This window comes from Budorcas taxicolor, chromosome X (genome assembly GCF_023091745.1).
Source record: "Budorcas taxicolor isolate Tak-1 chromosome X, Takin1.1, whole genome shotgun sequence".
NCBI classification, from domain to species: domain Eukaryota; kingdom Metazoa; phylum Chordata; class Mammalia; order Artiodactyla; family Bovidae; genus Budorcas; species Budorcas taxicolor.
This window is the reverse complement of record NC_068935.1, coordinates 72,872,804-73,016,982: the sequence shown is the minus strand read 5'-3', so window position 1 is coordinate 73,016,982 and position 144,179 is coordinate 72,872,804. Positions and strand designations below refer to the sequence as shown.

Sequence of the window (144,179 nt, the reverse complement as noted above, 5' to 3'; positions counted from 1 at the left end):
ATTAAATTACCAATCACATTTTTCACAGAACTAGAATAAAAAAATTCACAATTCATATGGAAACACAAAAGGTCCTGAATAGCCAAAGGAATCTTCAGAAAGAATGGACCTGGAGGAATCAACCTTCCTGAATTCAGATTATACTACAAAGCTACAGTCATCAAGCATATGTTACTGACACAAACATAGAAATATAGACTAATGGAAAATGATTGAAAGCCCAGAGATAAACCCACACACCTATGGATACCTTATTTTTGACAAAGGAGGCAAGAATATACAATGGGGCAAAGATAGCCTCTTCAATAAGTGGTACCAAGGAAACTGGAGAACTATGTGTAAAGGAATGAAATTCGAACACTTCCTAACACAATATACAAGGATAAACTCAAAATGGATTAAAGATCTAAATATAAGACCAGAAAATACAAAACTCTTAGAGGAAAACAGGCAAAACACTCATTGACATAAATCAAAGCAAGATCCTCTATGAATAATGGAAATAAAAACCAAAATAAGCAGATGGGATCTAATTAAACTTAAAAGTTTTGTCACAACAAATAAAACGATCAACAAGGTAAAAGACAGCCCCAAAAATGGGAGAAAATAATAGCAAATGAAGCAACCGACAAAGGATTAATTTCCAAAATATACAAGCAGCTTATAGAAGTCAATACCTGGAAAACAAACAACCCAATCGAAAAGTGGGGAAAAGACCTAAATAGACATTTCTCCAAAGAACACATACAGATAGCTAATAAGCACCTGAAAAGATGCTCAACATTGTGCATTATTAGATAAATACAAATCAAAACTACAATGAGATATCACACTACACGATTCCGAATGACCATCATCAAAAAGTTCACAAACAATAAATGCTGGAGAGGGTGTGCACTGTTGGGAATGTAAGTTGATACAGCCACTATGGAAGACAATATGGAGATTCCTTAAAAATCCAAGAATAGAACCACCATAAGTGAAGTGAAGTGAAGTCACTCAGTCATGTCCGACTCTTTGCGACCCCGTGGACTGTAACCTACCAGGCTCCTCCGTACATGGGATTCTCCAGGCAAGAATACTGGAGTGGGTTGCCATTTCCTTCTCCAGGGGATACTCCCGACCCAGGGATTGAACCCGAGTCTCCCACCTTGCAGGCAGATGCTTTAACCTCTGAGCCACCAGGGATATGGCCCAGCAATCCTACTGCTAGGCACATATCATGATGGAATCAAAATTTTAAAAGACACATGTACCCCAATATTCATTGCAGCAGTATTTACAATAGTTGGAACATGGAAGCAATCTAGATATCCATTGAAAGTGAATGGATAAAGAAGCTGTGGTACATATACACAATGGAATATTACTCAGCCATAAAAACGAATGCATTTGACTTAGTTCTAATGAGGTGAATGAACCTAGAGCATATTATACAGAGTGAAGTAAGTCAGAAAGAGATAAATAATGTATACTAATGCATATATATGAAATCTAGAAAGATGGTACTGATGAAATTGTTTGCAGGGCAGCAATGGAGATAGACACAGAGAACAGACTTAAGGTTATGGAGGTGGGGGAGGAAGGAGAGGTTAAGATATATGGAGAGAGTAACATGGAATTTTACACTACCATATGTAAAACAAATAACCAATGGTAACTTGTTGTATGACTCAGGGAACTCAAACAGGGGCTCTATAACAACTAAAGGGGTGAGATCAGGTGGGAGATTGGAGGGAGGTTCAAGAGGGAGGGAACGTATTTCTGCCTAAGGCTGATTCATGTTGATATTTGGCAGAAACCAACAAAATTCTGTAAAGCCATTGTCTTTCAATTTAAAAATAAATAAATTAAAAAAAAAGAGTGTTGTTGTCATTCAGTTGGCCAATCATGTCTAACTCTTTGCAACCCCATGGTAAAAAATCTACTTGCAATTCCTGGGTTGGGAAGATCCCCCAGAGGAAGGTATGGCAACCCACTCCAGTATTGTTGCCTGGGGAATCCCCATGGACAGAGAAGCCTGGTAGGCTACAGTCCATGGGGTCACAAAGAGTTGGCCATGACTGTGTGATTAAGCACACGCCTGTGGTCCAGTCGTTAGGACTTGGCGCTTTCACTGCCAGTGCCTGGGTTTGATCCCTGGTTAAGAAACTAAAATCCTGCAAGCTGGAGGCCAAAAAAAAAAAAAAAAAAAAAAAGTAAATAGATGATCTGATGATTTCACTTTGGATATATATCTGAAGGAAACCAAACTGAGGTAGAAATTACTAGGCAATCAATGTAAAACTCTGAGAGCTCAGTCTTGTTTTCAGTAAACATCCTGCTCCATTGTCCTGAATTCCTGGAATGTGTCTATAGTCTGATAAATTATCAGAACTCAGATCCAGGAAAGGGCAATAATTAAATGCTGTTTAATATGCTTGATGGAAAAACAATTGGTAATCATTAATCAAAGACTCTGATGCTGGGAGGGATTGGGGGCAGGAGAAGGGGATGACAGAGGATGAGATGGCTGGATGGCATCACGGACTCGATGGACGTGAGTCTGAGTGAACTCCGGGAGTTGGTGATGGACAGGGAGGCCTGGCATGCTGCAATTCATGGGGTCGCAAAGAGTCGGACACGACTGAGTGACTGAACTGAACTGAACTGAATCATTAATCTTAAGCCCATACATCTAGTCCATGATAAAATGGCCAGATGCATGAAAAATGCTGGTTACTTAATCCAAAGATCTAGAGAAGCCATAAAAATGCTGTTAAATATCTTGACCTTTAAATTGACTGTTTAGAAATAATGTGATTTAAAGAAAGATACAAAAACTACTGTAAGTCACACCTTGTGGGGACTCTTTACCTTCTCTTAGTGTCTATGCTGACTGCTTTGTACTTTCCTCTTTTTAATAAATCCTATTTGCTTGCTACTGTGAGTGAGTGCTTATGTGTTCATAGATTCCATTCTTTGGCTCCACGAACAAGAACTCAGATTCTTATCTCAAAATGACTACCAAAGTAATATCCACACCCCCATGTTCATCACAGTCTTATTTTTAATAGCCAAGACACAGAAACAACCTAGACATCCATCAACAAGTGTATGAATAAAGGAAACATGACATATATGTGTGTGTGTGTATATATATATATATATATATATATATATATAGTGGAATCCTATTTGTTCATAAAATGAATAAAGTCCTGCTATTTGTTCCAACATGGACGAATCTTGAGGACATTATGCTAAGTGAAATATGTCAGGCAGAGAAAGACAAATATTGTGCCATCTCATTTAAATATGAAATCTTAAAAACAAACAACCTCCTGCTCCCTTGAAAAACTCACCTAGCTTACAGAAGAAGTAATCAGACATTTGGTTACCAGAGGTGGGTGGAAAATTATGGAATTAGACAAAGAATGTCAAAACAATAAAAGGTAAAACTTTGTTATAAGATAAATAAGTATTGGTGATGCAATGAACAACATAATGACTATAGTTAACACTACAATGTAGTATATCTGAAAGTTTTCAAAAAAGTAAGTCATAAAATTCTCATCACAAGGAAAAACATTTTTCTTTATCTTTTTTAATCTACATGAAATGATGGATTTAACTATACTTATTATGGTAATCATCTCACAATATATTTGTAGGGCATTGCAATATACATCTTAAAGTTATGTAGTACTGTATCTCAATTATATACCTCTATAAAATTGAAAGGAACAAAAAGATACCTCATGTAGTGGAGGTAGGGTCCAAGGCTTGTCTGCTAGATTTGATGGTGCTTTGGTCTGCAGAAATGCATATGGAGTATTTAGAAGAGCAAGGTTACAGGAGGAGAAGCAGATAAAGAAACAAGACTTCCAGTCAAGATAGCATGTGAACCTCTCTGGGTGTCCCTCAATGTGGAGAAACTTTTCATCTTTAACCTAGATGTTTTATCATCAGTGCTGTATAGATGGAGAAGTCTTGAGGTTACTGTAAAAATAAAACTGAAAACCAGAAGCAGGAGGCTTAAGTCCAAATCCTGAGAACATCAGAGAACTCCTGACAACAGGGAACATTAATCGATAGGAGCTCATCAAACGCCTCCATACCTACACTGAAACCAAGCACCACCCAAGGGCCAAGAAGTTCCAGAGCAAGACATACCAGGCAAATTCTCCAGCAACACAGGAACACACCCCTGAGCTTCAATATACAGGCAGCTCAAAGTTACTCCAAAACCACTGACATCTCATAACTCATCACTGGACACTTCATTGCACTCCAGAGAGAAGAAATGCAGCTCCACCCACCAGAACTCTGACACAAGCTTCCCCTAACCAAGAAACCTTGACAAGTCACTGATACAACCCCACCCACAAAGAGGAAACTCCATAATAAAGAAAACTCTACAAATTCCCAGAATACAGAAAGGCCACCCCAAACACAGCAATATAACCAAGATGGAGAGACAGAAGAATACCCAGCAGGTAAAGGAACAGGAGATATGCCCATCAAACCAAACAAAAGAGACAGAGATAGGGAATCTACCTGAGAAAGAATTCCGAATATTGATAGTGAAAATGATCCAAAATCTTGAAATCAAAATGGAATCACAGATAAATAGCCTGGAGACAAGGACTGAGAATATGCAAGAAAGGTTTAACAAGGACCTAGAAGAAATAAAAAAGAGTCAATATATAATGAATAATGCAATGAATGAGATCAGAAACACTCTGGAGGCAACAAATAGTAGAATAATGGAGGCAGAAGATAGGATTAGTGAAATAGAAGATAGAATGGTAGAAATAAATGAATCAGAGAGGAAAAAAGAAAAACGAATCAAAAGAAATGAGGACAATCTCAGAGATGTCCAGGACAATATGAAATGCTCCAAAATTCGAATTATAGGAGTCCCAGAAGAAGAAGACAAAAAGAAAGGCCAGGAGAAAATACTTGAGGAGACAATAGTTGAAAACTTCCCTAAAATGGGGAAGGAAATAATCACCCAAGTCCAAGAAACCCAGAGAGTTCCAAACAGGATAAACCCAAGGAGAACCACCCCAAGACACATATTAATCAGACTAACAAAGATCAAACACAAAGAACAAATATTAAAAGCAGCAAGGGAAAAACAACAAATAACACACAAGGGGATTCCCATAAGGATAACTGCAGATCTTTCAATAGAAATGCTTCAGGCCAGGAGGGAATGGCAAGACATACTTAAAGTGATGAAAGAAAATAACCTACAGCCCAGATTACTGTACCCAGCAAGGATCTCATGCAAATATGAAGGAGAAATCAAAAGCTTTCCAGACAAGCAAAAGCTGAGAGAATTCAGCACCACCAAACCAGCTCTCCAACAAATGCTAAAGGATATTCTCTAGACAGGAAACACAAAAAGGGTGTAGAAACCCGAACTCAAAACAATAAAGTAAATGGTAACGGGATCATACTTATCAATAATTTCCTTAAACGTAAATGGGTTGAATGCCCCAACCAAAAGATAAAGACTGGCTGAATGGATGCAAAAACAAGATCCCTATATATGCTGCCTACAAGAAACCCACTTCAAAACAGGGGACACATACAGATTAAAAGTGAAGGGCTGGAAAAAGATATTCCACGCAAATAGAGACCAAAAGAAAGCAGGAGTAGCAATACTCATATCCGATAAAATAGACTTTAAAACAAAGGCTGTGAAAAGAGACAAAGAAGGCCACTACATAATGATCAAAGGATCAATCCAAGAAGAAACTATAACAATTATAAATATCTATGCACCCAACATAGGAACACTGCAATATTTAAGACAAATGCTAACCAGTATGAAAGGGGAAATTAACAATAACACAATAATAGTGGGGGACTTTAATACCCCACTCACATCTATGGACAGATCAACTAAATGGAAAATTAACAAAGAAACACAAACTTTAAATGATACAACAGACCAGTTAGACTTAATTGATATCTATAGGACATTGCACCCCAAAACAATGAATTTCACCTTTTTCTCAAGTGCTTACGGAACTTTCTCCAGAATAGATCACATCCTGGGCCATAAATCTAGACTTGATAAATTCAAAAAAATCGAAATCATTCCAAGCAACTTTTCTGACCATATGCATTAAGATTAGGTCTCAATTACAGGAGAAAAACTATTAAAAATTCCAACATATGGAGGCTAAACAACGCACTTCTGACTAATCAACAAATCACAGAAGACATCAAAAAAGAAATCAAAATATGCATAGAAATGAATGAAAATGAAAACAAAACAACCCCAAACCTGTGGGACACTATAAAAGCAGTGCTAAGAGGAAAGTTCATAGCAATACAGGCATACCTCAAGAAACAAGAAAAAAGTCAAATAAATAACCTAACTCTACACCTAAAGCAACTAGAAAAGGAAGGAATGGAGAACCCCAGAGTTAGTAGAAAGAAAGAAATCTTAAAAATTAGGGCAGAAATAAATGCAAAAGAAACAAAAGAGACCATAGCAGAAATCAATAAAGCCAAAAGCTGGTTCTTTGAAAGGATAAATAAAATTGACAAACCATTAGCCAGACTCATCAAGAAAAAAGAGAGAAAAATCAAATCAATAAAATTAGAAATGAAAATGGAGAGATCACAACAGACAACACAGAAATACAAATGATCATGAGACTGCTGCTGCTGCCGCTGCTAAGTTGCTTCAGTCGTGTCCGACCTTGTGTGACCCCATAGCTGGCAGCCCACCAGGCTCTCCCGTCCCTGGGATTCTCCAGGCAAGAACACTGGAGTGGGTTGCCATTTCCTTCTCCAATGCATGAAAGTGAAAAGTGAAAGTGAAGTCACTCTCCGTGACCCCATGGACTGCAGCCTTTCAGGCTCCTCTGCCAATGGGATTTTCCAGGCAAGAGTACTGGAGTGGGGTGCCATTGCCTTCTCCGCATAAGAGACTACTATCAGCAATTATATGCCAATAAAATGGACAACGTGGAGGAAATGGACAAATTCTTTGAAAAGTACAACTTTCCAAAACTGAACCAGGAAGAAATAGAAAATCTTAACAGACCCATCACAAGCACGGAAATTGAAACTGTAATCAGAAATCTTCCAGCAAACAAAAGCCCAGGTCCAGATGGCTTCACAGCTGAATTCTACCAAAAATTTCGAGAAGAGCTAACACTTATCCTACTCAAACTCTTCCAGAAAATTTCAGAGGAAGGTAAATTTCCAAACTCATTCTATGAGGCCACCATCACCCTTATACCAAAACCTGACAAAGATGCCACAAAAAAAGAAAACTACAGGCCAATATCACTGATGAACATAGATGCAAAAATCCTCAACAAAATTCTAGCAATCAGAATCCAACAACACATAAAAAAGATCATACCCCATGACCAAGTGGGCTTTATCCCGGGGATGCTAGGATTCTTCAATATCCGCAAATCAATCAGTGTAATTCACCACATCAACAAATTGAAAAATAAAAGCCATATGATTATCTCAATAAGTGCAGAGAAGGCCTTTGAAAAAATTCAACATCCATTTATGATAAAAACTCTCCAGAAAGCTGGAATAGAAGGAACATACCTCAAATAATAAAAGCTATATATGACAAACCCACAGCAAACATTATCCTCAATGGTTAAAAATTGAAAGCATTTCCCCTAAAGTCAGGAACAAGACAAGGGTGCCCACTTTCACTGCTACTATTCAACATACTTCTGGAAGATTTGGCCACAGCAATCAGAGCAGAAAAAGAAATAAAAGGAATCCAAATTAGAAAAGAAGTAAAATTCTCACTGTTTGCAGATGGCATGAGCCTCTACATAGAAAACCCTAAAGACTCCACCAGAAAATTACTAGAGCTAATCAATGGATATAGTAAAGTTGCAGGATATAAAATCAACACACAGAAATCCCTTGCATTCCTATACACTAATAATGAGAAAGTAGAAAAAGAAATTAAGGAAACATTCCATTCACCATTGCAATGAAAAGAATAAAATACTTAGGAATATATCTACCTAAAGAAAGTAAAGACCTATATATAGAAAACTATAAAACAGTAGTAAAAGAAATCAAAGAGGACACTAATAGATGGAGAAATATACCATGTTCATGGATCAGAAGAATCAATATAGTGAAAATGAGTACACTACCCAAAACAATCTGCAGATTCAATGCAATCCCTATCAAGCTACTAACGGTATTTTTCACAGAGCTAGAGCAAATAATTTCAAGATTTGTATGGAAATACAAAAAACCTCGAATAGCCAAAGCAATCTTGAGAAAGAAGAATGGAACTGGAGGAATCAACCTGCCTGACTTCACGCTCTACTTCAAAGCCACAGTCATCAAGACAGTACGGTACTGGCACAAAGAAATATAGATCAATGGAACAAAATAGAAAGCCCAGAGATAAATCCACACACCTATGGGCACCTTATCATTGACAAAGGAGGCAAGAATATACAATGGAGTAATGCAATCTCTTTAACAATTGGTGCTGGGAAAACTGGACAACCACTTGTAAAAGAATGAAACTAGATCAGTTTCTAACACCATACACAAAAATAAACTCAAAATGGATTAATGATCTAAACGTAAGACCAGAATCTATAAAACTCCTAAAGGAGAACATAGGCAAAACACTCCCTGACATAAATCACAGCGGGATCCTCTATGATCCACCTGGCAGAATACTGGATATAAAAGTGAAAATAAACAAATGGGATCTAAAATTAAAAGCTTCTGCACAAGAAAGGAAACTATAAGCAAGGTGAAAGACAGCCTTCAAAATGGGAGAAAATAAGAGCAAATGAAGAAACTGACAACTAATCTCAAAAATATACAAGCAATTTATGCAGCTCAATTCCAGAAAAATAAACGACCCAATAAAAAAATGGACCAAGGAACTAAATAGACATTTCTCCAAAGAAGACATAAAGATGGCTAGCAAACACATGAAAAGATGCTCAACATCACTCATTATCAAAGAAATGCAAATCAAGACCACAATGTGGTACCATTTCACACCAGTCAGAATGGCTGTGATCCAAAATTCTACAAGCAATAAATGCTGGAAAGGGTGTGGAGAAAAACTCTCTTACACTGTTGGTGGGAATGCAAACTAGTACAGCCACTATGGAGAACAGTGTGGAGATTCCTTAAAAAACTGGAAATAGAACTGCCTTATGACCCAGCAATCACACTGCTGGGCATACACACCAAGGAAACCAGAATTGAAAGAGACAAGTGTACCCCAATGTTCATCGTAGCACTGTTTATAATAGCCAGGACATGGAAACAACCTAGATGTCCATCAGCAGATGAATGGATAAGAAAGCTGTGGTACATATACACAATGGAGTATTACTCAGCCATGAAAAAGAATACATTTGAATCAATTCTAATGAGGTGGATGAAACTGGAGCCAATTATACAGAGTGAAGTAAGCCAGAAAGAAAAACACCAATACAGTATACTAACAGATATATATGGAATTTAGAAAGATGGTAATGATAACCCTGTATGCGATACAGCAAAAGAGACACAGATGTATAGAACGGACTTTTGGACTCTGAGGGAGAGGGAGAGGGAGAGGGTCGGATGATTTGGGAGAATGGCATTGAAACATGTATATTATCATGTAAGAAACGAATCACCAGTCTATGTTTGATGCAGGATACAGGATGCTTGGGGCTGGTGCACGAGGAAGATCCAGAGAGATGATATGGGGTGGGAGGTGGGAGGGGGGTTCAGGATTGGGAACTCATGTACACCCATGGCAGATTCATGTCAATGTATTGCAAAACCAATACAGTATTGTAAAGTAAAATAAAGTAAAAATAAAAATTAAAAGAAAAGAAAACTGGTATCTGAAACATCAAGTCTGTTTTAAAGCAATCAATATCTTTTGCTATTTATGGCCTACCAAAGCTCAGTCCAGGTTTAAGGAATATACCCTGAAGGAGTCAACCTTATTTCTCATACTTTTTTAAAAGAAAGTTAGAACCGAAACCTTAAGCATAAATGCAGGGTCCAGGTAATAAACTTTCAGTCAGTGCTAACTCTACAACTGACATCTCTTTTTCTGAATTACCTTGGCTCTTCACTGCAGTTTAGTGACCCCCTTCTGAATTTTCCTGCATCATGTTAGCCTTGGACTGGCCACTTGGTTTTGATCTTCCTGGAGAACTGATTCTACTCACTGACTTACCCAGCACCTGACCTTCATTGTTCAGTCACACAGTCATGTTTGACTCTTTAAGACTCCATGGACTGAAGCATGCCAGGCTTCCTTGTTCCTAACTATCTCCTGCAGTTGGCCCAAATTTATGTCCATGGCATCTGTGATGCCATCCAGCCATCTCATCCTCTGATGCCCTCTTCTCCTTCTGCCCTAAATCTTTCCCAGAAACAGGGACTTTTCTAATGAGTCAGCTGTTCACATTAGATGACCAAAATACTGGAGTTTCAACTTCAGTATCAGTCCTTTCAATGAGTATTCAGGGTTTATTTCCCTGAAGATTTACTGGTTTGATCTCCTTGCTGTCCAAGGGACTCTTGGGAATCTTCTCCAGCGCCACAGTTTGAAGGCATTAATTCTTTGGCTTTCCACCTTCTTTACAGTCCACCTCTCACAACTGTATGTGACCACTGGGAAGACCATAGCCTTAACTGTAGGGAACTTTGTTGACAGCGTAATGTCTCTGATTTTCAATACATTGTGTAGGTTTGTCATAGCTTTCCTGCCAAGAAGCAAACGTTTTCTATTTCGTGGCTGCAGTCACAATTCGCAGTGATTTTAAAGCCCAAGAAGAGGAAATTTGTCATACTTCCACCTTCCCCCTTTTATTTGCCATGAAGTAATTGTGCTGGATACCTTGATCTTAGTTTTTTTTTAATATTTAGTTCTAAGCCAGCTCTTTCACTCTTCTTCATCCTCAAGAGGCTCTTTAGTTCCTCTTCTCTTTCTGCCATTAGAGTGGTAGCATCCGCATATCTGAGGCTGTTGATATTTCTCCCACCTATCTTGACTCCAGCTTGTAGCTCATCCAGCTGGGCATTTTTCATGATGTAGTCAGTGTATCAGTATAGATCAAACAAACAAGGTGACAGCAGACAGCCATGTGGTACTCCTTTCTCAATCTTGAACCAATCAGATGTTCCATACAGGATTCTAACTGGAGGAGGGAATGGCAAGCCACCCCAGTATATTTACCATGAGAACCTCATGAACTGTATAAAATGACATCATTAAGTAGCCGTTTATGTGTGGAAACCTTGTTGAGAAACTCCTCCACACTGGCTTAAACTTTATTTACACTTTGGAAAGCACCCAAAAACTTAGTTTTAGGAGATAATCTTCTTAGAATTCAGTACACAGAAAAACCTGTGAACTACTTCTCTATTTTCAAGTGAACTGCTTCTTCATTTCCCAGCCATTGACTCATAATGACACAGCAGTGCTAGATCTTCAGCTTCTACTGTTGTTCTCAATCTGGCCTCTGAGACTAGCATCCAGCCACAGAAAAACAAAGAAATGGAATGTTACTAGGCCAAAATGGAAAGGCAAACTGAGTCATGGTTTGCTTAGTGTTGTTTAGGATTTTCTGTGATGGGAGGATCCAGAGAAAATAAAAAAAAAAAATTGATTGTCCCATTCAATCCAGCCTTCAAACCCACAAGTTATCTACTTAGGACTACTATATGACTATGAATCCAGGCATCATTACTAAGGCTTAGCAGAGGTCATGTGAGAGCACAACATTTGGTGTTAAAAATAAGAAATCCTTAGCCAAGTATTTGTTCAGGGACATTTTCCAATGCTTATATAACACTAAGTCCTCTGACTTCTTTTCCTGCAATTTTTGTTCACAAATACTTCTCTAATTCTGTCTTAATCAAACAAGTGTTCTTATGCAAATTGATTCATTTATATACACCCTGGGCATATGGCAGTGAGGCTATTCTTATTAGCTATGCTGGTGCTGCTAAGTTGCTTCAGTCATGTCCAACTCTGTGCAACCCCATAGTCGGCAGCCCACCAGGCTCCCCCATCCCTGGGATTCTCCAGGCAAGAACACTCGAGTGGGTTGCCATTTCCTTCTCCGTCTTATTAGCTATATAAACAAATAAACGGTAGAATTCTATTTGGGCTTCCTGTAGTCCTTGTCCTTAGGGAGTTCACAATCTAAGGGGCAGTATACATTGAATTATAATATAAAGCATATTTGAGGAAAAGCACAATGAACATATTAGCTAGGTTTTTTAGGTTTGATTAATTCTTCTGAGAGACTTAGGAAAAATTCACTGAGTGTAGCCTTTGTTCTGGCTTTTAAAATAAAAAAAATTTAAATAGGTTCTGAGTGGAAAATTAGAAAATAGGGAGAGAAGCACTCAAAACTGCAGATAAACATAACACAAAGGGTAAAAACGTCATCCTCTTAACATCTTTTCTATCCCACAGTCTATTGAGTTTCAGGAAGTTTATATTTACTGACTTGTAAAATGCAGTTTTGTGATTCAGACTGCTTCATGTTTTCTGAATTAAACATTGACTTCTTACTATGTCCTCTGAATAAAAGTTGAGAAGCATGCTTGGCAACCTAGTTACTCAGTGGCTAAGGAAAAGGTAGGCTAAGATTAAATTGGAAATTTAAGACAGGGCCAGAATGTGGAGAAATTGAAAATTTACTTAAAGAGTTTGATTCTGAGCTGCAAATGAGAAGCTCTGCAAAAAAAGAGATTGTAAGCAGGGGAGTAATTTTATTAGACATGAATTTTACAAAAATAGCTTTGGTAACATTATAGGGGAGACAAGACACTTTGGAGGCTGCTATAACATAAAGAGAGGATGAGGAGCTAAAAATAGATTATAACAGTGGAAGCAGACGAGATGAATCAGAAAGACATACTGAAGATAAAGCCAGCAGGACTTGGAGGTTGCTGTAATGTGTAGAATAAGGAAGGTAGAAGCATTAAAAACAGTTCTAAGATTTCTGATATATATGCCTGGATAATGATGATTGTGGTGACGATGACCTATTCAGCCTCTATTATATACCAGATACATCCATGTTTCATTTATTTTTGCAATCTTTTAAAGTATATTTTTTCCCTCTGCTTTATGTATGAAGAAACTGAGATTCAAAAAGGTTTAGTGATTTTTCCAATGTTATATAGTCAGTATAAAGGACTTATTTGTGCTCTGAATTATTCATGATTTTTAGCAATACTTTTTTTTTTCCTGCAAAGGCTACATCTTTGAAATCCCTGGTAAAGTTACAAGTTTGAAGAGAAAAATAGAAATAAAAATCTATACACAACTGGCTTTGAGGAACAATTGGTTCTATACTTTTCAAGATGGATGAAAATGCATTCTCTCATTCTATCTGACTGACTACCTAAACATGTTCCTTGAATGTTGGAAGACTCACCTCTGAGCCAAAAGTGAGCCAATAGATCTTTAGAGATCTATTGTTTAATTTTGACCAAATATTAGAGAAGCTTCTCTGAAAGAACTAGAGTTGTGAGGAAATGGTGGAAATATAAGTCACCTTGGGGAGAGACAGACTGCCTTATTCTGACAGAGTCTCCTTAGGCACAGTCAGTTCAGAAAGAAATGCACAAAATTCCTTTGACCTGAATCAAGGAGAGAGAAGAGGCAGTTTGAATTTATCTGCAGTAAATTTGCCAGTGGATCACTCAAAATTAAGTTTCTTTGAGTTTAAATGCATTTTTTAAATCAGTCTTTACACCCTTAAAGCAGTTATACCCACAATTGATGCCTGCTAGATCAAAGACAAAGTTGGAGAGAGGATATACTTTTTTTCTGAGATTTTTTTTTTTTTTTTTGAGGAGGTGATAGATGAATGTACAAGCTGGGCCTTGAACTGGAAACCTATCAACTTTACATTAGGTTCTAACTCCATAAATTGAAGTTAATTTATGTATTCATTCAACTATTTATTGTTTCTATTATGTACAAGGCTAGGTACTAGGGATATCAAGACTGATATGGTTCTTTATCTTATGCAGCTGAATATTCTAGTGGGGAACACAGAGCAGTGAACAGATACTGCCAAAAGAGTAGCATAAGTGCTGTGCTAGAGAAGATCCAAGCTGCCACAGGAGCATAGAGGTACATGCAACCCAGCCTAAGAATTGGAATTAAAGTCTCTATTACACCTGCAGATGAGTATATGAGACAAGCATTTATAAGAGATGAAACTGAACAAGTTAGATGGGTCTAAGTCATATAGAACCTTACAAGCCATATTAGGAAATATGGATTTATCCTAAAAGTGTTTGGGAACCATTGAAAGCTCAGAAGCAGAAGAGGAAAGAATAAGACTTCTGGGTTGGATTCTCTCTGGAGATGATTAAAATTGCTGTAATCCAGGCTGAATGATGGTGACCTGAAGCAGAGTAGTGTTAGCTGGGATGGAGAAAAGTAGATGAATTTAAGAGACTTTTTGGAAATAAATTATAATTATAAAAAATGATGATTGGTTGGGTACCAGCAACAAAAGAAAGAGAGGAACCAAGGTTTAAGTTTCTGACCTGAGTAGTGTCACTGATCACAAGGAGAAAAGAAGGTTTGGGGAGATTGTAAATTCAAATTTGAACATACTGAATTTCAGTATGTGTGAAACATTCAAATAGAGTTGTTCAGCAGGCACTTGTTCAATATGAATTTGAAATTCGGAAAAGAACTCTTGGCTGGAGATACGGATTTGAGAATCCTTAGTCGATAATAGATCTTTCAGGTGATAAAGATATGTGTTAGTGTTCTCAACACAGCCAGAAGTCATTGTGGAAAATGGGGACAGAAGTCGCCCAAGTCTTTCATGAATTCACATGGACAAATTACAACTTTCTGGATATATCTTTCTTTATCAGTGAAACAGAACCTCATAAAAGAAAAGGGAAGCTATTAAATGTTTCTAATTGATCTTCCCATATGACCTGGTAGTTTCTAGACTCATATATACTCATAGATGTAAAGAGCTTCAGCAGTTGCTGGTGCTGTGCCACTAGTTTTGTTGAATTAGAGTTCCATTGGTTTACATTCTGCCATAATTTAAAGTGGCAGCAGTAGTCACAAAGTTGTTTTGCAACAACAGAAGACTATCTTGTTAAATATCTTCTCATTTCTACACTCATGAACACTTGAATGAGCATTTTCTAAAAGTAGTATTATTGGGTCAGTGGGTTTATGCATTTAAAATGTTACCTGATGTTGCCAAACTGCCCTTCAAAACAGTTTGAATAGAGGTTATTCCCTGCATCCTCACCAATACTGGGTATTATCAACATGATATTAATATTTGGTGATCTGGTATTTTTCTATATATTAATATTTTCATTAAATTCACGAATTTCTATGGGAATGACAATAAAATCTTGTTGAAGAGTTTGGAAGACAGAAAGCAGTGATGCTCCTTTATTAAGAGTGTGACTGGATAAATCTTCCATCCTGGAATCTGAGTAGATCATATATTTCAACTGGCTATTGTGGGATATATTGAATATTTTAGTATCAGCAAACTCCTATCTTGAATAGCATTTAAGTAACTTGAAATAGTTTCCACATATAACCAATAAAAGTGGCAGCATCCTTATCTTCTCTATGACTTTCAAAGATTCTGAATAAATGTTAAAATCTCTATTTTTTTTTCACCAAACCTAATTCACATAAAGGTGATGAGATTAATAATTATATTACTGGAAAACAATCTTAAGCTGCCAGATTCAACAGTAACTTCTTGAATCAGCAAGCATTTTTTCCCCATAAGAATCTGATACGTTACCCCACAGCTGTAAGAGATCTGATCAAGGAAAAGGACAAAAGATTACCTCAGCATAAACATTTCTTGTTTCCTGTTTCACCGTACTCATAATGTCATTAGAGTAAAATGCAAAGAACTAGAGAATATACTTGGAATAAAGCTGGATTCAAGTTTGCAAGTCAGACTGATTTTTGGCAGGTTAATCACTTTGTAACTGAATTGCTTATTTCTTATCTTTTGGTTGCTCAGACTCAGATAACTTGATCATATCAAGTGTTCTGGGATCTATATATTCTTCTTCAATCAAGGAAGAAAATGAAAATTTTATATAAATTAATCTAAGTACACTTTTTAATGGATTATACTGATCTAATATTTTACTTGAAGATAAGTGTTTAGCAATAGCTGATTTCAATGTCTTGTTTTGTTTTACTTCAAAATCATTTCTTTCACATGTATTCTTGCCCTAGGTTCTTGCAACAATTCTCTGAGGCAAGGATTATTATCTTCATTTTACCACAGAGCTGCAACTAGAGCTCAGTTCATTTATCTCATGTCATTTACCATAGACAGATAGAAGAAACTTTTAGTGAATAAAGGCATGACAGTCACACTATAGTTGTCAAAACAGGCTTTGTATAATTTGACTACAAAATATGAAAGTATCTTAGGATATCTACAAAATAGTAACTCAGACCATTTACCTTGAGTTGAGTTACCTCCAACTGACAGCAAAAGCGTTTTCTAAGTTTGGAATAATACCATAAAAGGAACAGAGACAAAGATTCCAGACATTTTGGTTTTACATCTCTTCTGTAATAATGAAATGAATACAGAAGCTTCCCAATGCCACACACATATGGATCCTGACTTGATGGCTACTATATTCAATTAAATCCAAAGAAAATATTGAACACATATCATACATATGACAGAAAATTGAAATCTAGTGGGAGGTACAGTAGATAAGGGGTTTCCTGGGTGGCTGAAGTGGTAAAGAATCTGCCTGCCATGTAGGACACGCAGAAGACACAAGTTTGAGTCCCAGGATCAGGAAAACCCCCGGAGTAGGAAATGGCAAACCAGTCCAATATTTTTGCCTGAAAAATTGTATGGACAAGGGAGCTTGGAGGGTTGCTGTCCATGAGGTCAAAAAAAGAGTCAGACATGACTGAGGCACTGGGCACAAACACACAATAGATAAGTCAAATATACTTGAAATTAAAATATCAAACACAATATAAATACTTAAATGTAGTCAAAGTTCAGAGAATGGAAAGTCCTATCCAATCTATCCAATAAAGTAAGTAAAGTAGAATAGAGGGGGTGTCATGAAAGACAAGGAAGTCATGAAATAGATGGACTTTGGGTAAAGCCTTGAAGGTAGGGGTCACTGCTCCTTTCTCCTGGGTCCTGGTGTGCACAAGGTTTTGCTTGTGCTCTCAAAGACTTTGTTTCCCAAGTCCTATGGAGGTTCTCTAATCAAATGAGTGTCCAGGAGTCTTCAGCAGAGACTTCGATTTACAGTGGCCTTCTGTGGGATCAGGGGCACTTGATACCACAGTCCTGGCATAAATCCTTTCCAAGGAGGTCGCCATTACAGCTATTACTTATATCATAGATTGGCATCAGGCCAAACTGCAGGGAGGGAACACAACCATACATAAAGTTTTATTGGAACACAGCAATGTGCCTATTTTTAGGTACTGACTATGGCTGCTTTTGTGCTACAAAGGCAGAGCTGAGGAGTTGTAAAAGACCATATGACGTAGAATGCCAAAATATTTACTGTCTGGTCCTTAAGGAAAAATTTGCTGACATGATATTGAAGGAATGCCCTTACATGACTCTTACAATTGGTAATCAATAAAGGTTTCACAATATTTGTTTCAGGACTATCTTTGTGTGTGTGCATGCTAAGTCACTTCAGTCATGTCTGACTCTTTGCAACCCTATGAACTGTAGCCCATCAGACTTTTTCTGTCCATTGGGATTCTCCAGGCAAGAATACTGGAGTGGGTTGCCTTGCCCTTTTACAGGGTATTGTCCCCACCCAGGGATAAACCCAAGTCTCATGTCTCCTGTATTGGCAGGTGATTTCTTTACCACTAGTGCCACCTGAGAAGTGCAGGAATACCTTTACTCCTTATATTCTCCTTCCCCAAAGTTCACACTGCTTTGTGGACTGGAGAGTGATCTGTGGATAATTGATAATTAACTTGTTATTCTCCGTTCATTGATATCAAGTTGTTGCCTTTACTTATGACCAGACTAATAGATGGAATTTTTATTCACATACATTCAACTATCACAGTAAAAATCATCAATTTTAAGCAATTCTATTCTGGAATCAGCAAAGTCTTGAACATCAGTTAATGGTACCCTGAACTGACAAAGATATTAGCATAGGTATGATTTTGAGAAAGAGAAAAACATTCCCTGACATCCTGGAGCTGGCCTGAAACTATCAGCTAGGCTTTGTTGACTGTTGCTAGTAAATGGTCTGATACCCCAGTTAGGCCATATTTAGTTGAATATAAGCAATTCAGAGAGCCCCTACACAGATAAGGCCACTCTGTTACCATAATGGATCAAGTAAAAAGCAAGCTCTCTCCGTAAGGATGTCTGCATGCAGACAAAATTTGAACATTGTTCAAGTCACAAAATACCAAACATTCCCTTCTCCTGATTAATGTGAGTGATTGGTGCTTCTTTACTCATTTTAGCTTTAGCCTATCAAGTCAAGTGGGCCTTGGAAAGCATCACTACGAACAAAGCTAGTGGAGGTGATGGAATTCCAGTGGAGCTATTTCAAATCCTGAAAGATGATGCTGTGAAAGTGCTGCACTCATGTAATGGAATTCCAGTGGAGCTATTTCAAATCCTGAAAGATGATGCTGTGAAAGTGCTGCACACATGTAAGAATTAAAGATTTTAAAATTAAAAAAAAAATAAAAAAAATTATAAAAAAATGCACCAATAAAAAAAAAAAGAAATTAAAACAATCAAAAAAAAAAAAAAAAAAAGAAAGTGCTGCAGTCAATATGCCAGCAAATTTACAAAACTCAGCAGTGGCCACAGGACAGGAAAAGGTCAGTTTTCATTCCAATCCCAAAGAAAGGCAATGCCAAAGAATGCTCAAACTACCACACAATTGCACTCATCTCACATGCTAGTAAAGTAATGCTCAAAATTATCCAAGCCACGCTTTAGCAATATGTGAACCATGAACTTCCTGATGTTCAAGCTAGTTTTAGAAAAGGCAGAGGAACCAGAGATCAAATTACCAACATCCGCTGGATCATGGAAAAAGCAAGAGAGTTCCAGACAAACATCTATTTCTGCTTTATTGACTATGCCAAAGCCTTTGACTGTGTGGATCACAATAAACTGTGGAAGATTCTTCAAGAGATGGGAATAGCAGACCACCTAACCTGCCTCTTGAGAAATCTGTATGCAGGTCAGGAAGCAACAGTTAGAACTGGACATGGAACAACAGACTGGTTCCAAATAGGAAAAGGAGTACGTCAAGGCTGTATATTGTCATCCTACTTATTTAACGTCTATGCAGAGTACATCATGAGAAACGCTGGACTGGAAGAAACACAAGCTGGAATCAAGATTACCGGGAGAAATATCAATAACCTCAGATATGCAGATGACACCACCCTTATGGCAGAAAGTGAAGAGGAACTAAAAACCCTCTTGATGAAAGTGAAAGAGGAGAGTGAAAAAGTTGGCTTAAAGCTCAACATTCAGAAAACGAAGATCATGGCATCCGGTCCCATCACTTCATGGGAAATAGATGGGGAAACAGTGGAAACAGTGTCAGACTTTATTTCTTTGGGCTCAAAAATCACTGCAGATGGTAATTGCAGCCATGAAATTAAAAGACACTTACTCCTTGGAAGAAAAGTTATGACCAACCTAGATAGCATATTCAAAGCAGAGACATTACTTTGCTGACTAAGGTCTGTCTAGTCAAGGCTATGGTTTTTCCAGTAGTCATGTATGGATGTGAGAGTTGGACTGTGAAGAAGGCTGCACACTGAAGAACTGATGCGTTTGAACTGTGGTGTTGGAGAAGACTCTTGAGGATCGCTTGGACTGCAAGGAGATTGAACCAGTCCATTCTGAAGAAGATCAGGCCCAGGATTTCTTTGGAAGGAATGATGCTAAAGCTGAAACTCCAGTATTTTGGCCACCTCATGAGAAGTGTTGACTCATTGGAAAAGACTTTGGTGTTGGGAGGGATTGGGGGCAGGAGGAGAAGGGGACAACAGAGGATGAGATGGCTGGATGGCATCACTGACTCGATGGAAGTGAGTCTGAGTGAACTGTGGGAGTTGGTGAAGGACAGGGAGTCCTGGCATCCTGCAATTCATGGGGTCACAAAGAGTCTGACATGACTGAGTGACTGAACTGAACTGAACTGATTCTTGTCTTTTCTCATTATAGATAATATTAAGTCAATCACAGAAATGAGGAATGTCCCCTTATCCTGACAGCATCCAATCCAAAATAAGCACTGTTGTCTTAAAAACTCAGCAAAATCTTCTAACATAATCCCAAATCCTTAAAGTCCTTTCTAACAGTCTCCTACTGAGATGCCATGCCATTCTCAATGATGTGTGTTCTCCTTTGCTGTATCTAGTAATAAATACAAATTTTCAGCTACAGTTGTATCACTGTATCACTAGTGGTCTTTGTCTGGAGGACATTGATAGAAACAGAAGATCTACTAAGTTTGAGGTAAAGCCCTCACTGACTTAGACTAGGACCCTCAAATTAGTAATAGTGCACACATCTGAAAACCACTGTTTCTCTACTTATTCAAGATGCTACTCGCTCTTAGATGAGAAGTAAGTTCCTGCTGAACCGAGCTCTAATATTTCTTTGAGTACTTTCAGCATTTGGTTTACATTATTTTCTTAAGAATAAGGTCCTTTGATATGCCATTACTTATCTGGTCATATTTGTATTGTTTCTTGGTAAATTTAATTTCTAGCTTTCTCACATCTGCTTGTATGATCTGTGTAGTTGTCTCATGCCTTGAGTATTGTCTCTAAGGGGGAAAAACATCTATATAGAATGTAGAAACATAGGCCTTGTATCCTTGAGTTGGCCATGGGAACTAAAGAGTTATCTTCTCATAGTGCTAATCTTTGGACTAATTTTGAATAGTCTCTGTGTTAATTTTTTATGCTATATAACAAATGATGTCAACTTTAACAGTTTATAACCATACTCATTTCGTATCCCTTGGTATCTTTAGGCCAGAGTGTGGAAACACCTTAGCTGAGTTCTATGCCTCAGAGTTTCATCAGGTTGCAATTCAGGTGTGATCCATAATTCTTAGCGCTCACCTGCAGAGACCACCTTGTTATGTGGGCTTATGTAACATGATTTCTTCCTTCATCTACTCTGAAAGGAGAGGTCCTTCCTTCAGTGAGGACCCAGATGGTCTTTTAAAGGCTTTCACGTGATTAAGTCAAACCTAGCCAGTGTAATCTTTTTGATTAATGCAAAATCAACTGATTTGGTACTTTAAGTACATCTTCAAAATCTCCTTACTTTTACCACCTTCTGATGACTATTAGCAAGTAACAAGTTCCTCTAACACTCAAGAGGAGATCATTAGGTGTCAACTTAGGTTCTGTGTACTAGAGTCACCATTAAAAAAACTTATATGGACTTCTACAGTCTTGTCTTTGTGTCCTTGAGAACAGCTACACTGAGTTTCATTAATTCAGAGTCAGGAAGATTTGTCTGGTTCCTGACCAATAATGACTGGCCTTTAGCCAAGTTTTGGAGACATGAAATTATCCAAGCATTATCTTTATAGACCATCTAGTTTTCATGTGTCCTCTTAATCTACAACTTTGCTTCTTGCAGGCTAAACACCTGAATCCATTATATTTTCTAACAATGATGGTAATGTGCTCATGCATAAGCTTACTTTTCCACCTTACCCAATTTCACCAGGGATGGGACAATTTGAAATTTTATTAGCCATTTTGGAGATCTTTTGACATGAACAGGATTGCTCGTGTGAGAGGTATCTTAGGACAACAGGTGTTGAAACTTTTACGAGGTTGTTTGTCTTCTTTGTCTAAAAGATGACTTTTTGTTTAACATAGGAAAGACCACTTCCTTCATTTCTCTAACAAATCCAACCCACCACCTGTTTATTGCATGGCTTTCAAGTTAAGCTTGGTTTTTATATTTTCACATTTACAAAGAGTTGAAAATAAGTCAAAAGAATAGATTTTATTATATGTTAAATTTACATGAAATCTAAATTTTTGTGTTCATATTGTTTTTAGTTGCTAACTCATGTTCAACTCTTTGTGACCCCATGGACACACCAGGCCTCCTTGTGCTCATCATCTCCTAGAATTTGCCCAAGTTCATGTCCGTTGTATCAGTGATACCATCCAACCATATCATCCCCTGATGTCCTCTTCTCCTTCAGTGTTCATAAGTAAAGTTTAATTAGGAAGCACCACATTCATTTATTTAAATATTGTCTATGGCTGTTATCATGATACAACAGCAGATTGGAGAAGTTATGAGAGTAGTGATAGGAAGTGACCTACAGTGCTTAAAATATTTACTATTTTGCCCTTTACAGAAAAAGTTTGTCATCCCAATATAACAAATAGATGAAAAGATTTTCAACAGCACTTATTATTAGAGAAATGAAAATCAAAACTACTATGAGATATCACCTCATACCAATTAGAATGGCCATCATCAAAAAACCACAAAAATATAAATGCTGGAGAGGGTGTTGAGAAAAAGAAACCCTCTTGCACTATTGATGAGAATGTAAACTGATATACCCACTAAGGAGAACAGTAAGGAGGTGCCTTATAAAACTAAAAATAGAGCTACCATATGACCCAGCAATCCCACTACTAGGCATATACCCTGAGAAAATTATAATATGAAAAGATAGATATATACCAATATTCACTGAAGTAGTATTTACAATAGCTAGAACAGGAAGTAATTCAGAAAGAGAAAAACAATATTGTATATTAATGCATATATATGGAATATAGAAAAATGGTACTGATGAACCTATTTGCAGGGCAGGAATAGAGATACAGACACTGAGAATGGACTTATGGACATCAGGGGATGGGGAAGGAGAGGGTGAAATGAACTGAGAGAGTGGAATTGATATATATACACTGCTGCTGCTGCTAATTTGCTTCAGTCGTGTCTGACTCTGTGCGACCCTATGGACATCAGCCCACCAGGTTCCTCCATCCACAGGATTCTCTAGCCAAGAATACTGGAGTGGGTTGCCATTTCCTTCTCCAATATATACACTACCACGTGTAAAATAGATAGCAGTGGGAAGGTGCTGTACAGCACAAAGAACTCAGCTCAGTGCTCTGTGATGACCTAGGGGAGTGGGAAGGGTGAGGGAGTTGGCAGGGAGGCTCAAGATAGAAGGTTTATATGCATACATATAGCTGATTCACTTTGTTGTACAGCAGAAACTAACACAACATTGTAAAGCAGTTATAATCCAAATGATGCCACTCTAATGGCAGAAAGCAAAGAGGAACTAAAGAGCCTCTTGATGAGGGTGGGAAAGGAGTGTGAAAAAGGTAGGCTGAAACTCAACATTCAAAAAACTAAGATCATGGCATCTGGTCTGATCACTTCATGGCTAGTAGATGGGGAAAAAGTAGAAACAGTGACAGATTTTATTTTCATGGGCTCCAAAATAACTGCAGATAGTGACTGCAGCTGACAAAGGTCTATATAGTCAAAGCTATGGTTTTTCCAGTAGTCATATATGGATGTGAGAGTTGGATCATAAAGAAGGCTGACCGCCGAAGAATTGATGCTTTCAAATAATGGTGCTGGAGAAGAGTCTTGAGTGTTCCTTGGAGAGCAAGGTCGACAGTCAATCCTAAAGGAAATCAATCCTGAATATTCAATGGAAGAACTGGTGCTGAATCTGAAGCCCCAATACTTTGGGCACCTGATGCAAAGAGCCAACCCGTTGGAAAAGACCCTGATACTAGGAAAGATTGAGAGTAAGAGGAAAAGGGGTTGACAGAGGATGAGATGGTTAGATAACATCACTGCCTCAATGGACATGAGTTTGAGCAAACTCAGGAAGATAGTGAAGGACAGGGAAGCCTGCAGTGCTGCAGTTCATGGGGTTGCAAAGAGTGAGGCACTACCTAGTGACTGAGCAACAACAAAAATAAAAATACTGGTTTTCAAAATATTTAGATAATTAAATTTTTAACCAAATGAAATTCTTATGTATACTCCAATCATAAAAAAGATGAAACTAGAGCTACTTCTGGTTCTTTGTCAGTAGCTACAGAAATACTACAGTCTAATATGAGGGCTTTGTAGGACAATTTGCAATTCATTGATGTAAAGCAACCACCAAAGAAACTGACACAGAGATATCCCCTTCAACCTGCTTTGCCAAAATGCAGGGAAACAAACACACAGAGAACCATCATATTTCGATTCTTTTTTTTTTTTTTAAGTATATTCATTTAAGGGTATAAATTTCTAAGTGTTCCTTTAGCTGAATCTCACAAATTTTGATATTTTATCTTCACTTAAATTTAGTTCAAAATAAAAATGAAAAAATATCTTGACATTACAAGTATACCATGTTTTGTCATGACTGAATTAATTGCACTTTACAGAAGTTGCATTTGTTTTGAATTAAACGTTTGTGGAAACACGGCCATAGCAAGCCTATCAGTACCATTTTCGAACAGTATTTGCTCACTTTGTGTCTCTGCATCACATTTTGATAATTTTCATAGTATTTAAAGCTTTTTTTCACTCTTATCGTATTTCTTATAGTGAGCTCTGATTAGTGATCCTTGACATTACTATTGTAACTGTTTTGTGGCACCATGAACTACACCCATAGACAGTGAACTTAATCAGTAAATGTGTATTTTTTGAATGCTCCACCGAGTGTTTCCTCATCTCTGTCTTTCTCCTCAGCTCTCTCTATTCCTTGAGATACAGTAATATTACAATTAGACTACTTAATAACCCTACAATGACTTGTAAGTGCTCAAGTGAAAGGAAGATCATAGGTCTGTCACTTTAAATCAAAAGAAGTAACTAAACTTAGTATGGAAGACATGTCAAAAGCCAAGATAGGCTAAAATCTATGTCTTTTGCTCAAAACCATTAGCCAAGTTATGAATGAAACGAGAAACTTCTTGAAGAAAATTAAAAGTGCTACATTAGTGAATACACAAGTAACAAGAAAGCTAAACAGGCTTATTGGTGATAACGAGAAAGTTTTAGTGGTCTTTACAGAAGATCAAACCAACCACAACATTCACTTAAGCCAAAGGCTAATACAGAACAGGTTTCTGTCTTCAGCTCTATAAAGAGTGAGAGAGGTAAGGAAGCTACAGGAAAAAAGTTTGAGGCAAGCAGAAGTTGATTCATGAATTTTAAGGAAAGAAGCTATCTCTGTAAAAATAAAAGTGCAAGGTTAAACTGGAACTGCTGATACAAAAGGTAGAGGAAGAATCCAGCAAGTCAAGCTAAGATAATTAATAAATGTGGGTATGTTAAACAATAGCATTTCAAAATAGTCTTATATTGGAAGAGGATGTCATTAGGACTTTGATAGCCAGAGAGGAGAAAGTCAATGCCTAATTTTAAAGCTTCAAAGAACAGGCTGATTCTTGTTGGGGGCTAATTAGTCTGGTGACTTTAAATTGAAGCCAATGCTTATTTACCATTCTGAAAATCTATGACCTTTAAGAATTATGCTAAATCTACTTTGCCTATACTTTATAAATGAAACAAAAAAGCCTGGATGACAGCACATTTGTTTACAATATGGTTTACTGAATATTTAAAACCAATTGTTCAAACCTACTACTCAGCAAAAAATATTCCTTTCAAAATATTAGTTTGTTTACCTGTTCACCCAGGAGCTCTGATGGATATTTATGAGATTAATGTTTCCATTACTTCTGTCACAATAACCATTCTGCAGCCCATGGATCAAGAAGTAATTTTGACTTCAAGTCTCATTATTTAAAAATTTTTGTAAGGCTCAAACTGCCATAGACAGTTATTCCTCTATTGCATCTGGGAAAAGCACATTGAAAATCTTCTGGAAATGATTCATTATTCAAGTTGAAATTAGGAACATTCATGATTCATTTGAAAAGGTCAAATATCAACGCTAACAGGAGTTTGGAAGTAGATTCCAATCATCATGGATGACTCTGAGAGGCTCCAGATATCAGTAGAGGAAGTAACTGCAGATGTGGGAAATAGACAACTAGAATTAAGAGTAGAACCTGATGATGTGTCTGAATTGCTGCAATTTCATGATAAAGCTAACAGATTAGGAGTTGCTTCCTGTGGATGAGCTGAGAAGGTGGTTTCTTGAGATAGATTTAACTCTTGATGAAGGTGCTGTGAAGCTCATTACAACAACAAAGAATATAGAATATCACATACATTCAGTTAATAATTCAGTAGCAGAGTATGAGATTAATTCTAATTTTGAGAGAAGTTTGATTGTGAGTGAAATGCAATCAGGCAGCTTTGCATACTACAGAAAAATCTCTTGTAAAACAGTCAATTGATGCAGCAAACTTTATTGGTTTTAAGAAATTAGCCACCCCAAATTTCAACAACCATCTTGACCAGTCAGCAGCCATTAACATTTCGGCCTGATTTTTCCCTCAAAAAAATTATGGTTTACTGAACTCTCAGATGATGATTCGACTTCTCAGGTGGCACAATTATAAAGAATTCTCTTGCCAATGCAGGAGATGCAAGAGACAGATTCAGTTCTTGTATTGTGAAGATCCCAGGAGTAGGAAATGGTAACCTCCTCCAGTATTCTTGCCTAGAAAATTCCATTGCAGAGGAACCTAATGAACTACAGTCCATGGGGTCTCAAAAAGTAATACATGACTGAATGACTGGACATGCACACACACACACACGATGATTAACATTTTTTAGCAATAAAATATTTCTATTTTTCTACTTTTTATTATATTTGCACTGCTTTTTAAACAAGATTTCATATGACAATCAACAAAGATCAGCTCAATGGTCAGACCAAGAAGAAGCTCCAAGTTCAGTTCAGTTCAGTCACTCAGTCGTGTTCTACTCTGCAACCCCATGAATTGCAGCACGCCAGGCCTCCCTGTCCATCACCAACTCCCAGAGTTCACTCAAACCCATGTTCATCGAGTCGGTGATGCCATCCACCCAACTCATCTTCTGTCGTCCCCTTCTCCTCCTGCCCCCAATCCCTCCCAGCATGAGTCTTTTCCAATGAGTCAACTCTTCCCATGAGGTGGCCAAAGTATTGGAGTTTCAGGTTTAGCATCAGTCCTTCCAATGAACACCCAGGACTGATCTCCTTGAGGATGGACTGGTTGGATCTCCTTGCAGTCCAAGGAGACTCTCAAGAGTCTTCTCCAACACCACAGCTCAAAAGCATCAATTCTTCGGCGCTCAGCTTTCTTCACAGTCCAACTCTCACATCCATACATGACTACTGGAAAAACCATAGCCTTGACTTTTGTTGGACCTTTGTCGGCAAAGTAATGTCTCTGCTTTTGAATATACCATCTAGGTTGGTCACAACTTTTCTTCCAAGGAGTAAGCGTCTTTTAATTTCATGGCTGCAACCACCATCTGCAGAGATTTTGGAGCCCAAAATAATAAAGTCTGACACTGTTTCGACTGTTTCCCCATCTGTTTCCCATGAAGTGATGGGACCAGATGCCATGATCTTCATTTTCTGAATGTTGAGCTTTAAGCCAACATTTTCACTCTCCTCTTTCACTTTCATCTAGAGGGTTTTTAGTTCCTCTTCACTTTCTGCCATAAGGGTGGTGTCATTTGCATATCTGAAGTTATTGATATTTCTCCCGGCAATCTTGATTCCAGCCTGTGCTTCTTCCAGCCCAGGGTTTCTCATGATGTACTCTGCATATAAGTTAAATAAGCAGGGTGACAATATACAACCTTGACGTACTTATTTTCCTATTTGGAACCAGTCTGTTGTTCCATGTCCAGTTTTAACTCTTGCTTCCTGACCTGCATACAAAACCTGGAGGGGGTTACGATTTCCTTCTCCAGGGGATCTTCCCAACCCAGGGATCGAACCCGAGTCTCCCGCATTGGAGGCAGACGCTTTATCCTCTAGTCCCTTAAATCTATTTGTCACTTCCACTGTATAATCATAAGGCATTTGATACAGGTAATATCTGAATGGTCTGGTGGTTTTCCTTACTTTCTTCAATTTAAGTCTGAATTTGGCAATAAGGGATTCATGATCTGAGCCACAGTCAGCTCCCAGTCTTGTTTTTGCTGAGTGTATAGAGCTTCTCCATCTTTGGCTGCAAAGAATAGAATCGTTCTGATTTCGGTGTTGACCATCTGGTGATGTCCATGTGTAGTCTTCTCTTGTGTTGTTGGAAGAGGGTGTTTGCTGTGACCAGTGAGTTCTCTTGGCAAAACTCTATTAGCCTTTGCTCTGCTTCATTCTGTACTCCAAGGCTAAATTTGCCTGTTACTCCAGGTGTTTCTTGACTTCCTACTTTTGCATTCCAGTCCCCTGTAATGAAAAGGACATCTTTTTTTGGTGTTAGTTCTAAAAGGTCTTGTAGGTCTTCATAGAACTGTTCAACTTTAGCTTCTTCAGCATTACTGATTGGGGCACAGACTTGGTTACCATGATATTGAATGGTTTGCCTTGGAAATGAACAGAGACCATTCTGTCATTTTTGAGATTGCATCCAGGTACTGCATTTTGGACTCTTTTGTTGACTATGATGGCTACTCCATTTCTTCTAAGGGCTTCTTGCCCACAGTAGTAGATATAATGTCATCAGAGTTAAATTCACCTATTCAAGTCCATTTTAGTTCACTGATTCCTAAAATGTTGACATTCACTCTTGCTATTTCCTGTTTGACCACTTCCAATCTGCCTTGATTTATGGACCTAACATCCAGGTTCCTATGCAATACTGCTCTTTACAGCATCAGACCTTGCTTCTATCATCAGTCTCATCCACAAGTGGGTGTGGTTTTTGCTTTGGCTCCATCTCTTCATTCCTTCTGGAGTTATTTTTCCGCTGATCTCCAGTAGCATATTGGGCTCCTACTGACCTGGGGAGTTCATCTTTCAGTGTCCTATCTTTTTGCTCTTTCATACTGTTCATGGGGTTCTCAAGGCACGAATACTGAGGTGGTTTGCCATTCCCTTCTTCAGTAGACCACATTTTGTCAGAACTCTCCACCATGACCCGTCCCACTTCAATATTCTTGCTTGGGAAATCTCATGGACAGAGGAAACTGGTGGGCCACAGTCTATGGGGTTGCAAAATATTTAGACATAATTTAATGACTGAACTACCTGTGAACTATGGTTTCTGACTCTTAAAGGTACTGAGTAAACCCTTGGGACTAGACTTCCAATGGGTCCTGTGCTCCCAGGCTTACAGTTCAGCTTAGTTCTGGCTGGGCCATGAGGTTCCAGGATGCTCTTATGGCATTAGGCTTATAGCAGCCTTCCTAGAAAGAACACATTTAGGTCCAGACCCCACAGATGTAGACTTCAGATCAGTTCCCTTGAACTTAAGTTTTCAGTTCACCTTGGCACTAGGCCATCCCCTGTGATCCCAACCTCAAGGCCAGTTCTTAGACTCTGAAGCTGCCAGTCTACCCCAGTGCCAAACTGGCCCCCAGAGACCCAATATCCAGGTTTAGCTCTGAGGCCTCAGGTTTCCGAACAACTGCTGTGGCCTCAGGCCAAGAATCAAAAGCATGAGACCAACCTCTGTGTCATTAATGCACAGGCCAGATCCCACAAAATTAAACTCCCATTACAGTACCAGGCTAGCCCCTCTAGACCCAGACCCTAATCACATCCTAGTGGTCCCTAGTACATGGTCAACCCCTGTGAATCCAAGATCCAGGTCCACCCACAAGATCCAGGTACAAGAACGTCATCAGAGATTCAATTGACAAGCCCATCCCAGTGCACCAGGATTGTTACTGAAGGAACGGGCACCAGGCTGTTCCCCACGTATCCAAGCACTTGGCCTGCCTACTTGCTGAGCCAAAGAGTAGACTTGTAAGCCTGACTGATTGAAAAGCAAGTTTCCCTACATACACCACCATGTAGTCCACTTTCAGTCTCTAGGTAGGTTTACTGGTGAAGAATTTTGCCTGTTGAAGACAGTCATAAAGACTGGAAGAGGTTCTTATTTCCTCAAATGCACAGATTTATCCAATAAGACCACAAAGATCATGATTAATGAAGGAAATATGTTACCATTAAAGAAAACTAAAAAAAAGATTGAAAATTCCAATGACTGATGCTAAAGAAATGGAAATCTCTGAACTATCTGACAAAGAATGAGCTATAGTCCTCTTAACCTCATAAGTCTCAGTTAATCTCAAACAAACACAAATAGACCACTAAATGCAATTAGAGAAACAAAGTGTGAATAAAATGAATTCAGTAAAGGAATAGAACCCATTAAAACATCCCAAAATCCTATAGGTGAGGAATACAACGCCTAAACTGAAAATTTTAATGCAGCTCAAAGAGAAGACCTGGACAAGCAAAAAAAAAAAAAAAAAAAAAGAATAAAGAAAGCCTATATGAATCATGGGATACCATCATGCAAAATAATCTATGCATTATTGGAGTTCCAGAAAGAGGAGAGAGAAAGGAGCAGAAAGTTTTTAAAGTAATAATATCTGAAAACTATTCAAATCTCCAGAGACACTTGGACTTCTAAGTTCAGGAAGGTAATACATTACCCCAAAATTTCAACCCCAAATGATCTTCTTTAAGAAATAATATAACAAAGTCATCTAAAATCAATTGTGGTTGAGATGTACACACTACTATATATAAAATGACTTCCCAGGTGGCATAAGTGTTAAAGAATCCGCCTGCCAATGCAGGAGACATAAAGATGCAGGTTCAATCCCTTGGTGTGGAAGATCCCCTGTAGGAGGAAATGGAAGCCCACTCCAGTATTCTTGCCCGGGGAAGCTCATGTATACAGGAACCTGGGGAGTTACCATCCATAGGGGTGCAAAGAGTCGGACACTAGCAGACCAGCTATTTAAAACAGATAACTAATAAAGACCTTTGTATAGCATCAGTTCAGTTCAGTTCAGTCGCTCAGTCATGTCCAACTCTTTGCGACCCCATGAATCGCAGCATGCCAGGCCTCCTTGTCCATCACCAACTCCCGGAGTTCATAGGGAACTCTATTTGATACTCTGTAACGACTTATATGGGAAAGGGATCTAAAAATGTTTGTGTGTGTGCGTGTGTGTTTATATATATATACATACATACATACATACATACATACATAATGCTATCAGTGTACTTCTCAGGGGAAATCTTGTAGGCCAGAGGAAGGTGGGATGAAACTGGAACTAAAACAAGCTAAAAAGCATGCACATAGCAAAAGAAGCAATGAACAAAATGAAAAGGCATGGTATGTCATTTGAGAAAATATTTACAAATCATATTTGATAAGGAGTATGCAAAGAACTCATACTACTCAATAACAAAAACCGAAAATTCATTTTAAAAATGGACAGAAAACATCAATAAACTTTTTTTTCCAAAGAAGACATACAAATAAATGGCCAACCATTAGATGAAAAGATGCTCAGCATCACTCATCATCAGGGAAAGGACAATCAAAATCACAAGGAAGAATCACCTCACATTTTTTAGAATGATTATCATCAAAAAACAAACAGTGCAGCTATATTCAAGATAAAATGTTTTCCCATTAGAAACAAACAAACAAGAGATATTCAAAAACAAACAAATAAAAATAAGTATTAGAAATTATATAGATGAAAAGGAGCCTTATACACTTTTGGTGGAAATGTCAGTTGGTACTATCAATATGGAAAACAGCATCAAGTTTCCTCAAAACTTTAAAAGTAGAGCTACCATATGATCCAACAATCCCACTTCTGGATCTATGATCTAAGGGAATAAAAACAGGATTCAAAGGTATATTTTGAAGATATATTTGCATTCTCATGTTCTCATGTTCCTTGCAGCATTGTTCACAATAGTAAAAATTTAGAGAGGACCTAAATGTCCATCAACAGATGACAATGTGATCTATAGCTCTATCTATCTATCTACACTTATGCATTATATGTTCAGACATGAGAAGGAATGAAATTCTGTTATTTGCAACAACATGGATGAACATTTTATGCATTATGCTAAGTGAAATATACCATCCAGAGAAAGATAAATACTATAATCACTTATATGTGAGGTATATTAGAGTCAAATCATAGAAAGAAATAATTAAGTGGTGGTAATTAGGGACTAGATGGTAAAGGAAATAAATAAATGTTGATCAAAGTACAAACTTCCAGTTTCTGGGGATCTAATATACAGTATGGTAATTATGTTAAAAATACTGTGTTATATATTTGAAAGTTGTTACAGAGTAAGACTTAAATGTTAATACTGCAAAAAAGAAATGCTAATTTTGTAACATGATGGAGGTATAAACTAAGGTTATGGTGATTATCATTTTGCATTATATAAACAGTGTCAAATCAACACACTGTACAGCTTAAAGTTACACAATGTCATATGTTAATTATAACTCAGTAAATCCGGAAAAATTAACTTTTATTATAAAAAAATGCAATGTAGAAGTTCTAGAAGATTGATAGAAGCAGAACATATATTTGAACAAATAATGGCTGAAAACTTCCCAAATTTGAGGAAAGATATTCACCTACAAATACAAAATAATTTAAATTATTCCAATTAGAATAAACTCAATGATTCTCAAAATGAGAGACTTTAAAATCCAGATTTTAAAAGCAAATACAAAGAGAAATGTTGAATCATCAAGAGAAAAATAACCCATAACATAATAGGGATCCTTAATATGATAATTAGCAGAAATCTCAGCAGAACTCTTTCAGGGCAGAAGACTGTGGGATGATATATTTAAAGTCATGAAAGAAAATACCAATCAACTGAGAATTGTATGTCCAGGAAAATCATCTTTTGAACATTAAAACATTTTCAGATAAATAAGAGTTGTTTATTAGCAATAGACTATTCCACAATAAATGCTAAAGCAATTCATTCAATTTGAAATGGTGCTACCTAATAACTAAAATTATACAATAATTAATTTTTTCATTAAAGGTAAATACAGGGACAAATATAAAAACAGTATCATTGTGATTATGGTTTCTAACTCTGCTGTTTATTGTTTTATAAGACATAAAAAACATAAAATGATTTTATACCTAGGTTAATGGATACACAATATGTAAAGATGAAATATGGGACATCGATCACATAATGCAGAATGAAATGTAAATAGGTTCTTGTCTGAAATTGAAGTTAAGTTGGTATTAGTTAAAAACTGGACTTTTAAAACTTTTAGTTGATATACGAAATCCCTGTGATAACTACAAAGAATATTTTTATAGAATATATCCAAAGTAAATGAGAAGAGAATCAAAATAAGTCATGTAAAAAATCAACTAAACACAAAGAGGAAGTAAGGAAGCAAATGAGGAAAAGTATTGATACAAGATATACCAATATATATATATATATATATATATATATATATATATATATATATATATCCTTCGTGGATCACAGCCTTGTCATGGTGAAGGAACTTTCATAACTCAGTGAAGCTATTAGCCATGCCTTGCAGGGTGACACAAGATGGGTGCATCATAGTGAAGAATTCTGACAAAATGTGGTCCACTAGAGGAGGGAATGGCAAACCACTCCAACATTCATGCCACAAGAACTCCATGAATAAGATGAAAAAGCAAAAAAGTTATGACACCAGAGATGAGTATCCCAGGCCAGAAGTTGTCCAATATGTTACTGGGGAAGCATGCATGAGTGTGCTAAGTCACTTCAATCATGTTTAACTCTTTGCAACCCTATGGACTATAGCCCAACAGGCCCCTCTGTTCATGGGATTCTCCAGGCAAGAATACTGTACTGGAGAAGAGTGAACAGCAATTATTAATAGCTCCAAAAAAATGAAGTGGCTGAGCTAAAGTGGAAACAACACTCAGTTGTGGATGTGTCTTGTGGTGAAAGTAAAGCTTAATGCTGTAAAGAACAATATGTCATAGGTACTTGGAATGTTAGGTAATGCTAGTCAAATTAAGGTAAATTGAATATTGTCTATCAGAAGATGGTAAGAGTGAACATCAACATGCTAGGAATCAATGAACTTAAAAAGGACAGGAATGGGCAAATTTAATTCAGATAACCATTATATCTACTACTGTGGGTGAGTGCTGGAGAAGGAAATGGCAACTCACTCCAGTATTCTTGTCTGAAAAATCCCATGGTCAGATGAGCCTGGCAAGCTACAGTCCAAAGGGCTGGAAAGAGTCAGACATGACTGAGTGTCTACACTGTGGGCAAGAATGCCTTAGAAGAAATGGAATAGTCCTCATAGTCAACAAAAGAGTCCAAAATGCACTACCTTGGTGCAATCTCAAAAACGATAGAATGGTCTCTGTTCAGTTCCAAGGCAAACCATTCAGCATCACAGCAATCCAGTCTATGCTCCAACCACTAATACAAAAAAAGCTGAAATGGAATGTTTCTATGAAGACATACAAGAGTTTCTAGAATTAACACCAAAAAAAAAAAAAAAAGTCATTTGCAACATAGGGGATTGGGATCAAAAAAAAAAAAAAAAAAAAAAAAAGAAAAAGAAAAAGAAAAGAAAAAGAAAGGAAGCCAAGAGATATCTGGAGTATCAGGCAGGTTTGGTGTTGGAGTACAAAATGAATCAGGGCAAAGGCTAAGAGTTTTATCAAGAGAACACACTAGTCATAGGAAATCCTCTTCCAAAAACACAAGAGACAACTCTACACAACTCTACTCATGTTGAGTACCATATGGTCAATACAGAAATCAGATTGGTCATAGTTTTTGTAGCCGAAGATGGAAAAGCTCTATAATGTTAGCAAAACCAAGACCTGGAGCAGACTATAGCTCAGATCATCAGTTTCTTATTCCAAAATTTAGACTTATATTGAAGAAAGTAGGGAAAGCCACTAGGCAACTCAGGTATGATGTAAATCAAATTCCTTATGATTGATTACACAGTGGAGGTGATGAATAGATTCATTGGATTAGATATGGTAGCCAGAGTGCCTGAAGAAATATGGAAGGAGATTTGTAACATTGTATGGAGGAGGCAGGGACCAAACCATCCCACAGAAAAAAGAATGCAAGTAGGCCAAGTGGTTGTCAGAAAAGGTTTTAAAAATAGTTGAGGAAAGAAGAGAAGTGAAAGGCAAAGAAGAAAAGGAAAGATATAACCAACGGAATGCAGAATTCCTTGAGAATAGCACTGAGAGATAAGGTATTCTTTTCAACAGTGCAAAGAAATAGAGGAAAACAATAGAATGGGAAAACTGGAGATCTCTTCAAGAAAATTGGAGATAACAAGGGAACATTTCATGCAAGAATGGACATGATAAGAGACAGAAATGGTAAGGACCTAACAGAGGCAGAAGAGGTTAGGAAGAGCTGGCAAGAATACACAGAAGAACTATACAAAAATATCTTAATGACACAGATAACCATGATGATGTGATCACTCGCCAAGAGTCAGACATCCTGGAGTGAAGGCACGTGGGCCTTAGGAAGCATTACTATGAACAAAGCTACTGGAGGTGATGGAATTTCAGCTGAGCTATTTCAAATTCTAAAAGAATGCTGTTAAAGTGCTGAACTCAGTATGTCAGCAAATTTGGGAAATTCAGCAGTGGCCACAGGACTGGAAAAGGTCAGCTTTCATTCAAATCCCGAAGAAAGGCAATGTCAAGAATTTTCAGTACAATTACACTCATTTCACATGGTAGCAAGGCAATGCTCAAAATTTTTCAAGTTAGGCTTAAGCAGTAAGAGACATTCCAAATGTAATAGCTAGATTTGGAAAAGGGAGAGGACCAGATATCAAATTGCCAACATCTTTTGGATCATAGAAAAAGCACTAGATTCCAGATAAACATCTACTATGCTAAAGCCTTTGATTGTGTGCATTTAAACAAACTGTGAAAAATTCTTCAAGTGATGGGAATATTAGACCACCTTACCTGTCTCCTGAGAAACCTGAATGCAGGTCAAGAAACAACAGTTAGAACCAGACATGGAACAGATTTGTTACAAATTGGAAAAAGAATACAACAAGGCTGTATATTGTCACCCTGCTTGTTTGTCTTATATGCACAGTACATCAGGGGAAATTCTGGGCTGGATGAAGCACGAGCTGGAATCAAGATTACCAGGAGATATATCAACAGCCTCAGATATGCAGATGGTACCACTTTAATGGCAGAAATTGAAGAGGAACTAAAGAGCTTCTTGATGAGGGTAAAAGAAGTGAAGTGAAGTCACTCAGTCATGTCCGACGAGCTGGAATCAAGATTAACAGGAGATATATCAACAACCTCAGATATGCAGATGGTACCACTTTAATGGCAGAAATTGAAGAGGAATTAAAGAGCTTCTTGATGAGGGTAAAAGAGGAGAATGAAAAAGCTGGCTTAAAACTCAATGTTTCAGCTCCCCAGAGTAGACACACTGAGCACCTGGGGTGGTACTCTCATGGTGCACCCAGGAAACTGAGGGATGGGGCATACAGTCCCACACAGACACACACCCCACCTGAGACAGTGTGCTCGCTAAGCACCAGGCAGCCTGAGCTGCTCGGACCTGGGAAGAACAAAAAATGCACAGCTCATCCGGGTCTGTGCCCTTGTGGAGTACCCGAGAACCTGAGCCACTTAAACTGGAAAGTGCATGAAATGCAGGGTCCACTTGGGACAGTGCCCTTGAAGAGCACCATGGAGCCTGAACAGTGTAGACCCAGGAAACACACACTTCCTTAGGTTATGGCAAACCCAGTGTGGTCCATACACTGTGAGCACTCCCCAGACATGCTAGTGGTATTTATTTGCAGTGTCCCTCCTTCCCCACAACACAAGTGAACAAGTGAGCCTAAATGAGTGGCCACCTTCGTCCCCTGTGTCAGTGTGGAAATGAGACACTGAAGAGACTTTCAAACAGAGGAAGGCAAAATAAAGAAGAGGGAACCACTCTGGAAGTGACAGGTACAACAGATTAAAACCTTGTAGTTAACACTGACTGTGCATTGGAAGGGGATCTATAGAACTGTTCAACAAGTACAAGCTGGAATAAGGAACTATATGACACTGAACTGACCCCACACTGCCCACAACAGCTCCAGAGAGATTCCTAGATATATTATTATCACTTTTTAATATTTTTTTAAATTAAGCTCTTTGTTACTCCTTTAATTTTCATTTTATAACATATTTGAAAATAAAAGTATATATACATTTAAAAAATTTTGTGATTGATTTTGTTTAGTATTTTTATATTGTAATTTTGAGAGTCTAAATTCTATCCTCGATTTTTAATCTTTGCTTTTTTTATATTTGTTATTAATTTTGTACCATTACAAATCTAATCTTCAGTATCCATATTCATTTAAGGATTTGATTACTGGCTTGATTGTTCTCTCCCCTTCTGACTCTCCTTTTTCTTCCCAGGTCATCTCTATCTCCGCTCTTCTCTACTTAACTCTGTGAATTTCTCTGGGTGTTTTGGGCTGTGGAGAACACTTAGGGAACTGATTACTGGCTAGATTGCTCTCTCCCCTTTTGATTCCCCTTCTTCTCCTCCTGGTCACCTCTATCTCCCTTCTCCCTCTTCTCTTCTGTTTGTAACTTGGTGAATCTCTCTGGGTGTTCCTCGCTGAGGAGAACTGTTTCACCATTAACCTAGATGTTTTATCATCTATGCTGTATGGATGGAGAAGTCTTGAGGCTACTGTAAGAGAAGGACTGAAAGCCAGAGGCAGGAGGTTTAATTCCACAACTTGAGAACATCAGAGAACTCCTGATTTCAGGGAACATTTATAAACAAGGGCTCACCCAAAAGTCTCCATACCTACACTGAAACTAAGTGCCATCAAGGTCCAGTGCAAGACATACCACATTAATTCTCCAGCAAAACAGGAACACAAACCTGAACATTAAAAGACAGGTTGCCCAAAGTCATGTCAAACTTCACTACTGGAAATTTTCACTACTGGAATTCCAAAATTCACTACTGGAAAATTCATTGCACTCCAGAGAGAAGAAATCCAGCTCCATTCACCAGAACACAGATGCAAGCTCCCCAACCAGGAAACCTTAACAAGCCACTACTCCAACCCCAGCCACAGGGAGCAGGCTTCACAATAAAAACGAACCATGAACTTCCAGCCTACAGAAAGGGCACCACAAACACAGTAATCTAAACAAAATGAAAAGGCAGAGACATATTCAGCAGGTAAAGGGACGTGATAAATATCCACCAAACCAAACAAGAAGAGGAGATAAGGAGTCTACCAGAAAAAGATTTCAAAATAATTATAGTAAGCATGATACAAAATCTTGAAAACAAAATGGAGTTAGATAAACAGACTAGAGACAAGGATTGAGAAGATGCAAGAAATGTTTAACAAGGAACTACAAGAAATACAGAAGAGTCAATCAATAGTGAATAATGCAATAATTGAGATCAAAAGCACCCTGGAGGGAACCAACAGTAGAATAACTGAGGCTGAAGAGAAGATAAGTGCCTTGGAAGGTAGAATAGTGGAAATAAATGAAGCGCAGAGGAAAAAAAAAGTAAAAATAATTAAAATAAATAAAGACAACCTCAGAGACCTCTGGAACAATATTAAATGTTGCAACATTCGAATCATAGGTGTCAAAGAAGAAGAAGACAAAAGGAAAGGGCATGAGAAAATACTTGAGAAGATAATAGTTGAAAACTTCCCTAAAATGGGGAAAGAAATAGCCACCCAAGTTCAAGAAACCTGAGAGCCCCAAACAAGATAAACCCAAGGGAAAACACCCCAAGACAGATATTAATCAAAGTAATAAAAGTCAAACACAGAGAGTATATATTAAAAGCAGCAAGAGAAAAACAACAAATAACACACAAGGGGATCCCCATAAGGATAAGAGCTGATCTTTCAATAGAAACTCTTCAGGACAGAAGGCAATGGCAGGACATAATTAAAATGATGAAAGATAAAAACCTACAACCAAGACTATTCTACCCAGTAAGGATCTCATTCAGATATGAAAGAGTAATCAAAAGCTTTATAGACAAGCAAAATCTGAGAGAATTCAGCACCACCAAACCAGCTCTTCAACAAATGCTAAAGGATCTTCCCTAAACAGGACACAGAAAAGGTTTACAAAATTGAACTCCAAACCAAAAAGTAAATACTAATGGGATCATACTTATTATTAATTACCTTAAATCTAAATAGGTTAAATGCTCCCAAACAAAAGACTCACCAAATGGATATAAAAACAAGACCCCTATATGCTTTCTACAAGAGATCCACCTCAAACCAAGGGACACATACAGACTGAAAGTGAAGGGATGGAAAAAGAGGTTTCATTGAAATGGAGACCAAAGGAAAGCAGGAGTAGCAATATTCATATCAGATAAAATAGATTTTGAAATAAAGACCATGAAAAGAGACAAAGAAGGACACTACATAATAATAAAAGGATCAATCCATGAAGAAGATATAACAATTATAAATATATATGTACCCAACATAGGAGCACCCCAAAACGTAAGGCAAATGCTAACAAGTATGAAAGGTGAAATTAACAAAAACACAATGATAGTGGGAGACTTTAATACCACACTCACACCTATGGATAGATCAATCAAACAGAAAATTAGCAAAGAAACACAAACTTTAAATGATAAAATGGACCAATTATATCTAATTGATATTTAAAAGGTATTTCACCCCAAAACAATGGGTTTCACCTTTTTCTCAAGGGCACACAGAACATTCTGCAGGATAGATCACATCCTGAGCTATAAATCTAGCTTTGGTAAATTAAAAAAAAATTGAAATTATTTCAAGCATCTTTTCTGATCACAATGCAGTAAGATTAGATGTCAATACAGGGAAAAAAACTATTAAAAATACAAACATATGTAGACTAAACAACACGCTTCTGAATAACCAACTGATCATGGAAGAAATAAAAAACGAAATAAAAGTACACATAGAAAAAAAAAAAAAGAAAACAAGACAACCCAAAACCTATGGGTTTCAGTAAAAGCAGTGCTAAGAGAAGGGTTCATAGCAATAAAAGCTTACCTCAAGAAACAAGAGAAACATCAAATAAATGACCTAACTTTACAACTAAAGCTATTGGAAAAAGAAGAAATGAATCCCAAAGTTAGTAGAAGGAAAGAAATGATTAAAAAAAAAAAAAAAACAAGCAGAAATAAAGGAAGAAGAAATGAAAGAGACTATAGTAAAAAGTGACAAAACTAAATGCTGGTTCTTTGAGAAGATAAAATAGACAAACCATTAGCCAGACTCATCAAGGAAATAAAGGAGAAGGATCAAATCAATAAAATTAGAAATGAAAATGGAGACATCACAACAGACAACACAGAAACACAAAGGATCATAAGAGACTACTATCAGCAACTATATGCCAATAAAATGGACAACTTCAAAGAAATGAACAAATTCTTAGAAAAATATAACCTTCCAAAATTATATCAAAAAGAAATAGAAAGTATTGACAGACACATCACAAGCATGGAAATCAAAACTGTAATAAAAAATCTTCCAGCTGGAAACCGGCCAGCATATCTTGCCTGCCATCAGCTGCAAACGTGGAGTGTCCCTCCAGGACTATGTTTCAGACAGGCAGATTCTTTACCATCTGAGACACAAGGGATGTCCAGGAGTGGTCTTAGACCTTCCTTATAACTGCTGCCTCATCTTTCTCTGTGAACCTGAGATCAAGCCCTGAGCCTTTGGAGTAGGAGTACTGACTCCAAGATCCTAGACTACCAGAGAACTAACCCTAGGGAGTATAAAATAGTGAGGACACACACAAAGGAAACCACTTGGATACAAGACCCTGAATCACCCAACCACCAGTAGCATCCTGTGCAAGACAGCTTATCTAAACAAAAAACAAAACAAAATACAAACCCAATCATCAGCAGACAGGAATACCACCTCACTCAGCCTTGTCCATCAGAGGAATACCAAACAAACAAACAAACAGATAAACAAAAACTCAGCACTAATCTCACCCTATAGGAAGCTTACACAAACCACCCACTGGACCAATCTTAGGAGGGTAGAAACCAAAAGGAACAAGGAATTCAACCTTCTTCAAGGAAAGAATTCAACTTTCCTTGAAGCCTGGGAAAGGAGACCTCAAACACAACAACGTTAGAAAAAAAAAAAAAAAGGCAGAAAAATATTCCACAAATAAAGGAACAAACTAGAAACACAGAAGTCCAGATAAATGAAGAGGAAATTAGTAAACTACCAGAAAAAGAATTCAGAATATTGATAGTAAAGATGATCAAAAACCTTGAACACAAAATGGATAAAATGCAAGAATCAATTAACAAAGACCTAGAAGAATTAAAGAATAAACATACTGAGAAAAACAACACAACTACTGAAGTTAAAAACACTCTGGAAGGAATCAATAGCAGAATATCTGAAGGAGAAGAACAAATCAGTGAGCTGGAAGATAAAATGGTAGAAACAACATATGAAAAGCAAATTAAAGTAAAAAGACTGAAAATAGCAGAGGATGGTCTTGGAGACCTCTGGGACAATATCAAATGCACCAATATTCGAATTATAGGGGTCTCAGAAGAAGAATAGAAAAAGAAAGCATATGAGAAATTTTTTGAAGTGATTATAATTCAATATTTTCCCAACATGGAAAAGGAAATAGTCAATCAAGTACAAAAGGCACAGAGAGTCCCATTCAGGATAAATCCAAGGAGCAATACACCAAGATACATACAATCAAGCTAACAAAGACTAAAAAGAAAGAATATTAAAAGTGGCAAGGGAGAAGGAACAAGTAACATACAAAGGAAACCCCATAGACTCAACAGCTTATCTTCCAGTAGAAACTCTGCAGGCCATAAGGGAATGGCAGGATACATTTAAAGTAGTGGAAGGGAAACATCTACAACCAAGATTACTGTACCTGGGAAGGATCTCAGTCAAAATTGATGGAGAAATTAAAAGCCTTTTAGACAAGCAAAAATTAAGAGAATTCAGTACCACCAAACCAAATTTACAACAAATGTTAAAGGGACTTATATAGTCAAGAAATACAAGAGAAGAAAAAAGATCTATAAAATCACCCCCCCCCCATTAAGAAAATGGCAATAGGAACATATATATCAAAAATTATTTTAAATGTAAATAGATTAAATTTTCCAACCAAAAGACTGGCTGAATGGCACAAAAACAAGACCCATATATATGCTATCTACAAGAAATAGACTTCAGACCTCAAGACACATATAGACTGAAAGTGAGAGGATAGAAAAATATATTCCATGCAAATGGGAAGCAATAGAAAGCTGTAGTAGCAATCCTAATATCAGACACAATACCTTAAAATAAAGAAGATTGAAAGAGATAAGGAAGGGCACTACATAATGATCAAGGGATCAATTCAAGAGGAAGACATAACAATTGCAACTATCTATGCACCCAATATTGGAGAAGGCAATGACACCCCACTCCAGTACTCTTTCCTGGAAAATCCCACAGATGGAGGAGCCTGGTGGGCTTCAGCCCATGGGGTCACTGAGTTGGACATGACTGAGTGACTTCACTTTCACTTTTCACTTTCATGCATTGGAGAAGGAAATGGCAACCCATTCCAGTGTTCTTGCCTGGAGAATCCCAGGGACAGAGGAGCCTGGTGAGCTGCCATCTATGGGGTCGCACAGAGTTGGACATGAGTGAAGCGACTTAGCAGCAGCAGCATGCACCCAACATAGGAGCATCTCAATACACAAGACAAACAGTAACAGACATAAAAGGAGAAACTGACAGTAACAGAATAATAGTAGGAGACTTTAACACCCCACTTACACCAATGGACAGATCATCAAAACAGAAACTTAATAAGGAAACACAAGTCTTAAATGATGTATTAAATGAGATGGATCTCATTGATACCTTCAAGATATTCCATCCAACGCAAAAGAATACACCTTCTTCTCAAGTGCACATGGAATATTCTCCAGGATAGACCACATTTGGACCGCAAATCAAAGCTCAGTAAATTTAAATTGCATCAAGCATCTTCTCTGACCACAATACTATGAGACTATACATCAACTACAAGAAAAAAGTGTAAGAAACACAAACACATGGAGATTAAACAGCACATTTCTAAATAACCAACACGTTACTGAAGAAATCAAAAGGGAAATTAAAAAAATTTCTAGAAACACTTGACAATGAATATACGACAACTCAAAACCTATGGGATGCAGCAAAGGCAGTTCTGAGGGGGAAGTTTATAGCAATACAACCCTAACTCAAGGAACAAGAAAACCATCGTATAGAAAACCTAACTTTATACCTAAAACAACTCAGAAAAGAAGATGAAAAAAACCCCAAAATTAGTAAAAGGAAAGAAATCATACAGATCTGAGCAGAAATAAATGAAAAAATGAAAGAAACTCTAGCAAAAATTAATAAAACTGAAAGATGATTCTTTGAGAAAATAAAATTGACAAATCTTTAGCCAGACTCATCAAGAAAAAAAGAGAGAAGAATCAAATCAGCAAAATTAGAAATTAAAAAGGAGAGGTTACAACAGACAATGAAGAAATAAAAAGGATTATAAGAGAGTATTATGAACAACTATATGACATTAAAATAGATAACCTGGAAGAAATGGACAGATTCTTAGAAAAGTTCAATCTTCTGAGACTGAACCAGGAAGAAATAGAAATTATGAACAACCCAATTACAAGCACTGAAATTGAAGCTGTGATCAAAACTCTCCCCAAAATCAAAAGCCCAGGACCAGATGGCTTCACAGGAGAATTCTATCAAACATTTAGAGAAGAGCTAATGACTATCCTTCTAAAATTCTTTCAAAAATTGAAGAGGGAGGAACACATTCAAACTCATTCATAGAGGTGACCCTGATACCAAAACCAGACAAAGACAACACAAAAAAGAAAACTACAGGTCAATATCACTGATGAACATAGATGCAAACATCCTCAACATAATTTTAGCAAACAGAATTCAGCAACACATCAAAAAGTTCATACACCATGATAAAGTTAGGTTTATTCCAGGGATGCAAGGATTCTTCAATATATGCAAATCAATCAATGTGATACACCATATTAACAAAATGGAAAGATAAAAACCATATGATAATCTCAATAGATGCAGAAAGAGACTTTGACAAAATTCAGTACCCATTTATGATTAAAAAAAAAAAAACTTCAAAAAATGGGCATAGAAGGAACTTACTGCAACATTGTAAAGGCCATATATGATAAGCCAACAGCAAACATTATTCTCAATGGTGATAAACTGAAAGCATTCCCCCTAAGATCAGGAACAAGACCAGGGTGTCCACTTTTGCCACTACTATTCAAAATAGTTCTGGAAGTTCTAGCTACAGCAATCAGACAAGAAAAAGAAATAAAAGGAATCCAGATCGGAAAAGAAGTAAAGCTCTCACTGTTTGCAGATGACATGATACTGTAGATAGAAAACTCTAAAGATAGTATTAGAAAACTACTAGAGCTAATCAGTGAATTTAGCAAAGTTGGAAGATACAAAATCAATACACAAAAATCACTTGGATTTCTACATACTAACAATGATAAATCAGAAAGAGAAATTAAGGAATCAGTCCCATTCATCATTACAACAAAAATAATTAAATATCTAGGAACAAACCTACCTAAGGAGAAAAAAGAACTGTACACAGAAAATTATAAGACAATAATGAAACAAATGAAAGATGACATAAACAGTTTCAGAGAAGTTCCATGTTCCTGGGTAGGAAGAATCTATATTGTGAAAATGACTATACTACCAAATACAATCTACAGATTCAATGCAATCTCTATCAAATTACTAAGGGCTTTTTCCAAAGGACTAGAACAAAAAAAAAATTCACAATTCATATGGAAACACAAAAGACCCCGAATATGAAAGCATTCTTGAGAAGAAGAATGGAGCTGTAGGAATCCACCTTCCTGACTTCAGGTTATACTACAAAGCTACAGTCATCAACACAGTATGGTACTGGCACAAACACAGAAATACAGACCAATGGAACAAGATAGAAAGCCAAGAAATAAACCCATGCACCTATGGGTACCTTATTTTTGACAAAAGAGGCAAGAATATGCAATAGGGCAAAGACAGCCTCTTTAATAAATGCTGCTGGGAAAACTGGACAGCTATATGTAAAAGAATGAAATTAAAACACTTCTTAACACCATACACAAAGATAAACTAAAAAATGGATTAAAGACCTAAATGTAAGACCAAAATTTATAAAACTCTTAGAGGAAAACATAGGCAGAACATTCTCTGACATAAATCACAGCAAGGTCCTTTATGACCCACCTCTTAGAGTAATGGAAATAAAACCAAAAATAAACAAGTAGGACATGATTAAACTTAAAAGCTTTTGCACAGCAAAGGAAACTATAAGCAAGGTGAAAAGACAGCCTACAGAATGGGAGAAAATAATAGCAAATGAAACAACTGACAAAGGAATAATTTCCAAAATATACAATCAGCACATACAATTCAACACCAGAAAAACAAACGACCCAATTAAAAAGTGGGAATAAGATCTAAACAGACATTTCTCCAAAGAAGACATACAAATGACTAACAAACACATGCAAGGATGCTCAAAATAGCTCATTATTTTTGAAATGCACATAAAAACTACAATGAGATATCACCTCACACTGGTCAGAATGGCCATCATCAAAATGTCTACAAACAGTAAATCCTGGAGAGAATGTGACAAAAGGGAAAGCTCTTGCACTGTTGGTGGGAATGTAAATTGATACAGACATTGTGTAAAACAGTATGGAGATTCCTTTAAAAACTAGGAATAAAACCACCACATGACTCAGCAATCCCACTCCTATGTATATACCCTGAGGAAACCAAAACTGATAGAGACACATGTATCCCGAAGTTCATTGCAGCATTATTTACAATGGCTAGAACATGCAAGCAACCTAGATGTCCACTGACAGATGAATGGATAAAGAAATTGTGGAATATATACCCAGCGGAATATTATTCAGCCATAAAAAGCAATGCATTTGAGTCAGTTCTAATGAGGTGAATGAACCTAGAACCTATTATACAGAGTGAAGTGAGTCAGAAACAGAAAGATTAATATCTGATGTATCCTAAAGCAAATATATGGAATCTAAAAAATGATACTGATGAATTTATTTACAGGGAAACAATGGAGAAACAGACATAAAGAATAGACATGTGGGCATGTGGAAAAGGGAGGAGAGGGTGAGATGTATGGAAAGATTAACAAGGAAACTTACATTACCATATGCAAAATAGATATCCAACAGGAATTTGCTGTATGGCTTATGAAACTCACACAGGTGCTATGTATCAACCTAAAGGGTTGGGATTTGAGGGAGATGGGAGGTAGATTCAAAAGGGAAGGTATGTATGTATACCTATGGCTGATTCATGTTGAAGTTTGACAGAAAAACAGCAAAAATTTGTAAAGCAATTATATTTCAATAAAAAATAAATTAATTAAATAAATAAATGTAAAGAAAAAGAAATCTTCCATACATCATTCAATTCTGGTTTCCTTGGTGTGTATGCCCAGTAGTGGGATTGCTGGGTCATAAGGCAGTTCTATTTCCAGTTTCTTAAGGAATCTCCATACTGTTATCCATAGTGGCTATACAAACAAAAGCCCTGGAACAGATGGCTTCATAGGCCAATTCTATAAAACATTTACAGAAGAGCTTACACCTATCCTACTCAAACTCTTCCATAAATTTGCAGAGGAAGCTAAACTCCCAAAATTATCCTAAGAGGCCACCATCACCCTAATACCAAGATCAGAACAAGATGGCATAAAAAGAGAAAACTACAGGCCAATATCAGTGATGAACATAGATGCAAAAATCCTCAACAAAATTCTAGCAAACAGAATCTAACAACATATTTAAAAATCATGCATCATGACTAAGTGGGCTTTATCCCACAGATGCAGGATTCAATATTCAAAAATCAATCATTGTGATACAGCACATTAACAAATTGAAAGATAAAAACCATTTGATTACCTCAATAGATGCACAGAAAGGCTTTGACAAAATTCAACATCCATTTATGATAAAAATCCTCCAGAAAGCAGGTGTAGAAAGAACATACCTCCACATAATAAAAGCCATCTACAATAAACCCACAGCAAACATTACTCTCAGTGGCAAAAAAATGAAAGCATTTCCTCTAAAATTAGGAAAAAGACAAGGGTGCTCAGTCTCAACAATACTATTCAACATAGTTTTGGAAGTCTTAGTCGTAGCAATAAGAGAAGAAAAATAAATAAAAGGAATCCAGATTGGAAAAGAAGAAGTAAAACTCACTGTTTGCAGATGACATGATCCTCTACATTAAAAATCCTGAAGACACCACCAGAAAATTACCAGAGCTAACCAATGAATATAGTAAAATTGCAGGATATAAAATTAATACACAGAAATCCCTTGCATTCCTATATACTAACAATGAGAAAACAGAAAGAAATTAAGGACACAATCCCATTCACCATTGCAATGAAAAGAATAAAATACTTAAGAATAAATTTACCTAAGGAAACAAATGACCTATATAAGAAAAACTATAAAACACTGATGAAAGAAATCAATGATGACACAAATGGATGGAGAAATATACCATGTTCATGGATCAGAAGAATCAATATGGTGAAAGTGAATATACTACCAAAGCAAGCTATAGATTCAATGCAATCCTTATCAAGCTACCAATGGTATTTTTCAGAGAACTAGAACAAATAATTTGACAATCTGTATGGAAACACAAAACACCTCGAATATCTAGAGGAATCTTGAGAAAGAAGAATTGAACTGGAGGAATCAAGTTGCCTGACTTTAGGGTGGCCCAAATGGCAGAAGAATAGGACGGGGAGACCACTTTTCCCCCTAGAAATTCATCAAAAGATCGTTTGAATGTTGATCAACTTCCACAAAACAACTTCTGAATACTGATAAAGGACACCAGGTACCCAGAAAGGCAGCCCATTCTCTTCAAAAGGTGGTAGGACAAAATATAAAAAGACAAAAACAGAGACAAAAGATTTAGGAATGAAGACCCACCCTGGGGAGGATGTTGTGATGGCAGAGAAGTTTCTACACAGTACTCCCTCATGGTGGGTCTGTAGGGATTTTTGAAATCTCAGAAGGCAACATAACCAGGAGAACACACACACACACATAATACAAGCCTAACTGTAACCACCAGCAGAGAGGTAGCCCAGATGCTTGCATCTGCCACCAGCAAGTGGGGGCTGGGTTGGAAGGCACAGGCTGCATCGTTGGTCCTTAAGGTAAGGACTGGGCCACAATGCCCTGAGGGCAATCTGGGGGAGCTAAAGTGAGCTAGCAGCCCAACCCATGTAATTGCCAGAGAGACAAAAAAAAAAAAAAAAAAAAAAAAAGCCTTTCCCACAAAAGGCTTTAATGCAGCAGGTGAGCCTTGGTACCCTCACAGAACAAAGGATTGAGTGAATAATAAAGAAGAACAAGCCAGCTGCATTTAGGCCACTCCCCACCCCCTATCCCCCACCCTGAGGTAGACAGGCAGGTGTGTGACAGCCAGAGCTGGAAGGCAAGGGGCTGCTGTAATCTCCGCCCCAGGGACGGCAGCTTCCACCAAACTGTGAGTAGGTTCCCAGTTGATAATCACGTCTTCCTGGAATCCTGGGTGGTTGATATCTGCCTGGAGTGTCTCAGCCTGAGATCAGCTCCCCAAAGGAGACACACAACACACCTGAGACGGTGCTCTCATGGCACACCTGCAAAACCGAGTGGCTGGGACCCGGGAGGTGACTAAGATGCATGGCCCATCTGGGAGAGTGCACTCGCCAAGCACCCAGTAGCCTGAGCTGCTCAGACCAGGGAAGGGCACAAAACACAGAAACAATCCCGGTCTGTGTCCTTATGGAGTACCTGAGAACCTGAGCGGCTTAAACTGGGAAAGTGCACAAAATTCAGGGCCCACTGGGGACAGTGCCTTTGCAGAGCACCATGGAGCCTGAGTGTAAATCTGAGAAGCAAATGTGGCCTTGGGCTGTAGCAAACCCAGTGTGGTCCATACACTGCTACTACACTCCGCACATGCCAGCAGTATTTGTTCTCAGTGCCCCTCCATCCCGACAAGACAACTGAACAAGTGAGCCAAGATAAGTGACTACTTTCGTCCCCTTGTGTCAAGGCAAAAATGAGACACTGAAGAGACTTGCAAATGGAGGAAACCAAAGTAAACAAAGAAGAGGGAACTACTCTGGAAGTGATAGGTGCAACAGATTAAAACCCTGCAATTAATATTGATTGTGCATTGGAAAGGGACCTATAGACCTTGAGAACAAGTACAAGCTGGAAAAAGGAGCTATCTGACATTGAACTGATCCCACACTGCCCACAACAGCTCCAGATAAATTCCTAGATGTATTTTAACTATTATCACTTTTCAATTTATTTTTTAAAGGTTAAGCTCTTTATTACTCCTTTAATTTTCATTTTTATAACCTAATATTTCCTGGCAAAAAATACCCTATTTTTAAAGAAAATTTCATATATATATATATAGATAGATAGATAGATAGATAGATAGATATAGATATAGATATATATTTAAAGTTTGGTGATTGATTTTGTTTTGTATTTTTATATTGTATTTTTGAGAGTCTAACCTCTATTTGAGATTTTTACTCTTTTTTTTTTAATATTTCTTATTAATTTTGTAACTTTAAGAATCTAATCCTCTGTATCCATATTCACTTAGGGATTTGATTACTGACTTGATTGCTCTCTCCCCTCTGACTCTCCCTTTTCTCCCCCAGGTTATCTCTGTCTCCTTCCTCCCCCTTTTCTACTCTATTTAACTCTGTGACTCTCCCTGGGTGCTCCTCACTGTAGAGGATTGTTTTATTATTAACCTAGATGTTTTATCATCTGTGCTATATGGATGGAGAAGTCTTGAGGCTACTGTAAGAGAAGGACTGAAAGACAGAGGCAGGAGGTTTAACTCCACAACTTGAAAACATCAGAGAATTTCTGGATTCCATGGAACATTAATATCCAAGAGCTCTCCCAAAAGTCTCCATGCTGCTGCTTTTGCTGTTATGTCGCTTCAGTTGTGTCTGACTCTGTGTGACCCCGTAGATGGCAGCTTACCAGGCTCCTCTCTCCCTGGGATTCTCCAGGCAAGAATACTGGAGTGGGTAACCATTTCCTTCTCCAATGCATACATGCATGCTAAGTCGCTTCAGTCGTGTCCGACTCTATGTGACCCTATGGACAGCAGCCCATCAGGCTCCTCCATCCACAGGATTCTCCAGGCAAGAATACTGGAGTGGGTAACCATTTCCTTCTCCAATGCATACATGCATGCTAAGTCGCTTCAGTCGTGTCCGACTCTATGTGACCCTATGGACAGCAGCCCATCAGGCTCCTCCATCCACAGGATTCTCCAGGCAAGAATACTGGAGTGGGTTGCCATTTCCTTCTCCATCAAAAGTGAAGTCGCTCAGTTGTGTCCAACTCTTTGCAACCCCATGGACTGTAGCCTACCAGGCTCCTCTGTCCATGGGATCTTCCAGGCAATAGTACTGGAGTGGATTGCCATTTCCTTCTCCAGGGGGTCTTCCCGATCCTGGGATTGAACCCAGGTCTCCCGCATTGTAGACAGACGCTTTACCATCTGAACCACTGAAATCAAGCTCCAACCAAGAGCCATCAAGGCCCAGTGCAAGATATACCACACTAATTCTCGAGCAAAACAGGAACACAAACTGAACATTAAAAGACAGGCTGCCCCAAATCATGCCAAACCCATAGACACCCCAAAACTCACTACTGGACAATGCATTGCACTCCAGAGAGAAGAAATCCAGCTCCACCCACAAGAACAGAGACACAAGCTCCCCAACGAGGAAACCTTAACAAGCCACTACTCCAACCCCGCCCACAGGGAGCAGGCTCCACAATAAACAGGAACAATGACTTCCAGCCTACAGAAAGTGTACCACAAACACAGTAATCTAAACAAAATGAAAAGGCAGAGAAATATTCAGCAGGTAAAGGAATATGATAAATACCCACAAAACCAAACAAAAGGAGACAGGGAGTCTACCAGAAAAATAATTCAGAATAATGATAGTAAGCATGATCCAAAATCTTGAAAACAAATGGAGTTAGATAAATAGACTAGAGACAAGTATTTTGAAGATGAAATCTGCCTGAGTTCAGACTGTGTTACAAAGCAACAGTCATCAACATAGTATGTACTGTCACAAAGACAGAAATATAGATCAGTGGAACAAAATAGAAAGTCCAGAGATAAATTCACTCTTCTATGGACACTTTTGACAAAGCAGACAAAAATATAAAATAAAGAAAAGACGATCTCTTTCACAAATGGTGCTGGAAAAACTGGTCAACCCACCTGTAAAACAATGAAACTAGAGCACTTTCTAAAACCGTATACAAAAATAAACTCAAAATGGATTAAAGATCTAAATGTATGACCACAAATTTTAAAACTAGAGGAAAACATAGGCAGAACACTCTCTGACATAAATCAGCAAGATCCTCTGTGACCCATCTCCAAGAGTAATGGAAATAAAAGCAAAAAGAAATAAATGAGACATAATTTAACATAAAATCTTTTGCACAATGAAGGAAACAACAAGTACGGTGAAAGGCAGCCTTCAGAATGGGAGAAAATAATAGCAAATGAAATGACTGACAAATAATTAATCTCCAAAATATACAAGCAGCTCATGCAGTTCCATACCAGAAAAATAAATGACTCAATAAAAAAAATGGGGAGAAAACCTAAACAGACACTTCCAAAGAAGACATACAGATGCCTAACAAACATTTGAAAATGTGCTCAACATCACTCATTTTCAGAGAAATGCAAATCAAAACCACCATGAAGTACCATCTCACGCCAGTCAGAATGGCTGCCATCAAAATGTCTACAAACAATAAATGCGGGAGAGGATGTGGAGAAAAGGGAACCCTCTTACACTTTTGGTTGGAACGTAAACTAGTATAGCCACTATGGAAAATAGTGTGGAGATTCCTTAAGAAACTGGAAATAGAACTACCATAAGAACCAGATCTGGGGGCCTCTATTCCCACAACTAAGGAGAGAATAACAGAGAATAGGGAAGAGAACAACAGGGCAAAGGGGACACCTGCTCAATATCCATGGTTGTCTCTGGTCACCAAAACATCAGTCAGACTCCCTATCAAGAGGATAAAGGCACAAGCCTCTAGACCAAGCTCACACCAGAGGACAGATATCAAAAGCAAGAGGAATTATGGTCCTGCAGCCAGTTGAAAGAAGATCACAAACACATTAATTTAGGTAGAATGAGAAGACAAAGAAATAAGCTACATATGAAAGAGTGACATAAACACTATGAAAACAACCCAGTGAAAAGGAGGTAGGCTTTCTGTAAGAAAAATAATTCAGAGTAATGATATTAAAATTTATCCAAGATTTTTGTAAAGGAATGGAGACATGAATTGACAAGATACAAGAAAAGTTTAACAAAGACGAACAGCTAAGGAACAAGCAAAGAGAGATGAACACTAAAATAACTGAGATAAAAAATACACTACCAGGAATCAGTAGCAGAATAACAGAGGCAGAAGAATGAAAACGTGACCAGGAAGATATAATGGTGGAAATCACTGCTGTAGAATAAAATAAAGAAAAAAGAATGAAAAGAAATGAGGATGGAGATGGGAGAAGATGGCAGAGGAATAAGATGGAAAGATCATTTCAGTCCCTACAAATGCAGTGAAAATTCATCTGAATATGGAACAATTCCTACAAAACAACTTCTGAATGCTAGCAGACAACCCAAAACTTCCAAAAAGACAAGCCAATCTCCTTAGAATGAGGTAGGGTAAAAGATTAGAAAAGAGGCAAAGGATTTCAGTACAGGGAACTGCACCGAAGAGAGGGATTCGTGAAGGAGGAAGTTTTCCCACACTCGGAAAACCTCTCACAGGCTGGGTCAGGGCGAGCTTCAGAACCTCTGAGGGTGGTGTTCAGAAGTCAAAACAGAGAGAATTCACCACAGAGATCATTCAGTTCAGTTCAGTTCAGTTCAGTCGCTCAGTCGTGTCCCTCTTTGTGACCCCATGAATTGCAGCATGCAAGGCCTCCCTGTCCATCACCAACTCCCAGAGTTCACTCAAACTCATGTCCATCGAGTTGGTGATGCCATCCAGCCATCTCATCCTTTGTTGTCCCCTTCTCCTCCTGCCCCCAATCCCTCCCAGCATCAGAGTCTTTTCCAATGAGTCAACTCTTCGCATGAGGTGTCCAAAGGACTGGAGTTTCAGCTTTAGCATCATTCTTTCCAAAGAACACCTAGGACTGATCTCCTTCAGAATGGACTGGTTGGATCTCCTTGCAGTCCAAGGGACTCTCAAGAGTCTTCTCCAACACCACAGTTCAAAAGCATCAATTATTTGGCACTCAGCTTTCTTCACAGTCCAACACTCACATCCATACATGACTACTGGAAAAACCATAGCCTTGACTAGACAGACGTTTGTTGGCAAAGTAATGTCTCTGTTTTTGAATATGCTATCTAGGTTGGTTGTAACTTTCCTTCCAAGGAGTAAGCATCTTTTAATTTCATGGTTGCAATCACAATCTGCAGTGATTTTGGAGCTCACTGACACTGTTTCCACTGTTTCCACAGTTAAAGTCTGACACTGTTTCTACAGTTTTCCCACCTATATCCCATGAAGTACCAAATAGCTATTCTCAGCCAAGAAGTGGCTTGCAGGCTTCTACCCACAGCAGTGTGGGGGCGGGGAGCTGAGGCTCAGGCACAGGTGTCAGACCCCAGGGAGAGGACCAGAGTTGACTGCAGTGAGGATACTCTGAGGGAGCTAGTGCAATAGCTGAGAGAATGCAAGGAAAAGACTGGACTTCCCAGAGTGGCAAGAAGCAGTTGTCGCCCAGAACACTTTAATTCAACACATTCTCAGATAGTGAGTAGCTTAGTGCCTGCAGCCCCCAAAATCAGCAAAGCTGGTCAGAGACCCAGTGGAGGGAATTAGTTTTGAGACTGTAGTTTAAGATCCCAGAAGGGGAAATGTAAGCCATAGCCACTGCCAAAGCCAGGGCAAGTACATGAGGTAGTGGACAAAACACTGCTGATGCAGTACCACCACCAGATATGGCAGCTACAACCAGGTTTGGGGCAGCACAGGTTACTGCTCACACCTTTCTGGGAGCCAAAACATCTTGGCTCTTTCTAGTACCATGAGCTAGGGCAAATTTCTCTGGGAGAGTACATGATCTGCCTCAGACTGTAACAACATCCAATAGGTCTCAACCAGCACAGGCACTCCCTGCTGCATGCCAGTTGTGACTGGCATACCCCTCTCTCTCCCCAGCTGGACTGAGCAAGAATCTCAATAAGCCTCAACATTTGTCCCCTCATGTCTTGGTGGGGAACAATCACTGCAGACCTTGGCCCCAAACCAATGGCGGTGTGACCAAAGAAGAGAAAAGGAATTAACTCCAGCAGCCTCAGGGGCACCGGGTTACATGCCCACAATTAATCTGAGACTGTAGGCTTTAGGGGAAACTGTGATTTGGGAGCAGTATAAGCTGGAGTAAGGCCAGATATGAGACTGAGAAGAACTCACAGTATCCACAACAGGTGCAGAGAATTTCCTAGAAATATTTGAGGACTTTGGTGTGAGTTTCACTGGGTGTTCTGAGCTACTGAATGTTGCTTTCACCAATCATGTGAGATTTTGTTTTCTGTGCTGTGTAGCTTGTGAGGTTTTGGTGCTACAGTAGGGGTAGAGCCTGAACCCCCGAGGTGGAAGAGCCGAGTCCAGGACTTTGAACCACTAGAGAATGCCATACCCCATGGAACATTAATTGATGAGAACCCTCCCAATGGCTTCCATCTCAATATTAAAACCAACAGCAAAACATGAGCACAATCCTGTACATCAATAGACAGGATGACAAAAGCCATAGAAAAGTCTAGACACCCCAAAACACACTATTACACACAGCACTATTCTTCAGAGAGAAAAGATCCAGCTCCATCCACCAGAACACAGGCACAAATTCCACCAACCAGGAAATCTTCACAAGGCATTGGTCCAACCACACCCATGGGGAGCAGACTCCACAATTAAGAGGAACTATGATCTTCCAGACTACAGAAGGAGACCCCAAACACAGTAAATTAAACAAAATGAAAAGACAGAGAAATATGCAGCAGATGGAGAAACATGCTAAAAACCCACAAGACCAAACAAATGAAAAGGATATGGGAAGTCTACCTGAAAAAGGATTCAGGGTAATGATAATAAAGATGATCAAAATCTTGAAAATAAAGTGGAGACACAGAAAATAGCCTGGAGACATGGATCGAGAAGATGCAAGAAATGTTTAACAAGGACCTAGAAGAATTAAAGAAGAGACAAACAGCAGTGAGATTGTCATTGCTGAGAAGAGACAATAACAGATTAAAAATACTCTAGAGAGACTCAAAAACAGAGTAACTAATGCAGAAGAATAGATAAGTGAACTGAAAGATAGAATGTAGAAATAAATGAAACAGTTCAGAATAAAGAAAAAAGAATAAAAAGTAATGAGGAAAGTCTCAGAGACCTCTGGGACAACATTAAACATAACAACATTAAAATCATAGGGGTCCCAGAAGAAGATGAAAGGAAAGGGCATGAGAAAATATTTGAGGAAAATGTAGTTGAAAACTTCCCCAAATGGGAAAAGAAATAACCACTCAAGTACACAAAGCCCAGAGAGTCCCACACAGAATAAACCCAAGGAGAAATATGACAAGACACATATTAGTCAAAGTGAAAAAAAACACAAAGAGCAAATATTAAAAGCAGCAAGAAAAAAGCAACACATAACACACAAGGGGATACCCATAAGGTTAAAAGCTGCTCGTTCTACAAAAACCCTGCAGGCCGAAAGGGAGTAGCAGGATATACTTCAGTGATGAAAGAAAAACAAAAAAAAACTACAGTCAGGATTACTCTATCCAGCAAGGATCTCATTCAGATTCAAAGGAGAAATCAAACAGACCAGCAACAGTTAAGAGAATTCATCACCACCAAACCAGCTTTACAAAAAATGCTGAAAGAACTTCTATAGACAGAAAACAAAAGATAAAGAAAAGGCCTACAAAAACAAACCCAAAACAATAAATAGTAATAGGATCATACATATCATTAATTACCTTAATTGTGAACGGACTAAATGTTTTACCCAAAAAACATAGATTGGTTGAAATGGATACAAAGCAAGACCTCTATATATGCTGTCTACAAGAGACCCAACTCAGAACTAGGAACACATACAGACTGAATGTGAGGGGCTGGAAAAATATACTCCATGCAAATGGAAATCAAAAGGTAGTAGGAGTAGCAATACTTATAATAGACAAAATGTGCTTTAAAATAAAGACCATTACACGAGACAAAGAAGGACACTACATAACGATCAAAGTGTTAATCCAAAAAGACACAACAATTATAAATATATATTTACTCAATATAGTAGCACCTCAATACATAAGGCAAATGTTAACAGCTATTAAAGGGGAAATCAGCAGTAATACAATAATAGTGCAGAAATTTAATATCCTACACACACTAATTGACAGACCATCCAGACAGAAAATTAATAAAGAAACACAAGCTTCAAATGACACATTGAACAAGTTGGATCCAATTTACATATAGGAGATTTCATCTAAAGGCAGTAGATTTCACTTTTTCTAAAGTACACATGGAATATTAACCAGGATACATCACATCTTGGGTCACAAATTAAGCCTTGGCAAATTTTTAAACAATTGAAATAATTTCAAGCATCTTTTCTGACAATGCTATTAGATTAGATATCCACTGCTACTGCTAAGTCACTTCAGTCGTGTCTGACTCTGTGCGACCCCATAGACGGCAGCCCACTAGGCTCCTCTGTCCCTGGGATTCTCCAGGCCAGAATACTGGATGGGTTGCCATTTCCTTCTCCAATGCACTAAAGTGAAAAGTGAAAGTAAAGTCGCTCAGTTGTGCTCGACTCTTAGCGACCCCATGGACAGCAGCCTACCAGGCTCCTCCGTCCATGGGATTTTCCAGGCAAAAGTGCTGGAGTGGGGTGCCATTGCCTTCTCCTTAACCAGGTTCGGTTCAGTTCAGTTCAGTTGCTCAGTCGTGTCCGACTCTTTGCGATCCCATGAACCACAGCACGCCAGGCCTCCTTGCCCATCACCATCTCCCGGAGTTCATTCAGACTCATGTCCATCGAGTCCATGATGCCATCCAGCCATCTCATCCTGGGTCGTCCCATTCTTCTCCTGACCCCAATCTCTCCCAGCATCAGCATCTTTTCCAATGAGTCAACTCTTTGCATGAGGTGGCCAAAGTACTGGAGTTTCAGCTTTAGCATCATTCCTTCAAAAGAAATCCCAGGGTTGATCTCCTTCAGAATGGACTGTTTGGATCTCCTTGCAGTCCAAGGGATCCTCAAGAGTCTTCTCCAACACCACAGTTCAAAAGCATCAATTCTTTGGCGCTCAGCCTTCTTCACAGTCCAACTCTCACATCCATACATGACCACAGGAAAAACCATAGCCTTGACTAGATGGACCTTAGTCAGCAAAGTAATGTCTCTGCTTTTGAATATACCATCTAGGTTGGTCATAACTTTTCTTCCAAGGAGTAAGCGTCTTTTAATTTCATGGCTGCAGTCACCATCTGCAGTGATTCTGGATCCCCCAAAAATAAAGTCTGACACTGTTTCTACTGTTTCCCCATCTATTTCCCATGAAATGATGGGATCAGATGCCATGATCTTCATTTTCTGAATGTTGAACTTTAAGCCAACATTTTCACTCTCCACTTTCACTTTCATCAAGAGGCTTTTTAGCTCGTCTTCACTTTCTGCCATAAGGGTGGTGTCATCTGCATATCTGAGGTTATTGATATTTCTCCCAGCAATCTTGATTTCAGCTTGTGCTTCTTCCAGTCCAGCGTTTCTCATGATGTACTCTGCATATAAGTTAAATAAGCAGGGTGACAATATACAGCCTTGACATACTCCTTTTCCTATTTGGAACAAGTCTGTTGTTCCATGTCCAGTTCTAACTGTTGCTTCCTGACCTGCATACAGCTTTCTCAAGAGTCAGGTTAGGTGGTCTGCTATACCCATCTCTTTCAGAATTTTCCACAGTTTATTGTGAGCCACACAGTCAAAGGCTTTGGCATAGGCAATAAAGTGGAAGTAGATGTTTTTTCTGGAATTCTCTTGCTTTTTCCATGATCCAGCGGATGTTGGCAATTTGATCTCTGGTTCCTCTGCCTTTTCTAAAACCAGCTTGAACATCAGGGAGTTCACAGTTCACATATTGCAAGAAATGGGATCAGTTTCTGGCAAGACTGGTTCCCCCATGTTGTTCTTTCTTGCTCCCGTTTTTCTGGCTGAATTCCAATCTGGTACGTGGGTACTCACCAAGCCTGCTAATTTTGCCTGGGCTTCTAAGGTTGGACCTGGGAGGCCTCAGTGCCTCCTCTCCTTCCGGAGAACAGAAAGACGCCTGTGGCCTACATAGGTGGTGATTGGTATTCCACATAAACCAAGTTATTCAGCCTCTTTTTCTCCCCTAATTTTCTAATCTCTCTCTATCTGTAATTAAATAAGTTTTTTCCTAGGATGCCGATTCCGTCCCCACCTTTGAATTACCCTGGATCCACCGGGGCTGGACCCCAACAAAATGGAAAGACATTCTAATGTTCAGGGGTTGAAAGACTTTATATGTTGAGATATCAATACTACCCAATGCAGTCTACAAATTTAGTGCAATCACTATCAAAATCCTAATAATATTTTTCCAGAAATAGAAAATCCCTTTCTAAAATTCATGTGGGACCTTGAAAGGTTGCTGTTGTGAGCCCTGTATTACACTTGGATTTGTAACCTCCAGAGGAGATGATTTCCATCTGGGGTCAGAGACAAGGTTTGACTACTTGGAGATTTTGTGTAGCAAAATTTTATTAAAGTATAATTGTAATAGAGAAAGCTTCTGACATAGACATCAGAAGGAGACAGAAAGAGTGCCCCCTTGTTAATTTTTAGCAAGGTGTTTTATGTCTGTTGAAGTGAAAGTGAAAGCTGCTCAGTTGTGTCAGATTCTTTGTGATCCCGTGGACTATACAGTCCATGGAATTCTCCAGGCTAGAATACTGGAGTGGGTAGCCTTTCCCTTCTCCACCAGATCTTCTCGACCCAGCAATCGAACCTGGGTCTACTGCATTGCAGGCGTATTCTTTACCAATAATCAGATAAGAGAGACACCTTAAGGCTGAGGGAGTTTCACCAGACACCTCTCCCACAATATTCACTTTTAGGATAGGATAGCATGAGGTGTGTCATCCCCAGGCCATAAAATAATTGACAGGAATACAGGTTTGTTAAGCCACTATCAGCCCACGGTTTGAGGAAAAAAAAGTTAGCCTTTTGAGGAACCATTTTGAAGAAAGGCAGATTCCGGTGCAAATACACAGCTTCATTAACATAGCTTAAGAAAAACATTTCCATAAGAAAAACGTATTGGTTGGCTCAAGGCAGGATCAGGTGTCCTTAACACAGAATTAAAGAAGTCTCTTAAATCTGTGAGGAGAAGGAAAAAATGTCTGCCACTTGCAGTTTATTTCCTCCCGCCACTTGGGGATCTCTGGCCTTCCTGCTTGTTATCTTCTCAATCTCGAGGGACCCAACATTCTGAGTGCATACTCGAATTTTTTTTAAGTAGGAAATCTCACACTTGCTGATAATCAATCTTATTATTGGTAAAATCCATAACAATTTAAACAGTATTTATTAGCATAAAGACAAACATTCAGACAAATGGAGTAGAGATCACAAATAAACCCTCATATGCATTGGCAAATGATTTTAAAAAATACGTATTTAGCTGTGCTGGGTCTTAGTTGTGGCATGTGGGATCTTTTGATGTAGCCCGCAGAGGAAAATTCTGAGAGATGGGAATACCAGATCACTTGACCTGCTTCTTGAGAAACCTATATGCAGGTCAGGAAGCAACAGTTAGAACTGGACATGGAACAACAGACTGGTTCCAAATAGGAAAAGGAGTACATCAAGGCTGTATATTGTCACCCTGCTTATTTAACTTATATGCAGAGTACATCATGAGAAACGCTAGGCTGGAGGAAGCACAAGTCGGAATCAAGATTGCTGGGAGAAATATCAATAACCTCAGATATGCAGATGACACCATCCTTATGGCAGAAAGTGAAGAGGAACTAAAAGCCTTTGTACAAGAAATAAAACAAAACAACACTCCGGAGACTGTTCAGTTCAGTTCAGTTGTTCAGTTGTGTCAGACTCTTTGTGGAGATTGTTAGTGATTGAATTAAACTTGAAGCTCAGTTGGGGGAGTATTGCTATCCGAACCATATTAGGTCTTCTGACCCATGAACATAAATTGCCTTTCCACTTATTTATATGTTCTTTAACTTTTGTCAACAATATTTTGTAGACTTCAGTGTAAATATCTTCCATTTACTCAAATATTTTAAGTATTTTTCTCACCAACTGGAAAAGGAATAGCTTTCTATTTTTTTTTTGAATTGCTCTTGTATAGAAATAAAAATTGAGATTTTTTAAAATATTGAACTTTTATCATATAACTTTGCTGAACTTATTTATTGGTCCATGAAATTCACTAGTGAATTCTTTAGGATTATTTGTATGTGATATTAGGTTATATGCAAATAGAGATAGTTTCACTTCTTCCTTTACAATCTGTATACCTTTAATATATTCTCCTTGTATAATAAATTGTTTAGAAATTATAGTATAGTGTTGAATAAAAGGGACAATTGTGTATAGCCTTATGTTTTTGGTGATGTTACATGAGAAACATTCAATCGTTTACCATTTAGTATAATGTTAAGTGCAGAAAATTTTTGTAGGTGCCTTTTATCAGATTGAGGAAGTACTCATATATTCTTAGGTCACTGAGAATTTTAATAACGAACATGTATGGAATTTTGTCAAATGTTTTTTCTGCATATATTAAGATCATGTGTTTTTTGGTGTGTTTTATTCTATCATGTATTTTATTGACTTTTTTTCATATTTTGAATGAATTTTGTATTCTTGGGATAAATCTCACTTGGTGTTGCTGAAATAGTCTATTTTGTATATTCCTGGATTAGCTATTCTAATATTGTTCAGAGTTTCTGTATCTGTGTTCATAATGGATATTGATCTATAGTTTCATTTTCTTGCAAATTTATTCTCATTTCTTTCAGTATAATCTGACCTTGTAAAGTTAGTTGATAAGTACTCTCTCATCTTTTATTTTTTGAAATGTTTGTGAAGAACTTTTATTAGTTTATTAAAAAATAATAATTGGTAGAATTCATCAGGAAGTCATCTGTGTCTGGACTTTTCTTAATGGAAATTTACTTATTTATTTATTTAAACATTTTATTTTGTATTGGGGTACAGGTGATTAATAATGTGAGAGTTTCAGGTTAACAGCCAAGGGACTCAGTCATACATATACATGCATCTATTCTCTCCCAAATTTACCTCCCCCCCAGGTTGCTACATGACATTTAGTGGAAAATTATTTATTTATTATAAACTTAATATATATTTAATAGGTATATTTAATATATGCCTATATATGTTAAAATTCAACAGGAATTTCTTCTAGAATTTAACTGGAATTTCATCACCTACACTGTCTTTCTTTGTAATGATGCTTCCTAAGGCCCACTTGACTTTGCATTCCAGGATGTCTGGCTCTAGGTGAGTGATCACACCATTGTGGATATCTCAGCCACATCTAGACCTAATTTCTTGTACATGATGTCTTCATACTGGAAATATCAGAGAGTTCAAGAAGGTATTGAAGAAAGATCCATCAGAATGTGTGATTATGATGCATTTGACAACCTTTAATAAACCAATTCTAGTACAGGAGAGGTAGTGGAAGCCAGGCATCAGGGATTAGATTTGTAGAACGAGCATAGAGAAGGTTATTGGCATAAAGAAAATGCAATTATTCAAGTGAGGAAGGTAAACGGTTAGTATATAGTTAACCTTTCAAACTTTGAAGAAAGACTATATTGAGCTCAAATACAGTCCTGGGCCTATTAACTGACTTCTTTGAATGTCAATTTCCTCAGGAGTAAAATATCAACTCCTGTCTTGCAGTATTGTTGTGATGATTACATATAATGGATGTAAAGCATTTTGTATATCAATATTAGGCATTTATTCTTTAAAGGAATTGAGATAAGAGTTATGATTCAAAAAAGGTACTGCTGTAAGAGAGGATAGTCGAAATTATTTGACCCAGTAGCTATTAATATTACCCCCAGGAATGGTCCTTACATTTTTAGGGGGATTCCATATTTCTTTCAGAATTTGATGAAAGCTTTGAATTCTCTTCTAGAAAATTTCATGTACACACAAACTTTTACAAGTAATTTCAATGGCTTCACTGGTCGCATGAAGGTTAAAAACAATAATTTACATGTATTGAATGTTTAATATACGTCAGATACTACTATCAGTTCTTCATATACATGAACTTGTGCTCTTTTTGAAATGAAGAAATAGGTTCATACAGGTTAAACAAGTTGCTTAAGGTCACACAACTAGTAAGTAGGAGGGCTAGGAATCAAACCCAAACCACTCTATTATGTTACTTTATAAATTCATATGCTGAAATGCCATAGGTAAAATGATATTATTTGCAGAAAAATTTTCAATAGTAAGAAATTATAGACCACTAAATAACCAGTAGAAAAGAATTAAATAAACTATTAAATAGTCAAATTGTCAAAAATTATTGGTACCTCTATTTTTACAGGTAAACAATTATATCTCAGATAATTTACTAAGTGGAAAATCAAAATGCAGATGGATGGATGTAGTATACTACTTTCTAGTATAAAAAACAAGAGAGCAAACATATGTGTGTGCTTGTATGTGCATAGAGTATCTGTGAAAGCATAGATAAGGACCTAAATATGGTGGTTGCCTCTGAAAGAGCAAAGTTGAGTAAATCTGATCACAGTCTCCATTGTATTCTAGCACTATGTGTACGCATCTCTAAACCTTCTAAATTAGGTTTCAAATTACTTAAGAGCAAGGGCTTGTCTTATTTATCACTGAATCCACCCAAACATATCCTAGAACAAGATCTTGAATTCAAATGAATAAAGGAAAATAAAGACGGGGAGAAAGCAAAGAGTATACCAAAGGTACATTTGAAGGCAGCCAAAAAGGATCTACAGGGAATATATCACTTTCACATTAAGGTTAGAATAATATAATATACCATTATTCCCAGCATTAAATGTTGTTTATATCTATAGTTATTTAATCATGATATTTTGATTAAATTTTTAAACAGTGCCCTGTATGATTACCTATGAAACATGATTTGAGACATGGATTCATAAGGTGTGCTCTGTGGATCCTTGAAGGTATTAAGACTTTTAGTGAGCCCTCAAGATCAAAACTATTTTTATAATAATACTAAAACGATTTTTTCTTTTCCATTGTATTGATATCTGCACTGATGGTACAAAAGCTATGGAGGGTAAAACTTCTGATGCCTTAATATCAATCAAGGCAGTTGTATCAAAGTATACAAGTATTCTTGTGTAAAAAAAAGGAGCTTCTCTTAAGAATGTCCTTAATGCAGCATTAAAACTAATTTTATTAAATCTTGACCATTGAGTACAAATCTTTTAATATTTTATTAGAGTATATTTGCTTTACACTGCTGTGTCAGCTTCTGCTATATAGCAAAATGAATCAGCCATAGGTGTACATATATCCCCCCCAACTTTTTTTTTTTTTTTTTTAATTTATTTCTCCCAGTTAGGTCTCCACAGAGCACCATGTAGAGTTCCCTGTGCTAAACTGTAGGTTCTCATTAGTCATCTATTTTATACATAGTAGTGTATATGTGTCACTCCCAATCTCCCAGTTCATTCCACCTCCCCTTACCTCTTGTTATCCATACATTTGTTCTCTATGTCTGTGTTTCTATTTCTGCTTTGCAAATAAGATTATCTTTACCCTTTTCCTCAATTCCACATATATGAGTTAACATGCAATATTTGTCTTTCTCTTTCTGACTTGCTTTACTTTGTATGACAGTCTCTAGATCCATCCATGACTCTGTAAATGACACAATTACATTCCTTTACATGGTTAAGTAATATTCTGTTGTATATATGTACCACATCTTCTTTATTCATTCCTCTGTTTCTGGGTATTTAGGTTGCTTCCATGTCCTAGCTACTATAAATAGTGTTGCAATGAACATTGGGATGTATGTGTCTTTTTGAGTTTTGGTTTTCCCTGGGTATATGCTCAGGGGTGGGATCGCTGGATGGATAAAATTCTTTTTAATGTTTTGTGTAAAAAAAAAAAAATAGGGAGTATATACAATGTACTTCTTTTTTTTTTTTTTGTAAAGCTTGAAATAAAACTATCTTTATTCATACATTATGATTTATAGTACATGAAAATCTAAACATATTCTTTTTTTTTTAATTTTATTTTATTTTATTTTTCTAATTTTAAAATCTTTAATTCTTACATGTGTTCCCAAACATGAACCCCCCTCCCACCTCCCTCCCCATAACATCTCTGTGGGTCATCCCCATGCACCAGCCCCAAGCATGCTGTATCCTGCGTCAGACATAGACTAGCGATTCAATTCTTACATGATAGTATACATGATAGAATGCCATTCTCCCAAATCATCCCACCCTCTCCCTCTCCCTCTGAGTCCAAAAGTCTGTTATAGACAGCTGCGTCTTTTTTCCTGTCTTGCATACAGGGTCGTCATTGCCATCTTTCTAAATTCCATATATATGTGTTAGTATACTGTATTGGTGTTTTTCTTTCTGGCTTACTTCACTCTGTATAATCGGCTCCAGTTTCGTCCATCTTATCAGAACTGATTCAAATGAATTCTTTTTAACGGCTGAGTAATACTCCATTGTGTATATGTACCACAGCTTTCTTATCCATTCATCTGCTGAGGGACATCTAGGTTGTTTCCATGTCCTGGCTATTATAATCAGTGCTGCGATGAACATTGGGGTACATGTGTCTCTTTCAATTCTGGTTTCCTCGGTGTATATGCCCAGCAGTGGGATTGCTGGGTCATAAGGGAGTTCTATTTGCAATTTTTTAAGGAATCTCCACACTGTTCTCCATAGTGGCTGTACTAGTTTGCATTCCCACCAACAGTGTAGGAGGGTTCCCTTTTCTCCACACCCTCTCCAGCATTTATTGCTTGCAGATTTTTGGATCGCAGCCATTCTGACTGGTGTGAAGTGGTACCTCATTGTGGTTTTGATTTGCATTTCTCTAATAATGAGTGATGTTGAGCATCTTTTCATGTGTTTGTTAGCCATCCGTATGTCTTCTTTGGAGAAATGTCTATTTAGTTCTTTGGCCCATTTTTTGATTGGGTCATTTATTTTTCTGGAATTGAGCTGCATAAGTTGCTTGTATATTTTTGAGATTAGTTGTTTGTCAGTTGCTTCATTTGCTATTATTTTCTCCCATTCAGAAGGCTGTCTTTTCACCTTGCTGATATTTTCCTTTGTTGTGCAGAAGCTTTTAATTTTAATTAGATCCCATTTGTTTATTTTTGCTTTTATTTCCAGAATTCTGGGAGGTGGATCATAGAGGATCCTGCTGTGATTTATGTCGGAGAGTGTTTTGCCTATGTTCTCCTCTAGGAGTTTTATAGTTTCTGGTCTTACATTTAGATCTTTAATCCATTTTGAATTTATTTTTGTGTGTGGTGTTAGAAAGTGATCTAGTTTCATTCTTTTACAAGTGGTTGACCAGTTTTCCCAGCACCACTTGTTAAAGAGATTGTCTTTACTCCATTGTATATTCTTGCCTCCTTTGTCAAAGATAAGGTGTCCATATGTGTGTGGATTTATCTCTGGGCTTTCTATTTTGTTCCATTGATCTATATGTCTGTCTTTGTGCCAGTACCATACTGTTTTGATGACTGTGGCTTTGTAGTAGAGCCTGAAGTCAGGCAAGTTGATTCCTCCAGTTCCATTCTTCTTTCTCAAGATTGCTTTGGCAATTCGAGGTTTTTTGTATTTCCATACGAATCTTGAAATTGTTTGTTCTAGTTCTGTGAAAAATATGGCTGGTAGCTTGATAGGGATTGCATTGAATTTGTAAATTGCTTTGGGTAGTATACTCATTTTCACTATATTGATTCTTCCGATCCATGAGCATGGTATATTTCTCCATCTATTAGTGTCCTCTTTGATTTCTTTCATCAGTGTTTTATAGTTTTCTATATATAGGTCTTTAGTTTCTTTGGGTAGATATATTCCTAAGTATTTTATTCTTTTCGTTGCAATGGTGAATGGAATTGTTTCCTTAATTGCTTTTTCTACTTTCTCATTATTGGTGTATAGGAATGCAAGGGATTTCTGTGTGTTGATTTTATATCCTGCAACTTTACTATATTCATTGATGAGCTCTAGTAATTTTCTGGTGGAGTCTTTCGGGTTTTCCATGTAGAGGATCATGTCATCTGCAAACAGTGAGAGTTTTACTTCTTCTTTTCCAATTTGGATTCCTTTTATTTCTTTTTCTGCTCTGATTGCTGTGGCCAAAACTTCCAGAACTATGTTGAATAGTAGCGGTGAAAGTGGACACCCTTGTCTTGTTCCTGACTTTAGGGGAAATGCTTTCAATTTTTCACCATTGAGGATAATGTTTGCTGTGGGTTTGTCATATATAGCTTTTATTATGTTGAGGTATGTTCCTTCTATTCCTGCTTTCTGGAGAGTTTTTATCATAAATGGATGTTGAATTTTGTCAAAGGCCTTCTCTGCATCTATTGAGATAATCATATGGTTTTTATTTTTCAATTTGTTAATGTGGTGAATTACATTGATTGATTTGCGGATATTGAAGAATCCTTGCATCCCTGGGATAAAGCCCACTTGGTCATGGTGTATGATCTTTTTAATGTGTTGTTGGATTCTGATTGCTAGAATTTTGTTGAGGATTTTTGCATCTATGTTCATCAGTGATATTGGCCTGTAGTTTTCTTTTTTTGTGACATCTTTGTCAGGTTTTGGTATTAGAGTGATGGTGGCCTCATAGAATGAGTTTGGAAGTTTACCTTCCTCTGCAATTTTCTGGAAGAGTTTGAGTAGGATAGGTGTTAGCTCTTCTCGAAATTTTTGGTAGAATTCAGCTGTGAAGCCGTCTGGACCTGGGCTTTTGTTTCCTGGAAGATTTCTGATTACAGTTTCAATTTCCGTGCTTGTGATGGGTCTGTTAAGATTTTCTATTTCTTCCTGGTTCAGTTTTGGAAGATTGTACTTTTCTAAGAATTTGTCCATTTCTTCCACGTTGTCCATTTTATTGGCATACAACTGCTGATAGTAGTCTCTTATGATCCTTTGTATTTCTGTGTTGTCTGTTGTGATCTCTCCATTTTCATTTCTAATTTTATTGATTTGATTTTTCTCTCTTTGCTTCTTGATGAGTCTGGCTAATGGTTTGTCAATTTTATTTATCCTTTCAAAGAACCAGCTTTTGGCTTTGTTGATTTTTGCTATGGTCTCTTTTGTTTCTTTTGCATTTATTTCTGCCCTAATTTTTAAGATTTCTTTCCTTCTACTAACTCTGGGGTTCTCCAATTCTTCCTTTTCTAGTTGCTTTAGTTGTAGAGTTAGGTTATTTATTTGACTTTTTTCTTGTTTCTTGAGGTATGCCTGTATTGCTATGAACTTTCCTCTTAGCACTGCTTTTATAGTGTCCCACAGGTTTTGGGTTGTTGTGTTTTCATTTTCATTAGTTTCTATGCATATTTTGATTTCTTTTTTGATTTCTTCTGTGATTTGTTGGTTATTCAGAAGTGTGTTGTTCAACCTCCATATGTTGGAATTTTTAGTAGTTTTTCTCCTGTAATTGAGATCTAATCTTAATGCATTATGGTCAGAAAAGATGCTTGGAATGATTTCGATTTTTTTGAATTTATCAAGTTTAGATTTATGGCCCAGGATGTGATCTATCCTGGAGAAGGTTCCATGAGCACTTGAGAAAAAGGTGAAATTCATTGTTTTGGGGTGAAATGTCCTATAGATATCAATTAGGTCTAATTGATCTAATGTATCATTTAAAGTTTGCGTTTCTTTGTTAATTTTCTGTTTAGTTGATCTGTCCATAGGTGTGAGTGGGGTATTAAAGTCTCCCACTATTATTGTGTTATTGTTGATTTCCCCTTTCATACTTGTTAGCATTTGTCTTACATATTGCGGTGCTCCTATGTTGGGTGCATATATATTTATAATTGTTATATCTTCTTCTTGGATTGATCCTTTGATCATTATGTAGTGGCCTTCTTTGTCTCTTTTCACAGCCTTTGTTTTAAAGTCTATTTTATCGGATATGAGTATTGCCACTCCTGCTTTCTTTTGGTCTCTATTTGCGTGGTATATCTTTTTCCAGCCCTTCACTTTCAGTCTGTATGTGTCCCTTGTTTTGAAGTGGGTCTCTTGTAAGCAGCATATAGAGGGGTCTTGTTTTTGTATCCATTCGGCCAGTCTTTGCCTTTTGGTTGGGGCGTTCAACCCATTTACGTTTAAGGTAATTATTGATAAGTATGATCCCGTTATCATTTACTTTATTGTTTTGGGTTCGGGTTTATACACCCTTTTCCTGTTTCCTGTCTAGAGAATATCCTTTAGAATTTGTTGGAGAGCTGGTTTGGTGGTGCTGAATTCTCTCAGCTTTTGCTTCTCTGTAAAGCTTTTGATTTCTCCTTCGTATTTGAATGAGATCCTTGCTGGGTACAGTAATCTGGGATGTAGGTTATTGTCTTTCATCACTTTAAGTATGTCTTGCCATTCCCTCCTGGCCTGAAGAGTTTCTATTGAAAGATCAGCTGTTATCCTTATGGGAATACCCTTGTGTGTTATTTGTTGTTTTTCCCTTGCTGCTTTTAATATTTGTTCTTTGTGTTTGATCTTTGTTAATTTGATTAATATGTGTCTTGGGGTGTTTCGCCTTGGGTTTATCCTATTTGGAACTCTCTGTGTTTCTTGGACTTGGGTGATTATTTCCTTCCCCATTTTAGGGAAGTTTTCAACTATTATCTCCTCAAGGATTTTCTCATGGTCTTTCTTTCTGTCTTCTTCTTCTGGGACTCCTATAATTCGAATGTTGGAGCGTTTCATATTGTCCTGGAGGTCTCTGAGATTGTCCTCGTTTCTTTTAATTCGTTTTTCTTGTTTCCTCTCTGATTCATTTATTTCTACCATTCTATCTTCTATTTCACTAATCCTATCTTCTGCCTCCGTTATTCTACTATTTGTTGCCTCCAGAGTGTTTCTGATCTCATTTATTGCGTTATTCATTATATTTTGACTCTTTTTTATTTCATCTAGGTCCTTGTTAAACCTTTCTTGCATCTTCTCAATCCTTGTCTCTAGACTATTTATCTGTGATTCTATTTTGATTTCAAGATTTTGGATCATTTTCACTATCAATATTCGGAATTCCTTCTCAGGTAGATTCCCTACTTCTTCCTCTTTTGTTTGGTTTGGTGGGCAACTCTCCTGTTCCTTTACCTGCTGAGTATTCCTCTGTCTCTTCATCTTGGTTATATTGCTGGGTTTGGGGTGGCCTTTTTATATTCTGGTAGTTTGTGGAGTTTTCTTTATTATGGAGCTTCCTCACTGTGGGTGGGGTTCTATCAGTGGCTTGTCAAGGTTTCCTGGTTAGGGAGGCTTGTGTTGGAGTTCTGGTGGGTGGAGCTGGGTTTCTTCTCTCTGGAGTGCAGTGGAGTGACCAGTAATGGGTTATGAGACATCAAGGGTTTTGGAATAATTTTGAGCTGCCTGTATATTGAAGCTCAGGGGAGTGTTCCTGTGTTGCTGGAGAATTTGAGTGGTATGTCTTGTTTTGGAACTTGTTGGCCCTTGGGTGGAGCTTGGTTTCAGTGTAGGTATGAAGGCATTTGATGAGCTCCTATTGCTTAATATTCCCTGAATTCAAGAGTTCTCTAATGTTCTCAGTCTTTGGATTTAAGCCTCCTGCTTCTGGTTTTCAGTTTTATTTTTACAGTAGCTTCTAGACTTCTCCATCTATACAGCACCGATGATAAAACATCTAGGTTAAAGATGAAAAGTTTCTCCACATTGAGGGACACTCAGAGAGGTTCACTGAGTTACAAGGAGAAGAGAAGATGGAGGGGGTAGTTAGAGGTAACTGGAATTAGATGTGGTGAGATCAAAAGAGGAGAGAGCAAGCTAGCCAGTAGTCACTTCCTTATGTGTGCTCTATAGTCTGGACCGCTCAGAGGTATTTACGGAGTTATACGGGGAAGAGGAGAGGGAGGAAGTAGACAGAGGTGACCAGGAGGATAAGAGAGAGGAATGAGAAGGAGAGAGACAAATCCTGCCAGTAACCAGTTCCTTAGGTGTTCTCCACCGTCTGGAACACACTGAGATTCACAGAGTTGGATAGAGAAGAGATGGGGGAGAAAAGAGACAGAGGCCACCTGGTGGAGAAAAAGGAGAGTCCAAAGGAGGAGAGAGTGGTCGAGCCAGTAATCTCGCTCTCAGGTAGACATGGGTAGTGAAGTTTGGGTTTTTAAATGTACAAAATTGACAACAGAAACCTAAGAGCAAAGATTAAAAATCTAGAGTAGAGGTTGGATTTTAGAAAATACAATATTAAAGAAAAGAAGCAGAAGGAAAAAGGAAGAAAGAAAAAAAACACACAGGAATTATTTAAAAAACAAACAAACAAAAAAACAAAACAAACCAAAAAAAAAACAAAAAACCACCAACAACCATCCAAAGGCTATATATGTTGTTTGCCTTAAAAAAAAAAAAAAAAAAAAAGTCTTTTTTTTTTTTAAATAGTAATAGTAAGTTATAGAAATAAAAATTAGAGGATAAATAGAAGACTTAACAATTAAAAAAATAGTTAGAAAAAAAAGAAGAAAAAAAGAAAAAAAAAAAAAGGAATGATTTTAAAATTATTAAAAATATATCTGGCCGTTCTCTGATGTTTTGGGCCGTGTGGGATCACTTCCAAGGTGGTTCCCTCTGTTTAACTTCTTCTGTTTGCTGGTTTTTTAGGCTCACTAGTTCAGTCGCGCTGTGGGGAGGGGGGATGCTGCAAACAAATAGCACTGTCGTGTGCACAGTGTCTCAGCCCCGCCTGACTTGTCCCTTTTTGCGGCGTACAAACCGCTCCGGCTCTACGATGCTCAGCCGGGAACCGTCTGGGGCCGACCCTAGGCTGCGTGCACTTCCCCGGTCCAAGCCGCTCAGGCCGCCCTCAGAGGCACAGATTCGGCTGGGACTGCGTTTTGTGCCCTTCCCAGGTCCGAGTAGCTCAGGAGTTTGGCGAGCGCGATCGCCGTGGCGTGTCACCTTTTCTGCCGCTGCTTCTCAGCTTTCTGGGTGGACCGCTGGCGTCCCCCGTGAGGCAGATTGTGAGTGTCCAGCACCCCCAGAAGTCTTAGCAAAGAGGCCTGCTTGCAGTTAGGTAAGTAAAGTCTCTCCGGGTCTGCAATTGCCCCTTTCCAGTCCTTACGGCTCTGGCTGCCTGTCCCCGGCGGGGGATGGTCTGCAGCCGGCCTTTTCCGTTCCGTCCTTTGTTCTGTGCTCGGTCCTGGCGGTATCTTATGATCGAGCTTTTCGGGCGGTAGCTATCCCACAGTCTGGTTTGCTAGCGCAAGTTAGATCGTTCTGGTTGCGCGTGGGGCGTTCCTGCCCGATTCTTACCCAGCACTGCAGCCCGCGCCTCCCGCGCGTCCCTGCCCTGCCCCCACTTCCCAGTGGCGGATGCAGGCGTCTGTGCTGCTTTTCCGCTGGGGGAGTTACTGTTGGGCTTGTAATCTCTTGGTCTTAATTATTTCTTTATTTTTCCTTCCTGTTATGTTGCCCTCTGTGTTTCCAAGATTCGCCACCGACTCGGCAGGGAGAGTGTTTCCTGGTGTTTGGAAACCTCTCTTCTTAAAATTCCCTTCCCGGAACGGGCTTCCCTTCCCGGGACGGAGCTCCCTCCCCACCTCCTTTGTCTCCTTTTTCGTCTTTTATATTTTTTCCTACCTGTTTTTGAAGACAATGGTCTGCTTTTCTGGATGCCTGATGACCTCTGCCAGCCTACAGAAGTTGTTTTGTGGAGTTTGCTCGGAGTTGAAATGTTCTTTTGAGGAATTTGTGAGGGAGAAAGTGCTCTTCCCGTCCTATTCCTCCGCCATCTTTATCCCGTCCTCTCTACAATGTACTTCTGCCACACATCGAAGTATAATGGTTGTCTCAAAGAAAAACACTTGTAAATTATTTAAGGTTTGTGCTGAACTTGACACTCTTGCACAGAACATCCTTTTTACTTGAAAGAATGATGGAAAGAAGATTATGGTTATTTAAATTTGAGTATTTGCCAGACATTTCCTAGAAATGATCAAAGTAAACCTGTCACTTCAAGGAAAAACAACTGACAACTGTTTGTTGCCAATGTTAAAACTTGAATTTTCAAGTAAATTAGAAATTTGGACAACTTGCACCCATCATGCTATCCTTGATGGTTTCCTATTACTTACAGACTTTCTGATGAAATCAGTCATGATAGTAACAAATGTGATGAATTTTTGATTCTGTATAGTGAATGATATCAACAGTAGCATAACTCAATGAGCCAATATGTTCCAATGCAAGTTGTTACAAATAATGCACGGCTAAATGATCCATTCAAAATACAAGCTATATCAATTAATTTTATTAGAATAGGAAAAATTCCTTGGTGGGCTTTCAGAATTCAAATTGCAATTATCCTGTAAAAGACTACTACTAGTTTATTTTTGGTGTTGTTGCAAAGAATAGTGCTTGTGCTAACTTGTTTCAGTCATGTCTGAATCTTTGCAACCATATGGACCTTAGCCCATCAGGCTCCTGCATTGGCAAGCGGATTCATTACTGCTGAGCCACTGAGAAAACCCTCTTACAAAGAATATGTACAATTCAATGAAAATATTATTAAAATGCTCACCCTTTTTCATCTCATTCATATAAAATCATATATTTTCTCCTAAATTACAACCAAAACAATATATCACAACAGATTGAATGAAAAAATAAAGATATTAGAGTCCAAATATTTTCTGTTAAGGAGGTTTGCAAAAATGTAAAACATTGTCACTTTTCTCATTATAATATTTTTTTGCAAATTAATTCTATCTCACAAAATAGGTGTTATTTATGTTAACATACAATTTTTATTATTTTAAGTGGATTAATAAACTAAAGTTTTTTATTAAAGTATAGTTGACTTACAACATTGTATTGGTTTTAAATGTACACAAAGCAATTATATTTAGATTATATTCCATTATAGGTTATTGCAAGATATTGAATATATTTCCCTGTGATATGCAGAAAATCCTGTTTCTCATCTATTTTACATATAGTAGTTTGTATCTGTTAGTCCCATACCCCTAAGGATTCCCAGGTGGTGCTAGTGACAAAGAACCTGTCTGCCAGTGCTGGAGACACAAGAGACACAGGCTCAATCTCTGGGTCAGGAAGATCCCCTGGAGAAGGGCATGGCAACTCACTTTAGTATTCTTGCCTGGAGAATCCCATGGACAGAGCAGCCTGGTGGGCTACAGTTCACGTGGTTGCAAAGAGTTGGACATGACTGAAGGAAGAAACACTAGCTGGAATCAAGATTGCCAGGAGAAATATCAATTATCTCAGATATGCAGATGACACCACCCTTATGGCAGAAAGTGAAGAGGAACTAAAACACCTCTTGATCAAAGTAAGAGGAGAGTGAAAAAGTTGGCTTAAAGCTCAACATTCAGAAAACGAAGATCATGGCATTTTGGTCCCATCACTTTATGGGAAATAGACAGGGAAACAGTGGAAACAGTGTCAGACTTTATTTTTGGGCCTCCAAAATCACTGCAGATGGTGACTGCAGCCAGGAAATTAAAAGACACTTACTCCTTGGAAGAAAAGTTATGACCAACCTAGACAGAATATTCAAAAGCAGAGACATTACTTTGCCGACTAAGGTCCGTCTAGTCAAGGCTATGGTTTTTCCAGTGGTCATGTATGGATATGAGAGTTGGACTGTGAAGAAGGCTGAGTGCCGAAGAATTGATGCTTTTGAGCTGTGGTGTTGGAGGAGACTCTTGAGGATCCCTTGGACTGCAAGGAGATCCAACCAGTCCATTCTGAAGGAGATCAGCCCTGGGATTTCTTTGGGAGGAACGATGCTAAAGCTGAAACTTCAGTACTTTGGTCACCTCATGCGACGAGTTAACTCATTGGAAAAGACTTTGATGCTGGGAGAGATTGGGGGCAGGAAGAGAAGGGGACGACAGAGGATGAGATGGCTGGATGGCATCACTGACTCGATGTGCGTGAGTCTAAGTGAACTCCGGGTGATGGACAAGGAGGCCTGGCGTGCTGCGATTCATGGGGTCGCAAAGAGTCGGACACGACTGAGCGACTGAATTGAACTGAACTGAACTGAACTGAACTGAACTGAAGCGACTTAACATGTGCACAGTCCTATACTCCTTATTTGTTCCTCCACACATCATCTCCCCTTTGATAATCATAGGTTTGTTTTCTATGCTATCAATTTTTAATGTCTAGTATGGGAAATATTGATAGTGTTGAAACAAGTAGACAAATTTTGTTTGTTGAAACAAAATAGCCAGATATTTTCCCAGCAAACATGGATTTATCAGGATCAACCGAGAATTGCAATTTGGGGTCTATAAACGTGATGAGCCAAGTGTAAGTCCCTACACAGAAAGGGAAGGAGAGTGTTTTATAGAGAGGAAAAGGAAGCTGGGAGGGTGATAATAAACAGAGAGTCTGTGGCTTTTCATTCACTGAATACTTGCTAGGAAAGAAGAGGAATCTTTCTGGGCTCAGTCATAGTTGTAGAGCTTGAGAGCTCCACCTTCTGGACTCCCAACTCTAATTTAGGTTTTTGTTTATTACTTACAATAGATACATCCCATATAAGTAAAAACTTTTTGGGGATTCTAAATGATTTTTAAGAGTGTAAAGGGGTCTGAGAGAAAAAGCTTGAGAATTGCTTATTTGGGGAATTTGATTTAGTTGCTGATTTGAAGAATCTTTGCCACTTGTCAATGCCTGAAATTTCAGACACTTGGAATCCATTCCCATGTGTTTGCAGTGTCCAAATCCTAAAAAAAAAAAAAATCCCATTTTACTGTTGAAGACCTAATCACATCAAATTCTTTTGTGACAGAAGGATCCCAGAGTGTCTAGAAAGGCACCATATCCTTGGAGAGAAAGCTGAACAAAAAGGCCAGAAAAAGAAGGTAGGGCACAAATATAGCCTTCACCTATTCCACCACTTTCCTAGTGAAATATACAAAGTTAGTAAGCCTCATAACAAGGAACCCAAAATAAGAAACCTAGAGAAGAAATACTTTTCCTCATCCTTTGGCTTTTTGCCCATTGTTCATAACTTTGACTATATAAAAACAATATAGATAAACAAGAATTTCAGAAAAGCTAATTTATGTTATTTCACAACATGTATATACAACCAGCCATTTAGCTGAAGGAACCTTCTTCTTATGGAAATTTTCTGAAATACATTTCTTTAGAAATTCACAATCTGTGAGACTAACCACTTCCCTTTTCAGGATTGTAGGTTCCTCAGAGGGGGGTCTCAAGAAGTTGCCTTATGCTTATATTTGTCTTCAAATCAAGCTTCTGGGGTTCAAGGAAATTAATTCCTCTTCCAGTTGCAAAGTAAGGTCTTCCCACTGGAGAGAAATATTTTAGTGTATGAATCAAAACGTTTTAGTGAAAAATATGCAAAAACTAAACCCCTTCAAAAACTAATTTATTCCTACTTGTGAAGATTAATTTCCTCTTTCATTTTTATTGATTACAGTTTTGTGTTATTTTAATAAAACTAGTTCTTTTGAAATTACTCTTTATCTTCATTCTTACTTAAGAGCATTCTTTTTTTAAAATATAAGTTTTCTTAATTAATGCTCTTGTTATTAATACCTTAAATTTAAATTATTGGTGTTTCCTCCATTAGGGCTCTCCACCTCCTGTTTCATCTTTTTCCCAATGCATTCTGTGCACCTTTGTCTCAGTAATCCTTCAGGAAGTGGTTATAAAGAGGTTGGGCTTTGGAGTCAGACATACTTGGATCTGAATCTCACCTCTCCCACTTATTTGTTGTATGATATTAAGGAAGTTAACTTCTCTGTGCTTCAATTTATTTATGGCTAAGACAGGACATAATATTAGTCCCTATTCCTTAGGATTATTCTGAAGATTAAGTAAAATGATGCATGCAAATTGCTTAGAATGGTGACCAGTACATAGAAAGTACACACACTAAATAAGACTTTTTAATCTCCCCCTCTCAGCTCTCTTTAAATACATTCAATGATTTCTTTTATCCTATGGCTTCTATGCTCTGAAGTTTTTCTTTGTATGGTTTCACCCTCCAAAATTCTTTCCTTCTATTCCTTAGCATGCCCTTGCAGTAGTCAAAATTTTGTCCTCACTATCACACAAATAGTATGCTTACTCTTCTTTCGCATCTTTGGCAATATTTCTTCTCTCTCCTGGAGTCTTTGACTTCCCTTCTCTTTTTAAGCTGATATTTGTTAAATTTCAGATATGGAAATATATCTCTCCATTATTTTTGTTATATCTACTTACCCTCTATGGAGAAGGACAAGGAAGCCTGGTGTGCTGCAGTCCATGAGGTTGCAAAGAGTCAGACATGACTGAGGAACTGAATTGACTGACTTACCCTCTATACTTTTATTTGTGTGTATGTTGCTTAATCAAACTTTTTAAAACTTAGCTACGTACTTTAGCTTCATCTTAAGTAGTATTATGCATGAAATCATAGATGTGAAGTACAATTTTATTACATTTTAGAGGCTTAAAAACAAACTGTATAACTTGAAAATGTTTAAAAAGGCATTCCTTGCACCACCCAAAATAAACTTGCATGTCTTCAGTGGGACATGTTTCACCCATTGGGAATACTACTGAAACCAAATTTGTTTATTGAGCAAAGATCAGCCAATCTTCCCAGATTTAGCCTGTACTGAACTCATCTTAACTTCCATATAATTTAATAGTAAATCATACTATTTATGGTTTCCATTTTGTTTATGAGTGATTAATCTGTTACTTAAACTATGTATTCTTGGAAGCTAGAGAACATATTTTATGCTTCTGAATCCCACTCTTCCCACTAAGTATCCCAAATCAATCATTGTTGTAGCTCCATAAGTATCTATGGAATGATTATTTTTGGAAAAGTGCAGGAATAATATGTGTTTGCAGAATCAGATATAAGAAACTCTTAAAGACAGTTTATCTAAAGCAATTAATACTCACTAGTTTTAATGGAATGGAGAAGGTGATGGCACCCCACTCCAGTACTCTTGCCTGGAAAATCCCATGGATAGAGAAGCCTGTAGGCTGCAGTCCATGGGGATGCTAAGAGTTGGATATGACTGAGCGACTTCACTTTCACTTTCATGCACTGGAGAAGGAAATGGCAATCCACTCTAGTGTTCTTGCCTAGAGAATCCCAGGGATAGGGGAGCCTGGTGGGCTTCTGTCTATGGGGTCACACGGAGTTGAACACGAGTGAAGTGACTTAGCAGCAGCAGAAGCAGTTCTAATGGAAAAGGAATTGAAATCACAACTCACTCTTTCCTCTTTTTTTCACTTTTTGTTATACTATTGTTCCAGAAAGAATTGAAGACAGTTTAAAAGGATGCATACTATAGTAAGATATAGAAATGAATAATAGGTGGAAATAACAAAGAAAAAATATAAAAGGTCATAAAATTAAAGCCATGAAAGAAAAGCACACCATAAAAATATCTCCAAACTTGCAATCAGCAGACTCTAAATTAGTCCCATGGTTTTCAGCAGACTCTATAAAAAGGACATATGTCACAATTATCACTATCCGTTAGGAGTTTAATCAAACCAATTAGGAAAAATCTAGCTCTTCCCAATATCCCTTTTAGAAAACATAATGTATTGTAACAAATGATATCCTCAACAATAGCTATCACACCTAATACACTGTTGTGGTTAGAGAAGACATAAGAGCCTTTGAAGCAATAACTCATAAACTTTCCCAGAACTAGGAAAGATATTATGCCCCAGTTAAACTTTGAAAGTGTACATATGAGAGAAGGGAAGAATTCAGAACTATGAGCAAAATGGGGTAGCTGAACTATTTTTTTAGACTCTTATGACTGGATATTTTTACTACTTGGTTTGAGATGATAATAAGTCTTAGATTATCAGTCATATTCAATAGTTAAAAGATATTTTTCTAAAAGTTAATTGGAGATGATTGTTAAATTATCATTTTTTTGGTTTGTGTACAGTTTTGCTCCTTTTAACTAACACTCAAAATTTTAGCTGAGTTGAAATATCCTTTGCCGAAACTGGGTCACTTATTTCTGAGCTACTTTTGTTTCCCTTTTTAGAACTAATGAAAGAAGAAGATGCTTGTGTGCAAGAGAGCAATGAAGCAAGCTGGCAAGCCATTTTCTTAGCAATGTTAAGATGTCTGGGAAATGAAGGTAGGTGGTAGTGACTATAGCTAATTGTCAGGAAAGGTTTCTTTTTATCCTTTTGTCTTAAGGTTTGGCTTTAAAGATCAACAGGTCTGAAATTTTCTTTGGCCCGGGAAGGATCATAGCTTAGGAAAACTGGCTCATGTTTCCCAAGCTCAGAAAAGATGAATTTGTAACATAAAGACAGTTTAATATTAATAATTTACAGTGAAGATTAGAACTAACAAATGGAATGAAACATGTGTTGGCCTATCTGTGCATTCTCCTTTCAGTAGGTATGCCAAGTCAGCAAACTAAACTAACAACAGATTGAAGCTGTATAAATACATAAAATAAGAATTAAGAAGGGGATTGTGAGGTCAGGCATGTTTCATTTGATATACCTCAGCCAGGATGGGTATCCTCTTCCTTTACCAGTTCTTACAAGCCATGGCCTTTTCATCGATCAGTTCAAGTTCTCAGTTTCTAGTGATGAAAGTGTTTCTTTCCCGTCTCTCTATGCCCTTGAAATTTATATTGGTGATCTCTGAGTGTTGGGCATGGCTCCATCTTGTTCTTGAATGATTCTAGTTTACAGGGAGATCCAGGTTGCCTTTTACAAAAATTTTGTCATCCACTTCCTTCTTTAATCAACCCTATCGGTAAATCAGAATGCTAGTGTTTGATCTAACTCACAGTATTTTTTTTTTCTCCTTTGTTATTATTATTACCCAGAAGTCTCTTTGCAGTTCTAGGCCCTGGGTTCTAAATGTAGTTTCCTCACATGCTCACAGAGGTTTGTGTTGCTTTGCAAGACTTGTTTTTCAGAACTACTCTATAGTCCCCAAGTGTATGATCTTTCTTTACTTGCATACTTTTAAAGGCCTCAGAGACATTACAGAAACTGAAACCTTGGTGCATTGGTACATTGGAGGGAGACTGTAGGATATACGGTTCATTTATTTATTCATTATTTGAATTTTTTTCATTCATTCCTTCAATTTTTCATTCAACAATCATTTATGAAAGTGCCTTGTGCTAGACTACTTAGAAATACAAGAACAAGTCAGATATGATTTTTGCCCCTAAGCAGTTTGCAATACACTAAGAAATGTACAAAAATAAACTGCACATTAAATTATAAAAGCCTTGAGATGAAAGGCTGAGGGAAGGGTACTACAGTTGGAAGGAATAGCTTATGCAAATGTAGTCCTACTGCTATTAGTTCTGACACATATTCTTGAGGTTTTCTCACTCTTTACCTCTCAGATTTGAAAAAGTTGCTGTTTTCTTGTTCTTAGGTAAACTACTCAGATTTTGCCTCAGAATCCTATCTTAAAATAGAGCTTACTGGAATATAGTGAGATGAATAGGCATTTGGGTTGTGCTGGAAGGAGATAGGGTAAGAGACAATGAGGAAAGCTTGTATGTAGTCATCATTTGATTTTGCACACTTTGGGTCTCAGCTTTTTGAACTTCTTTGCACCAGTGAAATAAAAACTAAACAAAACGAGTAATATCTTCTGCTCAAGGGACTTACCTTTAGGTTTTTGTGGTGAGACACCAGATGCACTCAACTTCCTCTTTCAATAACAAATTTGTCAGTTATCAGTAGGCTCCAAGCCACCAAGAGTTAGGCTTTTTCACCACCAACTCCCTGCAAAGAAACAAGCCCAGCAAGGCTCCAAGGTAAGTTACAGCTTAATATATGGGAACTGGTAAAATTTCATGTGGGAAGGTTGATGGGTCATGAAGATCCAAGACAAGGGCAGACATGAGACCAGTGTCCAATTTTAAAATGGTCCCTGGCCTCTTTCAGACTTATTACAGCAGGAGCAATGGTGATTTTCCTTGGTTCTGATTAGAATACAAAGTTAAAGTTAATGCCATTAGTCCCCACCATTATTACAGGATCAAGGAGTCTGTGGAAAAAAAAAAAAAAAAAGAGTCTGTGATGCAGCCCACTCTTTGCTGAGGACTCTTTGTTTCCTTATCATCCAGGGAAGACAGCACAAAGTATAAGAAAAGGGTACATTCAGTGAAATTTATTGGGATAGCTTAACCTATTCAGCCAGAAAAAGAGGATTTGGATTTCTGCTCTGTAGTTGCTTAATGAAGGAACATTTTTTTATGTATAAGCTCCTTGCTTTGGTAAGTTTAACTGTCACAGATAAGACAGAAAGAAAGAAAGTCAGATCATAGATTTTGGAGATGAAGGAGCTCCTAGGGATCCAAATCCCTCACAATACAGATGGGAAAACTGAGAGGCTATGAAGTGAAGACATTTGAGATCACCCAGCTGGTTAGTGGCAGAGCTGGAACTAGAATATGTCTTCCCAATCATGGTCTCTTTTTCTTACAGAAGCCTGTATCTCCCAGAGAATACTGTAAATATATTTATAACTATGTTGGATTTTAAGTTAGGAAAGAAGAAAATATCCCAGATGACAAACTCTGTTAAAATTATTTCAATCTGTTCAAAGGCATTTCTTGATCCTTTGAAAGCTGTATTTTGACCCAGCTTCAGACCTACTAGATAGCAGAGCTCACAGAAGTGGTACCTATTTTTTCAGCAATTATCATTCTTATTGTGTTGAGTGCTAGCAACACTTCTGGTTCTGAGCTAAGATGACCGAATCTAAAGAAAACTTCCAGTTGAGGAATCCTTCAAGGTGAACTGTGCCAGAACAGTTGGTACCAGGATCATTTTGGATATAATGATAACAAGCTTTGTGGTGCATTTTGGATGGAGTTGTCTCAGTCCCAAGAATCCTGCAAGTGGGAATAGTTTTTATTTTTGTTTTTCAAATGGATGTGGGACTCATTGCTCTTTCTATTATTTGAGGAGGTTATCCCTTAGCAATTGCAACCCAGTAAAATTATTCACTGTTAAAAAATATGTGATATGCTGATATATTGAGGTGGAAAATAGCCTGAACCAGAATAAAGTCATGCATTTGGTGTAATTATGTTTGCAACAGTTCCTGTTGAACAAAGGTCCTTCTTTAGTCAAAAGCAGTTCTTTTTTTTGGGGGGGGGGTCAACTGGAAAAATTGTTGAATTTAAATTGTACAAACTGTGTAAATCCTGGCAGTTGTGGAACACAAGACTTCAAATGAGTGAATATACTTCTGGATGGTTTTGGGTGACTTTTCACAGCTTGTTGTGTTTGAGGTAAGTCAATCTATGTACTAAGAAGCAGGACGGTCAATGGCCCAAGTAAAGAGGACAGAACTGTCTTGTGAATCCACCTTTTCTAAGTGTTCCTACAATCAGGGTAATGACTGGCGGGAGGTCTATGCTTTATTTAACAACTCTTGCTAAAAGTGTCTACTTATATTTCAGGTCAGGATATTTTGCATTTAAATTTTCATCTAGTATTGATTCACATGCATCATAGGCAGAGTGATGAAGTATATGGACCAAAATGCAGAAAGAAATCTTGATTTTAGTTCAAGTTCTGTCAAAGACTCACTTTTGGCTTTGGGCAAGTTATTTTATTTTTCTGAGTCTCAGTCTCATCTATAATAAGGTGGGGGCTTGAAATAGATAGTCATTTAATTTCCTTTCTAGTACAGTGGTTTGACTCTAGGCTCCTGGTGCCTGAGAAGAGTATATCATGAAGTGGTAAATAATGAGACAGTAGGGAAATCTAACTACAGTTAGAACCTTCTAGAAATACAGTCTAGTTTTCAAAGGGAACTCAATAATCTATGCTAAGGGCCACTATACTTCTTTCAGAGTAATGTCATCATGAGAGTTTCAACTTTTAGACCACAGGCAGTGTTTTGCAAATAATTTCCTTTTTTTAAATGATAAAATGAAAACATACAAGGGGAAGAATTCTGAAATCTGATTTCCACACTGACAGTGTCACTTAATCAGTATTTCTTAATCTTTTAAATGAAAAGTTCCATTTGAAAAACAAAAATCTCACTGCAAAGTTATTGTGGACTTGCCTAGTTAAGAACTAGATCCTGATCCTGGACTCCTAAAATAAAACATCCCATCACACTGCCATTTTCCAAGTACTGTGGGAAAAACAGTCAAAAATATTTTTGCAGATCTGTACTTTTAGTTTGTATTATGTGGAAAATAATTTTTATTTTCAAATGTGTTTACTATAATAAGGATCTTTTTTTCAAGTAATACATGTTTCCCACTCATTACATTAAGAATTATTGCATTAATCCTACTCAATATTTCTCACACCTATGCTTTTGGGGAGATTTTCTAAACTCAGAAAAGTACACAATCCAACGAAAATCTCATGGAGGTTACTCTCAGTACAAGTAAAGTAGAAATGAACTAACATTTATTTAATGTATACTGTGTACCAGACAGGATTATAGATAGGTTTTCTACTTTTTTGTCATTGTGTTCACTCAGTCCTGTCTGATTATTTGTGGAATGGACTGCAGCACACAAGGCTTCCCTGTCTTTCACTATCTCCTGGAGTTTGCTTAAACTCATGTCCATTCGGTCAATGATGCCCCTTCTCCTTCTGCCCTCAATCTTTCCCAGCACCAGTCTTTTCCAATAAGCCGGCTCTTTGTATCAGGTAGTCAAAGCATCAATCCTTCCAATGAATATTCAGGGTTGATTTCCTTTAGGGTTGGCTGATTTGATCTCCTTGAAAGTGAAAGTGAAGTCCCTCACTTGTGTCCGACTCTTTGCGACCCCATGGACAGTAGCCTGCACCAGGCTCCTCCATCCATGGGATTCTCTAGGCAAGAATACTGGAGTGGGTTGCCATTTCTTTCTCCAGGGAATCTTCCCGACCCAGGGATTGAACCCAGGTCTCCCGCACTGTAGACAGACGCTTTACCACCTGAGCCACCAGACTCCTTAATCATGTACATTTCCTATTTAATCTTCACAATGATATATATTAGAGGTACTATGATCCTAATGTTATAAATGAGGAAACTGAAGCCACTAAATATGAAGTCAGTCATTTCAGGCTGGAGAGCTAATAAGTGAGTCAAGACATGACCCTTGGTCTGTCCAAAGAAGATGATTCTTTGCACTCCAAAATACTGCCCCAAATGAAAAAATGATGAATAATTAGGCCTCCTTCTTATCTGATTAAAAATCCAATAAAGATACATGCATGGCAGTTCAATTCAAATTTTATTTTAATTCATTTTAAGGATAAAAATGTTTCACTTTTAATTTATAGGGGAAATGTCTAGACTTGCAGAACATATCTAAACTTCTATATTTCTGAAATCAAGCCAGGTTATTTACAGTTGATTTTAGTTAACTCAGGAAATGGTAGAGCTCCAAATTCAAGTTGCTCTTCTTTGGCTGTGGTTATGAATGACTGAATGAAGGACACTGGGGCATGGGTATCTGACTGGCTTGGGTAGCTCATATGAGACTTTTGTGATTCAAATAAGAAGAAAAATGCTAAAAAAAAAAAAAAAAAAGCAAGTTACATTCCCAAATGGCCTGTGAATATTCTCCCCTGGAAAGTGGGGAGGTCATATATCAGCAACCTTTCTCTACTTTTCTCTTTTCCTCCCAAGATAACAAGCCCACATGCTGGTCCTATTATCCAAGAAAATAGGAGACACATATTTGATTTATTTGATAAATTTGTTCACTTAATGGTATTACTGACTTAATGACGAGAGGTGAAGAGAGGGAGAGGACTGAGAAGTTAAAGCTTTGTAGAACTGAGTAGTTATCTCGATGCCAGAAGCCTATATTCCACACTCTTCACTCTGCCACTTGTATAGCATTCAGGTAAATGTGATAAATGTGATGACTTCTTTGAGTCCCACTTTCCTGATCTGTAGAATGGTAATGACTTAGTTTGTTATATATCTATGAGATATATATATATATATATATATATACACACACACATATAATATCTGAAATATATATATATATAATATATATGAGATATATATATTATATGTATATATGAACTTTAAATAATAATTAATAGTAATTATAGTTGTAATAATGCTTTGAAAAGTGCAGGAACATTGAGATGGTGACAGTTGCATTAATGATGGAAGTGGCAGTGCTGATGGTATTAGTTAGAGTCAGGGGTTTAGAGAGTCCAGACCCATAAAGTTATGGCAAGTTAGAGCAGAAGGTAGTTAAGATCATACAGTTCATATTATCTTATCTTAATAATGAGGGAAATGAAACTCGCATAAAGGAAGGGGCTTAGCAAAACAAAACAAAGAGATAGTATTTGAATAATTGCTAGAATCCAAGTGCTATAGCTCCAAATCCAGTGTTCTTTATAATATATTTTACAGCTTCTGAGTCTTCCCCATCTTATATGCCTTGTTACATTTGGCTCACTACTATTAGGGCTTTCCAGGTGGCTCAGTGGTAAAGACTCTGCCTGCCAATGCAGGAGACTCAGGACACATGGTTCAATCCCTGGATCAGAAAGATCTAGAGAAGGAAATGGCAATCCACTTTGTATTATTGCCTGGAAGATCACATGGACAGAGGAACATGGAGAGCTACAGTCCATGGGGTCGAAAAGAGTTGGAGATGATTGAGCAAATGAGCATACATTACTCTTATAAATCCATCATTCCAGTACTTTATCCATAGATGTATTGTGGTTTGGGTTCATAAGCAAAACTTGTTAAACATTCCTGGTTTTGATAGTACCCTACCCAGACGCCTGGTGGCAATCATTTGCCATATATGTGCAGTGATACATCACTTCATGAGAAGTAGAAGGGGAAAAGGTGGAAACAGTAAAAATCTCTTCTTAAGCTCTAAAATCACTGTGGATGGTGACTGCAGCCATGAAATTAGAAGACAACTGCTTCTTAGCAGGAAAGCTATGACAAACCTAGACAGTGTTTTGAAAAGCAGAGACATTACTCTGTGGACAAAGGTCTGCATAGTCAAGGCTATGGTCTTTCCAGTAGTCATATTCACATGTGAGAGCTGGACAATAAAGAAGGCAGAGCATTGAAGAACTGATGCTTTCGAACTGTGGTGCTGGATAGTCCTTTGGAAAGCGAGGAGACCAAACCAAAAATCTTAAAAGAAATCAACCCTGAATACTCTTCGAAAGGACTGATGCTGAAGCTGAAGTTCCAATACTTGGGCCTCTGGATGTGAACAGCTGACTACTTAGAAAGAACCCCGATTCTGGGAAAGATTGAAGCAGAAGGAGACGAGGACAACAGAGGATGAGATGGTTGGATGGAATCACCAATTCAATAGACATGAACTTGAGCAAACTCCCAGAGATGGTGAGGGACAGGGAAGCCTGGCATGGTACAGTCCATGGGATCACAGAGTCAGATACGACTTGGCGACTGAACAACAACAAAAACAAAGTCATAAAAGTGCAAGACATACAATTGAGATTATTAGCATCTTCATCTCTGAAGAATGCTTTTATCCATATAAATGTGACTTTAACATATTTTTGTGCAACTAATTGCTTACAAAGGAAAATCTTTAGTTTTCTCTGCTCATGAAGAGCCTCATTATGACTGAAATTGTAATAACTGAGACTTTGAGGAAGAAGCAATAATTTTGAGTCTTCATTTTCTGATCCATAAAGGGGTATGAAAGTGTTAGTTGCTCAGTTGCGTCTGACTCTTTGCAACCCCATGGACTGTAGCCCATCCAGGTTGCTCTGTCTATGGAATTCTCCAGGCAAGAACACTTGAGTGGGTTGCCATTCCCTTCTCCAGGAAATCTTCCAGACCCAGGATTCGAGCCAAGGTCTCCTGTACTGCAGGCAGATTCTTTACTATCTGAGCCAGCAGGGAAGCCCTAAAATCGGTACAATAATAATTAACTCAGGGTTCTCTCAAAGGTCAAAGGTAATATATCAATAGTAATAGCACTTAGCTAGTGGCAGGATGCAAGTGGAAACCTCTCATACTTAGTATTTCACTAAAACTTAGGAGTCTGAAACAAATTCTGATGCCATCATAATATAAGTTCACTATGTGCCTTTGCAAAAACACAGCATTGAGCTAGTTGGTTGGGAAGTGAAGCTGCCTTTACATAGACATTATTAGTACCTACGATGTTCTTGTATTCAGAATCACTGATTCATATTTAGAGGCCTGACCTAACTTTGTGTTCTAAAACAAAATTTAGTTATTGTGATCACTCACCTAGAGCCAGACATCCTGGAACATGAAGTAAAGTGGGCCTTAGAAAGCATCACTATGAACAAAGCTAGTGGAGGTAATGGAATTCCAGTTGAGCTATTTCAAATCCTGAAAGATGATGCTGTGAAAGTGCTGCACTCAATATGTCAGTCAGCAGCAGCCACAAGACTGGAAAAGGTCCGTTTTCATTCCAATTCCAAAGAAAGGCAATGCCAAAGAATGCTCAAACTACCACACAATTGCACTCATCTCACATGCTAGTAAAGTAATGCTCAAAATTCTCCAAGCCAGGCTTCAGCAATACGTGAACCGTGAACTTCCTGATGTTCAAGCTGGTTTTAGAAAAGGCAGAGGAACCAGAGATCAAATTGCCAACATCTGCTGGATCATGGAAAAAGCAAGAGAGTTCCAGAAAAACATCTATTTCTGCTTTATTGACTATGCCAAAGCATTTGATTGTGTGGATCCCAATAAACTGTGGAAAATTCTGAAAGAGATGGGAATATCAGACCACCTGACCTGCCTCTTGAGAAACCTGTATGCAGGTCAGGAAGCAACAGTTAGAACTGGACATGGAACAACAGACTGTTTCCAAATAGGAAAAGGAGTACATCAAGGCTATATATCGACACCCTGCTTATTTAACTTCTATGCAGAGTACATCATGAGAAACGCTGGGCTGGATGAAGCAGAAGCTGGAATCAAGATTACTGGGAGAAATATCAATAAACTCAGATATGCAGATGACACCACCCTTAGGGCAGAAAGTGAAGAAGAACTAAAGAGCCTCTTGATGAAAGTGAAAGAGGAGAGTGAAAAAACTGGCTTAAAGCTCAACATTCAGAAAACGAAGATCATGGCATCCCGTGCCATCACTTCATGGCAAATAGATGGGGAAACAGTGGCTGACTTTATTTTTCTGGGCTCCAAAATCACTGCAGATGGTGACTGCAGCCATGAAATTAAAAGACGCTTATTCCTTGGAAGGAAAGTTACAGCATATTGAAAAGCAGATACATTACTTTGTCAACAAAGGTCCGTCTAGTCAAGGCTATGGCTTTTCCAGTGGTCATGTATGGATGTGAGAGTTGGATTATAAAGAAAGCTGAGTGCAGAAGAACTGATGCTTTTGAACTATGGTGTTGGAGAAGACTCTTGACAGTCCCTTGGACTGCAAGGAGATCTAACCAGTCCATCCTAAAGGAAATCGGTCCTGAGTGTTCATTGGAAGGATTGATGTTGAAGCAGAAGCACCAATACTTTGGCCAGCTGATGCGAAGAGCTGACTCATTTGAAAGACCCTGATGCTGGGAAAGATTGAGGGCAGGAGCAGAAGGGAATGACAGAGGATAAGATGGTTGGATGGCACAACTGACTCAATGGACATGGGTTTGGGTGGCCTCCGGGAGTTGGTGATGGACAGGGAGGCCTGGTGTTTTGTGGTTCATGGGTCACAAAGAGTCAGACACGACTGAGTGACTGAACTTAACTGAACAGATAAAGTCAAGTGTTTAATGACAGAATTCTCACTCAACGTTATGAAATTGCTGCTGGTTTTATAATAAAAGGTTTAGATTATAGGCTTTGGAGCTGTTAGGTATCCAGATATGTTAGATTCCAACCTTATTGTCCTTGCTTTGACCATAGTTTCCTCAGTAACAAAGGGAGAAAAACTATGACTATTGCTTGGGAGAGCAGCTTATGGAAGAGACATTACAAGTAAAACAGACTAAGACTCTGCGAATATGTACTTATTCTCCTACTCGTCCCTTTATAAACTAATGTGTATGAGCTGAGTTGCTACTGCATGCTTAACCCTCTGCTAAGCAAAATGAGAGATATAAAAGTGCAAGATACAGTCGTCCCTCATAGAGACTACATTTTTATAGTGTAGCCTAAAAGTCTAGCGAAAGTACAAAGGAAAAGGTATGAATAGATTGCCCCATGCAAGGAAAAGATGAGAGTTGAGATAGGATCTCAAGAGAGGAGTAAAATATTGACTTCTGAGATGGGATCCAGGGAGAAAGGAGTTTGATGAAGTTTCAGTCATAACCTTATACCAATCTTCATTATCAGAAATATTCTTACAGCCACACATTGGAAGTGAATCTTGTTAGTTCAGTGAAGGTAGCTAATTCTCTTGCTTTGATTATTAGATTAGAAGTCTATGCTGATCATTCTCTTTAGAGTTTGGCTCCTGTTACCAGAACTCTTTTTAGAGGAAAGAGGCATCCCTCTAGGAAGTTCCCAGCCTTTGATGTAGGCAGAATGTACTCTGGATAGAGCACTGACACTGGTGAAACCAAGAGGCAGTTACTTTTTTAAGAATGGCATTGGAGGCACTGGGAATTTGATCCTCATATCTATCTGGGTGGCTAACAATACTATAGCTAGGAGTTCAAGTATATTCTGAAGATATGGTATTTTCACAGCTTATAATTTTGCCTGGGTTGCATTATCTGTGTGGTGGTCCTGATTAGCTGAGTTGGTTATGCAACAGCAATGAGATTAACTTTTGGAGATTAATCCCTACATGGGCCAGTTATCAATTTTTAAAATAGTGCTGTATGTTTAGCCTTGCTTTGGGTTTAGAGAGAAAGAGAGAACAAAATTTAGGACATAACCTCTGACTTCACAAAGCTCACAGCCCAGTGTAGAGTGATTCATAAACAAATGAACAACAAATGTGTTGTCATAAGGCAGAATATTTACCCACTTAAAATATTTACTAACTGATTATGTATAGATAATTCTACTAGGTTCTGGAAATTTAAAGAAGGTCATAGCCTTTGCCTTCAAAATGCTCATAGTTTAGTTAGAAATAAAGAGATATAAATGAAAACACTCAATATGGTGCAGTAAGTACATTGTTAAAGCAATCCCTGTGACAGTATGGTAATCCAGCTTTGCTATTTTGATATATCATTTTGGCAACAGAGTATAGAATATATATTTTTTAAGAGAGCAGTCCTAGAAGCAGGTAGATCAATTAAAGAATGGTTTAATAATTCAGAGAGAGAGGAGAGAGAATGAGTGAAGAGAGAACACTTGATTGATTGAATGAGAGAGGAGTCTAGAATTATTTTAAGTATTCTGGCTCTTGTAATTAGATAGATGGTGGTGGATAAGTAAAAGGTCAGAGAGTATGATGAGTTTAGTTTTGGGCATTTTTATTTAGAGATGCCTAGAAAACACTGAAAAGGGAAATTTCAGCTGAAAATTAGACATACAGATTTAATATCTGAGAAGAGACCCGCCCTGGACACAGAGACATAAGAGCCATTCGGATATGGGTGGTTATTGAAGTCATGAAAGTGGGTGATGTTACTTAGCATGAAGACACTGAATAAGGAGAGAATATGCAGACCTAGGGAAAACAAATATTTAAAGGATGTGCAGAGATGAAAGAAAACATAAAGAAGACTCTATATGAATGGACCAATAGTTAAGAGGAGACTCAAAACAGAGTTGTGGCTTAGAAGCCAACAGGAGAGAGCATTTCAAAAACATGGAAGTGGTCAGACTGTCTAACTCAGCAGAAAAGTCCTGCTTGATTTAGCAACATGATGGCCACTTATCACCTTTACTAAAGTAGTTTTAGTGAGATTATAAAGATAGGCATGCCACATTGTAGTGCATTAAAGGATGGATATAAAGTGAGGAAAAGGAAGCAATCAGTGTCAAAAAATACTATGAGATGTTTAAGAAAAGAAGGAACATGACACAAAGCTAGAATAAGATGCATTGACAAGAGAAATATTATTGTAGGAGTCAAAGAGATTTAATGACAAATATCTAGCTGAGAGTGAAGGACAACATGATGATCTGGGAGTGAAAGGGAACAATTAATGAAAGAAAATCCTGAGAAAGCTAAAAGCGATTAAGAGCATGGGAATTCAACTTGTACAACAGAAAAGACAGCTGTGTTGGGAAGGATGCAGTTGTAGATAAGATTGCGTGTTTTGGGAGGGGACAATGTTTGAAACTGAATTATTTCTTACCCAATAGACTCAATTTTCTTGTTCTTTAAGAGGTAAGAGCCTCTGCTGAGAAATAGGGGGATGGGAGAAGAGAAGAGTAGAAAAAATTTTAGTAGAGTTATGAAATAACCAGCACTCTCTTTTTTTGCACCTTGATTAATTTCTTAGGAGAATAAACTAATCAGAGGTGTGGAAAAAGAGGCTGGAGAAAAAAAAATTTTCTTTTTAAAGTGCTAAAACTAGAAATTCATGATTCCTAGTTTTAGCACTTTAAATAGATCCTGGTATTTTCAATAGGATCATTCATCAGTTTGGATAATAGAAAATAAAATGGTTTGTGGACTTGATCTGGGATTAAGGCCTTGCCAGGCTTCCCTAGTGGCTCAGACAGTAAAGTATCAGCTTGCAATGAGGGAGACCTGGGTTCGGTCCCTGGGTTAGGAAGATCCCCTGGAGAAAGAAATGGCAATTCACTTCAGTATTCTTGCCTGGGGAATTGCATGGACAAAGGAGCCTGGCAGGCTACAGTCCACGGGGTTGCAAAGAGTCGGACACAACTCAGGGACTAACACTAACTTTTTCAAGCTGGTACAGCAGAAGAATGGTGAGCAAAGAAGGTTGAGGATTCTTGTGTAAGAATAGTTAATTTGACCATTCAATCTAGTCTGCATAGAGAAGGAAGCAAAATGAGGGCGGGTGACAGATTGGGCCATAAGAAATGGAGAGAAGTTTAAGGTCTCTGTGAGTGTGTGGTGCAAGCTAACATGATGCAACTTGCAGTGAAGTTCAGTGATTATAATGTTATCTTTTTAATTAATTTATTTTAATTGGAGGATAACTGCTTTATAATATTTTGATGGTTTTTGCCATATATCAACATGAATTGAACATAGGTATACATGTGTCCCGGAGAAGGCAATGGCACCCCACTCCAGTACTCTTGCCTGGGAAATCCCATGGATGGAGGAGCCTGGTAGGCTGCAGTCCATGGGGTCGTGAAGGGTTGGACATGACTGAGCAAGTTCCCTTTCACTTTTCACTTTCATGCATTGGAGAAGGAAATGGCAACCCACTCCAGTGTTCTTGCCTGGAGAATCCCAGGGACGGGGGAATCTGGTGGGCTTCTGTCTATGGGGTCGCACAGAGTCGGACACGACTGAAGTGACTTAGCAGCAGCAGCAGCATACATGTGTCCTACATGTCCTATGTGTTGAGAGTCCCTTGGACTGCAAGGAGATCAAACCAGTCAATCCTAAAGGAAATCAGTCCTGAATATTCACTGGAAAGACTGATGCTGAAGCTGAAACTCCAATACTTTGGCCACCTGATGTGAAAAACTGACTCACTGGAAGACTCTGATGCTGGGAAAGATTGAAGGCAGGAGGAAAAGGGGACGACAGAGGATGAGATGGTGGGAAGGCATCACCAACTTGATGGACCTGAGTTTGAGCAAGCTCTGGGAGTTGGTGATGGACAGGGAAGCCTGGTGTGCTGCAGTCCATGGGATCACAAAGAGTTGGACATGACTGAGTGATTGAACTGAACTGAAGTGATACATGTGTCTCCCCCATCCTGAATCCCCTTCCCACCTCCATTCCCACCCTATCCCTCTATGTGGTCCCAGAACACTGGCTTTGTGTGCCTTGCTTCATGCATCAAACTCACACTGGTCATCTATTTTACGTATGATTATGCATATGTTTCAATGCTATTCTCTCAAATCATCCCACCCTCTCCTCCTACTGAGTCCAAAAGTCTGTTCTTTATGTCTGTGTCTCTTTTACTGCCCTGAATGCAGGTAGGATCATCAGTGTCATCTGCCATGGCAAAGGTAAGGGAATATGGAGATAAGCATGTGTTCCAATTCTAATATACCACCTCGACACTATGTGAGTATTGTGACTTTGGCACAATGTGTTTAACCTCTCTGTATCTCAGTTTCCTCGTTTGTAATATGGTAATAATAATTTGGCTGCTATGAGGATTAGAAAGGCAACAGTGGAAATGAAGATGGATTGGAGATAGATTGGAGAAATTTTAAGGGGGAGATAATCACCTGGTTTCTGTCTAGATATGGGTGAAATGTAGTGATAGGAGTTGGATGAACTCCCAGTTTCTGTCTGTAATGTCTAGGAGGCTGTTCATGGCACAGACTGAGAAGGAGAGCTTAGATTCAAGAGTACGTCACTAATTTCATATCTTTCCTGAGAGAGGAACCAAAGATATATCTAGATTTAAAGAGGGGGATTGGTAACACAGAGGGCACAAACCAACCAAAAATAGTCAATAATAAAGCCAAAGGGAGAAACACAAAAGAGGTAGAAACAGAGGCAGAGACTGAGAGAAAAAACATGTTTTGACTTTGGCCCTTCCATTCAACCTATTTTTGTTAGTGGTTTCTTAAGTTGTTCTCCTTTTCAAAATTTCAGAAGCGTCACAGATTGCTAACAGGAAGCGAAATGTTCCCTATCTGAGAGAGTTTATATTTCCACCCTACCCAACACAAATTCCCCCAGTCTCCTATCACCATGGGGATTTTACACTTAATTGTCACCAAACATATTTGGGGAAAAACCCTTTCTACCTCCCCTTCAGTCTGGAGAAGAAAAATCATTTAGGAAAGCAAACCATACAAATCTCTAAATTTGAAATAAACTGAATTGCAGAGGCATAAGAAACCACAGAAACAAATAAGTTGTGATCATGACCTCTAGCTTGCTGTTTTGGACTAATAGGACTTTGTTATTTAGCACAGAGGTATAAAAACAATCTGCTTCTTTAATAAGTGAAAATTTCTGTACCAATGAAGCAGAACCACATATCCATGTTTGTAAAATGCAGAAGTGGAGGTGTAAATGGGTGGGTGTGAGTTGTTTTTAGTTCTTAGTACTGTAATGCACCTTATGTAGCCTGCCTTGTTCTTTCACAGCCTATGCATAAGTAATAGATTATAGTAGAAACAAGATCTTTACTGAAGTCAAAGTGGGTGGTAAGAAAGGGTTGGTGACATGTGTGATGACAGATGTTTAGTTATATATTGATGGCATAGCTAGAGCAATCCTAAGGTTATAAGATCCTGAGGTCCTTCTATGAGATGAGAAAGATTCTGCCATAATGTGCTCTCTGGATAGCACAATGATTCTCATGTTATTAAAAGGTCCCTCTTGAGTAGGGAGAGGTAAATAGTTGTAATGGAAATAGTACAGAATTTGGAGCAAATCAAGCTTGATAATAAATCTCATTTTTAAATTTGCTACCCAAGACAATTTACTGAATCTCTCTGAACCTCAGTTTCCTCATCTGCACTAGAAGAATAATAATGGAACTTCATCTTAGGATGGTTGTGAGAATTAAATTACATAACGTATACGAACAATTCCATTGAAGATTCTGGTATATATCATTGATCAGGTCATAGTAATTATTTACTTTCTTTTCACCTGTGAGTATCCTTCTACTTTTGTTCTAAGTCATACATACATAAGAACGATGACTGCGTGACTCTTTAGGATCTATCACAGATGGACTAACTAGGGAGTATATGAGGAGGGAAGATGAAAGTATTATTTACAGTATTGGTAGTTGATAAAGTTTACTCTTTTATCTGTGAATAATCTCTTGGGGTTTTTTCTTTTATCATTTATTTCCTGGAGTAAGACTTAGAATGATATAGAAAGTCATTCTGCTATTTACGAGGAGAATCTCAAAGAAGCCACTCTGTTTTTGTAAACATACTTAAAAGAAAACAAAGTAAAAACATACCAACAACAAAATTCCATTTGAGGAACAACCTCAGCACTTTTTTTTCTCTACTTCTAGCTTTAAAGGCAATACACATTCCTGCACTATGGATAGAAGCTATGTTTGTAAAATTTGTCTTTAGGAGGAAAACAAATGATGAACAGAAGGGTGTGTATAAAGATTAACTGCTCTGTCCTCCTATTTGAAGTCCTAGATCTTTCATTTAGTATATTTGTGGCCTTAATAAACGCCCCTCTGGGCCTTGCTTATTCTACCTTAATAAGATTAAGTAAAAAAAAAAAATTCCATTATAAAGACCATTTTAATAAGAAAATTAAACCTTACATTGTTTCAAAAGGCTTTAGTGACTTATTTTGCTAATACCCTAATCAGTATTTACCATGATTTTGGATAATCTGCCATGAGATGATGTTGCACCAGTACAGAATTCCCCTTAGATAGGTTTCTCTCCTTCCCTACTACATAAGGGGAACTCTCAGCTTCTAAATTCATTTCTTGTTGTTTACTCATTAAGCTATGTCCAACTCGTTGCGACTCCATGGACTGCAGCACACCAGACTTCCCTCTCCTTCATTATCTCCAGGAGTTTGCTCAAATTCAAGTCCATTGAGTCAGTGATGTTATCTAACCATCCCATCCTCTGTTATTCCCTCCTGCTCCTGCCTTCAGTCTTTCCCAGCATCAAGGTCTTTTCCAATGAGTTTGTTCTTCACATCAGGTGGCCAAAGCAGTCCTTCTAATGAATATCCAGGATTGATTTCCTTTATAATGACTGGTTTGATCTCATTGCTGTCCAAGGGACTCTCAAGAGTCTTCTCCAGCAGCACAATTCAAAAGCATCAGTTCTTCAGCTCTCAGCCTTCTTTATGGTCCAACTATCATATCTGTACATGACTACTGGAAAAACCATAGTTTTCACTATACAAACCTTTGTCAGCAAAGTGATATTTATGCTTTTTAATATGCTGTCTACTTTGGTCATAGCCTTTCTTCTACAGAGCATGTGTCTTTTAATTTTTTGGCTGCAGTCACCATCCACAGTGATTTTGGAGTCCAAGAAAATAAAATCTGTCAATATTTCTGCATTTTCCCCATCTATATACTATGAAGTGATGGAAACGGATGCCATGCTCTTAGTTTTTTTTTTTTTTAATATTATTATTACTGAAAAGTTTAATGTAAATTTGGAATGAAACTTAAGCCTAGAGAGAGACAGATAGAGAATGCATGAAAACCACCAGCTATTGTGATAAAATAATAAGGAAGTAATTTTCCTAAGCCACAAAAATCAGCTAGGATACTGGTACGTCAGGCTAAAAGCGGCAAATCTATTTTCCCAGTGCTGTGGTGTCAAGTTAGGAAGTCAGAACCCAATGGGAAAGGTGGTGGACAAAAGAGAGGCAAGCAGATAAGAACAATAAGACTGAACTTCTACCATTGCCATTGGAAATGAGTGAACAGTGTTCATACCAACCAGAGGCAAGAGAAATCTTGACACAAAAGAAACAGACTCAAATATCATATTCTTTTTTTTTCTGCTATTAGAACAAAAGACAGTATTTCAGGACTTCTTTGTGTGCAAGACACAGCTTAGACAATCTGGCAAGGCAGTTTGAGGACAATTCTGTGGTTCTCTGGTTCACTGGATGACCTTGAATAAATAGTATACCTTCCTTTAGCACCTATAAACAGGCCCCTTCTAATTTTAATATCCTATGACTTTGTAGGTATAAAAACAAATCTAGTAATAACTCATTTTTAATTTGCATTTCTCTAATGATTATTGATGTTGAGCATCTTTTCATATGCCTGTTGGCCATCTGTATGTTTTCTTTGTATGTCTGCTTAGGTCTTCTGTCCACTTTTTTCTTGGGTTGTTTTGTTTTTTATTGAGCTGTGCAAACTGTTTATATATTTTGGAAAGTAATGCCTTGTCAGTATCATCATTTGCAAAGAATTTCTCTCCCATAGGTTGTCTTTGTGTTTTGTTTATGTTTTCTTTTGCTGTACAAAAGCTTTTAAGTTTAATTAGGTCCCATTTGTTTATTTTTGTTTCTGTTTCCTTACTCTAATAGATGAATTTCAAAAAAAAAATATTAAGGTAACTTATGACAAAGAGTATTCTGCCTATGTTTTCCTCTAGGAGTTTTATAGTATCTGGTCTTTACATTTAAATCTTTAATCTATTTTGAGTTTGTTTTTGTATATGGTGTAAGAGAATGTTCTAATTTCATTATTTTACATATAGCTGTCCAGTTTTCCCAGCGCTACTTATTAAAGTGGCTATTTTTTCTCCATTGTATATTCTTGCCTCATTTGTCATTAGATTAATTGACCTTAAGTGTGTGTGTTTATTTCTGTGCTTTCCGTACTGTTTCATTGGTCTATGTGTTTGTTTCTGTGCCAGTACCATAATATTTTGATTACTGTAACTTCATAGCATAGTCTAAGGTCAGGGAGTATGATTCCTCCAATTCCATTCTTCTATCTCAATATTGTTTTGGCTTTTCTGGGTTTTCTCTGTCTCCATGAAATATCACCTCACACCAGTCAAATGACCATCATAGAAAAGTCTACAAATAATAAATACTGGAGAGACTGTGGAGAAAAAGGAACCTTTCTACAATGTAGATGGGAATATAAATTGTTACAGTGACTATGGAGAACAATATTGAGGCTTCTTTAAAAGAAAAAGAAAACAGAAATAGTTACCCTATGATCCATCAATCCCACTTCTGGGCATATAGCCAGAAAAGGCAAAAACTCTAATTCAAAAAGCTACATGTATCCCAATGTTCATAGCAGCACTATGTACAAAAGCCAAGACATGGAAACAACCTAATGTTCCATCTACAAATGAATGGATTATTAAGATATTGTGTGAGTGTGTGTATATATATATATATATATATATATATATATGTATATAGGGAGTATTACTCAGCAATAAAGATAATGAAATAGTGTTATTTGTAGAAACATGGATGGACCTAGAGATTATCATACTGAGTGAAGTAGGTCAGACAGATAAAAACAAATGTCATATGATATCACTTACATTAGAATCTAAAGTAATGATACAAATGAACTTATTTACAAAACCAAAATAAACTCACAGACATAGAAAACAAACAGTTACCATAAGGGAAAAAGAGGGAGGGATAAATTAGAAATTTGAAATTAAGAGATATACACTTCTATATATAAAACAGATACACAACAAGGACCTACTGTGTAGCACAGGGAACTATATTCTATATCTTGTAATAACCTATAATGGAAAAGAATCTGAAAATATATATATATATAGCTAATCACTTTGCTGTGCACCTAAAGGATTGTGAATCAACTAAGCTTCAATTTAAGAAAATCTGAATATCAGCTAAAGTGGTTAACCATGATACTGTTTTTTTTTGTTTTGGGCAGGGATTATAACTTCATGGCTTACCTTGATAAATAAGCTGAAATATTCAAGATGGGAAGCAACAGTACCAGCAATGCTGAGACTCACTGCAATGACCCCAATGTGACATTTCATTACTCTCTCTACGCAACCACCTACATCCTCATATTCATTCCTGGTCTACTGGCCAACAGCGCAGCCTTGTGGGTTCTGTGCCGCTTTATCAACAAGAAAAATAAAGCCATTATTTTCATGATAAACCTCTCTGTGGCTGACCTTGCCCACGTGCTGTCCTTACCCCTCCGTATTTACTATTACATCAGCCACCATTGGCCTTTCCAGAGGATCCCTTGTCTGCTATGCTTCTACCTGAAGTATCTCAACATGTATGCCAGCATTTGTTTCCTGACATGCATCAGCCTTCAGAGGTGCTTCTTTCTCCTCAAACCCTTCAGGGCCAGAGACTGGAAGCGTAGGTACGATGTAGGCATCAGTGCTGCCATATGGGTCATCGTGGGTACTGCCTGTTTGCCATTTCCCATCATGAGAAGCACAGACTTAGCCAACAACACTGATTCCTGCTTTGCTGATCTTGGTTACAAGAAAATGAATGCAGTGGCTTTGGTTGGGATGATTACAGCTGCTGAACTGGCAGGATTTGTGATTCCAGTAGTCATCATTGCATGGTGCACCTGGAAAATGACTATATCCTTGAGACAACCACCTATGGCTTTCCAAGGAATCAGTGAAAAGCAAAAAGCACTGAGGATGGTTTACATGTGTGCTGCAGTCTTCTTCATCTGCTTCACTCCCTATCATATTAACTTTATTTTTTATACCATGGTAAAGGAAGCTATCATTAGCAGTTGTCCCATTGTCCAAAGCACACTGTATTTCCATCCTTTTTGTCTATGCCTTGCAAGTCTCTGCTGCCTTTTGGATCCGATTCTCTATTACTTCATGGCCTCAGAGTTTCGTGACCAACTATCTCGCCATGGTAACTCTGTGACTCGTTCCCGCCTAATGAGCAGGGAGAGTGGTTCATCAATGATTGGTTAAAAATAAAAGAGCTCTTGATTATGACTTTGTTTAACTATGTTTCTCATTGCTTTTGCCAAAGACCAAAATGACTAGACACACAGTTTCTTTAACTGAACTTTGGGAAGAACAGAAATATTTGTGCTCACAGGGGTGTGACAATAGAGGCAGAGTGTAAAATGTGGGAGATGAAGGGAAAATGAGATTTGCCTGTTTCCTCTTTGAAATTCAAGACACTTTCTTACTTGAGAGATTTAGATCAAGATTTTACAGATGTTTTAAACAAATGAATATTGCATATTTTATCTTAAACCTTTCTTTACTAAATGTGATGCTGTTAATGATACAATAAATGCATGAATCCCTCACACAAGGCAAAAGCAAATCTCTTTCATATGAAGAATATTACCTGTAAATGAAAGCAAAACATTATCCAGTATTTCTAAGGGATAAGTGCACAGGCAAGGGGTTGTGAGCATTGAAGCAACATGTGAATAAATTTGAGGATACAAACCCTTACTGAAGAAAAAGCATCAGAATGTGTTTATTCATTGAAAATATACTGTATGCTTATTGTATTATGGGTTGCCATTCTCTCGGGTATTTTCACCTACAGCATCTCACCTGGCTTTTCTAATAAACTTGTGGAAGGTTCCAATCCAAATGAATAAATGAAACCTCAGAGAGATGAAGCGACTTCACTGGGGATAAACAGTGCTAAGGCCAAATTTGCCCTGAATACAACACATATGCTTAGGATATTGCTTCTATTTCTGTTGTTATTTTTTAGGTTAATGCTAAACTATCTACTACTGCTTTATTGACTATGCCAAAACCTTTGACTGTGTGGATCACAACAAAGTATGGAAAATTCTTAAAGAGATGGGAATACCGGAACACCTTACCTGCCTCCTAAGAAATCTGTATTCAGGTCAAGAAGCAACAGTTGGAACATGACATGGAAGAACAGACTGGTTCTGAATTCGGAAAGGAGTACCTCAAGGCTGTATATTGTCACACTGCCTATTTAACTTATATGCAGAGTACATTGTGTGAAATGCCAGGCTGGGTGAAGCACAAGCTTGAATCAAGATTGCTGGGAGAAATATCAGTAACCTCAGATATGCAGATGACACCACCCTTATGGCAGAAAGCAAAGAAGAACTGAAGAGCCTCTTGATGAAAGTGAAAGAGGAGAGTGAAAAGTTGACTTAAAACTCAACATTCAAAAAACTAAGGTCATGGCATCTGGTCCCATCACTTCATGGCAAATACATGGGAAAACGATGGAAACTTTATTTTCTTGGGCTCCAAAATCACTGCAGATGGTCACTGAAGCCATGAAATTAAAAGATGCTTTCTCCTAGGAAGAAAAGCTGTGATCAACCTAGACAGCATATTAAAAAGAAGAGACATTCCTTTGCCGACAAAGGTCTATCTAGTCAAAGCTATGGTTTTTCCTGTAGTCATGTATGAATGTGAGAATTGGACCATAAAAAAAATCTGAGGTTGAAATCAGGCAGGTTGATTCCTCTGTGGGAGAGGGCAATGGTGGGATGATTTGGGAGAATGGCATTGAATCATGTATAATATCATATATGAAATGAATAGCCAGTCCAGGTTTGATGCATGATATTGGATGCTTGGGGCTGGTGCACTGAAACAACCCAGAGGGATGGTATGCAGAGGGAGGAGGGAGGGGGGTTCAGGATGGGGAACACGTGTATACCTGTGGCAGATTCGTGTTGATGTATGGTAAAACCAATACAATATTGTAAAGTAATTAACCTCCAATTAAAACAAATAAATTTTTTAAAAAAATCTGAGCCCTGAAGAACTAATACTTTTGAACTATGGTGTTGGAGAAGACTCTTGAAAGTCCCTTGGACTGCAAGGAAATCAAACCAGTCAGTCCTAAGGGAAATCAGTCCTGAATATTCATTGGAAGGACTGATGCTGAAGCTGAAACTCCAACACTTTGGCCACCTGATGTGAAGAACTGACTCATTGGAAAAGACCCTGATGGTGGGAAAGATTGAAAGCAGAAGGAGAAGGGGATGACAGAGGATGAGATGGTTGCATGGCGTCACCTATTTGATAGACTTGAGTTTGAGCAAGCTCTGGGTGTTGATGATGGATAGGAAAGCCTGGTGTACAGCAGTCCATGGAGTCACAAAGGGTCAGACATGACTGAGTGACTGAAGCGAACTGAATACTAAACTTTGTTTGGATGGTGAAAACGCAGACTAGGGCTAAGCTACACAAAACAAAGACCATTTGTACACAATTTGCTAGATTGTGGGGACGATGTGTCAGGCTTCAAGTTGCAAGATATCAAATAATAAATAGCTTGATCTAATACTGTCTCAAACTAGATATGCTGCTGCTAAGTCGCTTCAGTCGTGTTCGACTCTGTGCGACCCCATAGACGGCAGCCCATTAGGCTCCCCCGTCCCTGGGATTCTCCAGGCAAAAACACTGGAGTGGGTTGCCATTTACTTCTGCAATGGATGAAAGTGAAAAGTGAAAGTAAAGTCGCTCAGTCGTGTCCGACTCTGTGCGACCCTATGGACTGCAGCCTACCAGGTTCCTCTGCCCATGGGATTTTCCAGGCAAGAGTACTGGAGTGGGTTGACATTGTCTTCTCGGCAAACTAGATATAAGACACTCCAAATAGTTAATTATTCAGCACAAAATATATTTTAAGTCTTAATGTGGGTAATACAAACTCCATTCATAGATGAAAGAAATAAGATCAGCATTATGTAAAATTAATTTTCTTTTTAGTTTGCCCATTCCTAAACATTGTTATATATTACTCTGAACAAATTTGTGTTTATAAGACACTTCTCTGTGAGTAGAACTCAGAGAATTGCATTGGAAACATATATACAATGGAGTATTACTCAGCCATCAAAAACAATACATTTGAATCAGTTCTAATGAGGTGGATGAAACTGGAGCTGATTATACAGAGTGATTTAAGCCAGAAAGAAAAACACCAATACAGTATACTAATGCATATATATATATAATTTAGAAAGATGGTAATGATAACCCTGTATGCGAGACAGCAAAAGAGACACAGATGTATAGAACAGTCTTTTGGACTCTGTGGGAGAGGGAGAGGGTGGGATGATTTGGGAGAATGGCATTGAACCATGTATAATATCATATATGAAACAAATCGCCAGTCCAGGTTTGATGCATGATACTGGATGCTTGGGGCTGGTGCACTGAGACGACCCAGAGGGATGGTACGCAGAGGGAGGAGGGAGGGGAGTTCAGGATGGGGAACACGTGTATACCTGTGGCAGATTTGTGTTGATGTATGGCAAAACCAATGCAATATTGTAAAGTAATTAACCTCCAATTAAAATAAATAAATTTATATTTTAAAAAATTAAAAAAAGAAATAACAGGAATTCAGATCAGAAAAGAAGAAATAAATCTCTCACTGTTTGCAGATGACATGATACTGTACATAGGAAACCCTAAAGATAGTATCAGATAATTACTAGAGCTAATGAGTGAGTTTAGCAAAGTAGCAGGATACAAAATCAATACACAGAAATCACTTGCATTTCTATATGCTAGCAATGACAAATCAGAAAGAGGAATTAAGGAATCAATCCCATTCCCCATTGCTGCAAAAATAATTAAATATCTAAGAATAAATCAACTAAGGAGACAAAAGAATTGTACACAGAAAATTATAAGGCAATAATGAAAGAAATCAAAGATGACATAAACAGATGGAGAGATATTCCATGTTCCTGGGTAGGAATAATTAATATTGTGAAAATGACTATGTTACCAATTACAGTCTACAGATTCAATGTGATCCCTATCAAATTACCAATGGTGTTTTTCACAGAACTAGAACAAAAATTCTCACCATTTATATGGAAACACAAAAGATCCTGAATAGCCAAAACAGTCTTGATAAAGAAGAATGGAGCTGGTGGAATCCACTTTCCTGACTTTATATTGTACTACAAAGCCACAGTCATCAAGACAGTAATGGTACTGGCACAAAAATAGAAATATAGACGAATGGAAAAGATAGAAAGCATAGAAATAAATCCATGCACCTTATTTTTGACAAAGGAGGCAATGATATACAATGGGGCAAAGACAGCCTCTTCAGTAAATCATGCTGGGAAAACTGTACAGCTATTTGTAACATAATTAAATCTTCATAACATCATACACAAAGATAAACTCAAAATGGATTAGAGACCTAAATGCAAGACCAGAAACTAGCAAACTCTTAGAGGAAAACATAGGCAGAACACTTTCTGACATAAATGAAAGAAAGATCCTCTATGACGCACCTCTTAGAGTAACAGAAATAAAAACAAAAATAAACAAGTGGGACCTGATAAAACTTAAAAGCTTTTGCACAGCAAAGGAAACTGTAAGCAAGAGTGAAAAGACAACCCTCAAAAATGGAGGAAATAATAGCAAATGAAACAACTAACAAAGGATTAATTTTCAAAATATACAATCAGCTCATACAACTCAATGCCAGAAAAACAAACAACCCAATCAAAAACTGGGAAAAAGGACTAAACAGACACTTCTCCAAAGATGCCATTGGCTAACAAACACATGAAAAGGTGCTCACCATTGCTCCTTACTGGAGAAATGCAAATCAAAACTACAATGCAGTATCACCTCACACCGGTCAAAATGGTCATAATCAAAAAGTCTACAAACAATAAATGCTAGAGAGGGTGTGGAGAAAAGGGAATGCTCTTGCAGTGTTGGTGGGAATGTAAATTGATACAGCCACTATGAAAGATGGTATGGACATTCCTTAAAAAACTATAAATAAAACCACCACAGGGCCCAGCAATCTTACTCCTAGGTGTATACCATAAGGAAACCAAAATTGAAAAAGACACATGTATTCCAATGTTCATTGCAGCACTATTTACAATAGCTAGAACATGGGATCAACCTAGAAGTCCATTGACAGATGAATGGATAAAGAAATTATGGTACATATACACAAAGGAATATGTCTCGGCCATAAAAAGGAAAGCATTTGAGTCAGTTCTAATGAGGTGGGTGAACCTAGAACCTATTATACAGAGTGAAGTAAGTCAGAGGAGAAAGATAAATATTGTATTGTAATGCATATATATGGAATCTAGAAAAATGGTACTGAAGAATTTATTTATAGGGCAGCAAATCAGCCCTGGGATTTCTTTGGAAGGAATGATGCTAAAGCTGAAACTCCAGTACTTTGGCCACCTCATGCAAAGAGTTGACTCATTGGAAAAGACTCTGATGTTGGGAGGGATTGAGGGCAGGAGGAGAAGGGGACGACAGAGGATGAGATGTCTGGATGGCATCACGGATTCAATGGATGTGAATCTGAGTGAACTCCGGGAGTTGGTGATGGACAAGGAGGCCTGGCGTGCTGAGATTCATGGGGTCGCAAAGAGTCGGACACGACTGAGTGACTGAACTGAACTGAATGGAGAAACAGACATAGAGAATAGAATTATGAACATGTAAGAGGAGAGGAGAGGGTGAGATGTATGGAAAAACGAACGTGGAAACTTACATTATCATATGTAAAATAGATAGCCAACAGGAATTTGCTGTATGGTACAGGAAACTCACATAGGGGTTCTGTATCAACCTAGATGTGTAGGGTGGGGAGGGAGGTTTAAAAGGGAGGGGACATATGTATACCTATGGTTGATTCATGTTGAGGTTTAACAGAAAACAAAATTTGTAAAGCAATTATCCTTCAATATAAAATAAATAATTTAAAAAAAAAACAATACAAAAAGGCCTACTTGCTTGTCTTATAGATTCTGTTTTAGGAGCAGGATGCAGGGTCGGTACACATTTAGGGGTAACTGAAGACCACTACTGTATTTTTGCCTTGAAAATTCCATGAACAGTATGAAAACACAAATAATTATGACACTGAAAGATGAACTTCCCAGGTCAGTAGGTGCCCGATGTGCTAATGAAGAAGGGTAGAGAAATAACTACAGACAGAAAGAAGAGAGAGAGCCAAAGTGAAAACACTGCCCAGTTGTGGATGTGACTGATTATGGAAGTAAAGTCTGATGCTGTAAAGAACAGTTTTGCATACAAACCTGGAATGTTAGGTTCATGAATCAATGTAAATTGGAAGTGGTCAAACAGGAGATAGCAAGAGTGAACATCAACAATTTAGGAATAAGTTCAGTTCAGTTCAGTCGCTCAGTCATGTGCCACTGCAATCCCATGGACTGCAGCACACCAGGCCTCCCTGTCCATCACCAACTCCTGGAGTTTACTCAAACTCCTGTCCATTGAGTTGGTGATGCCATCCAACCATCTCATCCTCTGTTGTCCCCTTCTCCTCCCTCCTTCAATCTTTCCCAGTATCAAGGTATTTTCAAATGAGTCAGCTCTTCCCATTAGGTGGCCAAAGTATTGGAGTTTCAGCTTCAACATCAGTCCTTCCAATGAATATTCAGGACTGGTTTCCTTTAGGATGGAGTGGTTGTATCTCCTTGCAGTCCAAGGGACTCTCAAGAGTCTTCTCCAGTGAACTAAAATTGACCAAAATGGGTGAAATTAATTCAGATGACTATTCCACCTACTACTGTGGGCAAGAATCCCTTAGAAGAAATCGAGTAGCCCTCATAGTCAACAAAAGAGTCCAAAATGCAGTACTTGTGTGTGATCTCAAAAATGTCAGAATGATCTTTGTTCATTGCCAAGGCAAACCATTCAATATAAGAGTAATTCAAGTCTATGGCCTAATCACTAATGCTGAAGAAGCTGAAACATCTATGACGATCTACAAGAAATTTTAGAACTAACACCAAAAAAACTTGTCCTTTTCATCATCAAGGACTGAAATGCACAAGTAGGAAGTCAAGAGATACCTAGAGTAACAGTCAAGTTTGGCCTTGGAGTAAAAAAAGAAGCAGGGCATGATCTAACAGAGTTTTCCAAGAGAACACACTGGTCATAGCAAACACCCTCTTCCAACAACACAACAGAAGACTGTACACATGGACATCACCAGACAGTCAATACCAAAATCGGATTGATTATATTCTTTGCACCCAAGGATGGAGAAGCTCTATAGAGTCAGCAAAAACAAGACTGGGAGCTGACTGTGGCTCAGTTCATGAACTCCATATTGCCAAATTCAGGCTTACATTCAAGAAAGTAAAGAAAACCACTAAACCATTCAAGCATGACCTAAATCAAATGCCTTATGATTATACTTTGAAAGTGACAAATAGATTCAAGGGATTAGATCTGATAGACAGAGTGCCTGAAGAACAATGGACAGAAATTCTTGACATTGTATAGGAGGCAGTGATCAAGACCATCTCCAAGAAAAAGAAATGCAAAAAGGCAAAATAGTTGTCTGAGAAGGCCTTACAAATAATGGAGAAAAGAGAAGCTAAAGGCAAAGGAGAAAAGGAAAGATATGCCCATTTGAATGCAGAGTTTCAAAGAATAGCAAGGAGAGATAAGAAAGCCTTCTTCAGTGATCAATGCAAAGAAATAGAGGAAAACAATAGAATGGGGGAAGGCTAGTGATCTCTTTAAAAGAATTAGAGATATCAAGGGAACATTTCATGCAAAGATGGGCACAATAAAGGACAGAAGGTATGGACCTAGCAGAAGCAGAAGATACTAAGAAGATGTGGCAAGAATACACAGAAGAACTACACAAAAAAGACCTTCATGACCCAGATACCCACGATGGTGTGATCACTCACCAAGAGCCGGGCATCCTGGAGTCTGAAGTCAAGTGAGTGTTAAGAAACATCACTCGAAATAGAGCTCGTGGAGGTGATGGAATTCCAGCTGAGTTACTTCAAGTCCTAAAAGAAGATACTGTTAAAGTGCTGCACTCCATATGCCAGCAAATTTGGATAAGTCAGCAATGGCCACAGGACTCGATGGGGTCAGTTTTCATTCCAATTGGCAAAAAGGGCAATGTCGAATTTTCAAACTATGGCACAATTTTACTCCTCTCACGTACTAGCAAAATAATGCTCAAAATTCTCCAAGCCAGGCTTCTACAGTACATGAACTGTGAACTTCCAGATGTTCAAGCTGGGTTTAGAAAAGGCAGAGGAACCAGAGATCAAATTTCTGATATTCAGTGGATCATTGAAAAAGCAAAAGACTTCCAAAAAAAATCTACTTCTGCTTTATTGACTACGCCAAGCCTTTGACTGCATGGATCACAATAAACTATGGAAAAGTGTTAAAGTGTTGGGAATACCAGACCACCTTACCTGCCTCCTGAGAAATCTGTATGCAGGTCAAGAAGCAACAGTTAGAATTGGACATGTAACAACAGATTGGTCAAAATTGGGAAAGGAGTATGTCAAGGCTGTATATTATCACCCTGCTTCTTTAACCTATATGGAGAGTGCATCATGCGAAATTCTGGGCTGGATGAAGCACAAGCTGGAATCAAGATTGCTGGGAGAAATATCAATAACCTCAGATATGCAGATGATACCACCCTTATGGCAGAAAGTGAAGAGGAACTAAGGAGCCTCTTGATGAGAGTGAAAGAGGAGAGTGAAAAAGCTGGCTTAAATTTAAATTCAAAAAACTAAGTTCATGGCATCTGGTCCCATTACTTCATGGCAAGTAGATGAGGAAACAATGGAAGCAGTGTCAGACTTTATTTTCTTGTGCTCCAAAATCACTGTAGATGGTGACTGCAGTCATGGAATTAAAAGACACTTGCTCCTTCAGAGAAAAGCTATGACCCACCTAGACAGCATATAAAAAAGCAGAGACATTACTTTGCCAGCAAAAGTCGGTCTAGTCAAGTGTATGGTTTTTCCAGTAGTCACGTATGGATGTGAGAGTTGAACCACAAAGAAAGTTGAACTCCAAAAAATTGATGCTTTTGAATTGTGGTGTTGGAGAAGACTCTTGAGAGTTCATTTGGCCACCAGGAGATTAAACCAGTCAATCCCAAGGAAAATCAGTTCTGACTATTCATTGGATGGACTGACGCTGAAGCTCCAATACTTTGGCCACCTGATGGGAGGAATTGACTAATTGGAAAAGACCCTGATGGTGGGAAAGATTGAAAGCAGGAAGAGAAGGGGACAACAGAGAATGAGATAGTTGGATGGCATCACTGACTCAATGGGCATGAATTTGAGCAAGCTCTGGGAGTTGGTGATAGACTGGGATCCCTGGTGTGCTATAGTTCATAGAGTTGCAAAGAGTTGAACACGACTAAGCAACTGAACTGACTGACAGACTGAAGACCTGTCAGAGCATGTAGGCCAGGGGCCATGTTTGTGTCCTCTTCCTATCTCACTACAACCTCACTACAACTCACAGGTTTTCTCCTAAAATTGAGTTTATACACTTATCTGGAGACTAATTCTTGTAACTCCCTCCCAAGTGATACCTCTAGATCACTTGGCTTTGGTGGCCACTGGGGCTTATGTTTGCATTGCACAGAACAATATGCATTTGAACTCTTTTAAAGCTGCACATGAGGGTTTGGCTTCCAATCAGCATAAATTTTTTACTGACTGAGATCCTCAACTTAGGGATACTGACTGTCCCAAAGGTCTTGGCACACCTTCAACTTGTTGTTTGGCTGCAAAGTTGTTTCCAACTCTTTGTGACTCCATGGACTGAGGCATGCCAGATTTCCCTGTCCTTCATTGTTTCCAAGAGTTTGCTCAAACACATGATCCCATCTAATCATCACATCTTCTGTTGCCCCTTTCTCCTCTTGCCCTCATTTTTCCCCAGCATCAGGGTCTTTCCAAAATAGTTGACTCTTCACATCAGTTGGCCAAAGTTTAGGAATTTCAGCCTCAGAATCAGTCCTTCCAATGAATGAACATTCAGGTTTATTTCCTTTAGGATTGACTGGTTTGATCTCCCTGCTGTCCAAGGGACTCTCAAGAGTCTTCTCCAAACACCACAGTTCAAAAGCATCAATTCTTGGGTGCTTAGCTCTCTTTGTAGTCCAAGTCTCACATCCTTACATGACTACTGGGAAAGCCATAGCTTTGACTAGATTGACCTTTGTCAATTGTTTATATAAACAATGAATTTTAATGAGAACTGGTTGACTTAGTGAAAAGATAAAACTTACCTGAAAGCTAAGAAATTTATATGTGCTGCTCTGGGCACCATTTAGTTATAACTAACTTAATTCACATGGAAAGTAATTGACATTCTGAATTTCAAAAAATATATTTGAGTTTCTAGGTCTGATATATGTACCTGTGCAAGATGCTTTATTTCTCAGGGTCTTAGTTTTCTCATATGCAGTATTGAGTGGTCATAACGGAATGGCATTCAGGATTCCTTAATTTTTAAGATGTTCTGTTTTTGAGCCCCTTTTCAGAATTACTTTCTTACATGTAAAAGAAATCATGTATGTGCAACAAACGTACCACCCGATGCAACATAGTGCTCAAAGTTTAACATGCATATTATTAGTAAAATTTAAAGTCTACAAATCTGGTAAAATAAGCAAAATGTATCATTTGATACAGACTATTGGATAATTCTAAAGTAAAATATAGGGGGCGGTCCTAAGATGGTGGAGGAATAGCATGGGGAGACCACTTTCTGTCGCACAAATTCATCAAAAGAACATTTGAAAACTGAGTAAATTGCACAAAACAACTTCTGAATGCCGACAGAGGGTATCAGGCACTCAGAAAGCAGCCCATTTTCTTTGAAATGAGACAGGAAAAAATGTAAAAGACAAAAAGAGAGACAAAAGAGGTAGGGACAGAGTTCCATCCCAGGAAGGGAGTCTTAAAAAAGAGAGAAGTTTCCAAACACCAGGAAACACTCTCACTGCTGAGTCTGTGGCGAGCCTTGGAATCACAGAGGGCAACATAACCTGGATGAAAAATAAATAAATAATTAAACCCCGCAGATTACGTGCCCAATGGTAACTCCCCCAGCGGAGAAGTAGTGCAGACACCTGCATTTGCCACTAGCAAGTGAGGGCAGGGAGGCGCGGGCTGCATTGTTTAGAGTAAGGATCTGGCCTGAATGCCTCAAGGGCAATCTGAGGGAACTAACTTGGGCTAACAAACCAGACTGTGGGATAGCTACCACATGAAAAGCCCTAACCTAAGACACTGCCAGGCCCGCTCACAGAACAAAGGACTGAGCAGAGCTAACTGGCTGCAGATCAGCCTATCCTCCTCCAATGAGAGGCAGGCAAGGGCAGCAAGAGCTGGAAGGGGACAATTGCGGCCCCAGAGAGGCATTATCTGCCAAACTGCAAGCAGGCTTTGCTGCTAATCAAGACTTCTTGGGGTTCTGGATGGTCAACATCTGCCTGAGAAGGTGCGCTGGTTGTACACCCAGAAAACCTAGTGGCATGGATGGGGGAGGCGATGTCACAGCGACTGTGCTCGCAAAAAACACCTGGTCACCCCCATGTAATGATTGCCCCAGTCTTGCACATTCTACACCACAGCCTTGCACTAGATTTGGAAACACCACAGCAGGGGAAGAAATACAAACTTGAGCTGTATCTGAGTGGAGCCATGATTGCTTATAAAGATGGTGTGTCAGACTCCTATAAGTGCACTGGCCTCACTTGCTTCAGCACTCCCCTCCTCTGAGGTAAGACACTCAATAAAGAGGAATAATGCCTGATCAAGCCTGCTCGTGGAGGTTTCTGATCTAAGAACAGAAGAGCAGACCCCACCCCTGAAAAGGTGATAACAGCCTCGGAGGAGAAAGTCGTGGCTCCTGTACTGCATAAGTTTTAGATCTTCCAACACTAACCAAAGCCCCTTTCAAGGTGATAGTGGCCAGCATACTCTGAATAAAGACGTGGCTGGCATACATATCAAAATAAGGTCCCACACCAAAGACACTGGACACACAGAGTCTACACAGAAAAGTTCTCTTATAAAAATATCCCTTCAAGACCACAATCAATAACTATTTCTCCTAAATTCATAGAGACAGATAAAGGTAGGTAAAACAAAAGGGTAGAGGAATGACTTCCAATTAAAAGAGCAAGAAAATTGCCCTGAAAGAATAAATAATGAAGTAGAGATTACCAATCTATCAGACACTGAGCTCAAAAAGGTGGAATTAAAATTCTAACTGAATTAACAAAGATTATTGTAACAAGGAACTAGAAACTATAAAGATGAATCAATCAAAAATAGGCAATTCAATTATCAAAATAAAAACCAATCTGAAAGTAATAAATACAGACTAAATGACATGGGTGAATGAATAAGTGATCTGGAACTTACAATAATGGAAATCACAGAATCAGAACAGCAGACACAAAGACAATTAAACAAGTAAAAGAAAGTAATCTACAAAATTGATGGGATAATATAAAATGTTCTAACCTATACAAAATAGGGATTCTAGAAGGAACATAAAGAGAGGGGAATTGAAAATGTATTTGAAGAAATTTTGGATGAAAACTTCCCAGATCTAAAGAAGGAAACAGATATCCAGATACTAGAAACATAGATGGTTCCAAACAAGATGAACCCAAACAGACTCACACCAAAATATATAATAATTAAAATGGTAAACTTTTGAAAAAGAGAATTCTATGGGCAGTTAAGAGAAAAATAGTCAGTAACAAGGGAACCCCCATAAGGTTATCAGCTGATTTCTCTGCAGAAACTTTGCAGGCCAGAGGGAGTAGCATGATATATTAAAGGTGCTAAAAGGATAAAATCTGCAACCTAGGACACTCTACCCAGCAAGAATATCATTTAGAATAGAAGAAATTAAGAATTCCCCAGACAAACAAAAATTAAGCAATATTAAGCCTACCCTAAAAGAAATATCGAAGGATCTCTAAATTAAAAAAGAAGCAAGAATCCATAGAAAATCACAATAGAAAAGGCAAATATATAGTCAGGATTGAAAATCACTCAATTAAGTTGTTACAAAATTAAAAACAATAAAAAATTGTAAAAGCAAGTGTAATTATAATAGCTGGCAGTTGGCTCTGGTTACTCCCAAGTGTTACTTTCACCAGGCCACCAGCACAGATCCACTGAAGTCAGATCCCTGGACTGTAGTAGTTGTGCACCTTGATCTGCTGTGGGGACTATGGAAGCAGGTAAGACTTTGGCCTGGTCCAACCCCGTGCGTACATGCCCATGAAGCCCATAGCTGCTAAAGCCAGATGCATCCTACCTGCAGAGCTTGTCCTTTCAGATGTTTCACTAGTATTGAATTTAAATGCAACTTCATGATTCACATGGTCACAAGGAGAAATTTCAGCTCTTCTTTCTTACTCACAAGGCCCTTGGGGCTCAGCTGTAGTTTCAGCCCCACTTCTGTATGTGTTCCTCCAACCAGAGTCTGCTTCAGAGATTCCTGGGGCACACAAGCTTCTCAGGCAGGAAGGAGCCAAGGCAGAAATCAGAGCCAGTAGGCCACCTCTGTGGTAGGATACTGAAGTAGCCTTTGGAATGGGTGAACCCTTCAGGCAGAGATCAGGAAATTAGGCCGAGTGTGCTACCCAGGTGGCAGGGTGCTAGGGCAATGATTGAAATGTATAAGACCCTCAGATGTTGAGCAGGGGGAATGGGCTGCACAGGTGGAGTGGTGTTGGTAGAGCAATTGGAACTCATGTGCCCATAAGGTGGTGATCAGGGTGAGTGTGTTGCTCAGGCAGGCAGAGGAGGTGATGGAAGAGGTGCATTAGCCAACTCTGTTTGGATCCCTCCTGAGTGTTTGTGAAGCTAGGTAGTGACAGATGAAGAGAGAGGCTACAATGGTTTCCCTGCCCTTTGCGCATCACTCAACAATAGTGCTTTGAATCTGTGGCAGCTTGGGCTTCCTCCATGAACATTCTCAGTTGTGGAGCTACTCACTCCCTTTCCTTTCAGGCTATCTACTCACAGACAACAGCAGTCCTTTCCCTGAGTCTGCTCTCCTAACCTTATGTTCCAGCACATGGCACTTGTGTGTACTGATAGACACCGATCTCAGGCTGGGGCATGCAGCGCTGTGACAGAGCATAGGCATAGGTCTCACTCTGCCCTGCCTGTCTCTAACCAGTTGTTAGGCTCTTTCTCAAGCCCCTGAAGCTCCTCTTCTCTCTCAGCTGATCTCCCCATCAGTGAGCAGGCTTCTCCAGATGTGGGAACCTCTCCTCAACTTCAGTTCCTTCACAGGGTTGCAGTCACATTTTACTTCTTCTTTTCTTCCTTTTCTCTTCTTTCTTTTGTCCTACCCAGTTATGCGGGGACCTCTCTTGTCGTTTTAGGTGTCTGAGGTCTTCTGCTCATGATTCAGTTCAGTTGAGCTCAGTCCATTCGCTCAGTCATGTCCTACTCTATGCAACCCCATGAATCACAGCACTCCAGGCCTCCCTGTCCATCACCAACTCCTGGAGTTCACTCAGACTCACGTCCATCAAGTCAGTGATGCCATCCAGCCATCTCATCCTCTGTCTTCCCCTTCTCCTTCTGCCTCCAATCCTTCCCAGCATCAGAGACTTTTCCAATGAGTCAACACTTCGCATGAGGTGGCCAAAGTACTGGAGTGTTAGATTCAGCATCATTCCCTCCAAAGAAATTGCAGGGCTGATCTCCTTCAGAATGTACTGGTTGGATCTCCTTGCAGTCCAAGGGATCCTCAAGAGTCTTTTACAACACCACAGTTCGAAAGCATCAATTCTTTGGCACTCAGGCTTTATCTTCACAGACCAACTCTCACATCCATACATGACTACTGGAAAAACAATAGCCTTGACTAGACGGACCTTTGTTGGCAAGGTAATGTCTCTGCTTTTCAATATGCTATCTAGGTTGGCCATAACTTTTCTTCCAAGGAAGAAGCGTCTATTAATTTCATGGCTGCAGTAACCATCTGCAGTGATTTTGGAGCACAGAAAAATAAAGTCTGACACCATTTCCACTGTTTCCAAATCTATTTCCCATGAAGTGATGGGACCGGATACTATGATCTTCGTTTTCTGAATGTTGAGCTTTAAGCCAACTTTTTCACTCTCCACTTTCACTTTGATCAGGAGGATTTTTAGTTCCTGTTCACTTTCTGCCATAAAGGTGGTGTCATCTGCATATCTGAGTTTATTGATATTTCTCCCAGCAATCTCGATTCCAGCTTGTGCTTCTTCCAGCCCAGCATTTCTCATGATGTATTCTGCATATAAGTTAAATAAGCAGGGTGACAGTCTGTTGTTCCATGTCCAGTTCTAACTGTTGCTTCTTGACCTGCATACAGGTTTCTCATGAGGCAGTTCAGGTGATCTGGTATTCCCATCTCTTTCAGAATTTTCTCCAGCTTATTGTGATCCACACAGTAAAAGGCTTTGGCATAGTCAATAAAGCAGAAATAGGTGTTTTTTTCTGTAACTCTCTTGGTTTTTCCATGATCCAGCGGATGTTGGCAACTTGATCTCTGGTTCCTCTGCCTTTTCTAAAACCAGCTTGAACATCAGGGAGTTCACGGTTCACGTATTGCTGAGGCCTGGCTTGGAGAATTTTGAGCATTACTTTACTAGCACGTGAGATGAGTGCAATTGTGCGGTAGTTTGAGCATTCTTTGGCATTGCCTTTCTTTGGAATTGGAATGAAAACTGACCTTTTCCAGGCCTGTGGCCACTGCTGACTTTTCCAAATTTGCTGGCATATTGAGTGCAGCACTTTCACAACATTGTCTTTCAGGATTTGAAATAGCTCCACTGGAATTCCATCATCTCCACTAGCTTTGTTCATAGTGATGCTTTCTAAGGCCCACTTGACTTCACACTCCAGGATGTCTGGCTCTAGGTGAGTGATCACACCATCGTGATTATCTTGGTTGTGAAGATATTTTTTGTACAGTTCTTCTGTGTATTCTTGCCACCTCTTCTTAATATCTTCTGCTTCTGTTAGGTCCAGACCATTTCTATCCTTTATTTAGCCCATCTTTGCATGAAATGTTCCCTTGGTGTCTCTGATTCTCTTGAAGAGATCTCTAGTCTTTCCCATTCTGTTGTTTTCCTCTATTTCTTTGCATTGATCCCTGAGGAAGGCTTTCTTATCTCTTCTTGCTATTCTTTGGAACTCTGCATTCAAATGTTTATATCTTTCCTTTTCTCCTTTGTTTTTTGCTTCTCTTCACAGCAATTTGTAAGGCCTCCTCAGACAGCCATTTTACTTTTTTGCATTTCTTTTCCATGGGGATGGTCTTGATCTCTGTTTCCTGTACAATGTCACGAACCTAATTCCATAGTTCATCAGGCACTCTACCTGTCACATCTAATCCCTTAAATCTATTTCTCACTTCCACTGTATAATCGGTGCTTTTTGAGAACTGCTTCATTTGAAGATGTATTATGATGTGTCTGTAGGGAGAGATGAACTCCACATCCTCCTATTCCTCAACAATCTTGGAAAGCCTTCTAAGTTTTTAATTTCAGTGCATAAAATTTTCCCTAGTATTTTTTGCTAGTCTTTTATGTATGAAGAGTCTACAACAAAGTACAAAGTTTTAGAAAAGTATTCTTGATAAATTTCAATTTATATATATTTCCTATTATTTTAAAAAATTTGTTTATTTTAATTAGAGGATAATTGCTTTACAATATTGTGATGATTTTTGCCATACATCAATATGAATTGGTTATAGCTATAAATGTGTCCCCTCCATCCTAAACCCCCCCTGCCATCGCCCTCCCCACCCTACCCCTCCAGTTTGTTACAGAGCACAGGCTTTGGATGCCCTGCTTTATGCATCAAACTCATGTTGGTTATCTATTTTATATACGGCAATGTATATGTTTCAATGCTATTCTCTCAAATCATCCCACCCTGTCTTTCTCACACTTAGTCCAAAAGTCTATTCTTTACATCTTCTCCTTTGCCCTGCATGTAGGATTGATGGTACCAACTTTCTATATTCTGTATATATGCATTAATATATGGAATTTTTCTTTCTGTCCCTAACTTATTTCACTCTATAATAGACTCTAGGTTAATTCACCTCATTAGAACGGACTCAAAGTCATTCCCTTTTATAGCTGAGTAATATTCTATTGTGTATAGGTACCAAAACTTCCTTATCCATTCATCAGCCACTGGGTATCTAGGTTGCTTCTGAGTCCTAGCTATTGTAAATCGTGCTTCAATGAACATTGAGGTGGGTGTGTCTCTTTCAGTTCTGGTTTCCTCCTCAAAGTATATGCCCAGTAGTGGGGTTGTGGGATCATATGATAGTTTTATTCCTAGTTTCTAAAGGAATCTCCATATTGTGCTCCATAGTGGTTGTATAAGCTTGCATTCCCACCAACAGTATAAGAGGATTCCCTTTATTCTACACCCACTCCATCATTTATTGTTTGCAGACTTTTTGATGATGGCCATTCTGACAAGTGTGAGATGATACTTCACTGAGGTTTTGATTTACATTTATCTTCATTTACATTAGAGACTTCAACAGTAAGTGAAATATCAACTTCCAGATGTTCCAGCTGGATTTAGAAAAGACAGAGGAACCAGAAATCAACTTGCCAACATCCACTGGATCATAAAAAAAAAGAGAGTTTCAGAAAAACATCTATTTCTGTTTTATTGACTATGCCAAAGCCTTTGACTATGTATCACAGAAAACTCTGGAAAATTCTTAAAGAGATGGAAATACTGGAACACCTGACCTGCCTCCTGAGAAACCTATATGCAGGTCAGGAAGCAACAATTAGAACTGGACATTGAACAACAGACTGGTTCCAAATCGGGAAAGGAGTACGTCAAGGCTGCGTATTGTCATCCTGTATATTTAACTTATATGCAGAATACAGCATGCGAAATTCTGGGCTGGATGAAGCACAAGCTGGAATCAAGTCTGCTGGGAGAAACATCAATACCCTCAGATATGCAGATGACACCACCCTTATGGCAGAAAGTGAAGAAGAACTAAAGAGCCTCTTGATGAAAGTGAAAGAGGAGAGTGAAAATGTTGGCTTAAAACTCAACATTCAGAAAACTAAGATCATGGCATCTCGTCCCATCACTTCATGGCAAATAGATGGGGAAACAAGGGAAACAGTGACAAACTTTATTTGTTTGGGCTCCAAAATCGCTGCAGATGGTGACTTCAGCCATGAAATTAAGAAACTTGCTCCTTGTAAGGAAAGCTATGATCAACCTAGACAGCATATTAAAAAGCAGAGACATTACTTTGCCAACAAAGCTCTGTTTAGTCAGAGCTATGGTTTTTCCAGTAGTTATGTATGGATATGAGAGTTGGACCATAAAGAAAGCTGAGAGACAAAATATTGATGCTTTTGAATTGGAGAAGACTCTTGAGAGTCTCTTGGACTGCAAGGAGATCCAACCAGTCAAACCTAAAGGAAATCAATCCTGAATATTCATTGGAAGGACTGATATTGAAGCTGAAACTCCAATACTTTGATCACCTGATGTGAAGAACTGACTCACTAGAAAAGGCCCTGATTCCGGGAAAGACTGAAGGCAGGAGGAGAAGGGGGACAGAGGATGAGGTGGTGGGATGGCATCACTGACTCAATGGATATGAGTTTGAGTAAGCTCTTGGAGTTGGTGATGGACAAGGAAGCATGGTGTGCTGCAGTCCATGGGGTCGCAAAGAGTTGGACACCACTGAGGGACTGAATTGAATAATGAGTGATGTTGAGCAGCGTCTTTTCATGTGCGTAGAGCGTGGGTGGCTACGACAGCACTCAGAGCACGGCCGAGAGGAGCTACCCTACGTCCGAGGTCAGGGGCAGCAGCCGAAAGGAGTTATCCCACGTCTGAGGTCAGGGGTGGCAGCCGAGAGGAGCTACCCCTGCCGAGGCCATGGGCAGTGGCCGGGAGGAGGGACCCCAAGTCCAAGGAGTGGTGGCTGTGCGGGCGCTGGAGGGCCTAGAGGAGATATTCCACATTCAAGGTCGTGAGGGATGGCGGTGAGGAGATACCCCTCATCCAAGGTAAGGAGCAATGGCTGCGCTTTGCTGGAGCAGCTGTGAAGAGATACCCCATGCCCAAGGAAAGAGAAACTCAAGTAAGATGGTAGGTGTTGCAAGAGGGCAGAAACACTCAAACCATAATCACAGAAAACTAGTCAATCTAATCACACTAGGATCACAGCCTTGTCTAACTCAATGAAACTAAGCCATGCCCTGTGGGGCCACCCAAGATGGGTGGGAATGGTGGAGAGGTCCGACACAATGTGGTCCACTGAGAAGGGAATGGCAAACCACTTCAGTTTTCTTGCCTTGAGAACCCCATGAACAGTAGGAAAAGGCAAAATGAGAGGATAATGAAAGGGGAAGTCCCCAGGTCAGTAGGTGCCCAATATGCTACTGGAGATCAGTAGAGAAATAACTCCAGAAAGAATGAAGGGATAGAGCCAGAGCAAAAACATTACCCAGTTGTGGATATGACTGGTGATAGAAGCAAAGTCCAATGCTGTAAAGAGAAATGTTGCATAGGAATCTGGAATGTCAGGTTTATGAATCAAGGCAAATTGGGAAAGGTCAAACAGGAGATGGCAAGAGTGAACGTTGACGTTCTAGGAATCAGTGAACTAAATGGACTGGAATGGGTGAATTTAACTCAGATGACCATTATATCGACTACTGCGGGCAGGAATCCCTTAGAAGAAACGGAGTGGCCATCATGGTCAACAAAAGAGTCCAAATGCAATACTTGGATGCAATCTCAAAAACGACAGAATGATCTCTGTTCGTCTCCAAGGCAAACCATTCAATATCACAGTAATCCATGTCTATTCCCCAACCAGTAATGCTGAGGAAGCTGAAGTTGAATGGTTCTATGAAGACCTACAAGACCTTTTAGAACTAACACCCAAAAAAGATGTCCTTTTCATTATAGGGGACTGGAATGCAAAAGTAGAAAGTCAAGAAACGCCTGGAGTAACAGGCAAATTTGGCCTTGGAATGCGGAATGAAGCAGGGCAAAGACTAATAGAGTTTTGCCGAGAAAATGCACTGGTCATAGCAAACACCTTCTTCCAACAGCACAAGAGAAGACTCTACACATGGACATCACCAGATGGTCAACACCGAAATCAGATTGATTATATTCTTTTTAGTCAAAGATGGAGAAGCTCTATACAGTCAACAAAAACAAGACCAGGAGCTGACTATGGCTCAGACCATGAACTCTTTATTGCCAAATTCAGACTTAAACTGAAGAAAGCAGGGAAAACCGCTAGACCATTCAGGTATGACCTAAATCAAACACTTTATGATTATACAGTGGAAGTGAGAAATAGATTTAAGGGCCTAGATCTGATAGATAGAGTGCCTGATGAACTATGGAATGAGGTTCATGACATTGTACAGGGGACAGGGATCAAGAACATCCATATGGAAAAGAAATGCAAAAATGCAAAATGGCTGTCTGGGGAGGTCTTACAAAAAGCTGTGAAAAGTAGAGAAGCAAAAAGCAAAGGTGAAAAGGAAAGATATAAGCATCTGAATGCAGAGTTCTAAAGAATAGCAAGAAGAGATAAGAAAGCCTTCTGCAGTGATCAATGCAAAGAAATAGAGGAAAACAACAGAATGGGAAAGACTAGAGATCTCTTCAAGAGAATCAGAGACACCAAGGGAACATTTCATGCAGAGATAAGCTCGATAAAGGACAGAAATGGTCTGGACCTAACAGAAGCAGAAGATATTAAGAAGAGGTGGCAAGAATACACAGAAGAACTGTACAAAAAAGATCTTCACGACCAAGATAATCGCGATGGTGTGATCACTCATCTAGAGCCAGACATACTGGAACGTGAAGTCAAGTGGCCCTTAGAAAGCATCACTATGATCAAAGCTAGTGGAGGTGAAGGAATTCCAGTGGAGCTATTTCAAATCCTGAAAGACAATGTTGTGAAAGTGCTGCACTCAATATGCCAGCAAATTTGGAAAAGTCAGCAGTGGCCACAGGCCTGGAAAAAGTCCGTTTTCATTCCAATTCCAAAGAAAGGCAATGCCAAAGAATGCTCAAACTACCGCACAATTGCACTCATCTCACGTGCTAGTAAAGTAATGCTTAAAATTCTCCAAGCCAGGCTTCAGCAATACGTGAACCGTGAACTCCCTGATGTTCAAGCTGGTTTTAGAAAAGGCAGAGGAACCAGAGATCAAGTTGCCAACATCCGCTGGATCATGGAAAAACCAAGAGAGTTACAGAAAAAAAACATCTATTTCTGCTTTATTGCCTATGCCAAAGCCTTTGACTGTGTGGATCACAATAAACTGGAGAAAATTCTGAAAGAGATGGGAATACTAGACCACCTGACCTCCCTCTTGAGAAACCTATATTCAGGTCAGGAGGCAACAGTTAGAACTGGTCATGGAACAACAGACTGGTTCCAAATAGGAAAAGAAGTATGTCAAGGCTGTATATTGTCACCCTGTTTATTTATCTTATATGCAGAATGCATCATGAGAAATTCTGGGCTGGAAGAAGCACAAGTTGGGATCAAGATTGCTGGGAGAAATATCAATAAGCTCAGATATGCTGATGACACCACCCTAATGGCAGAAAGTGAAGAAGAACTAAAAAGCCTCTTGATCAAAGTGAAAGTGGAAAGTGAAAATGTTGGCTTAAATCTCAACATTCAGAAAACGAAGAACATGGCATCTGGTCCCATCACTTCATGGGAAATAGATGGGGAAATAGTAGACACAGTGGCTGACTTTATTTTTCTGTGCTCCAAAACCACTGCAGATGATGACTGCAACCATGAAATTAAAAGACGCTTCCTCTTGGAAGAAAAATTATGACCATCCTAGATAGCATATTGAAAAGCAGAGACATTACTTTGCCAACAAAGGTCCGTCTAGTCAAGGCTATGGTTTCTCCAGTGGTCATGTATGGATGTAAGAGTTATACTGTGAAGAGAGCTGAGCACCGAAGAATTGATGCTTTTGAACTGTGGTGTTGAAGAAGACTCTTGAGAGTCCCTTGGACTGCAAGGAGATCCAACCAGTCCATTCTGAAGGAGATCAGCCCTGGGATTTCTTTGGAGGGAATGATGCTGAAGCTGAGACTCCAGTACTTTGGCTACCGCATGTGAAGTGTTGACTCTGGAAAAGACTCTAATGCTGGGAGCTATTGGAGGCAGGAGGAGAAAGGGACCACAGAGGATGAGATGGCTGGTTGGTATCACTGAGTCGATGGACGTGAGTCTGAGTGAACTCCAGGAGTTGGTGATGAACAGGGAGACCTGGCATATTGTGATTCATGGGGTTACAAAGAGTCGGACACGACTGAGTGACTGAACTGAACTGATGTCTTGTTTGGAGAAATGTCTGTTTAGCCCTTCTGCCCGGTTTTTGATCGGGTTGTTTGTTTTTCTCAGATTCAGCTGCGTGTGCTGCTTGCATATTTCGGAGATTAATTTTTCTTCAGTTGTTTCATTTGTTATTATTTCCTCCCATTTTGAGGGCTGTCTTTTCATCTTGCTTACACACAAAAATATAAATCAATGGAACAAAATAAAAACCCCAAAGATAAATCCATACACCTATGGACTCCTTATCTTTGACAAAGGAGGCATAAATATACAATGGGGAAAACACAGTTTCTTCAACAAGTGGGGCTTAGAAATATTGTCAGCTATGTGTAAAAGAATACAATTAGGAAAGTTTCTAAAATCACACCCAAAGTAAACTAAAAATGGATTAAAGACCTAAATGTAATACCAGAAAGCATAAAAATCTAGAGGAAAACATAGGCAGAACATTCTCTGACATAAATCACAGTAAGACCCTCCATGGCCCATTTTCTAGATTAATGGAAATAAAAAGAAAAATAAACAAATTGGACCTAATTAAACTTAAAAAGCTTTTGCACAATGAAAAAAACTATAACCATGGTGGAAAGACAGCCTATTAATTTTTGAGTGTGCTTTTCCTATCCTGAGGTTTCCCTGCTGGCTCAGTTGGTAAAGAATCTGCCTGCAATGCATGAGACCTGGGTTCAATCCCTGGGTCAGGAGGATCCCCTGGAGAAGTAAATAACTACCAATCTGGTATTCTTCGGAGAAGGCAATGGCAGCCCACTCCAGTACTCTTGCCTGGAAAATCCCATGGATTGAGGAGCCTGGTAGGCTCCAGTCCATGGGGTCGCTAAGAGTCAGATACAACTGAGCAACTTCACTTTTACTTTTCACTTTCCTGCATTGGAGAAGGAAATGTCAACCCACTCCAGTATTCTTGCCTGGAGAATCCCAGGGACGGGGAAGCCTGGTGGGCTGCCATCTATGGGGTCGCACAGAGTCGGACATGACTGAAGCGACTTAGCAGCAGCAGCAGCAGCAGCCGGTATTCTTGCCTTGAGATTTCCGTGGAGAGAGGAGCCTGGCAGGATACAGTCCATGGTTTTGCAAAGCGTCAGACATGACTGAGTGACTTTCACATCACTTTACTTGGTACTTGGTGTTTTATCTAAGAGAAAATTGATGAACCCAAGGTCACAGAACTTACTCTGATTGCTTCTCTGAAGAGTATTATGGCATTTATACCTGGAATCCATTTTGACTTATTTTTTTTTTTTTTATATTGTGTGAGTTAATGGACTGTACATTTCAGTATTCAATCAGAGTAATGCAACCAGTAAGATATGTACCTATATTATCTATTTTATCTCTCTCTATATATAGAGAGAAATAGCTCAGCTGGTAAAGAAGCCATCTGCAATGCAGGAGAACCAGGTTCAATTCCTGGTTTGGGAAGTGCCCTGGAGAAGGGATAGGCTACCCACTCCAATATTCTTGGGCTTCCTTGGTCTCAGACAGTAAAGAATCCACCTGCGATGCAGACTGAATGATTAAGCAAAGAATGCAGCACAGGCTGGGATCCCTGATGAGGATGTCATGCTCCTAATAATGTCCTGCACATTCCCTGGAGTTCTTCCCAGGTGGAATGTGTATGCGAGTGCTCAGTCGTGCCTGACTCTTGGACTTCCCTTGTGGCTCAGCTTGTAAAGAATCCACCTGCAATTCAGGAGACCTGGGTTCGATCCCTGGGTTGGGAAGATCCCCTGGAGAAGGGAATGGCTACTCACTCCAGTATTCTGGCCTGGAGAATTTGATGGACTGTATAGGTGACTGTAGCTATGAAATTACATGACGTTTGGTCCTTGGAAGAAAAGCTATGACCAACATAGACAGCATATTAAAAAGCAGAGACATTACTTTCGTCAACAAAGATCCATCTAGTCAAGGCTATGGTTTTTCCAGTCGTCATGTATGGATGTGAGAGTGTATGGATGTGACAGTGGCACTATAAAGAAAGCTGAATGCCAAAGAATTGATGCTTTTGAGCTGTGGTGTTGGAGAAGACTCTTGAGAGTCCCTTGGACTGCAAGGAGATCCACTCAGTCCATCCTAAAGGATATCAGTCCTGAGTGTTCATTGGAAGGACTAATGTTGAAGCTGAAACTCCAATACTTTGGCCACCTGATGTGAAGAGCTGACTCATTTGAAAAGACCCTGATGCTGGGAAAGATTGAAGGCAGGAGGAGAAGGGGCAACAGAGGATAAGATGGTTGGGTGGCATCACCAACTCAATGGAGATAAGTTTGAGTAAGCTCTTGGAGTTGGTGATGGACAGGGAATCCTGGAGTGCTGCAGTCCACGGGGTCACAAAGAATCAGACATGACTGAGTGTTTCTCACTTTCACTATTTTATATAAAGATTTAAACAAAGAATAAAGATATATTTTTAATAAAGACATAAAGATATAAATAAAGAATAAAATATATTTAAAGGTGTAAATAAAGAGTAAGTATATATCTTTATTTGCAAAAATTGGTTTGCATAATTTTCATCCCTGCATTTTCCTTTTCCTCAGAAAACACATCGTCTTTTCAAGGTTCTTTGCCTGATTCTTGTTGTTTAGTCTATATAGAAGCCATGTCTGACTCTTGGAGTCCTCATGGACTGATGCACATCAAGTTCCCCTACCCCTCATTATCTCCTGGAGTTTGCTCAAATTCATGTCCATCGAGTTAGTGATGCTATCTAACCATCTAATCCTCTGCCACTCACTTTTCCTTTCACCTTCAATTTTTCCCAGCATCAGAGTGTTTTCCAATGAGTCAGTTCTTTGCATCAGGTGGCCAAGGTATTGGAAACTCAGCTTCAGCATCAGTCCTTCCAATGAATACTCAGGGTTGATTTCCTTTAGGATTGACTGGTTTGATCTCCTTGCAGTCCAAGGGACTCTTGAGAGTCTTCTCTAGCATCACAGTTCAAAAGCATCAATTTTTCGGTGCTCAGCCTTCTTTATGGTCCAACTCTCACATTGGTACATGACTACTGGAAAAATGTTAACTTTGACTATACACACTTTTGTTGGCAAAGTGATATCTCTTCTTTTTAATATGTTATATAGGTTTGTCATAGTCTTGTTTCCAAGGAGCAAGTATCTTTTAATTTTGTGGCTGCAGCCACCATCCACAGTGATTTAAGAGCCCAAGACAATAAAATCTGTCAATACTTTCACTTTTCCCCCTGTATTTGCCATGAAGTAATGGGGCCAGATGCCATGATCTTATTTAATGTTGAGTTTTAACATTTACCATGCTTCCTTGGTGGCTCAGATGGTAAAGAATCTGCCTGCAATGCAGGAGGTCCAAGTTGGATCCTTGGGTCATGAAATTATTCTGGAGAAGGGAATAGCTAGCCACTCCAATATTCTTGCCTGAAGAATTCCATGGACATAGGGGAAGAATTAAAATCTTTTTCTTGGATGTTTTTGGCCTTTAGCAGTCCTACCTGAATTTGGTTGCTTTAGTTTTCCATTGTCTTTACTCACAGGACATGGTGACACTTAGATTTTTTTTTCTAAGGAATCTCCTATAATAAAGACACCTTGTTCCTTACACCCATATACTCTTCTTTACTTCCATTTTGTAGTAACAATCCAATATCCCTTTTCTAATTGCAATCAATCATTTCAGTCATATAGTATTATCTTTATTTGTTGATTAAGAGACATGAGGTGCTTAAAGTGGCCTAATGACAATATCAACTTTCAGTTAGAATCATTGCTGTGTCTTCTGCTGGAAGCTTTCTTCTCTTTGGAAGCAAAACCTCTAGAACAGCATAACCGAAAGTTGAAGGGTGGCAGGTAAAAATTTTGTCAGTGTATTACTGCAAGTAATAGTGAGAGGGGTGACACCCATTTTCACCTCTTGTTTTCTGGGCCCATAGATTCTGGCTTATAGAAAGACAACCAAGACACTGATCTTGAGTACCTACATGCTCCTATGAGAACATAGTCTCAACCTTGCAAGGTATTGCCACTTAGCTGGTGCTGTAACTGAGACTTCAAAAGTCATTCTACCTTGAAAACATCATGAAAGCAGCTGCTTTAGTATGTTGGGAATCATGGTAAAAACAATGAATGCTGTGAGTGTAAGCCCATTGCTCCAATCAAATTTGTTGTGATATATTTCCTGTCCAGAAGCAATGACATATGGAATATAATCACAGTGGATAAGGTATGTTATAAATCCACAGATGATGGTTTTGAAAAAAGTTTTGCATGTGGAGTTGGCAGGGGTGGGGATGGGGTGTTCCATTTCAATGGTAAGCATCCGCCCCATAAGAAGAAAATGTTTCCCCATCCATGAAAGAAGTTGTCCAATGTAATAAGCCTGTCATCAGGTAGCTGGTTCATCACCCCAATAATCATGCCATATCAGGTACTCAGTATTAGTCTTTGTTGCTGGAAGATTTGGCACTCACTACTGGCTATAACCAGGTTGGTCTTGGGTTGTTAAAACACATGTTCCTGAGCCCATATATAACCTGATCTCTGACATCACAGTCACTTTTTATGAATTAATTCTACAATGACAAGTTTGGCTGGTGAAAGATGTTGACTGGTAGCCCCAAAATTGACATCCTCTCTACTTGATTATAAAAATCCTCCCTGAGGTAGTCTTTCAGTGAACATTTATATGGGACCCAAAAATCTTCATGTTTTTTACACATTCTGAGAGTTCTGTACATGTACCACTTCTCCACACTTCATCACCACCTATTTTTCAATTGTATTTACTCCTGAATCTCTGACCATCCATTCAAACCATTGGCCACAATATATGAATAGATATACGCTTATACCTCTGGCCACTTCCACTTCTGGGAAAAATGGATAGCCACGTGTACTGTTTGAGTTCTGCCTATGGAGAGGTTTTATCTCCACTATTATCCTTCAGGGATGTCTCAGAAAAGGGTCATAATGCTGCAGTTGTCTACACTGGATGATGCCTGCACACATAGAAACATCTGTAAACCCACCCTGAGTTTTCTCTTTCTCAGTCAACTGGTCGTAGAGAACTCTTCATGAGGCCATAGATGTGGAATATGAGAGAGGATACGGTGACAAGATTAGGGAGCCACGGACATTTGGATTACTCCCTCATGCAACTTACTTGTGCCTTCAAGACCTGTTTGAATTTTGTTTCCTGTATGCCATTTCCATTTGATAATGTGATGCTGCTGTGCATGCCCAAATTTATGGCTTGGAAGGTAATATACTGCCTAATCTACAATTGGCAGATCAGTTTGCATGGTAACTTAGTGACCCATGATTAAGTATTCAGTCTCTATTAAGACCTACTAGCCAGGAACAATATTCATTCTCAGAGGATGACAGAGCCTTACTCCACATTCTGAAGATTGACACCGTTATTCATCCATGAGTTTCCTCAAAGGCTGCACATACCATTTCTCTCTTCCACTGACATCTCAAATACCATCTGATCTGCCGTATCACATGGCTTAATTGTCAAAGCAGCTTGCATGGTAGTATGGGCCTATTGCAGAGCCTTCGTTTGCTAGGGACCCCACTAAAAACTACTAGATTTTGGATCATTCAGTAAATGGGCTAGAGTGGCACCATCAAATATAAAATATGTTACTCTAAATTTCAGCAGCATCAATTAGGTGTTATTTCTCTTTTTGGTGTGATGTTAGGGATGAGATATAGCAACTTATCCTTCACTTTAGAGGCAATATCTCAAAAATACCCAAAACCATTAGACCCCTAGAAATTTCACTAAAATAGATGACTTCAGAATTTTTGTAAAATATGTTTCCCACTTTCTGACTTACAAATGTCTAACTGGCATGCTTAGAGCAGTTCTTGCTTCCTACTCATCAAGTCTAACCAGCATAGTATCATCAATGTAATGAACCAGCATGATATCCCTAATCTTGTGCAAAGGGAAGTTTATCAAGTTCTCTATGGACTAAATTATGACTGAGTTGGAGTTGATTTACCCTTGAGATAGGACAAAACGTATTTTCTGGCTTTGCCAGCTGAAAACAACTGCTTACAGTAGTTTTACTAGCTGGTATCTACAAAAAGCATACACCAGCTAAAGACAGATGCATATGTACCAAGAAATGAGCTACTTGTTCAAGCAACAAAATCACATTTGGAATAGCAGATGCCAATGGGGCTGCCACTTGATTAAGTTTATGATAATTCACTGACATTTTCCAAGATCCATCTGCACAGGACAAGATGGTATGTTAAATGGTGATGTAGTAGGAATAATCACTCCTACATCTTTCAGATCCTTGGTTGTGGCACTAATCTCTTCAGTTTTTGTAGGTAGAGGTAATTCTAGTGACTTCCACCTGAGTTTTTCTACTAAAAGGACAGGGAACTAATATAGAGATTCTGTCCATAGCTATATATGTCTACTTTAATTACATATTTCAGAACTGGGGAGATAAACATAGGATGTGTTTAGGAATCTACTGAACTTACTGTGAGATAGACTTGAGCTAAAATCCCAATGACCACCTGACTTCCATAGTCCCCTATTCTGATTGCTGTCACCACAGTGACATTTAAAGTATCCTGAAATTAGTGTCATTTTGTTGCCAGTGAATTTGAGGTTCTTTCTTCATCAAAAACCAATTTGGAGATGAAGCAAAAGGGTAATAAATAGTAAAGTAGAAGTTTATTTAAGCAAGGATCTAGTCTCAGAGGGAGAGTGGGCAGGTAGATGAGGAGCTGCTGCACTGTGTTTCTTCAGCAAACCAGTTATGAGGGGCACAAAAATGAAGGGGGTGAATATTGACTGGGAATGAGGAGTTTGGGGGTCAGTTCAGTTCAGTTGTGTCTGACTCTTTGCAAACCCATGGACTTCAGCACGCCAGACCTCCCTGTCCATCACCAACTCCCAGCGTTTACTCAAACTCATGTCCACTGAGTAGGTGATGCCATCCAACCATCTCACCCTCTGTCATCCCCTTCTCCTCCTGCCTTAAATCTTTCCCAGCATCAGGGTCTTTTCAAATGAGTCAGTTCTTCATCAAGTGGCCAAAATACTGGAGTTTCAGCTTCAGCATCAGTCCTTCAAATGAACATTCAGGACTGATTTCCTTTAGGATGGACTGGTTGGATCTCCTTGAAGTCCAAGGGACTCTTAAGACTCGTCTACAACAGCACAGTTCAAAAGCATCAATTCTTCGGCACTCAGCTTTCTTTATGGTCCAACTCTCACATCCATACATGACTACTGGAAAAATCATAGCTTTGACTAGACAGACCTTTGTCAGCAAAGTAATGTCTCTGCTTTTTAATATGCTGTCTAGGTGGGTCAAAACTTTTCTTTCAAGAGTGAGCATCTTTTAATTTCATGGCTGCAGTCACCATCTGCAGTGATTTTGGAGCCCCCCCAAATAAAATATATCACTGTTTCCACTGCTTACCCATCTATTTGCCATGAAGTGATGGGACTGGAAGCCATGATTTTAGTTATTTGAATGTTGAGCTTTAAGTCAACATTTTCACTCTTTTCTCTCACTTTCATCAAAAGACTCTAGTTCTTCTTCGCTTCTGCCATAAGAGTGGTGTCATCTGCCTATCTGAGGTTATTGATATTTCTCCCAGCAATCTTGATTCCACCTTGTGCTTCATCCAGCCCAGCATTTCTCATGATGTATTCTGCATATAAGTTAAATAATCAGGGTGACAATATACAGCCTTGAAGTATTCCTTTCCTGATTTGGAGCCAGTCTGTTGTTCCATGTCCAGTTCTAACTGTTGCTCCTGACCTGCATATAGGTTTCTCAAGAGGCTGGTCAGGTGGCCTGGTATTCCCGTCTGTTTAAGAATTTTCCACAGTTTGTTGTGATTCACACAGTCAAAGGCTTTGGCATCGTCAATAAAGCAGAAGTAGATGTTTTTCTGGAACTCTCTTGCTTTTTCAGTGGTCCAACAGATGTTGGCAAGTTGATCTCTGGTTCCTTTGCCTTTGCAAAATCCAGCTTGAATATCTGGAGGTTCATAGTTCATGTACTGTTGAAGCCTGGTTTGGAGAATTTTAAGCATTACTTTACTAGCGTGTGAGATGAGTGCAGTTATGCTGTGGTTTGAGCATTCTTTGGCATTGCCTTTCTTTGGAATTGGAATGAAAACTGACCTTTTCCAGGCCTGTGGCCACTGCTGAGTTTTCCAAATTTGCTGGCATGTTGAGTGCAGCACTTTCACAGCATCATCTTTTACGACTTGAAATAGCTCAACTGGAATTCCTTCACCTCCACTAGCTTTGTTCGTAGTGATGCTTCCTAAGGCCCGCTTGACTTCGCATTCTAGGATGTCTGGCTCTAGGTGAGTGATAACATCATCGTGGTTATCTGGGTCATGAAGATCCTTTTTGCATAGTTCTATGTATTCTTGCCACCTCTTCTTAATATCTTCTGCTTCTGTTAGGTCCAGACCATTTCTGTCCTTTATCGAGCCCATCTTTGCATGAAGTGTTCCCTTGGTATCTCTAATTTTCTTGAAGAAATCTCTAGACTTTCTCTTCTATTGTTTTCTTCTATATCTTTTCATTGATCCCTGAGGAAGACCTCTCAATGATCAAGATCTCTCCTTGCTATTCTTTGGAACTCTGCATTCAAATGGGTATATCTGTTCTTTTCTCCTATGCCTTTCACTTCTCTTCTTTTCACAGCTATTTGTAAGGCCTCCTCGGATAATCATTCTTTGTTTTTGCATTTCTTTTCCTTAAGGATGGTCTTGATCCCTGCCTCCTGAACAATGTCACAAACCTCTGTTCATAGTTCTTCAGGCACTCTGTCTATCAGATCTAATCCCTTGAATCTATTTGTCACTTCCACTGTATGATTGTAAAGGATTTGATTTAGGTCATACCTGAGTGGTCTAGCGGTTTTTGGGCAGTCTTCTCTGATTTTCATCCCGCCTCCATTTTCCTGAGGGGAGGTGGGATCTTTGTCCTTATTTAGCTTAGATCAGAAATGCCATGGCCTTGGTACAGATGAGTACTTATTATCACTAAGGCTAATATTATCATAATGAGAGCACAAAGAGCAAAAGGTTACATACACTTGAATGCAGGAGATTCCTGCTTTCTCCCAGCTTTCTTTGTCTGCTTGCTTGCTTGCTCAGTCAGTTCAGTTGTGTCCAACCCTCTGCAACCCCATAGTCCACAGCCCGTCAGGCTCTCCTGTCCATGGGATTCTCCAGGCAAGACTACTGGAGTGGGTTGCTGTTTCCTTCTCCTGTGATAAAGTATGAAGTGAGTGAAGCTATTTGAACCCTTATTACCCAGTTTCCTTTCAGTCTGAAGTTTCCTGCTTTTCTTTGTTTACCTATGAATCCCTGTTGTTTATAAGATGTGTGATTTCCTGCCCCTATTTATCTGCTCATACCTAGCTACCTGTGCTGTTAACAATTTCAGTGGCAGTGTCTAAAAATTCCTGAAAGATATGATTGTATTTTATTTTCATCAATTCACAGTCACTTTTTAAAATGGCCATATGTCCCTCTGAGGAAGACTTGGAGAAAGACTAGCAATAAAAATTACAGACAGTTTAGAAATATTATTCCTCAAGGGGACTAAGCCTCTCTTTCATTCAAGGAATTCTGGGCTTATAAATAGGTTAAATTCTGGGAATTCATTGTGGGGCCCCAAAACTCTGTTTTGGTGGCATAAGTTAGATTTCTGTTCATTAGTCCTAGAACTTTTTTTTATTTCTTGGCTTATACAAATTAAGCAAGAATTTTATAGACTGCCCATCTATTTCTTTTCTAGAGACACCACAATCAGCTCCCCAACACCATATTTTCCTGTGAGTCGAACTATTCTGTTCACTTTTTTAGCTTTATTTTCCTTTTTGTTAACCATGCCCACATTCTTGACAATTGAGTACTTGCTGTAACCTGGTCCCTGACACAAAGAGCAACCACAGAGCTCTTCAAGGATGCTGGGGCTTCCTTCATATATGTATTTCTCATAGATATGTTGAAAGGTTAGTCTTCTGTACTCTCCTAGAGTAGGTGAACAAGTTTTATATGATAATCCATGGTAACATTCTAATCTCATTAAGTCTCTGAATTCTGTCCTCTACAGTATACCAGGGCAGTTTATCATTTCAGCTTAATTTAGTAGTTCACTGTTGGGTTAATACCAGCCAACCAAATAACTGACCAATCAACCAAATTCTTAGTGTTATTTCTAAGTTCTCAAGCTAAAACTCTAAATCTGTCGACTAAAAAAAATATAGTCACAATCTGAAAGTGGAGAGTTATTTTATTTGGTGGGAATGTTTAGGACTCTGAACCTGGGAGACAGCATCTCAGTAGCTCTGAGAAAACTGCTTTTAGGAGGGAAGAGGGCAAGTCAGGCTATATACAAGTTTGCAACAAAGGGAGCATGCAGTCTGACATCAAAGATCAAGTGTCAATTTACAGAATTTAACATTCTATGTATGGGAAGATGCAAGCCTCTGGGCTCGCTGAATTCATTCCTTTCATATGATCCTCAAATATCTGGGGCCACTGAATTCATTCCTTTCATATGGCCTCAGCTATCTGGTGCCAATTCTCTTGCCTTGTTCCCCTTGCTTCTTGCATTCCCCCAGCTCATCAGCAATCACCATGAGGGGGTGGCGGCATCCAATGAATTGCAGTTTTGGGAGACCTCATTCACATTTGGAGGACAGAAATTGCTGATGGCTGTGACATTCCTTGTTTATTAATATGGCAGGATATATTTTTATTTCACAAATCTAATCTAGAATCTCAGCTTAGTGGACTCCTATCAATACATTGAGCCTGATTCACTTTTATATTTCTTCAATGATTATTCTACACACTTAAGATACATTTTCACACATATCCACCAGATTTCTGTCTGCATCACTTGGAAATATTATGAAATTATTTGTGTATAATATCTTCTCATGGGTCACACTTTCAATTTGAACTGGTGGCTCAGATGGTAAAGAATCTGCCTGAGATGGGGGAGATGCGGTTTTGACCCCTGGGTTGGGAAGTACTCCTGTGGAAGGAAATGGCAACCCACTCCAATATTCTTGCCTGGAGAGTTTCATGGATGGGGGAGCCAAAGGCTACAGCCCATTGGATTACAAAGAGTCAGACATGACTGAGCAACTAACACTTTCACTTTGACTTTTAAGACTTGAGTTTAGCTGTAGATGTGGAAGCAAAGAAGATTGATGGGTAGATACTGAAGAGAATAAGCAGTGCCTTGCAAGACAACTACACTAGAGCAGCCATTACAGATCCTTCAGCCAAAGGGGAAATAACATCATCAGGGAAGGATAGAGGGCCTGCTTCTACTCTAAAGCATATTCAGTAGAATTTCGGTTCAGCTGCTCAGTCGTGTCCGGCTCTTTGTGGCCCCATGAATCGCAGCACGCCAGGCCTCCCTATCCATCACTAACTCCCGGAGTTCACTCAGACTCACGTCCATCGAGTCCGTGATGCCATCCAGACATCTCGTCCCCTTCTCCTCCTGCCCCCAATCCCTCCCAGCATCATAGTCTTTTCCAATGAGTTAACTCTTCCCATGAGGTGGCCAGTGTACTGGAGCTTCAGCTTTAGCATCATTCCTTCCAAGAAATCCCAGGGTTGATCTCCTTCAGAATGGACTGGTTCAATCTCCTTGCAGTCCAAGGGACTCTCAAGAGTCTTCTCCAACACCACAGTTCAAAAGCATCAATTCTTCAGCGCTCAGCTCTCTTCACAGTCCAACTCTCACATCCATACATGACCACAGGAAAAACCATAGCCTTGACTAGACGGACGTTAGTCGGCAAAGTAATGTCTCTGATTTGAATATACTATCTAGGTTGGTCAGAACTTTTCTTCCAAGGAGTAAGTGTCTTTTAATTTCCTGGCTGCAGTCACCATCTGCAGTGATTTTGGAGCCCCCAAAAATAAAGTCTGACACTGTTTCCACTGTTTCCCCACCTATTTCCCATGAAGTGATGGGACCGGATGCCATCATCTTCGTTTTCTGATGTTGAGCATTAAGCCAACTTTTTCGCTCTCCTCTTTGACTTACATCAAAAGGCTTTTTAGCTCCTCTTCACTTCCTGCCATAAGGGTGGTATCATCTGCATATCTGAGGTTATTGATATATCTCCTGGCAATCTTGATTCCAGCTTCTGTTTCTTCGAGTCCAGCGTTTCTCATGATGTACTCTGCATAGAAGTTAAATAAGCAAGGTGACAATATACAGCCTTGACATACTCCTTTTCCTATTTGGAAGCAGTCTGTTGTTCCATGTCCAGTTCTAACTGTTGCTTCCTGACCTGCATACAGATATCTCAAGAGGCAGGTCAGGTGGTCTGGTATTCCCATCTCTTTCAGAATTTTCCACAGTTGATTGTGATCCACACAGTCAAAGGCTTTGGCATAGTCAATAAAGCAGAAATAGAGGTTTTCCTGGAACTCTCTTGCTTTTTCCATGATCCAGCAGATGTTTGCAATTTGATCTCTGGTTCCTCTGCCTTTTCTAAAACCAGCTTGAACACCTGAAAGTTCACGGTTCACATATTGCTGAAGCCTGGCTTGGAGAATTTTGAGCATTACTTTACTAGCGTGTGAGTGAGTGACTGAAGTCGCTCAGTCGTGTCCGACTCTTTGTGACCCCGTGGACAGGAGCCTACCAGGCTTCTCTGTCCATGGGATTTTCCAGGCAAAAGTGCTGAATTGGATTGCCATTTCCTTCTTCAGGGTATCTTCGCGACCCAATAATCGAACCAGAGTCTCCTGTATTGCAGGCAGACGCTTTACCGTCTGAGCCACCAGGTCCCTACCATTTCTGTCCTTTATTGAGTCTATCTTTACATAAAATGTTCCCTTGTTATCTCTAATTTTCTTGAAGAGATGCCTCATCTTTTCCGTTCTATTATTTTCCTCTATTTCTTTGCACTGATCACTGAGGAAGGCTTTCTTTTCTCTCCTTGCTATTCTTTGGAATTCTGCATTCAAATGTGTATATCTTTCCTTTTATCCTTTGCTTTTCACTTCCCTTCTTTTCATAGCTATTTGTAAGGCCTCCTCAGACAGCCATTTTGGTTTTTTTGCATTTCCTTTTCTTGGGGATGGTCTTGATTCCTGTCTCCTGTACAATGTCATGAACCTCTGTCCATCGTTCATCAGACACTCTGTCTCTCAGATCTAGTCCCTTAAATCTAATCCTCATTTCTACTGTATAGTCATAAGGGATTTGATTTGGGTCATACCTGAATGGTCTAGTGGTTTTCTCCACTGTCTTCAATTTCAACCTGAATTTGGCAATAATGAGTTCATGCACAGTCAGCTCCCATTCTTGTTTTTACTGACTGCATAGAGCTTCTCCATCTTTGGCTGCAAAGAATATAATCAATCTGATTTTGGTGTTGACCATCTGGTGATGTCCATGTGTAGAGTCTTCTCTCGTGTTATTTTAAGAGGGTGTTTGCTATGACCTGTGCCTTCTCTTGGCAGAACTCTATTAGGTTTTTCCCTGTTTTAATCTGTACTCCAGGGCCAACTTTGCCTGTTATTCCAGGTGTTTCTTGACTTCCTACTTTTGCATTCCTACATCTTTTTTTGGGTGTTAGTTCTAGAAGGTCTTGTAGGTTTTCATAGAACTGTTCACCTTCAGCCTCTTCAGCATTACTGGTCGGGGCATAGACTTGGATTACCTTGATATTGAATGGTGTGCCTTGGAAATGAACAGGGATCATTCTGTCATTTTTGAGATTGCATCCAAGTACTGCATTTCAGAATCTTTTGTTGACTATGATGACTATTCCATTTCTTCTAAGGGATTCCAGCCCACAGTAGTAGATATAATAGTCATCTGAGTTAAATTCACCCATTCCAGTCCATCTTAGTTCACTCATTCTTAGAATGTCGGTATTCATTCTTGCCATCTCCTATTTGACCACTTCCAATTTGCCACTTCTTGGCAAATAGATGGGGCAACAATAGAAACAGTGAGACACTTTTTTTCTTGGGCTCCAAAATCACTGCAGATGGTGACTGCAGCCATGAAATTAAAAGACGCTTGCTCCTTGTAAGAAAAGTTATGACCAACAAAGACAGCATATTAAAAAGCAGAGACATCACTTTGTCAGCAAATGTTCTTTTAGTCAAAGCTATGGATTTTCCAGCAGCTATGGATTTCCATGTATGGATATTAGACTTAGACTATAAAGAAAGCTGAGTGCCAAAGAATTGATGCTTTTGAACTGTAGTGTTGGAAAAGACTCTTGAGAGTCCCTTGGACTGCAACGAGATCATGCTAGTCAGTCCTAAAGGAAATTAGTTCTGAATATTCATTGGAAAGACTGACGCTGAAGCTGAAACTTCAATTCTTTGGCCACCTGATGCGAAGAGCTGACTCATTTGAAAAGACCCTGGTGCTGGGAAAGATTGAGGGCAGGAGGAGAAGGAGATAACAGAGGGTGAGATGGTTGGATGGCATCACTGATTTAAGGGACATGAGTTTGAGCAAGCTCTGATAATTGCTTATGGACTGGGAAGCCTGGTGCACTGCAGTCCGTGGGGTCACAAGGAGTCAGACACGGTTGAGTGACTGAACTGTCTGAACTGATATTTTATATCTATTAACACATGAGTGTTGTTGATATTTTTTAATATTTTCTTTTAAAACCTTACAAAAGATTTAATTGATAAACACCATTATTTAAAATTATTAAGATATTCAGAATTTGAGTGTATATTAATGTATAACAATAGGTTTTATATTTTTATTTGTTTTCATAGTACTAGTTATCACTGTTTATTTCACCTTGAAAAACTTCTTATAACATGTCTTGTATGGCAGGCCTGGTGATGATAAACTCTCAATTTTTTTTTTTTTTTGTTTTGGAAAGTCTGTTGTCAGTGGTGTTCATTTGGTAAGTTGTGTCCGACTCTTTGAATTCATGGACTATAGCACAACACGTTCCTCTGTCCTCTACTCATCAGAACTTGCTCAAATTCATGTCCATTGAGTTGGTAATGCTATTTAACCATCTGTTCCTCTGCCACCACCTTCTCCTTTGCCTTCAGTCTTTCCCAGCATCAAGGTCTTTTCCAGTAAGTTAGCTGTTTGCTTCAGGTGGCCAAAGTATTGGAGCTTCAGCTTCAGCAAGAGTCCTTACAGTGAATATTCAGGGTTGGTTTCCTTTATAATTGACTTGTTTTACATCCTTGCAGTTGAAGGGTCTCTTAAGTCTTCTGCAGGACTAAAATTCAAAAACATCAGTTCTTCGGTGTGCAGCCTTCTTCCTTCTTCATGCATCACAGCATTTTCTTGCTGAAGGGGCTTTCATAACTCAATAAAACTGTGTGCCATGAAATACAGGACCACACAAGATGGAGTGGTCATAGTGAAGATTTCTGACATAATGTGGTTCACTAGAGGAGAAAATGGCAAACTACTCCAGTATTCTTGCCTTGAGAACCCCATGAACAGTTTGAAAAGACAAAAATATATGACATCAGAAGATGAGCCTCCTAGATTAGAAGTTATCCAATATGCTACAGGGAAAAAATTGAAGACAATTAAGAATGGCTCCAGAAAGAATGAAGAAGGTGGGCCAAACAGGAAATGACTCATTGTGAATGTGTCTGGTGGTGAAAGTAGAGTTTGATCTGTGAAGAAAAATACTGCATAGGAATCTGGAATGTTAGGTCCATGAATCAAGGCAAATTGGACATGGTCAAGCAGGAGATGGCAAGAGTGAACACCTACATCTTAAGAATTAGTGAACTAAATTGGACAGGAATGGGAAGATTTAATTCAGATGACCATTATATATATCAATACTCCTGCAGACAAGGATCCCTGAGAAGAATTGGAGTAGCCCTCAGTCACAGGATGCAAAATTAATACACAGAAATCTTGTACATTGTTAATGAAAGATCAGAAATAATAATTAAAGAAACAACTCTATTTGCCATTGCAACAGAAAAGGTAAAATACTGGGTTTATTAACCTACTTAAGGAAACAAAGGACCTGTATGCAAAAAACTATAAGACAATAATAAAAGAAATTAAAGATGACACAAACAGAAAGATATACCATATTCTTAGACTAGAAGAATCAATACTATGAAAATGACTGTACCACACAAAGAAATCTACCTATTCAGTGCAAATCTTATCAAAGTATTAATGGAATTTTTCAAAGAGGTAGAACAAAAAAAATTTTTTATATATAATTTGTATAGAAATACGAAAGATCATACATACCAAAAGAAATTTTGAGAAAAAAAAAGCTGGAACTGAAAGAATCAAGCTCCCTGACTTCAGACTATACTGCAAAGCTAAAGTATTCCAGACCATATGATACTGACACCAAAACAGAGATATAAATCAATGAAAAAGGATAGAAAATCAAGAGAAAAAACTTATGCACTTACGGTCACCTAATCTTTGAAAAAAAACAGTCTCTTCAAAAGTGATGCTGGAAAAACTGAACAGGTACACTTAAAAGAATGAAATTAGAACTATGCTTAACACCACACACACAAAAAAACTCAAAATGAGTTAAATATAAGGTCAGGCACTATAAAAGTCTTAGAGGAAAGCATAGGCAGAACAGTTCAGTTCAGTTCAGTCACTCACTCCTGTCTGACTCTTTGTGACCCCATGTGCTGCATCACACCAGGCTTCCCTGTCCATCACCAGCTCCCAGAGCTTGCTCAAACTCATGTCCATCGAATAAGTGATGACATCCAACCATCTTATCCTCTGTCACTCCCTTCTCCTCCTGCCTTCAATCTTTCCCAGCTTCCGGGTCTTTTCTAATGAGTCAGTTCTTTGCATCAGGTAGCCAAAGTATTGGAACTTCAGCTTCAGCATCAATTATTCTAATGAATAGTCAGGGCTTATTTCCTTTAGGATTGACTGGTTTGAACTCCTTGCAGTCCAAGAGATTCTCAAGAGTCTTTTCCAACATGGACGGATCATAGTGGAGAGTTCTGGCAAAACGTCGTCCACTGGAGAAGGACATTGGCAAACCACTTCAGTATTCTTACCTTGAGAACCCTGTGAACAGTATGAAAAGGCAAAAAGATAAGCAGACCACTCTGACATAAACTACAGGAAGATCATTTTCCACCTGTGTGCTAGATTAATGAAAATAAAAATAAACAAACAAAAAACAAATGGGATCTAATTAAGCTTATCTTTTGCATAGCAAATGAAACTATAAAGACAACCATCAGAGTGGGAGAAAATACTTGGAAATGAATCAGCTGACAAAGAATTAATCTCCAAAATATGCAAGTAAGTCAAGCAGCTTAGTGTATCAAAAAAAAAAAAAAAAAAAAAAAAAAGCCAACCAAAAAATGGATGGAAGTCTTAAGCAGCCATTTCTCTAAAGAAGACTCAAAGTTGGCCAACAAACACATGAAAAAATGTTCAACATCACTAATTATTAGAGAAATGAAAATTAAAACTAAATGAGGTGTCACTTCACATCAGTCAGAATAGCCATCAGGAACCCTACAAATGATAAATGCTGGAGAGGGTGTGGATAAAAGGGAATCCTCTTGAGCTGTTGGTGGGAGTGTAAATTGCTACAACCACTATGGAGAACAGTATGGAGAATAATTAAAAATCGAAAACTAGAACTACCATATGATTCAGCAACTCCCCTGTTGGATATATACTCTGAGAAAATCATAATTCAAAAAGACACATGTACCCCAATATTCATTGCAACACTATTTACAATAGCCTAGACATGGAAGCAACCTAAACGTCCATTGACAGATGAACAGATAAAGAAGATGTGGTACAATGGGATATTACTCAGTCTTAAAAAAAGATTGAAATTCGTTCATTTGTAGTGATGTGGGTAGAGGTACAGTATATCGCAAAGAGTGAAGTGAGTTGGAAAGAGAAAAGCAGATATCATATATTAATGCATATATATGTGATCTAGAAATTCAGCACAAATAGTTTGCACAGCAGGAATAGAGATGAAGATGTAAAGAATGGACACAGGGACAAGGGAAGAGAACAGTGAAATGAATTTGGGGAGTAGGAATTGCATATATACATATCATTTGTAAAATAGTTAATTGGGAGCTGCTGTATATAGCACAGAGAGCTAAGCTCAATGTTCTGAGATGGCTAAGAGGGGTAGGATGTGGGTTGGTTGAGAGGTTCAAGAGGGAAGGGATATACATATACATATAACTGATTCACTTCATTGTATAGCAAAAACTAGCACAGCATTATAAAGCAATTACACTACAATAAAAACAAATAAAATTGAAATCATATTGGACATTTTTGGTTTTTTTTTTTTTTGGCCACAGAACTACGAGATTAAAAGTCAAGTACAGAAAAAAAAAAAAACTAAAAAGCAGAAACTTGTGAAAGTTAAACAATATGCTACCTTAATAATCTGTAGATCACTGAAAAACATCAAATAGGAAATCAGAAAACACCTAGAAACAAGTGAAAATGCAGCAAAAGCAGTTCTAAGAAGGAAATTTGTAGCAATACAATCTTACCTTAAGAAACAAAAAAAATTCAAAGAAACAAACACAACCTGACCTTATACATAATGCAACTAGAGAAATACAAATATGCATAAATCAGTGTAAGTAGAAGGAAAGAAATCCTAAAGGTCTGAGCAGAAATAAATGAAATAGAGGAAAAATAAAAGAATTGAAAAGATCAGTGAAACTAAAAGCTGGTTCTTAAAAAAGATAAAGTTGATAAAACTTTATCCAGGCATATCAAGAAAAAAGGGAGAGGACTGAAATCAATAAAATTAGAAAGTACAAAGGAGAACTCACAACTCACAACACAGAAATATAAAGGAACATCAGAGAAACAAAAAAACTACAGACAAATAAAACTGGAACAAGCAGTTAATTTCGTAGAAAGGTCCAACATTCTAAGACTGAACCAGGAAGAAACGGAAAATATGCAAAGACCAGTCACAAGTAATGCAATGGGAAGTAATGAAGTAAAGTGATGAAAATGGAAACTGTGATTAAAGTAATGAAATGAAAACTGTGGTTTAAAATCTTCCAACAAACAAAAGCTCAGGACAAGATGACTTCTAAGGTGACTTCTAGCAAATACTTAGAGAAGTGCTAATACTTACCCATCTCAAAAACTTCTAGAGATGCAGAAGAAGGAATTATTTCAAGCTGATTATACATGGCCACTGTTAGCGTAATACCAAAAACAGACAAAAATATCACTAAAAAATAAAATTATAGACCAATCACACTGATGAAAACAGATGGAAAAATCAACAAAATACTAGAAAACACATTAGAACAACACATTAGAAGGATCATATACCGTTATCAACTGGGGTTTATCCCAGGCATCAAAGATTCTTCAATAAAGGCAGATCAAACAGTGAGATATACCATATTAACAAATTGAAGAATAAAAACCATATGATAGATTGCATCAGTAGATGTAGGAAAAAGAAATAAAAATTAAAACTACAATGAAATATCACCTCATACTGGTCAAAAAGGCTATTATAAAATAATTTATAAACAATTAATGCTAGAGAGGATGTGGAGAAAAGAGGATCCTCCTAAACTGTTAATGGGAATGTAAATTGGTACAGCAAACATGGTAAACAGCATGGAGTTCCTACATAAAACTAAAATGATAGCTACTATATGACCCAGAAAGATCACTTTTAAACATATATCTGAAGAAAACCATAATTTGAAAGAATCATGCACATGGATATTTATTGCAGTATTATGTACAATACCCAAGACATGGAAGCAATGCAGATGTCCATCAACAGAGATATGGATCAAGAAGATGTGGTACAAATTGGTTCAATATGGTGGAGCACAAGGATGTGTGATCATCTCCTTCTGAGAGAGCACTGGAATCACAATGAACAGTTGAATAACCATTGACAGGAGGATGGTGGAACCCACCAAAAAAGATACCCTACATCCAAAGACAAATGATAAGCTACAGTGAAACAGTAGGAGGAGCAAAATGGAGATCAAGTCAAATCTCATATCTGTTGAGTGGGAAACTCACAAACTGGAGAACAATAATAACAAAGTGATGTCGAAAGTGAAAGTGATGTCTCTCAGTTGTCTCCGACTCTTTGTGACCCCACGGACTGTAACCTGTCAGGTTCCTCCGTCCATGGGATTTTCCAGGCAAGAGTGCTGGTGTGGATTTCCATTTCCTTCTCCAGGGGACCTTCCCAACCCAGAAATCGAACCTGAGTCTCCCACATTGCAGGCAGATGCTTTACCATGGGAGCCATCAGGGAAGCCCAGCTTAATAATAACAAAGAAGTGTCCCAACTCCCATGAAGGTTCTGAGCCCCATGCCAGGCTTCCCAAACTGGGGATCCAACAAAGGGACTAGAATTTCCAGGAAGTCTGACTTTGAAAGCCAGCAGGATTTGATTACACGACTTCCACAGGACTGGGGAAAACAGAGACTCCATTCTTGGAGGGTATAAACAAAATGTTGTGTGCACCAGGACCCAGGGGAAAGAGCAGTGACCCCACAGAAGACTGAACTAGACTTATCTGCTAATGTTGAAAGGTCTCCTGTGGAGGAATTGGTTATCAAAGTTTCACCACAGGTACAGGGACACTGGCAGCAGCAGTCCTGCAGGTGCTCCTTGGTGTGAGCTCTCTTGGAAGCCACCAGTATTAGACCTACCATATAACCTGTAGACTCCAGGGCTGGGTTGCCACAGGTCAATCAACCAGCAGGGAGGGAGTACAGCCTGATACAGAAGACAATTGGATCAAATTTTTTACTGAGCATGTCCCTGGACACCAGAGCAAGACCCAGTTTTCCCCACTGCCAGTTCCTCCCATCAGGAAGCTTGTACAAACCTCTTAGCCTCATCCACCAGAGAGCAGACAGAAGAAACAAGTAGAACCACAATCTTGCAGTGGGTAGCAACAAAACCACATCACAGAAAGTTAACCAGGATGAAAAAGCAGAGGGTTTTGTCCCAGATGAACGGACAAGATAAAACTTGCCAAAACAAACAAATAAGTAGGGATAGGCAAGCTTTCAGAAAAAGAATTCAGAATAATTACAATGAAGATGATCCAGAATCTTGGAAAAAGAGTGGAGAACGGACAACAAATGTTTACCAGAGACCTACTGCTACTGCTACTGCTACTGCTAAGTCACTTCAAGAACTAGAAAACAAACAAATGGATATAAACAATATGCTAGAAGGAATCAATAGCAGAATAACTAAGGAAGAAGAATGGATAAGTGACCTAGAAGATAGAATGATAGGAATCACTGCACAAAACAGAATATAGAAAAAACGAATTAAAAAAAAGGGGGGGGACAGCCTAAAAGATCTCTGTTGTTCAGTCGATCAGTCATGTCAGACTATTGGCAACCCCGTGGACTGCAGCACAACAGGTTTCCCTATCCTTGACCATCTCCCAGAGTTTGCTCAAACTCATATCCACTAAGTAAGTGATGCCATCCAGCCATCTAGTCTTCTGTTGCCCCTTTCTCCTCCTGTCTTCAATCTTTCCCTGCGTAAGTATTGAAGCTTCAGCTTCAGCATCAGTCCTTCCAATGAATATTTAGGGCTGATTTCCTTTGCGATTGACTGGTTTGATCTCCTTGCTGTCCAAGGGACTCTCAAGTCTTCTCTGGCACCACAGTTTGAAAGCATCAATTCTTCAGCGCTCAGCCTTTTTTATTGTCCAACTCTCACATACATACATGACTACTGGAAAAACCATAGCTTTGACTATACAGACATGTGTAGGCAAAGTAATATCTCTGCTTTTTAATACACTGTCTAGTTTTGTCATTGCTTTTCTTCCAATGAGCATATGTCTTTTAATTTCATGGCTGTAGTCACTCTCCCATGATATTGGAGCTGAAGAAAATAGTCTTTCACTGTTTTTATTGTTTCTCAATCTATTTGCCATGGAGTGATGGGTCCAGATGCCATGATCTTTGCTTTTTGAATGTTAAGTTTTAAGCCAGCTTTTTCACTTTACTCTTTCATTTGCATCAAAAGGCTCTTTAATTCTTCTTTACTTTTTGCCATAAAGGTGATGTCATCTGCATATCTGAGGTTATCTTTACTTCTCCCTGCAATCTTGACTCCAGACTGTGTTTCATTCAGCCTGGCATTTCACATGATATACACTGCATATAAGTTAAATAAGTAGGGTGACAGTATACACCCTTGAAGAACTCCTTTCCCAGTTTTAAAACAGTCCATTGTTCCATGTCCAATTCTAACTGTTGCTGCTTGACCTGCATACAGATTTCTCAGGAGGTAAGGTCTTCTTGTATTCCCATCACTTTAAGAATTTTTCCACAGTTTGTTGTGATTCATACAAAGGCTTTAGCATAGTCAATGAAGCAGAATTCTCTAGCTTTTGCTATGACCCAATGGATGTTGGCTATTTGATGTTTCCTTTGCCTTTTGTACATCCAGCTTGTACATCTGGAAGATCTCAGTTCACATACTGTGGAAGCCTAGCTTAGAGGATTTGGAGCATTATTTTGGTAGCATGTGAAATGAGTAGTAGCAGTAGTTTGAGCATTCTTTGCCACCGCCCTTCTTTGGATTGGAATGAAAACTGACATTTTCCAGTCTGATGGCCACTGCTGAGGTTTCCAAATTTGCTGGCATATTGAGTGAAGAAATTTCACAGCATCATCTTTTAGGATATGAAATAGCTCAGCTGGAATTCCATCACCTCCACTAGCTTTGTTCATAGTGATACTTCCTAAGGTCATCTTGTGTTTGTACTAC

General features: G+C 38.6%; 1 protein-coding gene across 1 annotated transcript; it reads left to right on the top strand.

Annotated features, from left to right (window-relative positions):
- Positions 1 to 98,098: 98,098 nt before the first annotated feature.
- Positions 98,099 to 99,121, top strand: LOC128070444 (putative P2Y purinoceptor 10). Its single transcript, XM_052663756.1, is given in 1 exon segment — positions 98,099 to 99,121. A coding segment is annotated over 1 exon segment (1,023 nt).
- Positions 99,122 to 144,179: the final 45,058 nt, after the last annotated feature.